Source organism: Schistocerca piceifrons, chromosome 1 (assembly GCF_021461385.2).
Source record: "Schistocerca piceifrons isolate TAMUIC-IGC-003096 chromosome 1, iqSchPice1.1, whole genome shotgun sequence".
Taxonomy (NCBI): Eukaryota; Metazoa; Arthropoda; class Insecta; order Orthoptera; family Acrididae; genus Schistocerca; species Schistocerca piceifrons.
Genome location: NC_060138.1, coordinates 1,074,594,774 through 1,074,738,952, shown reverse-complemented (window position 1 = coordinate 1,074,738,952; position 144,179 = coordinate 1,074,594,774). Strand labels below are relative to the sequence as shown.

The 144,179-nt window shown below is 39.2% G+C and overlaps 2 protein-coding genes across 2 annotated transcripts; both read left to right on the top strand.

Moving 5' to 3' along the window:
- The first annotated feature begins 42,285 nt into the window (after positions 1-42,285).
- On the top strand, positions 42,286-100,538 carry LOC124768435 (elongation factor Tu, mitochondrial). The gene is made up of 11 exons (XM_047249156.1): positions 42,286-42,412; positions 44,649-44,701; positions 49,581-49,743; positions 49,828-49,994; positions 74,528-74,668; positions 76,221-76,365; positions 76,470-76,583; positions 76,675-76,779; positions 78,848-78,999; positions 83,127-83,272; positions 99,590-100,538. The coding sequence occupies exons 1-11, from the start codon at positions 42,376-42,378 to the stop codon at positions 99,774-99,776; spliced, it is 1,410 nt and encodes a 469-aa protein (XP_047105112.1). The 5' UTR covers positions 42,286-42,375; the 3' UTR covers positions 99,777-100,538.
- Positions 100,539-126,217: 25,679 nt separating this feature from the next.
- LOC124777761 (zinc finger BED domain-containing protein 5-like) lies at positions 126,218-134,468 on the top strand. The gene is made up of 2 exons (XM_047253267.1): positions 126,218-126,278; positions 133,822-134,468. Exons 1-2 carry the CDS (start codon positions 126,218-126,220, stop codon positions 134,466-134,468), a joined length of 708 nt encoding a protein of 235 aa, XP_047109223.1.
- Positions 134,469-144,179: the final 9,711 nt, after the last annotated feature.

Here is a 144,179-nt window from a genome sequence, read left to right as displayed (position 1 = left end):
TCTGTCATTTGGTACGGATTCCTCGATTCTTTCAATTATTTCTTCCTTATCGTGTGCACATTGTAAATTTAATTCTGAAAATTTTTGTACTATCACGCGATCTTTTTCTTCCCGTTCTCTGTCCTGTTCCTCTTGTCTGATTTCTGTTGAAATTAAACCATTATTGTGAGCATTCAAAATCGGTTGTACTTCTTCTCTACTTTCTTTCTTTGATTCATCTTTCATGTTTTTGAAACACGTCCCTATTCGTGAGTCTAACCGTGTTGTCGTTGTCTCCATCTCTGTTTTAATTGATCCTATTTGTGAGCATAACCGTGTTGTCATTGCTTTCATTTCTGTTTTAATTTCAGATCTCAAAGTTCCTATCTGTGATCCCAAATTTAATATTGCACTCATTAACTGCTCCATTTCTTCTGTTGTTAACCACGTAATCTGTGAATTTTTTGATTGTGAAAAATTTTGAACTGTTTCCGGACTATTTTCCCGACTTATTAAATTGTTTTCCACTTCATTATTCATAACACTGTTCTTCTGTGTTGGCGAGTTCGCCATGTCAACAATTTCGTTATTCTGACTATTCATCATTTTTGCCTGTTTCATTGATCACGTAATTATTTACAAAACATACAAAACTCGCTACTGTACGAAAATTACACACAATGCCTCCTTATCTCCAACAATACCATTCACACGAAATGTTTCCCTCAAACACGATTAACGAACAATTGATATAATTGCACTAGATTACCAAACGCGTATACAAGACAACAAAATTAAATTCTGGAAAAAAAATACCATTAGAAGAATGACAATTACCAAATCTACACATGCAAAATAGACTACAATTACTAAACTACAAATTACTACAACAATACTACTGTCTACTATTTTTACAATCAGAAGAATTCCAAGGGACGATTCTGGCAGGGTCGCCACGTGCATGGGAGCTTAATTAAAATAAAATGAAAATAATTTTTAAGTTTTTAGTTTAGCTGTATGTCCGATTACGCTGTTTCGTAATCGGTTGGCCCTGACTAGTATTATCGCGCAATCTGACTACATAGAATAACAACAAAGAATGAAAGAAAATTTGCGTTAACACAATTAATTAATTAAGTCCCCAGCAACTATAAAACCAACGCAACAACAAGCACAAGAGTCACTGTTCTGTGTGTGGAAGTGTGATTCAACGTACACATCTGGCATGGTATTTCTTCAATAAGATAAGAAATTTTAAATATCATTTATACTGAAGTAATTAAAAAATAGAAATACTATAATTGCATAAGGAAAGCAGAATTACACTGTAATACAAGACCACAAGCCAGATGCTTTGTTGACTGAACCTGTAATGACGCATTATTTAAGACATTGAGATAATAAAAAGAAAAGGAAATTTTTTTTCTTTTACCTTCATATATTGACGAAAAGCACACTAATCATTACAATAACTCCACACCGACTCGCTACTACCACATGTCAACAAGAACTCTCCACCACGACCTCTCGACAAGCACTCTTCACTACGACATCTCAGCAAGCACTCTTCACTAGCTCATCTCAACAAGCACTGACTACTACGAGTTCTCCCCAAGCACTGCCAGTGGAGGCGGCTGAATAATACTCTTTGGCGCAATCTCTGGCGCAGTGGTTCAGTATAGCCACCTTTCAATGTACTGCGTTTTTTTCAAAGTTCAGAGCAAGTCCATTCGCAGAAAACCAGTCAATAACGTTTCCAAAGACATAATTTGTATCATTTTCTATTCGGGTTTCTTTTACTGGATTAATAATAATGCTTGCATCGTGACCAAACAGTGTCAGTTTTTCTTGTTTCAGATAAGAAGGGAGCTCATTCACATATATCAAGAACAGAAGGAGACCCATGACTGAACACTATGGAACACCTAACGTAATTTCACTCTAGTTTCATAAGGTGGGAAACTTCCTTAAATCATTTAAACCATATAAAGAAACTTTTTCCTTCCTCTTCTGTAGATATGACTTAAATCACTCACATGCTGTTCCATTTATACCATAGAAATGAAACCAATGTCACAATGAACAGTCACCATTATCATTGCGAAAGTGGAAGCTGTATCTCAACTGCGCATTAACTGCATGTACCTGTGCCCTGTAACGTGTAAAATTTACCTTGGGAACTGTAGCTCAAGAACATTCATTATAAATGTTCCTTTCCTTCTTTGTAAGTCTATATGCTGCTATTGATAACACACTTATTTTGTAATTTCCGTAAAAGTACTGATCAGGAATAGCCTGATACTGTGTACTGCATGAACTACTGAGCTTTGACATATAGTTTAGCGATGACTTGGCTTCTAATGTGAGCCGACCGGAAATTTGAGTGGATGTTATCTTTGTTGATATATTTGCTCATGAATTACACACTGAAGGTGGACGAATATGATACCGTCTTACTTGATCTATTGCGCATAAATAAATATTAATATTCAGATACCTTCCAACGCCTTTACATTGTGGGTTGGATACTATTTAATATGTATTTGAAAATTATATCTTATGTAATCACATTATCAGAACTGCTACTTTTCTTGCGGTTCAGTATACAATAACTGTTCACCTAATGCAGTGACATCTCGCCCTATCCTGTCAGAATAAAGCTGTGCAATAAAAAAACAGTTTTACAACTTATAGTTCTTAACACTTAAACGTGAATAAGTGAGAAGATACAAAGTAAAATCTGCTTAGAAAGAACAGGATAACCTGTGTAGCTGAGTTACAAATAAATTTCATACACTAACGTCATGTACCATTGTTACATCTATCAAAGCTTTCATTATAGTGTTATGTCGGAATATCATTTGCAACTTCTGAAATTTGTCATCAAAATTGACAGCGAAATCGCACGCTATAAGCCTGTATTAAATGGTTGCAATATTGTGATGTAAACTGTTCAGTGAAAGAAATGTCCCTCAGTAGAGAAGATGAACAAGTGCTCATGGCTCTTACGGCACGCACTTCAGAGCCCATATTTACCGCACATTTTTTTTTCCTTTTGGTCCATACTAGTACCTTCAGAATAGAGAAGCAAAGGACTTCATTAGAAGACATGTGTCACACATGTGAAGATGAACAATTTTGTCGTCTCTCGCAAGGTATGCATTTTATAGTCCATGTTTACTAAATATTTTTTTCCAGCTTTTAGTCCACATTACCACCTATGAAAAGTATGTCGATGGAGTGCTGCTTCACCTTTCTATATGATTGTTTTTAAAGCACTATTATCCTCCATTCGGACGGAGAGCCACTATGTTGGCTAGAATGAAAATGGTCCTCCAGAGGATATGTGAGTTGTTGATACCTGCAAGAGCTGAAGACGACATACTCTATTTCCTACTTTTACACACAGTTACATGTACATCCTATTTCCATCGTACTAGCGCTGCCTTTTGTCTGTCACGCCTGTTACGTCAGCAGTCACTTAAATTCAAATGCCTAAAGCCCCCGCAAAGCGACTTGAAGGCGAGTCTAGGAACACCCCATTGTTTGGATCTTTCAATCCCTGTTCTGACTCCTTTTTGTCTTTCACATATGACGTAAGTAATGAATGGCATAAAATTAGCGAATCTGGTAAACACTTCTCTTAAATACACGGAAGAGTCAAAGAAACTGGTATATTTGCCTAATATCGTGTAAGGCCTACGCAACCATGCAGAAGTGCTGCAGCCCAATGTGACATGGACTCGACTAATGTCTGAAGTAGGGCTGGAGGGAATTGACAGCATCAATCCCGCAAGGTTGTCCATAAATCCGTAAGAGTACGAGAGGGGGGGGTGGGATGGAGATCTTTTCTGAACAACACGTTGTAAGGCATCCCCTCACATATGCTCAATAATGTTCGTGTCTGGGTAGTTTGGTGGCCAGCGGAAATGTTTAAACTCAGAAGAGTGTTCTTGGAACCACTCTGTAGCAATTCTGGACGTGTGGGGTGTTGCATTGTCCTGCTGGAATTGAACAAGTCCATCAGAATGCACAATGGACTTGAATGGATGCAGGTGATCAGAAAGGATGCTTACGAACGTGTCACCTATCAGAATCGTATCTAGGCGTATCAGGGGTCCCGTGTCACTCCAACTACACATGCCCCACACTATTACAAAGCCTCTGCAGCTTCAACAGTCCCCTGCTGACATGCAGAGTCATGGATTTATGAGGTTGTCTCCATAACCGTACACTCTATCTCCTCAATACGAAAATTTGAAATGAGACTCGTCCGACAAGGCAACACGATTCCAGTCATCAACAGTCCAATACCGGTGTTAACAGGCCCAGGCGAGACTTGAAGATTCGTGTCGTCCAGTCATAAAGGGTACACGAGTGTGTCTTGAGCTCCGAAAGCCCAGATCGATGATGATTCGCACGCAGACACTTGTTGATGACCCAGCATTGAAACCTGCCACAAACTGCGGAAGGGTTGCACTTCTGTCACACTGAACGATTCTCTTCAGTCGTCGTTGGTCCCGTTCTTGCAGGTTCTTTTTCCGGTTGCAGCGGTATCGGAGATTTGCTGTTTTAGCGGATTTCTTATATTCACGATACAATTGTGAAATGGTCGTACGTGAAAACCCCACTTCATCGCTACCTCGGAGAAGCTGTGTCTCATCGCTCATGCGCCGACTGTAACACAACTTTCAAAAACTCACTTAAATCGTCCTGGTTCTGGAGAGTAAGGGCATGAGGCGTCAAACCTCGACCACCAGTTCGGACCAGCAGCTATTCGTGACCGCACGGCGACCGCATCACAGATTAAGATTAGTGTTGCGTCCTGAATGTCAGCCTGGACTGTCAATCTATTGCATGCTGGACCACAAGCAAAGGTGTCTCTCGTATCCAGTTTAATAGTGCAATAAAAGATGCGACTTAATAGACAGGTGGCATAAAGTAGTGGTCAGTGGTGAGAGCACATTCTGCCTTGACGTCGGTGATAGCCAGCTGTGAGTCTGGTGTTGGCCAGAGGAGCAGAACTGCTAGAGTGTACAGAGCCGAAACCAAACTTCTTTGTGTGGATAACCACAACCTGCACTGACGTAGGATTTGAGTGGGACATTGAAAACAGCAGGATATGCCCACCTACGACTTAAGAGGGTATACGTTGACAGGCCACATCCTGAGCCCTCAATGAATGGTTAATTTTATAATGGAGGAATGTGTGGGGAACAACAATTACAGAGCGAGGCCAAGGCTTGAAAACAGTTAACAGATTCAGATGGACTCAGGCTGTAGTTCTAAGGAAAAACTTGTACAGTAAACAAGCCTTCGGACAGAGGTCTATAACACACCCAGAACACCAAGCAGCCTATTTTGGCTTTCAAAGTAAAAATTATCCAATTTTAAAAAACCCCAAAGTAATTTTTACTTCATGTAAAGCTAGTCCTCGTTCAGATTTCTTGTTTTAGTTGACTGTCGAAGATACCGACACCGAAATGGAAAATGATGTACCGATAGAGTGTATCCTAGAATGTTCTCCAAAATCCTCGAGATGTTGTAGAGGATATATGATGGAAAAATTTGGAGGAGGAATCTATTAAGCGACGATGCAAAGTTTCGAAAATTCAAAAATATGCTGGACGCCGTATCAACAGTGCTTATGTGCATCTTCGCCACTCAACACTGAAGCAATATATTGAGGGTGGGAGTGAGACACGTACGTTGTTCTTAAGAAATTCCTACATCAGTTATGCGGTTTTTCATATAGTGCTGTTTGTTTATTGAGTTTAATGTTCGTTTATTAAATAACTGAGGCCATTATTACGGAATTTAGATGGACACACGTGAGTGGGTTTCTATAAGTCACAACACAGTAACAGTCACTGACTACGGCGACAATTTTAGGAAAGACCAATCTCATTTCAGTGTTCAGTCGATATCGAAATCTCGGCAGATGGGATATCAGCTCAGTGGAAAAGCTTGGGGAAATAAACTCGGTGTTGCCTCGTTGAAGGAACAGTCGAGGCGCTCACCTGGAACAAATTTAGGTAAATCATGGAAAATCTAAATAATAATTACCATGCAGTGTTTTAACCTTGCTCGTACCCAATGCATCACCTAGTACGAATGGAGGCAATTCGTTCCAGGAAAGACTCACTTCTCTATCTTACAAACTGGTACTATATTCGTTGTACTTATGAGCAGGTTTTTCGTGACAAAAACAGCATTTATTTTTGCTTATTTAGACTGAATAGATTAAGCGTTAAGGCCCTCTCTTACTCCTATCCAGAAGCAACATACAAAAGACACTACAAAACTTCCCATTAATAATAACAATAAAATGAAACTACACGCGTCCAGAGACCTTTCAAGTCTCAAAACATTTGTGATATATATATATATATATATATATATATATATATATATATATATATATATATATGCAGACTGAAGCGATGAATGAAAATGAATGGGCATTTGGACTGAATAGGGAGGCGTGCTACGGTAGTCCGTGCAGTTGGGCAAAGCCACTGTGCCAGGCTGTTGTAATGGTTAGCGCATCTGTCTAGTGAGCAGGAGACCGGTTTCGAATCCCGGCCTTGGGACAAATTCTCATTCATTGCTCCAGTCTCAATGTGTAAATAATAATAATAAGAAGAAGAACTGAGATTAAAAGTAACAATACAAATAATTATTATTTTAACAGTAAAGAGCATTCAGAATAATACAGATTAGCTTAGCACATTTGAAACCATGTTTGGTATTATCAGAAGCGGAATGGATAAAGGAAGAGGAGAAGACTGAAATAACTGTGACAATGGCTGTTAGGAAGGTTCAGAATGTAAACCGGAAACTCTACCGGCAAGGGGTAGAGACAAGTTCTGGAGGAGGGAGACCGACGACAGCCAACTGCTCGGAATGTAGGAGGGATAGCTGTTGTGACAGAAGGTGGACCATTACCTGTCTTTTGAACTGCAGAAGGAATTTAATATCTTTGATATTTTGAGCAAGATTGTTCCAAATTCGGGTTCCTGATACAGAAAATGGTTTAGAGAACATGGCAGTGTTATGTGATGATACTGAGATAATTTTGCTGTGTTGAGAAAGAGTATTTCTGCTGTTTTTGCAGAGTGTGATTTGAAGATAAATACAGAGGTAGTGCAATGACTGAGAAGACGATAGAGCAAAGATAGTGTATGATAGACTCTACACTTATCGGCACGTGGTGTTGATAACTGTTCCTAGACTGATGTTATATAGCCGAAAAAACGTACGTCACTAATGTATCGTACACAAGCAATCATCACCCGTTCCAGTCTGCATCAGCTTTGTACGGATGTCCTTCCAGAAGTGCATCACCATAGTTTAGTATGGGGAGTATTAGTGCCTCTACGGGCTTCATTTTAAGCTCGAAAGAGAATAATTTTTTGTATTTCTGTTGTGACTTAAGTGATACTGACAATTTGGTAAAGACTACAGTCGTGTGTTCGGTCCACGCTAAATGATGGTCCAGAAAAATCCCCAAGTTATTCGCAGAAGAAAAGAAGGTTATATCTGTGCCATTTAGGATTAATCATGGAAGATATTCCCTGAACACCGTACCAGGAAAAAGAACTCTACTAAATGCCACTCAGAAGAGATACAGTGCAAAAAGAACTACCTATACAACCGTAGTATCTGTTAAGACTACTTAGAGAACGAACGTTTTTACGTGCCAATCATTTAAAAAATTAATTGGCATTATTCCTACTTGATACCTAGGCCTAATTCTTTTTTAATGATATATTTGCTATAAATAATACTACAATATGTGTCTAACTTATAAGAGAATGTACATAAAGCCTCAGTCAACAGAATCATGCATTGTGTTTGCATACCAACTGATGCGATCTATACCTCAATTAATTATTGCATAGATAATTGAAGACTAGACTAGATGTACTTTTGGTTCCGTAGATCCATAGTGAGGAGATCTTAAATGGTGTAGAGGATGATATAAAAGAAAACACATAATTTACAAAAAATTATGCAAATTTAATGAAAGACATACTTACGTGGTTACACCATCAGCTGCTGTCAAAAATTCTGTTACTAGCTTCGGTCTCTACACAGACCATCTTCTGGCATTGATCGAAAAATTTGTTTTACTGTCTTGCTTCCTACCATGATGAATAAGACAGCTTCAACTGTATAATGAATCTTTATTTAAGATCCAACAAGTTTCACGGCGTTAGAGCTACGTCTGCAGTGATATGTAATTATTTCATAATTTACAGCAAACGATAACGTGTGGATGACACAACATAGTTTGCGCTTTTGGGATACAAATGTTTAACCGTCAAGAGGTCGGTAGTCCAAGTTAAAATACAGTTGATTGCAGGGACCATAATCCCAATATAGTAAATCTAATGGGTAACGTCGTCATAACCACAAGATGTCTGCAGTGATCGCTTAGACAAACTCTTACTTTCTGATGCAATACAAATTGTTGCCTCATTATTAAGTTATATAGGCTAGCATCAGTGTTGTTACAACATGTCACTAACATACTTTTGATATCTCCTATACGTAATAATAACACTGATGCTTGCTGGTTTAACAATTTGTAATGCAACACAGAGTAAAATACTATAACGAATTATTTGACCAGTGTCAGATGATGATCCATATGTAGACCAACTAGTGAAAATTTAACAAAGTTTTTTTTTTTAAACAGCTGATGTTGTGGCTATATATATCTGTCTTTCATGAAACTTATGGCAGCTGTGGATCATCAGTTTGTTAAAAGGTATGCTAATGTTCCTTCTACAGATCCCTAGAGGGGATGTGGAATAAGTCAGTCAATCTTATTTCATCTTACCTAATCTTAGAGTACCTATACAGACAGAGATTGACCTGCGATGGTTTCGTCTCTGATTGGTTGAGAGGCCAGGATGCCATGTTTTAGCTGTCTTGCGTGTCTTGCACCTCGTGTCATGCTCACGTCGTTATTGTAGATTGTTAGTCGTATGAAAATACCAATCATGTGACATACCATTTGAATACGAATATACTTATCATCTCATTTTTGAATGCCTTTGCTCATTCCGTTTTACGTAATTTAACACCATAAACACCCGTTCTATAAATCGTGTTTGTGGCGATAGTCTGCGAATCAGAATTTCATGGTAGTTTTTGCAGGCTAAATTCTGACAGAAGCTGATGTACTGATTATAAATGGTTTGACTTCATAGTTATGAGCGTCGATCTAGGACCATTCCAGGCTCTTTCTCTGTGACTGTAGAAGTAAAATCAGTATTTACAGCAGATAAAAGCTGAAACAGTTAACATGCGAGACTGAAATCGTTGAAATCATAAAGCCAGCTTGCGAGAACTACAAATAGTTGCTTTCTGTAGCCGGCCGGAGTGGCCGTGCGGTTCTGGGCGCTACAGACTGGAGCCGAGCGACAGCTATGGTTGCAGGTTCGAATCCTGCCTCGGGCATGGATGTGTGTGATGTCCTTAGGTTAGTTAGGTTTAATTAGTTCTAAGTTCTAGGCGACTGATGACCTCAGAAGTTAAGTCGCATAGTGCTCAGAGCCATTTGAACCATTTGCTTTCTGTATGAGGTAAATAGTGTGCCATCTGATATCGTATTATGATCTCTCACCCTGTAACATTTCGTAGTATCTATTATTGTTGGTCTTGCTGCTTATGATTTTCTGTGTTGTAAACACTGAAACTAAGTCTTTAATTATTTTTTTCTTATTAAGCACTGACCAACAGAATTTTCCCTGAGAGAGACAACTCAGCGATATTAACAGTCTACAGCGCTGCCACATACAAACAGACCACTTACAACACAAAAGAACGATGCCGTATTGTTAATGGTAAATTGTGGACATACGTTATCCTAGCGGAATAGAGATCGTTAAAAATGTTTCTTATTTATTGCATAGCGCCCGTTAACTCATACATAATCAATGCTTTACTACAGAATAATGTGTCTAAAATTACATTTCGCCCTTTCTTAGCGTTTCTATGCACATCATGACAAAATTTTCATCAACTATTAGTCTTATACTTTTGTTGTTTTATGTCACATTTGGAGATGTATCCATGTAACATAAAAGAGCGTCAATTTGTGTTTTAGTGAATTGAAATGTACGTGCTGCAAAACGTTTCCTGGAGTCCCCCAATACAACAAAAAATTATTAAGTATTATAAAGATAGTCCGAACACGCATTGAACGTAGATGCGAGAAATTTTCAAAGCTTAGTGGCGGCGAAATTCGTCGATGTATGTCCAAACAGGAAAGATCGAAATCGTTCTAGTGTCACAGAAATCAAACAAAACAAATATATTTGTTTTTTCTGGGCAGTTCTCGCTACCACCACAACGTTGATTTATATGAGTAATCATTCACTAATTCTGGCATTCGATCTACATATACACTGCTTCGCGGTAAAGTGTTTCGTTTACTCCCACAATTTATTACGTGGCCACACAGCAATGGCGTTTGCTTTAATTTGCTATCAAGTAACATATTAAAAGTGTTGCTTTGATGTCACTTATGAAATCTCTCTTGTTAGAACCGGTAGGTCCTGCATTTCACTTACGGGCATTACCTAACTGCACAGACTTACAGTGTGGCAGAATTATAGAGGTCACCGGATTATTTCATTCTCTGTCTTCACAGGCTCTCTAATCCAACTAACTGATTATCCGACGGGATGTTAAACTGAAAGAGAAGAGCCGTAAGCCGGTAGGACGGACTTGACTTATTAAGAATACAACGTTTCCTCTATAAAGACTCTAAGGTCAGACGGTAGCATTTGTTTACTGCGCAAACAGTTCTTGTAGCCTCTGGCGAATTTCCCGCGACTTACCTCTCGAGATGGTTGTCAGAGAAAACACTGCGTTTTTTTCGACGGCTGTTTCTAAGGGCTTTTAAGGGGATACGGAATCGGATTTTGGGTTAAAAAATCGAATTTTTTTTTTATTGGCGTATTATATTCTGCCATGTTTCCTCTTTAAAATGACGTATCATACATAGCTCTACTACAATTATAACTATTTTATTTTTATATATTTGTGAGATCGGGTATTGCGCTTTAGTTATACACGTCTCTCGTGGCTGACCATGAACTTTTTGGCAGTACCTTTAAAGTGACATGAATTCAAATATCCCGGTTTCCAGCGACTATTTATACACTAGTTGCCCGAAAATGTTTCTCTCTGGTTTCCTCAAGTTACTCTTTGACTTTGTGGTGGGACTGTTTTGTAAACAGTGTGATATAAGAAAGTAGTTGTTGTTGAGTTATTTCGTATTTAGTGCTTCATTTTTCGCAGTGAAAATGCCTAGAGCTAAAGCAAAAGTATTTAAAAAGCGTGTGAACTGGCAAAAGAAAAGAAATAATGATTCATTAGCAAAGCAAAGCAGTTCATCATCATCACTGTTGGAAAATGTGAATCCACTTATTACTGATTTGCCGAACGAACTTACACCAAATGAAAACAGTGCTTCTCATAAAAAACTAAGAGATTTGGAAGAGAAATATAATTTACTTGATAGAGGGAATGAAGTTTTTGAACTCATTGATACGAATATATTGTGTGAAGCTCTTGAAAACAGTTTGTGCTGCAAAAAATGTCATGGAAACGTTTCTCTGAAAGTAGAATCCCATGTTGGCCTGGCTGCCCAGTTTAATTTAATATGCAGTGTTTGTAAATACAGCTGTAAGTTTCCAAGTTCGGTTTCAGTAACTGTAAATAATGGATACAAGAAAACTGAACTTTATAGTGTAAATATTAGGTTAGTTTATGGATTGCGAGCAATTGGTAAGGGCAAAGCAGCTGGTGACATGCTATGTGGTGTTCTAAATCTTCCAAGTGCACCTTCAAAGTTTGAAGCTTACAATTATGTACTAGGATCTGCAGTTGAAGATGTAGCACAGAAGTCAATGCAGGTTGCTGTGGAAGAAGCAGTGGAAGAAAATGACGGCAGTCGTGACCTCACAGTGGCGTTTGATGGCACGTGGCAGAAAAGGGGCCACACCTCCAACAATGGTGTTGTAACAGCAACTAGTGTTGATACTGGCAAGGTTATTGATGTTGCAATAATGTCTAAATACTGTAGGTGCACAGGCAGGCTGAAAAATGAACACAGTGATGACTGTATTGCTAATTATTATGGTAGTAGTGGTGGCATGGAGGTTGCTGGGGTGAAGACAATTTTTCATCGCCCTTCACAGTGGTATAATGTTCTCTATGTCAAATATCTGGGAGATGGTGACTCTAAAGCATTCAAAGAAGTTTTGGAAAGCAAACCATATGGGAACAGTGTAAATATAAGCAAACTTGAATGTATAGGACATGTGCAGAAGAGAATGGGTGCCAGGCTGAGAAGGTTAAAATCAGTTATGAAAGGGAAAAAACTAGATGATGGGAAAACCTTGGATGGCAGAGGAAGATTGACTGATTCCATAATAGACCACATTCAGAACTGCTATGGCCTTGCAATCAGGCAAAATACAGGCAATCTTGAAGAAATGAGGAGAGCTATATGGGCTTTATATTTCCACACCGCATCCACGGATGAGCATCCACAACATGGTTTGTGCCCCAAAGGTGAAAACAGCTGGTGTAAATACAATAGGGGACTAACAACAGGAGAGAAATACATTCACCACCACAGTCTACCATCAGCCATCATGGCAGAAATAAAGCCCATTTTCAGAGATCTGGCTGACAGAAGTCTTCTGATGAAATGTCTTCACGGAAAAACGCAGAACCCCAACGAGTGCTTGAATAGTGTGATATGGCATCGTCTCCCAAAAACAGTGTTTGTCGGAATTAATACACTACATCTTGGTGTGTATGATGCTGTGGCAACCTTCAATCTTGGAAATATAACTAAATGCCAGGTCCTTCAAAAGTTGGGTATGTGTGTTGGTTCCCGTACGGTACGTGCTATGTTCTTTTTAGATCAGCGCAGACTAAGGCATGCTGATAATATAATCAAGACATTAGTGAAAAAAGCAAGACAGGTGCAGAGGGGTGCCAAAAGAAGACTTGAAGATGATTATGAAGACTGTGAAGGGGGTATTAGCTACGGATCAGGAATGTTTTAATCTTCTTTCTCCGTTTCCCGTAATTTTACTTTTTACTTCATCTAGGAACATTATCTCAGGTACTGGTCAACCTAGAAATCTGAAATTTTTATGATGTAGTGACATAGGTCCCTATTACATACTGAAACAACGATTTTTTAATTACTTGATTTACAAAAGACTTAGGGGTGATAGTCTAGTAAAAAGCGATGGAAAAAATTTACTTAAAAATAAATGTACAATATCTCTGTAAGAAAATACTTTGACAATAAACTGTTGTTTCAGTATTGTTGTAACATATGAATGCACATACAGTAAAATTTTTACCTCTCTGTCTCCAGTAGTTTGTGAGAAAATGTTCCCTATAGTAGGCATATATTAACATTGCGGGGATAGGTGATTCCGTATCCCCTTAAGATAATGGTTTACTTACACAGCCAATTCTGTACTAAAAGAAGAAAGAAAAGTCACGCAACTCATAGGTTTTTGAAGAATGAAAGATATAACGACGTATTCTTTAATAGTTTGCTGAGATATGACCCGAATTGCAGCTACCGTCATAAATGTATGCACTCTCAATTATAATTTGATTAGTCATCTGTCTTTCGACTGTCAGACAGACAAAGCTATGGCACAATAATTTCAATAGTTTGAGTACATCAAATTGATGAAAACGCTAACTATACAGAAGGTGAAACAAATCTTTTAATGTAAGTCTCTTACAGGTGAAAAGTATAAATAATTTCTTCCTTTCTGAAAGCACCTTGTATGTATACAAAACATTCATTTAATTGCTGACTTTTGCCTTTTGTTTGCCATTTACTGGCTAGGACAGCTCGTATTTGTCTCTGGTTTCATTGTTCATTTACGTTTTTTACGAGCACGATGTTATTCTACATTTAATATTAAAGAAAACTGAACTATTGTAATGACTGTTTATTTCCTGACAACCAGTTTCAGTCAAGTGGCGATCTTCAAGCCGCTGTTCAACACATCAGGTTTAAGAAAAGTTCCACGGAGTCAGTTATGATTCTTTTTAGTTGCAGCATCTGCCAGACATATCGCAGCCTACATCTAATACATTTTTTATGGGTTACAAGTTGTAGAAATCGACGGTATTATGTGTTAAGAATACCGTCTGGCCAAAGTCATATTACAAACTGATGGTACGATTTTGGCACGTCGATTTTTGCACTGAAGGATTGAAAATGTGTAAGATAATGGATGCGCGTGTATATGACAGATCTTACAACTAAGAAACTATGTTGTATTTTACGCTGAAGGACCTTTCATAAACTTGATGTAGTGTTAATTGACTGAAACTAGTTGTCTGGAAATAGTCATTATAAAAGCTTCTGGTTGTTCCATGATACCGTTCTTGTGATGTATTTGTTTCGGTTTTGAGTGTACCTCCGTTTCATAGTTGTGTGGCGGCATTAAGGATCGACTTCGATGGCATCGACCACTACGAGCTTATCCACAGTTTGTGACAAACCGTTGCTAAGCTACCGCAGTTTTTTTGGAACCGTTGCTCCACCGCTTCCAAGCGGCTGGCGTATATAACATACTTGGCAACGATTGTGTATTAGATATAGGAAGTGAGAAAGCATGTTCAAAACCCAAATGAGGTCCTATTTCGAAGTTAATTGTTCTGCTATAAATTGTAGCAGCAATAAAAAGTATTTCCAAAATTGTAAAAAACTTACCTAGGTTTGAATATATTAAAATGAGTATGAAATCCGCAAAGAAACTTGTGAAAAGAAGTATAAGCGGCGCAGAGCACCAGAATTGCACCTGCCAAGCACGCTTATATACTCGTATCAGCTCATTTTGAGCTTAAGCACGTGAGGCCTTAAATGATTTTCGATACGATTACGATGCTACCACTGTGAACCGTATACAGGGTGTTCGGAAATCCCCATTACAGACTTTTAGGACTTGCAGAGGCGAGTGACTTCATAATATTTTCAGTAGGAACCATTGTCCGTTCTATGAGGGTTTCAATTCGGATGAGTAACGTATCTGCATCTGCTGAGGCGAAGAGAAAAGTAGCAGAGCTGCTTGTCCTGCTATGCAGTAGGGTAGACAGGATGACCTGTAGTTCCATTGACTACTTCTTGTGCAGTCGTATGCAAAGTTTAGTTTACCCGACTCCTGTAAAGACAGAGGAAGATCTGTTAGCACTGATTCTGGCCGCTGCACTGGAAACTAAAGGGTCACCAGGTGGGATGGAGAGTGTGTACCATAACATGATTCGTAGGTACAATGTATGTAACAACGTTGGTGATCGCCACATCGAGCCGCTGTTGTAACGCACCAGCACTGTTCCGTATATACAGTACGCTGGGTTCTTCTTGTTCTGGAGCAATGTAAATACGTAATGTTTGAGTGCTTATACAAATGTGCTTAAGTGACCAACGGATGCTTCGTTATGTTTGCTTTCGAATTGTTACCTAATGACTCTACTCCATCATGCCTAATTCAACTCCTGAAGCAGAAGTGGATGAGTTAAACATCTGAACTGAAACGGTCATAGAACGGAAACGGTAAGTTTTCAGACATGGGTTACTATTCAAAATGTTATGTACTCATTCCCCTCGACAAGTGCTAGAAGCTTGTAACGAGAGTTTCCGAACACCCTGTATATTACATTGGACTGAGATTTCATTATTATTTGTTGAAATAACGGGAGATCGGATACTACTTTAATTACAGTTTCTTCTTGTATTGGAAAAGTCACTGCCTCGATTAATGACTGAGAAATATGGAAGTAACAATAGAAAAAAAAAGCAAGTTCTCCGTTTATATCATTCCACTTTTCTGTTGCTACATACCAGCCGCTTGGAGCGTCAGCATCGCTTCAGCTGTCAAAACTTTCGATGCAGTGCTAGCGATGCTAGCGCTCTAAGTGGTTGGCTTGCTGTTAACTTCACTCGAAACGTTGCAGTTTCTTGCCCTACGAAGTTTCGCGACCATTTGTCGTAGCTGTGGCTTATCGTGGACAACAGAGAGCAATGAGGAAGAAAAAAAAATGTTACCTTATTACGTGTGTCAGTACATTTATTTCTGATGGCTAAAATGTTTGTACACTAGAAGCCAATAAAAATATAAAAAAAAACAGAGAGCAGTCTGCATGGGTTAGGTTAGTTTGTTTACCTTTCTCTGCAAATGTACCTATGTAAGTGTGAATAAATCTTTTCTGTCGTTAACGGTGCAGTTATTTATGGGGAAATTACCTATTCCATGAATTTCCATAGCTGAAATTTTTCACAGAATGTTGAAGGTATGCTATAGTCATGATATACACATTTTCTATGTAATTTAGAGAAATTTTGGCAGGCGTCCTGACTCATACAAGGTGAGTCAAAAATGAGTTTGCCACTTTGGAATGATATATAAATTTATTGAGATAACTTACAGAATCGGTACACTTGTCATTGTGTAGCAAGCAATCTCAGCTTTGATTCACATACTGCATCAGTACCCCATACTGCTTCCAGGAGCATCAGCGTAGTGCACAGTTAAAATGGCTACTTTCTTCGTCATGGAGAAAACCGCCACCAGTATTGTGTATGGAGATGCTCGAAAACTTTTCAATTCCACAGATCGATGAAAATGACCGAGATAGGTTGGTTTACCACCATAAGGGCCGTGCACCACCTCATTTCCACAAAGAAGTTCGAGGTTTCCTCGATCATTGTTTCCCAGGTCGTTGGATTGGCCTTGAAGGGACGATCGCATGGCCACCTCGCTTCCCAGACTTGACACTACTGGATTTCTTCCTCTGGGGTTTCATTGAAGACCGTGTGTATGTTCCTCCACTACCGAAAAATTTATCCGACCTGAAAAATCTAATCTACACTGCTGTTGCAGGTGTAACGGGTGTGGGAAGAAATTGAATGCCGAATGGATGTTTGCCACATGACAAATGGTAGTCACATCGAACCAAAATGAAACTTGACACTTTACTGTGAAACTTGAAGTAGTTTGCTACAAAATGACGTAGCTATCGATTCTGAAAGTTATCTCAATAAATTCCTATATCATGCCCAATTTGTAAGGTCGTTTTTGATTCATCCTGTATACTACTCAAAAACTTTGCGAGATAATTGTGATCCGTACAATGTCTTTGTGACCTCCAATCTTTAAATACTGGTAAATGTTTCATTCTTTTTCTCATCCTGGAACTGAGCTCGCCTTTTAGACAAGATGCTGTTGTCGAGGAAAGCGTTTTGTGTACCAGTTACGTTACAACTGTAATACTGAGAATCGAACAGGGTGTTGCTCATTATTAAGTCTTTTTCAAGATGGATCACCGGTAGTTGCACTTCATATCTTTGCTTCAGTTGCTTCTCTTTCGATAACTTCACATGCCATGTTGTAGTTTATTCCTGTTATTTCTTTGAGAGTTTATTTTACATTTCAGTTACCGTTCTGGTTTTGTTAATGAAACAAGAGACAAGATGGCTCAAATGGTCTTATTCATCGCATATTTTCGTTCTGTATTTGTTGATTCGTACTTTCGTAAGGGAAGAAATATTCCTTGTTCCAGTCGCCACACCTGTGCTTTCCGAAAAATGATGTCAGGGAAAAAATATTTGAAGGCTTCATATTGCACTAGTTAAACAGGAAACGTTATTGTGTCTTATATTAACAAATAAGTTAGCATGAAGGAAATGTGTTTGCATTGCTTTATGGAATAAATAATTATTCAACTGCAGCAAACTACCCACCATTTCTAGAATACACGAATGCTACAGGATATGTCTGCAGCATGCTGTGCTTTCTTTTTGTAGTAATGTCCTTGTGGTTCAAAGTATGCAGAACATCCCTTTATTGAGATGTAATGAAGTCCTTGTGCTTCAAAAGTATACAGAACATCCCTTTGTTGAGATTCGTTCCTTAGTGTAGGTGTAGACTATAATTTTTCATTACAAAAAAATCCAAAAGAAGAACGATAGTACTATGTTATGAACATGGCGGTTTATTGTACTAAATATTTTCGTGGCGTTTTAAAAATATGTAATCGCGACGTGTGTCATTACAGCAAATAGACTAATCCATAACGTCTGTAGTTTAAATGAGCCATTAGTTAAATAAACAGAATTGATATAAAAGTCTAAGGGCTGCAATTGCTTTGACAACTTGGCTGGCATTTAACATTGGATAGAAATGTTTGCACACTCGCGAAGCCTAGTTATTTATGTTGTAACCATTCAGTACAAGTAATCTCTGTGGTAAAATTAAGCAAAGTGCTTTGCATTTGACAAGATTGATACTCAAGAGGGGCCTAATGATATGACAATAACGTCTTATTGAAACAAAAGGCAACTGTTATCGTCTAAACATGAGAGTTTCATAAGATTTTTATCTGTTCACTGTTAAATGGCACTGAAAACAGGTAAGCATGTATTTTTAGAAACTAAAAATATATATCAGCTCGTGTTTCCCATAAAATTTCCTATACTTTTGGTTAAATGGGGCCTTACTCTGTTGAGTGCCTTACAAAATTAACAAATTATCTTTATTTTTATTATTGGATATATTATTTTCTATTAAATATGCATTAATCTGCCACTAAAATTTCCTGGTAACAGTACAGGACGTAGAAAATAGAAGTCCATATTAACTCAATATTCGTTAGTAAAAAAGCAAAAACCTGTGTGCTGTACAAAGATAATGAACGTCGTTAAATTAGAATACACTGTTATCACCTTCATGTTAAAATTTTCAAGTGTCTCCACAGCTATAGCTGTAATGAGAAGTAATGTGTTCAGCAAATCCACGCATCCACCAGCGGTCGCTCGCAATTTATACATAAGCTGGCGCTGATTTCAAGGATTCTTCTTGTCTCCAGAATGAGATTTTCACTCTGCAGCGGAGTGTGCGCTGATATGAAACTTCCTGGCAGATTAAAACTGTGTGCCAGACTGAGCCTTTCCTGGACAAGTGCGCTACCAACTGAGCTACCCAAGCACGACTCACGCTCCGTCCTCACAGCTTTACTTCTGCCAGTACCTCCTCTCCTACCTTCCAAACTTTACAGCAGATCTCCTGTGAACCTTGCAGAACTAGCACTCCTGAAAGAAAGGATATTACAGAGACATGGCTTAGCCACAGCCTGGGGGCTGCCAGGAAGTTTCACTCTTCTTGTGGCAGCAATGTTAACCCATGGTTTTTCAACGTTTTAGAGACCCATTTATTCCCTTGTAGTATTAATGATTATTTTGTGGCCAGGAAATAAATTGTGGATACAAAAATAAATGACAATCATAAACATTTTAATTAACAACTTGAGAATTTGCATTGGACGACTTATGTCCTTAGTGGTGGCTACAGCAGTAATATAATGTATGACAATGTGTAAACTGAATAAAGAAAGTAATTTTAAATCGAAAAAACCAAACCAAATTAAAAATTTTGTCAAGGGTTTTACAAACGTACATCTAAACTCACAAACTGCAAACCAACGAGAGCTGTGCAACAGAAGGTACATCCATTGTACCACATATTAGGGTTTCTTCCAGTTCGATTCGCATACGGAGCGCGGGAAGAATGTCTGCGTAAATGCCTCTGCACGCTATGCAACTAGACAATAATCTTGTTCTCAGTGTCCCTACAGGTGCAGTACATAAGAAATTGTAGTTTATTCCTAGATTCTTTCATTAGGACTGCCTTTGAAACCTTGTAAGTATGTTTCCACTGTGTAATTGGAGTCTTTCTTCAAACGTCTGTGAATTCAGGTTTTTTGAAATTATCATGACACTCTCCTGAGCATCAAACAAACCTATGCTACTCTTCCTATGCGACTCTTCCTCACGCACATTCAGTACAGGACACTTGAGCAACACTGACACGCATGAGAGTTTCATACAATCTCCATTGTAGACATAAAGCCATTTTTCCAGTGTCCTGCCACTGAAGCGAAGTCTTCCACTTGGTTACAATTAAGCCAATGTGATCATTTCATTTTATTCACTTTTTTGCTACGTTATGGAAGTTTGCTAATTTCTTAATCAAAGTCTAGTACTGCTTCTCTGTTCTAAGTAGAAACATCATGCAAAAGGCTTCCGTGTCTGAATTTGAATGTTTTCAGGGTGATGTTCCATTTTCCGTTTCTGTTTGAAATCCAACTAAAATAGGGAATGTTGCACAAAAAGTAAGGATATATATTTCCAGGTGCAGGTCATTTCCTATTCCAGTGTTTGCAGATTCATCCGAACAAGTGTGTGTTAATGGCAACAAAATCCATACAGAACTGTATATCCTAGGACATCAACATCAAGGTTCCTTTATTCTCAGATAGGGCCAACACAGTATTTGTGAGCCAATAATATGTGCCACCTTGACGTTGTCTGGGGTAAAATTTCTAATACGGATGGTTTTCTCCAAAATATGATACGATGGGACATCACGAACTGAATGCAAGTTAAGCAAGCAAACATTCCTGCATCTATTCCACGAACAGAGGTAACACATCACTGACATTTCACCCTGAATTCCAGTCACTGAACCACTGTTCAGTGGTAGGTGGCCAATAACTAATGTTTACGTGAGCTCTTCTCTGTATTGTTGCAGCTTCAATACAGAACAATCTTAGGCAGAATGCCACTCAAACAGAATGTCAGCAAAGCATTTTTCGAACAGTGAGGCTGGGTCGACTAGAGAGTCATGATACAGCCTTTCAAAGATCTTCAGTAGATCTCAGAAATCAAACTATCTGTTAAGGGAATAAAGGGTGTAGCTCAGCAATGAGTAGCTGAGCTGCATAACTGAGTTTTAAGCACAACTCAGTAGCACACTATCTCGAAACCTTCCAGACTGCGAAATTAAGACCGCTGGAATAATAAGGAGAGATCGTGGCTTCAGTGTATGAGCCATATTAATTGCCCTACGCCAGATACAAGGCCGTCGTAGCTAACTAGAAGATCTACAGTGAAAAAGAGGTGATAAAGAATCTGTACTGAACAGTTAATCGAGAAAAACTAAAACACTCTACCTAGAAGAACAGTGAAGATGGTTGTTATGCTCACGATATCTTAAAATTATTGGTAAGTTCGTTGAAGTGTATGACTACATACATAATAACCTTAAAGCATAGAGAAGAACTGTGCTTGTTAATTGCAGTACATTTAGCAATCAGAATCCAATATTTCAAGACTTCAAAGACTAACATAATGGTGCCCTATACCAATAATGTTCATGAAATAAATTACTGGCATAGCAATAAATATTAATAACGATCTAATATTAACTTAAATAAATTCTCACAAATTAAAACGAGGATGAAATCAATGAATCTAATAATGTAAAATATAACGTATTGGTAATAACAAATGAAAATGTATGCCAAATAAGGATTCGAAGTCATATCTTCTGTTATCACTATATTTAAACACATCGAACGATTCTAGGACAACTCAAATTTTGTAGCAATATATTGATTACCTTGCAGGTTCAGCACTTCTGAATGAATTTCACGGATATTGTTTCATATAATTGTATTTTAATTGATTTAATCGGCTCTGATTTCATACATTTAGTTATCTGAATTATAAACTAACTGTTATGCATTCCAGTGACAAGATAAGCCACAGTACTCCATCATATCCGTTTGCCACATATCACTGAGCACATTAACCAGTTGTTGGAATGTCTATGTAAATCCCAAAGTTGGAAAAAACTAAGGACATTTTTGTCTACTGTTAGGCATGTTGCAGTTGTTTACGTTCTGTATTCTTTATATTGTTTCTACTTTACTGTCACCTGATTATACTGTTTTGTGGCAAAATAAATGTAACCTTGAAAAATTTCGCTTTGTTACTTCAGTTTTGTGGATAAGAATCCAATCCAATTTTGAGTGCACTTCGAAATGAGAATGAAATGAAATTTTAGTTGAAAATAATGGGTATTCTGAGTACACTAGAATTAATTTCAAAAAATTAGAAAAGTTTTTTCATTCCTAATATTCAAAATAATTAAAATCGTTAAAAATAATATTAACGTAACGAATCGAAAACTTTTAGTTGAAAATTTACTACTCAAAACATTGTTTTTCTCAGCCCCATATTAAACGATTGTAAAAATTCAAAATGCTAACATAACCTATGTGAAAAGCCCTCTTCAGAAAAATTATAATGAATGAAATTAGATATGATTATAGTTCACCTCATATGGAAAACCGGCTCCATCTTCAACCATTCTGCACATCCCCCACCATTAGCTGTTAGCAGCCAATAGAATTCATTGTCTTTCCAAGTGGCTAGCTGCGAGTTAAGAATCCCTCTCCCACCTGCTGTGCTGTTGCCGTATTTCACGACAATGCAGTTTCATTCACAGGATGACAGAATTAGTCATTAAGATGTCTACATTACTTTCTTGTAGCAGTATAGCTGTAAAGTTGCATCTGTAAACATTTTACTGTGATTTCCAAACGAGTATGTCAGGTGATGGCAATACAAGCGGTTTCTAATAAGCAACGTTAATTAAACTGCATGCGTATGGAGTATCGTCTTAGTTGTGCGACTGGATTCGTGATTTCCCATCAGGATGGTCACAGTATGTAGTAATCAACGGAAAATCACCAAGTAAAACAGAAGTGATATTTGGCGTGTGGAAGGAAGTATTATAGGTGCTCTTCTGTTCTCCATCTGATATACGATTTAGGAGACAATATGAGCAGAGCTCTTAGATGATTCTGTGTTTTACCGTTTTATAAAGTCATCATACGATTAAAACAAATTACAAAACGACTTAGACAAGATATATGTATGGTGAGAAAAGTGGCAATTAACTCTAAATAATGAAAAGTCTGAAGTCGTTCACAAGAGTGATAAAAAGAATTTGCCAGATTTCGGTTTACATGAGAAAACACACAAATTTAAAGGGTATAAATTCAACTAAGCACTTAGGGATTACAATTACGATTAACATAAATTGAAACGATTGCATGGTTAATGTTATGCAGAAAGCAAACCAAAGACTGCGATTTATTGGTAGAACACTAAGAAAATGCATCAGGTCTACTAAAGACACTACTTACACCACGGTTTTCCATCCCCTTCTTTTGTACTGCTGTCAATTGTGGGATCGACATTAGATAGCATTGACCGAAAGAGTTCAAAGAAGGGCACCTCGTTTTGTATTATGTCAAAACAGGAGAGAGACTACCACGGATATGATATGTGAATTGGGGAGGGGAGGGCGTAATTATCAAAACAAAGGTATTTTTCGTTGTGGTAGGATCTTCTCATGAAATTTGTCGACAAGTTTCTCCTCTGAGTGTGAAAATACTTTCTTGGTGCCCACCTAGACAGAGAGGATTGATCATCACAATTAATGAAGATAAAGATTAAAGTGTTTGTGATACCCGAGCACTGTTCGAGAGTGGAACGGTAGAGAAATAGCTGAAGGTGGTTCGATGAATGCTCTGCCAGGCGCTTAACTGTGAAGTGCAGGGTAATCACATAGATGCTTCACAAGCAGTCAAGGAGGTTTACATCCCACATTTATAACTTTTTGAAATGTGAATCTGAAAGGTATATTTCTATTTTTGACATTTTGAAAAGGCAGCAAAGATCTGCAGAAGCACATATTGCCAAGAGAACTATGCAGAGAATAGTAAGCAGTAGTGTCGGAGCTGTAGAAACCTTAGCAAACTTTGTTTTCATGTCGCCTGGAAAGCATCGAAATCGCAAGAAATCTGTAACACAGATAGATGGTTTTGACAACGACATTTTAAAGCACTCCATGTTTGAAATGTATGTAAGAGGGGAATACTCAACATTACAAAAACTTGTTACAATTATACCTGAGCAGATTGGCTTGAGAGGTAGCGCTTCGTCAGTGCTAAGAATCTCAAAAGACATTGGTTTCAGATATGTTAAGGAGAGAGTTATTAATTGAAAGAAGTGTCATAGAAGCAGCACAAACCACATCCGCAACAAAGATGCACGATACAAGAGGACAAGGTAGTTCTACAGTGTATTACTGTGTAAACATGGCGGATTTAAAGTTCCCACAGGAAAAGGTTCTGAATACTTATTCTGCATGCTCTTCTTGTGATTTGGTTCCTGAGAGTAAACTTGTATTTAGATGTAAGAAAAACAGTAGTGACTACAATTCGGAAATGAACGCTGCCGCTTACAAGAAGTGGTTCACTGAGCAATTCTTGCCATACCTTGCTTCGAAGTCGGTCATTGCAATTACTATGCCAGTTATCATTCAGCTGTTGCAGAGAAATGACAAAGCACGAGCACCAGGAAAGGGGAGACGGTGGGCTCTGGCTGAAAAATAAAAATATTCCAGACAATATTAGCCAGACTCATGCTGACTCCTGCATTTCGTTAATTTATAAAAGTCACATGACAGAATGTACAAATTTGATTTTCTTGCATGTGAATGTGGTCACACAGTTTTGCGTTTACCCACATATCACTGTCAGTGTTCTCTGATATAATTAATTTGCACTCAGTTCACAAGCTATGTGGGGAAAGAAACAAAACATTCAAGATAACAGACACTGAAACGCTTGTGCACGAAGCATAGACAGCAACCCCGTTCAGCGTGTGCACACTGTGTGCGGCATGCTGAAAAGTTTCAAAAATATCCCTTTGACAGGGAAGTGAAGATGGATGGTTGGTTCAAATGGCTCTGAGCACTATGGGACTTAACTTCTGAGGTCATCAGTCCCATAGAACTTAGAACTACTTAAACATAACTAACCTAAGGGCATCACAAACATCCATACCCAAGGCAGGATTCGAACCTGGGACCGTAGCGGGCGCGCGGTTCCAGACTGTAGCGCCTAGAACTGCTCGGCCAGTCTGGCTGGCTGTGAAGATGGATAAAAGCCTAGAACTTATCATCCAAAATTTACAGTCAGATGGTTTCTACATGGATTATGATAGCAGATGAGATTAAATGAGATTAAGATGTACACTGTAAAAGAAAGTGAGAATCTGTCTTGGTTTTGAAGACTCGTGGTTTAAAAATGTTTTCGTCATACATAGTACATGAGAACTTCCAAGTTTTTATTGATTAGGAATATGTAGCGATAAAATATTCAGACCATAGTGTTCAACATATTGCTGAAGGAGAAGTTAACCTTTTCACAGCGTGTTGTATGTGTATATTTCGACACGTGAATACCTGTCATTTTGAAGGCACATATTGGAAAATGCCTTAAAATGAAAGGGAAGGTTACCTGTCGAGATATTGGTGGCTTTCGACCTGATCGGTTAGCATCCCGTCGAGTTATTCACAAAAAATGGTTAATTATTAGCTTGTTCAATGGATCATAAATGTGTTCTCCACCTGTAATGTCAAAAGAATTGGTTTAAGTTCATAATTCCTGTTCATACAGGAAAATATGATAACATACTGACAGTTTTGACGGTAGTCTTTTGCTCTAGTCTTTGCTACCAGTAATTCTTTTTATACACAGTGATTTACAATGAACTGCAGTAAAACAAACGCACATATGCGAATTATACACACTTAAAAAATTATATGGAGTAGCTGCAGATGTCAAAGAAATATAATGATTTCGGTTTGGATTTGTAGTTTATTTTGTTGAGTATTACATTTTTACACATAATACAGTCCAAATCACAATGAACGACAATTATTACAACCATTTCTGATGATCTTGTCGTTAGACAACGGTCGTTTTGAGAAAAATTTTACTTGAAATTTTCACAAAGCTGTGTCAGCTGTTCTGGCATTATGACATCTCACAGACAACTGCTGTGAAACAGTGGACACAAGCTCAAGACGTGAAGTAAGATTTCTCTCATATAAACGACCGCTCTAAATCAGTTTTAAAATGTATTATTCCCTCATAGATTTGAACGTATTATACAATGTATTGAAAGCAGGTGAACCTGATTGTTGTCTGCAGCAACACGGTTCAGCAACATGGACTTCTCCCGCCCTCCACTGCCATGCCTGTGAAAAACTCATCTTTTCCACGCTCACCTATCGCTCCACATCTATGGGCAGAAGTTCCGTCCTACATGACATGGGCTATGGATACACAATTTTTCAGTTTGAAAATTCTCACTTAATATTCTGTATTGAGAATTCCATGTTAAATTTTTCTTGCTGTACATGGCTATGTAGAGAATTGTGTCTTTTGGTACCTTATTGGTAGATGTACCCACCAATTTCATTGTTGTCTTTTGACTTGTAACTATAATTTTTCTGCATGTCATGTTAATCACAGTATACGATAATTTGTCACGAAATTATAGGGCTTTGTATCAACACCTTCTTTCAGTTGAGTAACTCGTTTAAAATCGAGAAAAGCATTATTAGCTTTCAGATAATTATCAACTGGTTCTAAACTCCATGCTTCTTGAGGAAATGTTTTGTTTCATCTGTTTTTCAAATATGGATTACATAGCTTTACGCGATGATATAGTGATGAATCAGCCAGTTGGTTATTTTTTCGATTACTTTGAAACACAATAAAAACAAAATAAAGAATATCAAATGAGACTGAGTCATACCAGTTCATGAGATCTAGCTTGAGACTTTTCATCCCACTTAATCCTGCTATCTCAACTGTTGACAGTTCATAGAAAGATGTTGGTATTTTAGTAATTTTCAGTATGTTTTGTAAATGTGCAAACTCATAATTGGGTTCATATTTAACAATAAATCATGAATTTCCATAGATTTTTCTACAATTTTACATACTTTTGGAAGTGTACCTTTTAGTTCAACTCCAGTTTCACTGTAGTCAGCCCATCTGAGAAGAGTATCTCCAGCACTCGAACTCCAAACAAAAATTACAGCAAGATCCAGTTGCCATAAAATTTGTTTAGAGTCCCTAAAGAAACAACCAAGCATATTCAGTGGATAAAGCACTCCATTTTACTCACTCTTTACTTTACCATTATTAACTAAATGTCCTATGATACTTATTTTGTCATTAAGAGATGAAGTCAAATACAACAAACCTGATGCTGAAATAAAGGGATACACTGTTCTGGACATAAAATTATTCCCTTTCTTAAGGGTTATAAAATCAAATGGCTTTGCCACGTAATTATCAATTAATTTTTTGTTAGATTTTCCATCATAAATTGGATAATCTGTACTATCACGACCAGTAATACTGAAGCTCATGTAAAACAGAGAGTGATTAGGATGAAGCAATCTGTCTCCTATACTTATATTAATTTCTGTAACCTTGTTAGGAATATTTAGATTTTAAAAAAATCTCAATCACAGGGACTGTGCAGAATTAATAGCTCTCCATTTTTTCATTATTTAATAAAGATAAGCATTTATTAAGACATTCCAAAAAAACTGTTACAGTAGCACCATTGAATTCAATAAAATTATCATTTTCATCAGTTAGAAAATATTCTAATTCCTGCACAGTATCAAAAATTGAAATATTAAGAGGATAATGTGGTTCATGAGTTACTGGTCCACCAAGTTTAGCATTAGGCTTGATGAAGCAATAACATTAGTTTCTGGATGACAGTGATCAATATATTCATGAACATTCCAGCAGGTAGATTAAAATTTCATAGATTAATTCAAAGAGAATAAATTTTAGGAGCATCATTAGCTACTGTTTGTTATCAGCTCTAATAATTTGTTTCCTAAATCGAAGCCCACTTCCAATAATATACTTTACAACCATACATAATGTAACATCATTCTATTATAAATTTCATATGCTTTAATGTGAATATTAAGAATAAACATTTCCAAGCTTTTAAAACTATATTGGCCAACAGGAATTTCTATCATTTCTATAATTTTTTGTGTAATACTTGGAATTAGAAATTCTGTATAAAACCAACTAGTGCAACATTATTGAAACTTTCTTGTATAGTTAAAGTCAATCTATTTTTGAGAGCAGATGACTTACCACTCAATTGAAATAGGTGAATCATCATATTTATAAAATTTTATTTAATTAAATGCCAACAGATTGGTAATAAAAAATAAGAATTCCAGAAAAGCAATCAAAAAATAAACATATTAAGCCTTTACATAAATCTATTTGATGTGATATAATAGGTCCAACTGGTTATGGAAAGACAACATTAATGATTGGTAATTATATTCTAGCTACATCATGTTTAAATTGGAAAAGATAATTCACTTTTATGTTTATTCAAAACACTTAGATCAATTGAAATATTAATAATTTATAAAAATGTGTAAAAAAGCTGAAAATAAAGAGAAGAATATATTATATTTACCGAAAGAAATGATGAAATTAAACCACCAGACCAACGCCAAGAGAGTTCCTAGGAGTATTTGATGATCCCATTCTTCAAAATCAATATGTAGAGTTTTCTAGAGGAAGACATAAAGGAACAGATTTGTTAAATTCAGCTCAGACTTTTACAGAAATACCAAATAAAGTAGTAAGGGTGATCTAAATTTTTAAATATTTTTAGGCAAGATGATACCAATGCAAACCACATTTATCGTGAGTTAGATGGTGGTGATAAAATTTGATGAATAGAAAGAAATGTGTGGTAAATGTTTGAATGACCAGTTTGAATTTTTTACGATAGACATGGCTACAAAACCTAATGAAGGGAAATACAGACGTCATACGAAGGATTTGCTTCTTAAATAAGGTCTTTAAAAGATGATATTGCTTGTCTATTAGACCATGATGGTGGTATTTGACTTGAACACATAAAGAAGCTCTTCACTAATAAAATATGAAAAATTGGAAAAAATTGATCAACATCATATAAATTGTTCATGAACTAGTAAAGAAGCTAAATTTGGGCCAGATAGATATGGTTGCTATTTTTTTTTGATAAGTGTAAAAGCAGAATACATTATCATATTAATTTTTATAAATCAGTACATGAAAATAGATATCATGTTTTTCTATACTTAGTAAATGTTTAAGTAACATTACCTAGAGATTGTTAAAAAACCAAAGCAAAAATTGAAGAATTGAAACAAGGATTCAAGTTTTAGAAAAACAAGATAAAAAATATAAAAATAAGACAAACATGGTATTGATGCAATAGAAAAAGTTAAAGTAGGAATCAAAAGCTTAGATGATAATATACTGAAAGCTATTGAAGACAATAGAGCGGTTGAAAAACAAATGGTTCCATATTGAGATAGACGTTCAGAAGAATTTGGGGAGGTACCAAGTAATTCAAATCTGAAGTAGTAATAGTCTGATGATCATCCTACTAAGTATGACCATTTTTTAAGTGAATCAGAAATCCAGAATGTGTTGAGTCAATATGATGAAGACATTAAAAACAGAAAGAAGGTAGCTCAAGCTGAAGGTGAAAGCAGAAAAATAAATGTAAGTGAAATAATGTTAAACTATATTAATCACAGTGAAGATAGAGTTTTTGATTTGCAACATGTTAGTATGCTAAAATATGTTTGTAATTTACCAGTAAAATTTCACAGAGATATATTGACTATTAGTGGAAAAGAATATGAAGACACAAATGGCTTAATGAATTTGTTAACTAAAACACAGATTACTATGGATTGATGCTGTTGATTTATCAAATTATACAGATATATTATTCAACTCAGGAGCATTATATTCTGATAATATGTCAAATAAAATATAACCAAAGAAGGTTAATAAATCTAAATATTTGGTTAAAGAAATAGTCGATGTTTCTTTTTCAAAAAAATTGCCAGTGAATTGTAATTCGAGTGAAGATGGAAAAAATGATGAAGGCTCAATTAAAAGATATACTGAAAAATCAACTGAATATATTAGAATGAATGAGATTTAATCCATAGAATAGCAGAAACTAGTGAAGAGGAATTAGGTGGAAATGAAAATAATCATTATGAAAAAGTAGGAATATACAAATATTAACAAATAAATTTAGTGATTTCACTATCAACAGTCCGTAAGGAATCCCATATCTGAATAAAATTTTGGATAACTTGCCACACACGTTTTGAAAAAATGAAAAGTATGGAAAAGGATTAGTTATCCCGTTAATTTATAAATTGCCTTTTGTAATGCTATCCATCAGGGTACTGGTTTAGTAGTCCAGGAACCAAATTAGCTGAAGATTAGCTATAGGAGATCAAGAAATAAATGCACTAGATGAAGCTTGCAAAAAAGAATGGTACTGCATATAGAGATAATAAAGAATTATGAAAAAGACCCATAGCACATAAAGAACTTCAACTAGATGCAAAAGAAAGAATGTTTGATTCTGATGCTCCAATTGAAGCTAAATTAGCAGCAACTGCAGTTAGAGAAATAAAGTACAGAAAGAGAAAATTAGGTATGGGCCTGCATCTTGATGATAATGGATGGGGACTATAAGAATATTAATCCATATGAAAGTTTCTATCTAAATAAATGAATAACTTCGGCATTGATTATAATTTACTACCTAGTGGCAGAACCAAAGCAAAATTAATTAAAATTAAACTCCATAAAGATAAGTTAAAACAGTACTGTTAACTTTTAACTGATGCACAAAAAAGAAAGAGAGATAAAAAACTGGTTGTAATTTGCTCATAACGTTAGGTATACCTGTTGTCAAAAAAATATTAACGAATACCTAACAAAAAAGAAAGAAGGTTCATGCCTAACAAAACATTGAGGGGGATTTCTTCCTTTATAATTGGTAGCAATTCTGTATCACTAGTGGTTCACTAGCAGGTGGAGCAGCTGGTACTGAAAAAGCAGTAATGAATGAAAAAGTAATACAGAATTAGGAGAACAAAAGAGACATAGTTTAGCAATGGAGAAGAAACGTGGTCCAGAATAAAAAAACTGCATAAAGTAATTCATATGTATCCTAATGCATTTAGTTATTTTCATACACAAGAACATCCTAAACAATTAGAAATCAAATACTTTCATGGTGTTTTTATGACTGATGAATAACCTATTCATCCAAGAGAATATGAATCTGGAATAGTTAATTTAGTTACATCTAATCATGCTCACTCACATCGCACCTGTTCTTATAAGAAAAAGATAAAAAATTGATTTGATAAATAATTTGATTCATTTGAGGGAAATAGTGGTTAAATATCTTGGCTCAAATGAGATGTAATATAACAGACAACAAATACAAATTTTAATGAAGTAACTTGTGGCCATTTGTGTATATATTTTTTTAAAATTGTTGTTAGATAATTATAAGTTTATGATATTTTGAATCTAATAAAAAGACATTTTTGGAGCTCAAGTGCTGTCTAAAGGCTAAAATCAATGAGCAAACAAACTTAGAAAAAATAAAAAGTAGTTGTTCAATATGTCCATTATGTGAAAAAATTATTGTTAAACATTTTATAAAAAATTATTACATCTTGTAAATGCTGTTGCTCGATATACCCAAAGTCTCGTGTAAAGTAATTTCTGTAAAAATTAAGATTCTGATTCAGTTCTTCTTTCATTTTATCATACAAGTTGATTTAATGAGGATTATATACAATTATTATTATTTCTTCACAATCTGGATGTCTACCTCAAGTACACATAATCAAGTTTATAGCTTTCTTCTTTGATATCTAATCACATAGTAAGCATTCTCAGATTCATTATCAAATAATGGTATAATAACAAGCATCTTTCTCAAATGAGTATTTTTGGTTGGTACAATGACATGTGGCAGCATTTTGATCATTTGTTCTGCAATAAATGCTTTTTGTCTTTTCAAGTTCTGAATTTCTTCTCTTCTTCTCTTCACCAAACAAACAGCCATTTCTATATCAATTTCTAAATCGTCAATTTGTTCTTGTGAGTGTTCAATTGCTGATTGATGCTAAAACTTCGTATGCAACCCAATTTTTGAAAAATTTCACTTCTTTTTTTCATTCAAAAATTAATAAATTCAAACTTGGTTCATTAATAAATATAGTTCTTGTTTCGTTTATGCTAGACCTGCCTCAGAGGCAGGTCCAAAAATTTTTCCCTAGTTTGTTTTATTTTCTTCATCAACATTATTTCTTATTGTTTTATCTATATCTGTATAGTCTATTATTTCAGTGACATCCTTTCCTTTAGACCAAGGATTATTCTCTTGATCAATTTCAAAAGGATTTCTTTACTGTTATAAACAATTCTGTTGCCTTTCTGGAATATATTCATTAATGGTGTGACAGGTGAAACAGATGTGCTTGGATTTGGTTCCTTTTAAACGAAATAACTTTTACTAAAATTTTTACTCTTAGTAATAAAAATGTTTATGTATAAATGTGTACACTGAGAATGAGAAAATTAACACTTTCGTATTTTCGAACTATATGGTATCCTGATGATAAATGTAATGTCTCCACAGTCATAAATAAATGAGCTAAAGAGAACATGAATTATTTCTACACAATAAATGGATAAGAAGTTTGTATTGCTTTTCAATAGCTTAAAAAGAGGTAAGGTTCATCAATCGTTCACTTGTAGTTTTTCTTGACTGTTAGATTTTGCAGAGGGAGGCCTTCCCACTCTGAATTAACAACATAAAATATCATTTAGGAATCCAATATCTTTTAATTTTTCAGTGGGGAAATTATTCCCCTCTGGAAGTCCATAAAATATCATTCTGTTTTATAGGCCATTTTGTATTTTTCTAATAAAGAATATTTCTTATAAATGAATATCCTAAAAGTAAGCAAATTAAAAAGCTAGAGCAAAACAATTAGTAATGAGAGATTATTGTGAACTTAGAAAACAACAACTTATTGATCTTAATAACATCAGCATCAACAACAACAATAAACATAATAATAATAATGAGGTAAATGAACTAAAAGCTAAAGAACAACAACTTATTCAAATGACTCATCTTATGTGTATGACTGACTCAATTAAAAAAATTATTAGAAATATATATTTTTAATTTTATATTTTAAGCCTGTATAAGTGAAAGAATTTCTACAATTGTTGTTTGTGAAATTAGTAGTTTCGGATGAAAAGAGTAAAGCAATGAAATAGTTCAGTGATTATGGTTACTTAGATATTCAGGATGATACAAAACATACACAGTGAGTAATCTTGTACTTACAGAAGCGTTAATGATATTTCAAGACACACACAGTCTTGAAATAACGATGAACTGAATGAAGAAACTTTAAGTATTATGAATAAAGCTAGATGTGGTGAAAAAAATATAAATACTGACTATAGAACTACCATGTATAGATGTATAGATTATAGATTCAATAGTTACATTTATACGCATTCAGCTTCAACAACGATCAGTCTTCAATTCGCTGCAAATAGCTATAGCTTACTGGTGTCACAACCCTATTATCGATAGGTGCTGACATCTAAATATGTATTCTGCAAATCACTGGGTGTGGACTATGTCAAAGCAGTATTATCGATTTCTTCATTCCCTTTCCAGTCACATGCGCAATGATCGAGAAACATGAATGTCTGTATGCCTCTGTATACACATAGTCTCCTCTATGATCGCTTCACAAGATATGGGTTTTCAGTGGCCAAGGACACCTTACTGCTGGAGCTTACTATATGAGGACTACACAGAGAAAATCTGATACATTTGCAGTTCATCAATGTCACATATAAATATGTCCCTGTAAATGTAAGCTTTTTCAACGTAGTCCAGTGATCGCTATGCTAGATATGCAGTGGGATAATGCTATTTTCGTTGGCGGCATAACGTTTCGTGAGAAATACATCACCAGTTTTCCAATTGGAATGTTCCTCCACAATGCAATTCTAACAAAATCACAGAACTTCTGATATGCAAACTACCCACTGAATCATTTACATTGGTGCAACAGCCTCACAGCTTTATGCAAACTTTACAGCCTCTGCAAGAGTAGGAAAAGTTTCTGGGTGTAACAATAGCACAGTTCATTTTTCCCCATGCGCTCTTTGCGAGTGGACCTATGATGATACCATATTCCATCTACAACAGAGTATACCCACACTGTAGAATTCACATGCATTTAGTTATTTACTCAGAAGCAAACCCAGTACCTATATACTTATCTGACTGTTGTACATTGAGTATCAATCAGTGAACAAGTATAAAATGGTTCAAATGGCTCTGAGCACTATGGGACTTACATCTGAGGTTATCAGTCCCCTAGAACTTAGAACTACTTAAACCTAACAACCTAAGGACATTACACACAGCCATGCCCAGGGCAGAATTCGAACCTGCAACCATAGCAGCAGCGCGGTTCCGGACTGAAGCACCTAGAACTGTTCACCCACTACGGCCGGCCGAACACGTATAAGCTGTGCCAGATTAACGTCGATGTTTCCTCCAGCAATAGCAGTCATCTTATAGTCTCTTACACCTTGATCTGAATTGTAATGCCACACGAATTGCGGCCACTTGCCTCCTGTACTGCTACTTCTTGGTGGGTGGATTACACCATCTTAAAAATCTAGTAAATAATTGTTTATATACTTCTATACATACCTCAATCCACCCTTATGTTTCCGAGAAAAATAGATCATCTTCCCCCAATATCTTTTTTTCCTTACATATTAGAATAGCTTATGCTAACTTGTACGATCCCAGCAACATCCAAATGATGTTTTTGCTTCACAGATAATCCACATAACACAAACTGATGTGGGCTCACATGGTTGGTAGATAGTGACCATGTAGTGTTGAGCTGTCAAATCGAGTTACTATTCACAGTACGTATTATTTGACCACAAATGGGTCTATGGATTTTAAAGTTGCGATAGCAGTTGACAGTGATATCAGAGTAATAATGTAAGTTGTGAATGTATGGTGAGGTATGAAGGTGAAGTTCGTTCAAATACGAAAGTGGGAAAAGCTGTGCAGTAAAGTGACCTTGTACATCACAGAATAGTTGACTGTTAAGTACAACACATTCTGTCTTGGCATTTCCGAGTTTGACAGCAACAGTGTTAGTGCATCATCACTCATTGTGCTTTGTGTTGCTATGTTCAAATTAAAAGTACGAGAGGTGTCGCAGAATGAATTCCTTAAGTATCAAAGTGTCATACACATACGTGGTCTGCGGGAAGAAGCATGTGCCACAGTGGAGCGAGAGAAGATCTGTGGTATTGTCTTGCTTAAAACAATGGGAGCATTGAAATGGAGCAGGGCTATTTGTGATTTAGGTCACTCAGTCATTCTAAGATAAACCACAGGTTTATGGTATGCCCACACCAACAGGTTTTGCATGCAATACATCTAGGGTACAAAAATATTTATTTGGGAAATACTGTAGCATAGTCTCCAAACATAAGTCAGTACTATTTAAGTACAGCGACGCTGTGTGTGGACTCCCACCATCAACAAATGTTCCATTAATACTATAGTCTTATGAACTATATATGTGCGGAATGCTCCTGATTCGAAATGTAGCTCGCTTAGGAAGAAAAGATTTCCCAGTAATCCAGTGGCGCAATGGGATGAGATGCATGTAACATAGGCCCCAAACCACTGTCATGCTATTTAAGGAGAGTGATGTTGTGTGTGGTACTCCCTTCCATAATCAACAAATGTTCCATTAAAACTACTGTCTTCTATGCCATATACATAGCATACTGATTTTTAAAATATACTTCCATATTGCTAGCATTTGGACAGCATAAAATTCGAACAGTCTATTTCCATAGTTATTAACCAGAACTTAAAAACCAAGAGTGTAGAAAGATGTAAAAGTATCTGCCAAACATTATGTAGTCGAACATATCCTCTCTGTTTATCCGAAACCATAAGCAAGTAGTTATCTATAGAAGTCCATTGCAATATTACAGTTTGATGTTCCATTTCAACATCGACCATTTTTGCTTTAGATGGATACTTTTATATTCCCGCTGCATCCATACCAATTGCTCCTAATATACACCATGCTCCTCACTATCGAAGTGGAAAAACATCGCTAGAGTGCATAGGGTTCCTCCTATCACAGTACAGTGCAACCTTTCTTAACGAGCACCCTCCTAACGCAAATTTGCATAACGAGCAAAACAAATTGTAAAAAAAAAGTGATTCGCTTAACGAGCGATGTTTCGCACAACGAGTGACAGCGATTTAGTGTCACCAGTCTCTCGTGAGCGTTGGGGGAAACGTTCAACAATCTGAACACATTTCATTGACGGCAGTGGCATACAAAAAATGGCTTGAGTACGTATTGCAGTCAGGGTTTAGCAGTCTTCCTACTACCATCTTAGTGCAACTTGTGAGCATATATTTATCTAAAATTGTGTTCACAGAGTGTGTTTTTATGTGCAAATTGAAATTACCTCCGTAGAAATATCCCCAAAGATAAAGCATCAAGAAGAGGAAGCAAATGACCTTAGAAATGAATAGTAAAATCACTGAAAATCGCGAATGTGGTGTGAGGGTTGCTGGTACATACAATCGGTCTACATCTGCACCATCCTCAAGAACAAGGACAAGATTAACGGGTTGGATGCTTCAAAGGGAGTGACAAGAGTATCTCAACAAGGATTTCGTATTCTGGACGATGTCGGAAAGTTGCTCCTTAAATGGATAAATGAGAAGCAGTTACAAGGCGACACTATTAACGAGAACATCATTTGTGAGAAGGCGAGAACGATTTTAGCCGACCTAGTTAGGAAGACGCCAGGATCATCAGCAGCCGAAGAAGCCGTGGGCGGTTCGGGAAGTTGAATGAGAAGAATGGGCATCCACAGCACAGCACAGCACAGTACAACGAAGCAGCCAGTTCAGACACAAAGACAACTTCATCAGCAACTTCAAGATGCTCTTAGATTCTGAGGGTTATCTGCTGCAACAGTTTTTTAATTGTGATGAGATGGATCTATTCTGGAAAAAGATGACGAAGCATATCTTTGTCATTCTGTGCCAGTGCAAGCGGCGATTTGAAAATCAAACCGCTGCTGTTCACCATTCAGAAACTCCACGAGCCTTCGAGTAGGATAACGTCCAGAAGAGCATGTGCAGTGTGATGTGGAGGTCAAACAACCAGACTTGGGTGACACATGATGTTTTTTGTGATTGTATCAATGAAATGTTTGGTCTTTCGGTGAAAAAATATTTGTTTGAGATGAATCTGCTGCTCCATGTCTTGCTAAAGTATACATTTTAAAAGATCATACATAATAAAAGAGTACATTTTATACATAAAGATATCCCACATAACTAAAATGTGAATTTCAAAGAATGTGCACAATAAAAGAATACATTTCATACATAAGGATTTCTCCACATGTTTAACAGTTAAATGTGGAACTACAGAGACAAAAAAAGCTTAGGAAGAGGTACAAACAGAGTTGCAAGTTGTTTCGTATGTCTGGTCTATTTTTGAAGAGTTTTCAAATTCTTAAACACTGTAAAAAGCTTTCTCTTTCAGCCATTTTTAGTCTTGCTTTTAAATATATTAAGAGAGACACAATGTGCCTGCACAGGTAATGGGTTGAAAAGCCTTTTCCCATGTATTCATAACTGTCTTGTGTTTTTTTGAGTCGAGTTGTTGGTATGTCTATCTTAAATGTTTGACGAGTGTTATGATTATGAACGGACTGCCTAAGGTTGTAACTGTTAAAGTTTTCTTTTATGTACAAAAGGTAGCTGTATGTAAAAAGTGAAGGGACTGTCATTATATGTAATTCTTTGAAGTATGACCTACATGATATATTATTTTTGGTAATCCCAGAAATGCTCCTGATGGCTTTCTTTTATTTAGCAGAAGAAAGCCATCAGGAGCATCTCTGGAATTGTGTCTCTCTTAATATATTTAAAAGTAAGACTAAAAAATGGCTGAAAAAGAAAGCTTTTTACAGCATTAAAGAATTTGAAAACTCTTCAAAAATAGACCTGATGTACGAAACAACATGCAACTCTGTTTGTACCTCTTCCTAAGCTTTTTTGTCTCTGTAGTTCCACATTTAACTGTTAAACATGTGGAGAAATCCTTATGTATGAAGTGTATTCTTTTATTGTGCACATTCTTTAAAATGCACACTCTAGTTATGTGGGATATCTTTATGTATAAAATGTATTCCTTTATTATGTATGTTCTTTTAAAATGTATACTTTGGCTTTGTGTGATACCTCACAATAGTTATATTTCTTAATATGTAAATTGTACATTACTCATGATGACATCGATTGCATGTAAATGCTTGAAGATGGATAAGTAAATAAATAAATAAAATAAATAAAAAGATTTCTTACTCCATATTTCGTGTGTTCGTGTGCGATAACGTCGACCAAAGAAAACAAACTCATTTGAATTCCCCCGATTGTCATCTGAAGTCTTTACGTTCGGGAGATAGGATCGGCTATAGTGTGACCGCTGTACTGATTTGAAAAGATCGGCCGTCTCCGGTCGATGTCGGTCGTTGGCGAAATCCACCGACATGAGAGTCACTGTGACCGCAGCCTAACCGGCGATTTTTGGCAAGTTAGCGAGCTTAACCAGGGAATAAATTTTCAAGATGGCAGGAATAGTGACAGACGCAGTTGCAGATGGCAATTACGAGATTTTGTGCGAACTGTTTATGAGAATGAGGAAGGAAAACAAAGTTAGACCACGCCGATTGGGAATTTATATCCTGATTTCACTTATTAAATGAAGCTGTGCTTCATCTTTTCGGTCTCGTATGTGAGAAACTGTTGCATATGACGGTCAGGTGAGACTATTCTCTGTTTTCTAAAACAATACTGTTTATTTGTAGTAGTATGCATTTGATTTCAGTACTGTTTAGATCCCATTGTGCTATTTATGTAAATCAGGCTCATTAAAATGATGATTCACACCAAAATATTCTTATTTATCTGGTGCGTCTTATAACTGTTGCAGTAGTGGAAAGGACTGTTTTGTTTTATGTAGCAGCTCTTTAATAGACTAAACCAAAGTGAAGAATCACACCAGTTATGGGCACTATTTGTATTAACAGCTGTTTCAGTTTTACGCAAGAACATTGATTTTCCATGTAGCAAAACGTTTTGATAAAACAGTAACCTTCCTGTTTCAGTCACCCACATTACTCCAAAAGCAAAAAAAAAAGAAAAGAGGTTCCACTCATTTTTCTATTAGGAATGACCCTTTTAGTAAACATCACAGCAGTAGCTGCACGACTACCACCTTTTAGTCAAAATATTAGGATTACAGGCCCATTAATGCTTCAGAGCAACAACATTGTCTCCTACCTATCATTATTCACTGAAGCCTGTGAACTATATGTGCTTACTCAAGCTAAGTTTAACACGGTAAGATTAACAGGAAAGTTAGTATTTGAAAAAAAAATGGTGGTGCCTGCTCAGCTACAGAAGATAGCTTTGTGTTTCTCAATATCAGTATTATCCACATAAGCCCATCAATATTTATCACAAAATAATAGTTATATATGTATGTTATAGGAACAGAACAGGGATCAAGTTAAGGATTCTATATAGTTCTAGCACGTGGAAGGAGTGCCTGGGTGCTATGTTTTTATATTTTCTTGAATATCATGTTATTTTCAGTGTTCCCCTTTATTCCAGATTGTAGCTAGCTGAAGGTAACTTAAACTGAAATATCTTATATTACACTTCTTTGAAGTACCATTTTACTGAAATTGATGGCTTATTATGCCTATTTAATGTAACAAAAATTTTGATAGTATACTAATGTCCAGAGTTCACTCAGCCACATATACAGCAGAAAATATTGTTCGCTCTTATCTCCCACTGGGCCAACAATTTTCCACATTTTAGTGTATTCTTCAGAACAAAAAGAAAATTATACTCCACATAAACATATAAATTATTTATGCCTACTCAGGCTACGTTTAACACAGCAGTTAACAGGAATGTCAGTCTTTTTAAGAAACTTATAGGATATGGCTGTTATGTTTCTCAGTCATTAGTATTATCAAAATAACTGCATACATATTTATCATAAAGTAATTTTTATCTGTGTGTCATAGAATATAGGTACTTGTCATTCAGCTAACAGGCGATCTTTAGTTATTAATCTCCATAATGATAACAGTGGAAGGAGTGACTAGCAAGTTATGTTTTTAAATTTATCTTGAATTGGTAAACAAATTGTCTCATGCAATTCTTTCTCTTTCTTTCAGAGATGACTCTGCTCCACCAATGAATTGGCACTCTCATATTTTTCCTCTGGTGATTTTTTTCTGTCCATTAGAGACTTCATTGGTATTGACAAAGGGAAAGGCAGTAGGATTATTAAAGGAATGTGTATAACACTGGACAACATATACAAAAGACACATCTGTTAATTATTTCAGTTCTTTGATGTAATTAATAATGTAATAATAAAATAAACACATGTATATGGAATAATATACTTTTATTCTGAACCCCTTTGTGTAATTTGTATTTTCTGATCCTAATTTTGAACTTTACACTCTTTATTTTCTTTCTAACCAATACAGTTCTTCCTCTCTGCTCTGGTTCTTATCATGCTACTTTTGAAGCAGAGCCATCTCCAACTCTGCTAGTTCTTCCACATTTGAGAACAGGTATTTTTAATCTGAAAACAAAACTGATGGTCTTAAGCTGACATTAAAAAAAGAACACAGTGAAAGTGTCATGCCTCCAGTTATTTCCCCTTCCCCCTAGGTTACATATAGCTGCTGAAGATGATTGCAAAAGCAAAAATTATGTATGTTCCTCAAACATGACAGTGAAATATATCAGCTTCCAGTTTGGATATGTGCCATAGGTACATTTCTACCCCAGGATTATAAAAAAGGTTATGGTTGTTTATTGAAATGTTGACATTTTATTCTTCATTTATACACTCGATATAATTATTAATAATCAGATCTTAGAAACAGCATTTATATAAGACCAGTCACTGCAAAAGTGGGTGAACAGTGGTCTGTAATTCAGCAAAGGTATTTTCTGTAGACAACCCTTGCTGCTGTAATGAATTAATTATTCTAAGACATAAATACAACAGTAATTTAGCCAGTAAGACCCCTCAGAATTGTCAGTCATACCAGTCTCAATGATGTCTGTGTTGTCACAGTAGGAGACTTGGAAAAGACAAACTGTTTCACAAAGCAGACCCCATTTCACAACTTCTTTAATGTTACATCCCTACTTGGACTGTGGCATGCTTCCCTTGTTGGTTGGTTTGGGGAAGGAGACCAGACAGCGTTATCATCGGTCTCATCGGATTAGGGAAGGATGGGGAAGGAAGTCGGCCGTGCCCTTTCAGACGAACCATCCCGGCATTTGCCTGGAGTGATTTAGGGAAATCACGGAAAACCTAAATCAGGATGGCCGGACGCGGGATTGAACCGTCGTCCTCCCGAATGCGAGTCCAGTGTCTAACCACTGCGCCACCTCGCTCGGTCGGCATGCTTCCCTTGACAACTTTATCAAATCGTAATTTAATTGTACACAACTTCGAACTGGCATTCCACGTATGGGGTGCTGCTACCACATTTTCTAGACACATTTGCGCGTTTCTTTCTTGGAGAAAAAAATCTTTGCATGTTGAATGTGCTCTGTCGATCTGTGTGAAGATGTTTGTGAATGGAAACTGTTGTATGTTTTCTCTCGTACTTTATTTGGAAATCTAGAAAGATGCCTTACTGCTCAAACAACAAATACCTGACCCTTAACTAATTTTACTATAGATCGTCGTACTGTTATACATCCAACTATTCTACAACTTAGTCAAATATTTCGAACTAATGCTTTCACTGAATGAAACCACAGAAGTTTTCGTGTTTTCTACTACTCTCTTGACATCGTCTACATATCTATCAGCCTCAAAATAACCTCAAACGCACAATTTTACCTTTTTGCGTGCTTATTGCTTACTTTAGAAGCGCTATTTCTGCAGACGACACCTACAGTAATATGAATAAAAATATAAATAAAAATAATAAATATGAAATAACGTACATGAAAATACTCAGTGTGCTCTCCAGTTGTTGCCAGCTTACTTCGACGGGAACGCTATTCCGGGAATAACTAACCGGGGAATAAAGTGGTGTGAACAACGCACGCTCCAAGTTAGCTAGTGGTCAGCCTTTTCCACGGTTAGCTATTCCTGGATTTAACCAGAGATTGTGCAACTGACCCTTTTCTTGTAAAAACGCGTTGTAGACTGACAATTTTTGTCAATGTTATTGAGAGTGAGATGCGCTTCAATATATCGAAGGTTTAACAAACTAGTATTGGCAATAAATATCTGAACGTGTGCAGGCCCCTTTTGAAAGGGTGTATTGGATGCCAAAGAGATTAGAATTGTAAACTTCTTGTTGGATGCAGTGAGCTCAATACTGAAGTACCAAACATCTTCCTATAGGATTGTCATTGGTCCAAGGAGCTTAGGTGTGTAACTTCCTTGCGTTAACAAACAAAACAGAAGAACTAAGAGATCTGTGGCAAAGTACCTGGAAATGGCGTGGGTTACGACGAGAATTATTTTTAGTCCAAGTGAGTTGGTAAATGGTGTAGTATGAAAAGTCTTTTTCATGACTGAAATCGAGAAAGACAGACAAATCGTGCTGTGTGTGTAACAACACACAAAATCCAAGAATCTCAACACAATTTTAGGTTATGTTCGTGGATACATACCGTTTAAATTAAGTAATTACAAAATATTTATGTTGTAAAGAGAGGTGTGAGACATGCACTTAATTGAGTATACTAGGGCAGTCCCATTCTTCATTTGTTTCTCCGAAATCATGTTTGGCTACAGTGGCTCTGCCGGTGTCTATACAATGCAAAATACCTTAAACGGTTCTGGTCATTGACTTGTTATATATAGATTCAATAAACACGGGAACAGTATTACTTCATATGTCGTCGTTAGATATTTGATCAGTATGACTGACAGTATCAAATTTCAAATTCGTTTTTGTGTTCCACTAATCTATTTTTCTTATCAAGTGGAATGAAGATATTGGGTACCGGTAACAGTTACATCATGGACCCTCTTTGCAGAAAAGAAGATTATGTACGAAATTTGTACATAAAATCCATCGAAATACTCGTCGGAGACCTGCGCATTATGTAACATAGTTTTCCTTAATTTATCTTAATGTATCGCTTGCACGAAGTTTGGTGCGACCATAGACGTCAGTTTACGCCGCAGGTCAGTTAGTTTCAACAGCAAAGATGAATGTGTCCACCATTACACACAATATACAGATGTCGATTTCCTTTAGTTGAATGAAGCGTATACTGTGTGTCATTTAGTATTGTGCTGCAGTGTCAGTATTCAAAATTTATAATAGTAAAAATTTGCAGAAATTCCTGCTTGATTACAGCATTAGTAATACATCCTGCTAATGGTGCAAGGGTAGAATGTGTTCTTTCATGATTGTTGTTTAATTTTATGGAATAAACACCACATCATTTCTCAATTTGGGTGCATTAGGAATAGAAAAACACCAGTTCATTTAGTTATGCTCAGAGGTATAATACATCAACAAACCACAATCCTGGTCACTACTTTGTGCACTGGTATTGACAAGTAATACACCAGAACAACACACTAAATTGCTGACTGCAGGTTATTGGACATAGTAATGTATACTGTCCCACACGTATTGCACACACTTGATATGATACAAATAATGGTCATATCAGCAGATGTAGTAAACATTGTGGTGACTGTGATTAAGACATTGGACTGCTCGATACCAACAAGGAAATGAATCTCAGAGCAACATACTGATGTTTCTGTGTGGTTTCTTACGTTAGACAGATGTTTGGATAATTTTGACGGGTCGACAGAAACGTCCGATCCCACCCGTCTGCTTTGACCCGTGACGTAAGGGCGGTGTCGTGTGTGACGTCATGACGGCGCGGAGTTTGGTTTGAGTGTGGCTGTCTCCAGTTCTGTTTTATCTTATTTTATTTACTTTTCTGATCTGTTCATTCTATCTCGTGAGATTTTTTTAAATTTAAAAACACTTATTACTTATTTTAATTATCTGTTTCCTCGAATTTCTGTTTTGGTTTATTATATTTATCTTTCTGATCTGTTCGTTCTATCCCGTGAAATTTTTGTTTTAAAAAGACAAAAAACACTAATCAGCTACTGAAGCATCTTTATCTTCTATGGGTTGCGGGGGTTACGACCCCTGGGGAGGTGGGTGGGTATTCATGGCTGTCTTCACTTACACGTTGTAGCTACGCAAGGCGTCTAAATTTGTTTATATTTAGTTTGCCCCCCACCCAAAACACCCCATTTCCCGCGCTTGTCCCGTTAGTGTCATTAGGCTTCTTGTGGAAAGTGTGTGTGTTTGTTTTTGTTTCCGCCATATTTGTGACGTCATGGGTCAAAGCAGACGGGTGGGATCGGACGCTTCTGTATTTCCATTTTGACATGGCTATGACTGATTTCATAACATGTGAAATAGTTCACTTTCTCAGATGACTTTGTCTGTGAGTCAGACTGGTCTTCCCCCCGCCCCCCTCCTTATGCAAAAAAGTAAAATCTGCCTTTGATACATAGTGTAAGTTGCCACACTTTCATGTGTAGCCTAAAGATTGACTAGTTAAAGTTTTTCAACTTTTGGTTAGAGAATTCATTTACAACACGATCAGATTTACTTTTTAACTTTTTTGTTGCCTTTGAAAGTGCAAATTTTATCTCTTAATTTTTTTATAAATAGCTATGTGATTGTACTATATTTAATATTTTACTATTTTATGATTTCAGTTCTGCGACAGACAGTCAAGAAAGTTCTGTTTGCAGCAGAAGCACGTCAGTTGGTATGTGAATTTTATAAACCACGATTAATATGACTCAACTGTATCTGTAATGTATTGTTATATATACCTTATTTTCATTGTGAAAGATTCAGTAGCCTATTGAGTACCACGAGTTTGTATCCATTTATGTGGCAATTTTAAGCTGAAAGTTATCTGAGTTACGTGAGGGCATTACAGGCAAATAATTATTCAGCCAGAGTGTCAGGAAGGAATGTAAATATAATTGTGACTCACACTGTATAAAGTGGTTATTTTTGGTCTTCAGCGCAAATACTGGTTTAATCAGTTTGGCCATGCTAGTCCATGATATGCTGTGTTGTTAATATCTGCATAACTACTGAAACATATCCATTTGGATCTGCTTACTGTTGTTCGGTTGCTGTCTCTCTCGACAATTTTTTGCACCCCTCCCTCTGCACTTCCTTTTATTACCAAGTTAACTAATCCCTGATATGCCATATCAACCCCTCTTCCTTTAGTCAGGTTGTAACATAGAACTCTTTTCTCCTCAATCTGATTCTATACCTGTTCATTAGATACTTGATTTATAACCTATATCTAATATGCATTTTCCTGTAGCACCATGTGAAAAATCTTCCCTTTTCCTGTTTTGTCTGCTGTTTATAATCAATAATTCACTTCCATATCAGACTGCACTCTGTCAAATACTTTCAGGAAAGACACCTTAAGCCTTAACTGTAGTCTGTTTGATATTAACACATGTCTGCCTGTTGCTATAATTATTCTTTTTACTGCCAGTCTTTGTTTAATATACTTTGTTTCTGCCACTAACAGCTATTTTTCTCCCTAAATAACAACTCATTCAATTTGATTTGTGTGTGTGTGTGTGTGTGTGTGTGTGTGTGTGTGTGTGTGTGTGTGTGTTCGTTTGTTCTAAGAAATATTAAAAATAAAAATAAAAACTACTTTTAATACTTATACAGTTGCAAATTGTTGAAGCTTTTGTGGTCATTACTTGACATTTGTCTTGGGATCTTCAGTTGATGTTTGATGATTCTTCTGGTATTTTGTCAGGATGAGCAGTAGGTTCAATATCCACAGCTGGCGGTGAACTGTAGTTAAGCCTGCGGCCAGAGATGATGTGTACTTCTGCCAATTTTTTTAGGACCTTGCCTGGTCATTACTGCTGTGGCTCCCCCCCCCCTCCCCCCCCCCCCCCTCCCCCCCCCCCCCCCAATCTCCCTGTCCCCTATTACTTTCAGTGGTTGCTTACTGCAGCACAGCAATTTAGTACCCTTTAACCTTGAGACTTTCTTCTTTATTATTTTATATTTATTATTTAGTCTTTTATAAATTTGTTAATTTCTATGGCTTCTTTAATAAGTTGGCTCGGTAGCTCTTCACCACAGCGAAAACTGTCATGTTGGTAAGTTGTATAATATGGTCAGTCTCCCACAGCACGTACTCTGTCAATGGCAATTTCTCAACCTGGAAGGCCGTTTATGTTTGACGATCTTGGTCTTGATGGACTGTCCAGTCATTCCAACATAGATCTTTCTACATGTATTAAGGTATGCAGTATATTCCGGACATTGCGATTGGCTCCTTTCTGCACTGTCAAAGTCTGTGACACAGTTTGATTCCGCCCGCCCCCACCCCCCTCCCATATACAGCCAATCCTGTCTGTCACCCTGGAGATGTACAGCAGGAAGGCTGTATCCAACATTTCTTCATCCCACATGTCACTTCACCACGTGTTGTTTGTGTGTGTGTGTGTGTGTGTGTGTGTGTGTGTGTGTGTGTGTGTGTGTGTGTGTGTGTCACAATACAGGTGTTCCATCTTGCATCCAAGATACTACTGTTGACATATTTGTCTTTCATGCATTACAAGCATATTAATTCTCCAACCGCAGGTAATTTTCATTCAATAATTAAAATAGGTATAAAGATTGTATGGAAGGAATGTAACAAGAAAATTAAAATCTGAATTTAGAAGTGATTTTTAATTGACATTTAACAACATATATAATGTTGGAAATGTGCAAATTTTGTTAATCATCATAAGCACAAGAGAAACTTGCTGATAGTTTCTCTGAGTGTGGTATATCTTGAAGCAAAATACACAAGTTTATGTTTCATCCTTGCACCAGGTTTTCGTTTCTTTCTGCATTTTTTTCACATCAGCATTTTTTCTGCAACAGCACACATTATATGAGGTTCCTTTTTTATTGGATTCAGAGGTATGAGGGATATCAACGTGTTTTTCTATCAATCTTGTTGCACTTGTATCTTCTTGTACATGTTAAGATAATGCATGTACGTATTTCTCGAAAATCACTTCAGTTACTTCCTTTATAAATTCCGAAAATGTTTTCTTTATGTTTGAATTTTTTTTATTATAATGAATGTGTTGAACAGAAATTGATCAATAAGATGTTGAAATAATATACTTTCTTGTGATATTTCTTCTGCTGTTTCCACATGGTCTCATAGTAAGAAAGTTCTCAATCCGCTTTGTCAGTGCTACCCACTGTATTGTTATAGTCACATATCATCTTAATTTCATTATTTGTCACTTCTTTTTGCTTTGTCTTTGTCTGATTGTCCATCACTATCACGGAAGATTTTCTCAGAATGTTACTCTCTCTTTCCAAACTTATAGAATCTTCAGTGGCTTCTCTATATTCAGTATCGTCAGTCGTATCACCAGAATCTATTGCACGTTTTGACATATTCTCAATATAGGCTCACTGTCAACACCGATGCTGCACTGTTGAATATAAATTATTCTTTTCCATTGTTGAGATTATGCAGCTGTTGAGTGATAATTGAAGGAACATGTGAACACAGCTGCATTAATTTGTCATTTGCAGTTTGTCGACTACATTCATTTTCAAGTGACATCCAGTAGATGAAAATAACATCATTAGTTATACAGCAAGTGAAGTGATTTGATGCAATGTGCATGCAAATACGCTCTTACTAAAGAGATGACTGACCGTGGTTTAGTGAGAAATCGTGTTCAGACTTTTCTTGCTGCTTTGCTGTAAATTTCATATTGTTAGCAACAGTTTGTTGCTTAAAACTGCGTGGTGCCTGGTATATATACTACAATGTGATCAAACATATCATAAATTGTCCATTTCCATCGGCCGTGAATCCTGAGAATGTAAATGCAACTCCTGATGCTCCAGAACAACAGAAAAATATTCGATGGATTATAGTTACTTCTGACATTCAGATATCCCAGAAATTGTACCCGACATAACAGCATGCCACACAGATTCATGCAGAAAGAGTTGAATGCACATTGCATGCTGCTCATAGGTGAAGGTTTAATCATGCCCATTTCCTGGCTTGGGTAATGATTCAGGAGTTTGTAAAGATATGGCTCCATTTGTGTCGGATTTTGATAAATGCTGTGGCCCAGATTCTCACAATTCCTGGTAATGAGCACATGTAGAAAAGGGTATTTGTTAATTCTTTTCTACCCCCATAATAATCTTGATTGTTGGCTTGGAGGCTGTTCAGCTGTCTTAGGAAGTCTCCAACCATCAAAGCTGACAAGGATTTCATCAGTCCAAGTTTTAAATTCTCCAGCTTCTCGAGTCTAGAGTCTTTTGTGGATATGACGATCTTTCTCTTGTGTGGCTGAAACCAACTGACCAAGTTTGTCATCATCAACACTTCTCGCTCTCTTATGTATAAATTGGCAAGACACTTCACCACTCCATTTCAGCCATACGTTAATTTAATGTACGGTACTGGTACAGTGAAATCACTTTGGTCATGGGAAAAACTCAGTGACTCCCTAAGGCATTTGAACAGTCTCTACGCCAACAGCAGACTTTCTATGGCACTAAGAATGGATCAACAGCTACCCCTTCTAAATGAACACATCGTGTATCGAAAACTAACACATATCGACCAATGTCTGTGCAAATTCTCAAATCGCTCCTGGCGCCAGAAAAGAGGAATGATTAATATTCCCAAAACCCGTGGAAGACAAATGTATTAGCTGCAGCATCTCAAAAGTGAGATGCAGCATCTGGGCCGTGTTCTGAGGACCAGCGGGTACTACATCAGTGCTACAAAGCCTACAGAGGGACACATATGAAGACTACATGTTGGTTACAGGCGCTCTGCCTTACATCCCTAGGGTGACATACAAAATCAGTGGTATGTTCAGCAAACACGGCATAAAGACTATTTACGAATGGACCAAAACAATCAAAATGTGTCTCAGGCTGGCAAAGGACAAAAGGGCCCACTGGCAGTGTTTGAAATATACTGCATACCTGAGTACATGTAGAAAGCTGTGTTGAAATGACTGGACAGTCTATCGACACCAGGACCATTGAACATAAGCCGCATTGCAGGTTGGGACTGGTGGAAAAATCTGCCATGCTAGAGCACCCTCTGTGTGAGACTAACCACATAACACAATTTCTCAGCCATTTGTTCAGGGAAGCCATAGAAATTGACAAACATGACAACAGTTTCAACAAGAAAGAAGAAATCTCAACCTAAATAATCATGGATTTCTCGTGCTACAATAAATGAGCATTTTATGTAACAAGTAACAGTATCAAATGTATGGAAAAGCTCTTGGAGATAGGTAAGACAGGTTCATTTCATCTTTGGCTGCACAGTGGACTAGTCTGTCACATGCAATGGAGGTAGAATCTTCAGTTAACCATTGATGTTGGCACAACACAGGAAAAATTATTAAACAATTTGGCCAAAGCTCCCGAGACAAAAGTCAACAGGTGTGTGTGTGTGTGTGTGTGTATGTGTGTGAGAGAGAGAGATGCTGAACAAAGAGCATCAGGAAAGTTGTCAATAAGACTACTGCACAAATCTTACTTCTAAAGTGTTACATTATTTCAAAATCTGAATCAGTGTTTTTATTTTTCAGCATTGCCAAGTCAGTGTCAAGAAACTTTTCTTACCATCAGCACAGTTTACTAGGTCATATGCTGAGAAGAAAGTGTTTACACGTGACAAACCACATTGTAATGTGGGAACTATTGGACATGTTGATCATGGAAAAACTACACTAACAGCAGCTATTACAAAAGGTTAATGTGGATCTTGAAATTTTCGATTTACTTCAGTACAAATATTGTTATATACTCATGTGATATTATTGCTCTCTCTTCTAGTCCTCGCTGACAAGAAATTGGCTCAAGCGAAAGGTTATGCAGAAATTGATAATGCCCCAGAAGAACGTGCGCGTGGTATCACCATCAATGTTGCTCATATTGAATACCAGACCGACAGTCGCCATTACAGTCATACAGATTGTCCTGGTCATGCTGACTATATCAAGGTATAGTGATAATAGTTGGATTACTCACCTCACAGATATTATTAACAAGCAGAAGACACTGGACATGCCCAACTGATTTGGTACGTGGGTAAACGTTACATAGTTTACACCCATCGCATTTTTCATATATTATGCATGATATTTATACATAATATGCATCAAAATATTTGTCTAAGACTTCTCTATTACCTAATATAGATGTCCTGACTTTACCTGCAGTTTCAGCTTTCATTTTGAAAAGAATGTTAAATATGATATTAGTGTAGACTATACGCTATGTTACATATTAATCTTTATCACTACCTTTATTTTGCACACATTTTCAATTCCAAATGAAGCTAGACCATGGTTGGTAAGTTCCTTTTGTACTACCTACACTGAAATTCTGTCATGATGTTCAATCAACTCAAAATTAACAGGACAGATAGATAAATGAAAACATTTACACCATCATGTATATGCGGTGTGCAAACCCATATTTCTAAGAAATTGAGAAAAGAGTCTTACAACTGTCCCTTAATATTCATAAGATTAGTGCTCCAGTCATAGATGCATTCTGCAGTTTTTCCTTCATATTGACATAGATGAGAATAAGAGGGATAATAAGTTAAACAAATCAACAAGTAATACTAACGAGGTAGGCAAATAAATTCTGTAAACAAACAAGAAAAATCCAGGATGGAATAATGACAGTGTTAGGAAAGGGATAGACAGCTACTCGCCATATAAAAGAGATGTTGAGTCGCAGACGAGCATAACAAGAGACTGCTAAACATGCTAGCTTTTGGCCAAAACACCTTCTTGTAAAATAGACAAAACACACACGCACACTCACGCAAGCACAACTCTCATGCACATGACCACTGTGTCTGGCTGCTGAAGCCAGACTGCAAGCAGCTGCACATGATGGGAGAAGTAACCTGGGTGCTGGGAGTAAGGTGGAGGCTGAAGCAGGAAAGGTTAGCAGGTTAGGAGTGGGGTCAGTAAATTGCTGCATGTAGGTGTATGCACGGAAATATTGCAGGGAGAATTCCCATCTGCACAATTCAGAAAAGCTGGTGTTCATATTATGAAGGATCGACAGGGTGCAGGCTGTGAAGCAGTCATTGAAGTGAAGAACATTGTGATGGGCAGTATGTTGAGCAACTGGGTGGTCCAGCTGTCTCTTGGACACAATTTGTCAGTGGCCATCCATGCATACAGGCAGCTTGTTGGTTGTCATGCCCACATAGAATGCAGCACAGCGGCTGCAGCTCAGTTTGTTGATCACATGACTGTTTTCACAGGTATCCCTACCTTTGGTGCGATAAGTGATGCTTGTGACCAAACTAGAGTAAGTGGTGGTGGGAGGCTGTATGGGACATGGGTATGAGTCTTGAGGCAAGGGGTTTGGGAGTAGGGATGGACGAGGATATTGCTTGGATTTTGGTGGGCGGCAGGATATAGAGTGATAGTGAGTAGTATATTCCTCATTTCAAGGCACAACGAGATGTAGTTCAAATCCTGGTGGAGAATGTGATTCAGTTGCTCCAGTCCTGGGTGGAACTGAATCACTAGGGGAATGCTCCTTTGTGACCATACAGAGGGACTCTGGGAAGTGGTGGGTGACTTGAAGGGTACAGTACAGGACACTTGCTTTTTACAAGGTTGGGAGGGTTATTTCAGTGAGGTTCTGGAGGAATGTGGATAGGGTGACCTCATCTTCAATCCAGATCACAAAGATGTCATCAATGAACCTAAACCAGGTGAGGAGTTCTTGATTCTGGGTGGTTGGGAAAGATCCCTCGAGATGGCCCATGAATAGGTTGGTGTAGGATGGTGCCATACCGATGCTCATTGGCAAACCATGGATTTGGTGCCTTGAAGACATCACTTACAAACAAGGGCTACTTTTGAAAGCAGTCAAGTGAATTACAAACGAAGCTGCAACCACTGTGCTGCATTCTATGTTGGAATGACAACCAACAAGCTGTCTGTCCACATGAGTGGCCACCAACAAACTGTAGCTAAGAAACAGCTGGATCAACCAGTTTCTGAGCATGCTGCACAACACAATGCTCTTCATAGCCTGTGCCATGTGGATCCTTACTGCTAACACCAGCCTTTCTGAATTGCACTGGGAACTCCCCCTGCAATATGTCCTACATTCCCGTACCACTCTCCCCCTGTGTCAATGTTCCTTAATTCCTGTCCTTCCCCTTCCCTGCCCCCATTCCAGCACTACACATTTTGCCAACTCACCCACAACCTTTTTTCCCTCCTAGTTCTCTTCTGGTCCCTTTTTCCCCTCTCCTCGAACCTCGTGACTGCACCTAGCTGTCTTATCCCAGCCCCACCGCATCCCTACATCCTCCCGTAAGCAGCACTTTACTGTCCCTCCAACCCTACCCTTCTTGTCCCTCCCCTTCTCCAGTCCAGCCTTTCCCCTCACATGCAGTTGCTCATAGTCTGGCCTCAGTGGCCAGAGACAGTGGTCATGTATGTGTGAGCTGTGCTTGCATGAATGTGTGTCTGTGTTACCTACTTTAGAACAAGACAATTTGGTTGAAAGCTTACATGTTTAGCTCTCTTTTTTGTTGTGCCTGTTGTGGCCGAGTGGTTCTAGGCGCTTCAGTCCGGAACCGCGCTGCTGCTACGATCACAGGTTTGAGTCCTGCGCAGAGGCATGGATGTGTGTGTGTGAAGTCCTTAGGTTAGTTAGGTTTAAGTAGTTCAAAGTCTAGGGGACTGATGACCTCTGATGTTAAGTCCCATAGTGCTTAGAGCCCTTTGAACCTTTGTTGAGACTCAACTTTTCTATATGATGAATAGGAATCTATCCTTTTCATAATATGAATTCATGAATCAACTTGGATTAGTGGAGAAAATTATAATTTTAGTCTTGCTTGTTTACACTTGCTCTTTTACTCTGTTACACATCCTTACACTTCTTTGTGTGACTAGCTGGATGACACTTACCGTATAAACACTTGAAGCAAATGCAGGGTGCCCATAGTTAAATTTACAGTATCAAATCACTTTAGAAAGAGAACCACTGTTCAAAATGACATCAAGTTTGAACAGATGGACACAAAGCAGAATGTTTCTTAGGATTTTATGCCGATGCAGAGGGAAACGTCTTTGGGGGGGGGGGGGGGGGGGTGCAACAAAAATTTGATGAATAGATGGGGCTGTATGTGTCAAAATATGAACACCAACAGTGTGTCTGAGATGCCCAACATGGCTTGTCTCCATGAAGAATCGTGCACTACTAGTAAAGCTTCTTTACGAGAAGGATAACTGTGTGCCAGTAGCCCTGCAAAAGTTTTGGACACAGGAGGGTATGAAAAAAGGCATTGGTCCAGAATCTGCAAAGGATCTGGAGAAAATTATTACAACATTCGAAAAGACAGGTTCTTTTGAAGTGCAGTGTGCCTAGGAAGGAAAGCAATTGATCCGTCTGTAGATGATGTGGCCGCAGTATAGCAGGAGGGGTCAAGTTATTGTGTACAAAAATGCACTGCGAGCATGGTGCATAAAATCCTAAGAAACATTCTGCTTTGTGTCCATACAAGATCACATATGTTCAGGAATTGCTTCCTTTTATCTGTCAGCAACACAAACATTCCCACTTCAATTCCTTGTTCACATGGAAGTGGGCAACGAATGGCCATGGAACATTCTGTGGGCAGGCAAAGCCCATTTCCATCTCTAAGAACATGTTAATATACAGAAGTGCAGAATGTGGACAACAGAAAATCCACATGCACGTCTGCTGGTACCACTTCATTCTCTGAATGTGAATGTGTGGTTCAGGTTGATGGCATAGTTTATTGTAGGGCTGTAGTTTTTTGAGGAGATGAGTCGTGCAGTTCCTGTTACCTGTACCATCACTGGTAAATATGATGAGTGTCTTCTGTGCACCACCATCATCCCAACCCTTCAGCAGTGTGGATGTGTGGGATCATTTGTATGCAAAATGGCACTCTTCCACACATTGCACAGCCAGTGAAGCAGCTGCCATAGAGCCATTTTGGAAATGCTAGAATTGTCAGCCGTCATTTCCCTACAGCCTCGTTGTCCCGATCACATGATCTTAATCCGTGTGACTTCTGTCGGTGGGTGTATCTGAAAGATGTGTTCAGTGCTCCAGTTAAGAATATAGCTGAACTGAAGGCATGCATTGCATGATATCTTCTGAATCTGACCACCCAGACACTTTGATCTGTAGTGGGACAAGCTGTTTCCCAGTTTCAACATGTGGCAGAAAACTGTGGGCAGCGTATTTAATGTGCCTTGCACCAATCTCATGACAACTAGAAGCCAATGTCATTTTGCTTTTTATGCAAGTTTTGACCCCAGGACAATTAAAAACAAATTTTTCCCATCCCAATATGTTATGACCTTGCCATAAATGTTGGTTGCTGAACTTGTGCAGTCATGCACATTTAACAGTACAGATGGTGTAACGTGCAACTCAAACCATAACTGCTGTCTTGTGATTCATCTGTTTATTTGTAATGCCACACTATTTAGGTTAAGACACTTACAGTGCCATCTTTTGGTAAAATTTTTGTTAAATATTTTTGTTATGTGACATTTCCTCCTGTGTCAACAATATGCTTTTCATATTTGACGTCATTCTGAGCAGTGGTTCATTTCCTACAGCAGTTTTGAAACGGGAACTTTAATTACGGACACCCTGTATATTTGTGACACCCAGAACATGCAGTGATATTGTTTCTACCTAGGTTTCAGCCAAAAGCAAACTTGCTTTACATTTTGAAACAAAATCTCCTTCAGTAACAAATTTTGATGCATAACATATGTACAGAAGCATCCCTGAAAACACTGATGCTGAAAGTTAATCATGAATGATGCTGTGGACCATTATTGTGTCCATGTTGTTGTGCAATACCGGCTGCATTCCAAAAGCAAATTGCAGTTATGAAACCCTCCTTTTCCCAGCAGTTTCAGTATGGAGAAAAATACAGGGTGTGTCACGAAAGACACCCAGAAGGGGTCCACGAGTTGCGCAGCATGTTTGTCAGCTGTTGCCACTGCGTCTGCCAATGGCCACTATGCATGGTTTTGGGACACCAGTACTTTGCGTGTGTCCCCTACACTGTGCCACATAGTGTACCAGTGTTTTCTTTTGAGTTTTTTGTCAAGTTTAATCGCTTCAAATATTGTTGCTAGACATTATTATTGCAACTGCGCCAATTCCGGGGCTTCCCTGCAAGTATGTCACTGGGTCCAGTCCTCAGACACAAATATCATGCGTGTTTTGTCTGTACTTTGTGACTGAGTGTTTAGGTGTTAAAACAAGAGTTTCCTGTAAAGTTTGCATTCAGTATGTTGTACAAAAATGGAGTGTTTCTTGTATTGAACTATGCAAAAACAGAATCGTATGTGGAATATCAGCTTGAGTTCATATAAAAATTTCCCAGTGTGCATGTTCCCAATTACTTAATGATACACAGATTAGTGAAGAAATTTCAAGAGACTGGATCTGTTAAACAAAGGCCCAGAGAACCTACTGTTATAACCGACAATAAATTAGACAAAATAGGGAGGCATTGGAGAGAAGTCTGAGAAAATCTCTGCGCCATTTGGCACTTCAGACTGGTGTTGAGCATCTGCTCATAGAGCTGTGCACAATTTGAAATTGAAACCATAAAAAGTAATGGTGGTGCATCAACTGAGGAATTCAGGTACTGTTGCTCAACATCATTATTGCAACTGGCTGTTACAGTCTGCTCAATGGGGAAGTTCATAGAACAATAGGTGTTCTGAAAATCGTCATGAATTACATTGACAAGCTCTGCATGATGTGAAAACAGGTGTATGGTGTGCAATGAGTGCAAGATGAATTATTGGACCAATGTTTATCCACAAAACAATGTTTCTTTATCCCCAAAGCAATACATTACAACAGGTATGTAAACAATATACTGAATCCCCCCCCCTTTTCCTTTTCTTTCTTTGCGATGCGAGACCAAACATCAACAGTGCTTTTGTGATAGCAATATGAAATGTTTTTGGTGATGGGATAGATGTATGGGCTCCTCCTCCTCCTGGTCTAAAACCGTGTGATTTTTATATTTGGAGAATGTTAAAAAAGCAAGGTGCACACAACCAATCCCCCCGCATGCTTGAAGAGTTGGAAGACAGGTTTGGCTTGTCATTTCCCAGATTTTGGCAGCCGAAATTCGTCAAGTGTTCGCTAATGTGTTCAGGAGATGTCAGGCTGCTCATGCTGTAGAGGGACATCATTTTGAGCACCTACTGTAAATATAAGTGAGCTTAAGTTAATCATATGGCAACATTGTTAATGCTTGACTCTGGGGGGAGGGTGGGTAAGCGCGCTTGCAGCCGACTACCGCCAGGTTAGTGTCGGAGAATAGAGTGCAGCAGCGACCGGTGGATGCAGTGGAAGGTAGAATCATAATCATCATCATCATCATTTAAGACTGATTATGCCTTTCAGCATTCAGTCTGGAGTATAGCCCCCTTATAAAATTCCTCCATGATCCCCTATTCAGTGCTAACATTGGTGCCTCTTCTGATGTTAAACCTATTACTTCAAAATCATTCTTAACCGAATCCAGGTACCTTCTCCTTGGTCTGCCCCGACTCCTCCTACCCTCTAGTGCTGAATCCATGAGTCTCTTGGGTAACCTTGCTTCACCCCTGCGTGTAACATTACCCCACCATCTAAGCCTGTTCGCCCTGACTGCTACATCGATAGAGTTCATTCCCAGTTTTTCTTTGATTTCCTCATTGTGGACACCATCCTGCCATTGTTCCCATCTACTAGTACCTGCAATCACCCTAGTTACTTTCATATCCGTAACCTCAACCTTGTTGATAAGGTAACCTGAATCCACCCAGCTTTCGCTCCCATACAACAAAGTTGGTCGAAAGATTGAACGGTGCACAGATAACTTAGTCTTGGTTCTGACTTCCTTCTTGCAGAAGAGATTAGATCGTAGCTGAGCGCTCACTGCATGAGCTTTGCTACACCTCGCTTCCAGTTCTTTCACTATGTTGCCATCCTGTGAGAATATGCATCCTAAGTACTTGAAACCATCCACCTGTTCTAACTTTGTTCCTCCTATTTGGCACTCAATCCGTTTATGTTTCTTTCCCACTGACATTACTTTCATTTTGGAGATGCTAATCTTCATACCATAGTCCTTACATTTCTGATCTAGCTCTGAAATATTACTTTGCAAACTTTCCATCGAATCTGCCATCACAACTAAGTCATCCGCATATGCAAGACTGCTTATTTTGTGTTCACATATCTTAATCTCACCCCGCCAGTCTATTGTTTTCAACATATGATCCATAAATAATATGAACAACAGTGGAGACAGGTTGCAGCCTTGTCTTACCCCTGAAACTACTCTGAACCATGAACTCAATTTACCGTCAACTCTAACTGCTGCCTGACTATCCATGTAAAGACCTTTAATTGCTTGCAAAAGTTTGCCTCCTATTCCATAATCTCATAGAACAGACCTTAACTTCCTCCCAGGAACCCGGTCATACGCCTTTTCTAAATCTATAAAGCATAGATACAATTCCCTGTTCCACTCATAACACTTCTCCATTATTTGCCGTAAGCTAAAGATCTGGTCCTGACAACCTCTAAGAGGCCTAAACCCACACTGATTTTCATCCAATTGGTCCTCAACTAATACTCGCACTTTCCTTTCAACAATACCTGAGAAGATTTTACCCACAACACTGATTAAAGAGATGCCTCTGTAGTTGTTACAATCTTTTCTGTTTCCATGTTTAAAGATTGGTTTGATTACTGCTTTTGTCCAGTCTGATGGAACGTGTCCCGACTCCCAGGCCATTTCAATTATCCTGTGTAGCCATTTAAGACCTGACATTCCACTGTAGTTGATGAGTTCCGACTTAATTTCATCCACCCCAGCTGCTTTATTGCACTGCAATCTATTGACCATTTTCTCCACTTCTTCAAATGTGATCCTATTTCCATCATCATTCCTATCCCATTCTACCTCGAAATCTGAAACATTACTGATCGTATTTTCACCTACATTGAGCAACTCTTCAAAATATTCGCTCCATCTGCCCAAGGCATCCACAGGATTCACCAGCAGTTTTCCTGACCTGTCCAAAATACTTGTCATTTCCTTCTTACCTCCCTTTTGAAGACTGCTAATTACACTCCAGAATGGTTTTCCAGCAGCTTGACACATAGTCTCCAACCTGTTTCCAAAGTCTTCCCAAGATTTCTTCTTGGATGCTGCAATTATCTGTTTGGCTTTGTTTCTTTCTTCAACATAACTTTCTCTGTCTACCTGAGTTCTAGTATGTAGCCATTTTTGATAAGCCTTCTTTTTCCTTTTACAGGCTGCCTTGACTGTCATTCCACCAAGCTGTTTGCTTCATCCTACTTTTACACACTACTGTTCCAAGACGTTCTTTAGCCACTTCTAGTACTGTGTCCCTGTGCCTTGTCCATTCCTTTTTCAATGACTATAATTGACTACATTCAACTAACTGGTAACCTTCTGAGATCGCTGTTATGTACTTGTGCCTGATTTTCTTATCCTGAAGTTTCTCCACTCTTATCCTCCTACATATGGACCTGACCTCCTGCACTTTCGGCCTCACAATCCCAATTTCACTGCAGATTAAATAATGATCAGTGTCATCAAAGAATCCCCTGAATACACGTGTGTCCCTCACAGCATTCCTGAATTCCTGATCTGTTATTATATAGTCAACGACAGATCTGGTTCCCCTGCCTTCCCAAGTATACCGGTGAATGTTCTTATGTTTAAAAAAGGAGTTTGTGATTACTAAGCCCATACTGGCACAGAAATCCAAGAGTTGTTTCCCATTCCTGTTAGCCTCCATATCCTCTCCAAATTTACCCATAACCTTTTCATACCTTTCTGTTCGATTTCCAATCCTGGCGTTAAAATCACCCGTGAGGAGAACACTGTCCTTGTCCTTTACTCTAACAACTACATCACTGAGTGCCTCATAAAAACTATCCATCTTATCTTGATCTGTCCCTTCACAATGCAAATATACTGACACAATCCTAATTTTCTTGCTAGACACTGTCAAATCTATCCACATCAGTCATTCATTTACATACCTTATTGCAACTACGTTGGGTTCCATTTCTTTCCTGATGTAAAGCCCTACACCCCATTGTGCTATTCCTGCTTTGACTCCTGACAGGTAGACCCTGTATTCTCCCACTTCCTCTTCTTTCTCACCCCTTACCCGAATGTCACTAACAGCTAAAATGTCCAGCCCCATCTTACTTGCAGCCTCTGCCAGCTCTACCTTCTTCCCAGAGTAGCCCCCATTGATATTAATAGCGCCCCATTTCATTACCATTTGTTTGCCAAGTCGTATCTTAGGAGTCCCTGGTTTGTCAGTTAGAGGTGGGACTCCGTCACCTCCAAAGGTCCGAGCCATTTTGCCCTGATTGTTGCCAGCATCATATTTAAAGTACCAGGGAAGCACGTTGCCAGCCTTACTTGCCCCGAGTCCCATTGGGTTTTACCCATAACGGTTGAGGTACTAACCGGTGGATTTGGTAGTCTTTGCCGTATGAGCATAAAGGTGACCACGACTCAGAATATGTCCGAGATGCCCAGCCTTATTCCAAAGTAACTGGTATCCCAACTGTCGGGACCACTTACTTGGCCACTCATACGTTGCCCGTGGCTCATGAACTAGGACATGACTACAGGAACCCACACCATGAAGGTAGAATACATGTAAAAAGGTCTTTCGCTCTCCAACCAGGTGATTCCGTCAAAGAGCCAGCACTGCTTTCAGTGTAAAGGAGTAATCTTATGCGTATGTAAGTGGCAGTTGTATAATTTTTTTTCTATAATTCTCAAATAGTATGTTGGAGGACTTTCTGTATGGCCATTAAAAATGCTTAATTTTCAATTATCTATCATCCCACTAACTTTTGAGCTGATTGCGTGTCATGAACATTAGAGGTGGTTTCCTTGAAATAAGGGGTGGTGGGCCAAAATATCCCAGAGAACTTCACTTAGTCACCTGCCAAACACGAATTGAATCAGCTGGCTGCTTCTAAGGCCTTCCTCTTGTAATAATTATGCTAATGTATTTACTATGCCAACATATTTATGAATGAATGACCTCTTTTGATAACTGTTGTTACACACGTCTAAACATGTTACAAAATGCATGTGTTATGTTGAAGTACTAAATGGAACAGAATGAAAATTTAAAATGTATGTACAGTGATTGGCACAAAAAATGCAGCACCCAATAAGGATGTGTAATTATCTATTTAGTCAATGTGAAGCACTTATCAACTTTTTGAGGTGGGGTTATTGGCGTTGCTTTGCGATCAAACAACGAAGTGTTGATTGTTTATTGCACTAGCTTCACTTAGTTTCCCATGCAACCTGGAAAACACATCACTGAATGTGAGCAAATAACCTTTTTTTTCCCACTCTTGTAGAGCTTATTCTTATGCTGTGAATTGTTCCTCTTTCAATCAAACATGTTTGTAAGATCTTTCTGTAATTGTTGTAATCAGCTCTTTGGAGGAAACATGCCATTAAGCTGAACAAGCTGTGAAAGCTGTTGCTTTGGTGGAAGATGGTTGCAGCATGCATTACATTGCAGAAGTGTTGAGGACCATACCTTCCAAGATTTCCAGAATCATATGAAGGTACACAGAAACTGGAGGATTTGCAAGTAGACCAGGAACAGGTCAGAGAAGAGCAACATTGGAGAGAGATGACTGCTTCTTACGACTTAAAGTTCTTTGCAACTGTCACCCCACCTAACTGTCACCCCACCGCTGCTGAAGCACGAAACAAACTCCACCAGGTTAGGGGGGTGAATGTTAGCGAGAAAACCATTCAACAAAGACTGGAAGAAGATAATATTTAGTCCAGGAAACATTCTACAGGTTTGGAACTCATCAGAGAGCATTGCACAACTCGACTACATTTCATGAGGGAACATCTTGGCTGGACAGTAAAACAGTGGGATCAAGTGGTGTTCACCGATGAGTCACAATTTGGCCTCCTGTCACCAGACGGAAGAGAGAGGAGCTGGAGAAGGCCAGGCAAAAGGTATTCCACCTTACACATTCTCATCAGGGCCCTTTTCAGGGTGGTTCTTTGATGGTGTGGGCAGGAATCAGTGCAGCTGCATGGATGGATTTGGTCTTCGTGGATTGTAGGAACCTTAACACACATCGGTATGTGGAGGAAATCCTTCTGTAGCATGTTGTACCTTTTTGTTTCATTTATTGGTGGTGATTTTATACTATTGCATGACAATTGATCCCAACATGTTGTGAGAATTGTGCAAGGATTCTAGGATGAAACAGGGATTCATACTAGGGGTTGGCCTGCTCGAAGCCCTGATTTGAATCCTATTAAGCATGTTTGGGGCTGGCTGGGTAGAAGATCCCATCAGCACTATTCATAGACCATACAGGACCTACAGAATGTCTGCCTGGAAGATGGGATATGATTCATCAACAGGACATGACCGCATTAATCAGGATCATGCCTGAAGGTTGAATGCTGTCATTGGTGCAAGAGGTGGAAATACCAGCTTTTGAAGATGCGAACAGAGGTCTCAGAGATTGTCTCAAAGGTTTTTGAAGTAAAGTGTGAAGTGTATAGTACCAAAATAGACAGACATTACCTTCATGAGCATAGTCATAATTTCCTAGAAGTGTGTGTCATGGGCTTAATTTGCTACATTTGTATATAATCGCCTTTCTTTTTTCATTTTTTGGACACTTCAGTGGGACCATACCACAATATTCTGTCATAAGATAGTGGATTAGTGCCTTAAGAATGTTATAGATTTAAAATAAATTTCAGTTTCTGTAAGAAATTGAAGTGTTGCATCTTTTGTGTGGAAAGCTTTGCAAATACTGTTCTTTGAGCTTCAAGGACTAATTGTTTCTTTCTCCCTGCATTGATTCCAGAGTTGGGCACCCATTTTAGATCAAACAGAAAATACTGCACACTAAATATGAGAGAATGCAAACATAATGTTCCAGCTCATTTTCTGATCTCGTCCTTACTTTCTTTAGACCGTATCATGCCAGCCTTATACCTTGCGTATTACTTTACATATTTTACTTCTAGGCCAGTATTCTTTTCTCATCTTTACCTCCCCATATGTAGTTTCATTCTGACTCTTGGTTTATCTTAGCTAGTATTTGTATATCCTCAAACCATGTGAACAGAAAGGAGAAAGTGTGCATTGTCACGTCATTCAGTTTACAAGGTAAGTTTAGTTAATCTGGCAGCTGAAAAAAATCTATTGAGCCCCTTCAACATTTTCTTTCCACTATGTAGAATTCCGTATGCCATGTAAATCTTTTGTCAATAATGGCCTTTCTCAATCAGGATTTCATTTAGAAGTAACTTCTGTTGACCACAATATTGATTGATTGCAGCCAGTTCAGATTAATCAGAATTGTGTGGAAGAGGCCTAAAGTTGTACATTATTTAGCTTCAGATGCTTACTGCATCTTTGCATCACAGAAGTCATTAGGTCCTGATACATGTATTATGCTCAAGACCAAATATTTTTCAGGGTAAATTAAATATTTTTCAGGGTAAATTATTATGGAATAATTTTATTATCAGTCATTTTGCTCTTTTTTTTTTAAACCCCATTTGTTCAGACCTGATGTTGAATGTGTAGTCAGGTAAGTAGTGTGTGTACCTTATTTTTGATTAAATTCAGTTGTCTTCTAAGATAGGCCACAACATTTTTAATGGTTGGATCATTCTATGAAAGAAATTATGCTGGTTTTAAGATGAGCTTTTGAAGATTTGCACCATTTTATACAGGACATGACTATCTGCTGGAACCAGTGTGTGACCAATACATAACTGGTGGGCCTTGAATCAGGAGTGTGATATCTTGTGAGAGGCAAGTTTTGCACACGCAAACATGGGAAATTGTTGGCACTGAAGTAATACTTACACGTAGCCCCTCCCAGTCCCTCCAAGACTAGAATTACATAAAGGAAGGACTGAGTCCTTACCTCAGCACCCAACACTCTCCCCTGATATAAAGTTCTTAATATTTGTTTCTGTTTGAATATTCCATATGTGGATCAGTCCATGTCAGCTCACCTAGGCCTCCCTGCTGGACCATTACGGATTTGGATGAAATTTTATGTGAACATTCATCCATGTCCCCAGTGAACACTGGTAAAGTTTAAAATTTGTTGAAGCAATACTGGCAGAGATATAGCCAATTACATGACTGCGTGACTTCGCACAGAGTGATGTGGATTTCTGGAAACTTTGAGCTGTTATATCTCGGGCAATACTTCGTTGAAAGGAATTAAATGTGCTCATCTTGTACAACTTTATGCATTCTCTAAAGAATAACGAGAAGAGTTTTACAGGCTATCACCAAGAAAATGCAAAGTCATCCTAAAAAATTGACATCTAAAAAATGTTCAGTGTTTGGCTTCTCATATTTGGGGGACTGAAAATATGAGTAACGGTGGAACTTGATATGTAGTAGATTAACAACACAAGGTTCTCAAATATAAATTTTCATTTATGTACTGCTTTCAGATACTGTGTAAATGAAGTGCAAAGTTGAAGTTTTTGTAAAAAGATAAAAAAAGTGGTATTTTTGACCTGATATTACAAAAAAACTGTTGTATAAAATCAAATTCTATTCAATTGGCATGTTAGATCGCCAGAGTCCCAATGTGGTTGGAAGGCCCTGCACATAATGCTCCAAACATATTTAATTGGTACATTTTCCAGAATTTCTGAATGCTTGAAAACATGCTCTTTCCAACTGTAATAGATTTGATATAAATTGTGGAAACCAGATTTTCTAAAAGTAAGTTTAATGTGATGTAGTTTTGCCATTTTTACAGAAAAATCAAGTTTGAACTGATTTTGTAAAAATTTAGAAAGCAATAAGGGAATGATACTTTATATTGTAAAACCTTATGTTGCTAAGTTGTTGTTGTCCAAAGATTTTAAGTTTATCGTGCCTTTAATCAATGAGATGTAAGAAACAACAGTCAAAACTTTATTCACAGTGAGATTTGTCCTAATGATTTGCTTAAATTTATGTAGTATTGTTTGCCCATGTTGGAAATTACACGTACTGTTTGGGGGGGGGGGGTGGATTGGGGTGGGGGGAGGACCTTAAAACAAGTTTTAAATTAGTCTGTTTTTGAAGATTTTGCTTATAAAAGAAGTGTCGAATAATTTGTATTTTCATCTTTTCACAAAAATCTTCATCTTTTGATGAATTGGTAGATTACTGGAAAATAGTTGGTGAATGAAATTTTGTATTCTACAACCTAGTGCTATTGACCTGTTGCATAGTTAGTTTCATGTTCAGTATGCATTTACTCTGTGATATATAAGAATCCAAAATTTACATTTTTTCAGGCTGCTGCTTTCGTGCTTAACATTTTCAAATTATCTAATCTTGTTATAGCCTGTGTTTGATAGTCAAATACCTTTTTTTAGTGGTTAAAACCATGGTATTCCTAATGAGTGCAGTTTGGAAAGTTTTCTAGAACATAGTTTTTTACAAAATCAGGGCAAAAGTACCGCATTTATCTTCTTAGAATATCTTCAATTTTGCACTTCATTTTTTTGCATGGGAAAGTGCTATATAAATGGTTAATTTGTTTGTCATACCTTTGCTCCCCAAGATATAGGAAGCCAAATTTTGAAATTTTTTTGGGCGCCAATTTGTTTGTGCAATTCCGTCTAAAAGTTTCTGGGTGAATTTAGCTTGTAAAATTCTTTTCGTTATTATTCTTAAGGAAACACACAAAGTTGTACAAGATGGCCAAATTTTATTTCTTTCAGCAACCTGTTGCCTGAGGTACAATAGCTCAAACTCACCAGAAATTTATGCTCTTTGTGCAAAGTCGCATGTTGAGTAAAACAAGTCGCTACATAGAGCCATTATTGCTTGGTGAACTTTAAACTTTACCAATGTTCATCAGGGACATGGACAAATGTTCACATAAAATTTCATCGAAATCCATGATGGTAGAGCAAGGATATGTTCCGAAATTAGGCGATTTGACAGGGAATGACCCATGTGTTACCTACCTCTGGCTTTTCTAAGATTACAGTTACTTTCTTTGAAGTGTGCTGTAGCACATGTTAATTTCTACTGCTTCTTTTACTTACATTATCCCTGTACACTGGATTGTGGAATAGGACCTTCTTATCTTCAAAACTCAACTTAAAAACCTTACTGGTGCAAAATTTTTTGCATATCTCATCTTGTATTCTGTCAAATCATGTGCACATGCCACTGAATGCACCATTTTCATTTTCTGAAGAGTTGGAGCACTGATCTAATGTATTGTTTGCCTAGTTTATGTGCTGTTTTGCTTGAGGTAGTCACGGGGTGGAAGGAGAGCTGTAGATCTCGTTTCTTTAGCTGAATGGGTCTACACTTTGATTTACCAGTAAACAGATGTCTAATACAATTATCAATTATATTTGTATCTGTTCTTCCTGAACACAAGCTCAAGTATTTTCACTGAGATTGTTGTGATCTGGAATAGTCTGAGCTTTGTCTACTAAAATCCTTAGCAAGGAATTATTCTGACTTAAAGGTGGCAACCTGCTAATACCAACTTTCTGCTTTGACTCGTGATGTTATCAAAAGGTACATTCACCACAGCTAAGTTTTCACATTAATATTTGCTGGCTTTGCCAACTTGTAATAAAACTACTGTTACTTGTTAACATAACCTAGATCTTGGGCTACTCTGCAGACCATTCTATCAGTACAGCTGACATTCCAAAATTAATATAAATAAAGTGTTCTGTCCTATTTCTGAGCAAGAGCGACCTCATAGACCCCAACATCATTATGTAACAGGTGAAAACTGACATCTGGTATTGGGAGATTCAACCCACCCACTGCATTCATTTGTCTAAAGATTGGTGCATGTTGACCTCTTGTGTGCTTAATGGCTTAACCCACTGCCTAGTTTGCATTCAGTCAAAAAGGGAAACTTAGTTACTTTATCTATTTCCTTTTAAAACTTCATGAATGGATGTGTAGCATACACGTAGTCCAAAAATTAGTGCAGCATATCTATTCCATTATGCCACATTGACATCTGTATGTAGGCAGACACTGCCTGGACAGAGGGGAGCAGACTTTTAAAGCTTGCTTCTTAAAGTCAGGTGTGAAGTAGCCATCAGTGGCTGTAGATAATGCAGAATTCGTGGCTGTTATAGTAAGTCATTGTGTAATAAGCAATTTCTGCTGCACAAAAAATAGTCACCAGAACATGTTAAATGGGTTTGGTGAATCCAGATGTTAAGTGGTTCACTGATAGGTTCCCACTTGCTAATGACATCTTAGTAAATAAAGACACAATATCTAGGCTTATGGTATGTAGTTCAGAGCTTAATGTACATCTTAAAGCTATGGATATGATGGTTACAAAGGCCAGTCTTAAGCACCATTACCTTAATAAAATACATCGCCACTCAGAAAGTAAGCAACCCATAGCACTGATGGAGGGTCTTGGTAGTATGACATAAATATGTAATTTTGGCAAGCAAGAGTCTTGTTGGCATGGGCAGTGGGAGCATGAGGCTGTGTATCGGGCAGGGCCAAAGATCTTAAGCTGTTCTGTAATTCTGAACATTTGCTGGACAATACGCACCATGCCTGAGTGCTGTGTTGAACAGACACAGCACGTAAAGTTCAGATACTTCAGAAAGTCCACAGTAGTGAAACATGAGGCTATGAAATCTGGTCAGGGATGGTGTGGCATGTTGTGCTACCTTCATTCTGATTTTCCATTATTGTGCTTGTCAATCACACGACTCTAGGTGATGGCATTCCATCTGCAGTAAGCTGGACTTGCTTGTGTACAGAGTGAGGTATTCGTGAGTCCAATCTTTTGACAATAAAATTGGGTACATCCTTGAAAGCTTGTACTCAGATGTATGTTATCTTGTACATACATGGGGTTTTGCACATAAAAAATACATCTTCAGTCAAAAGCTGCTATTGTACAATATTCTTTGTTGACCACTAGTTTTGATCTTTGGGATCATTTTCTTCTCAACATAATATAAATTTAATCATTGCCTGTATGGAAAGTTCTTCCATGTGAGATACATAAATAGGTGGTGGGTTGCCATCATACTGAAACTGTGGATTTGATACACAAAGGCATACAGTAAATAACAGCGGAAAAGTTTTATAATAATGAAATGTCAACCGGTCATGTATTCATATTAATTGGAGATGTCAATCAAATGAGCCCACATTGGATACAACAGATATAAATGAAGTGAGGAAATGTTTCACATTGTATCCAAATTACGCTAAAATCGAACCAAGCAGTCATGAGATCAATATGGTTTATGTACTGATACTGTGCTTGAGTTGCGTAGCTGTTGCTGGTACCCAATTACAGTAGTGTCAGTTTGCGAAAGTGTGGCCTGATAATGTGAGTCTCAAAAGAATGTTGTGACATTGAATGAGGTGCTTAACTGAAAATGCGGTAGCTTCCCTCTCCATTAGTTGTGGCAAGTCTAAAAATGATCACAGAAGCCATGTTATTGATATCACAGGTCACCAAAATAATAGTGTGCAATTTGGCAGTTAACTTTTATAGAAATTATCATGCCAGAGAGGTATAAAATACAGACATTTTTGTCAATTTGATGAGTGTTCCTTCCAGTACCCATTTTGCTCTGTACATCTACATCTGTAGTTGTAGGTCCCTGTACAGTGTTTAATATATGTTATGTAGTGCACTAGAATAATTTTTTTCCTTGACATATTCACTTCATGTAATTTAACCAGCTCTTTTTTGAACACACACACACACACTCTCTCTCTCTCTCTCTCTCTCTCTCTCTCTCTCTCTCTCTCGGGGAGGAAGGCTAACTTCCAAGAGGGAGAGGCAGCAAGAGAATGCTAAAGAAATGTGTCACTGGTGATTCCATTCTGGTGCAGACATGGGAAGTACTTTGTGTTACTCAGTGAAATGAAGTTACGTGAATTGTGAGAGAGTTGGGTTTAACAGAGGAAGAGGGAGATTGCAGAGAGAACACTGTGAGTGTAGATAAATGGAATGAAGTGAGAGGCATGGGGACGAGCTAGTGCACCTTGAGATCAAGGAGAATGCAGGATCGAACAATATGCTTTAAGACAATTCCCACTTATGTATTCAGAGAAGCAAATACTGGACTGGGGAAATACAGATATCATATGATGAACATGTGCTGAGTCACTTGTTCTGCCATTGGGTTGTTAAGACACTCTTGACCACGGTTTGGTAATGGCCATTTAATCAGCTTAGCAGCTGTTTGGGTATCACACCCACAAAAAAAGCTCTGCAGAGGTTGGGTTGCAGCAGGGTTGGTATATGACATGCCTCTGATATGATCAGATTGGGAGAGGTGGGAAGGATGTTCTTCACCTTCGGGGCTTAATAAAAAGTTATCATAGTGCTGGTGCTGGTGGACAAAGTTTTGCCCGAGGCGGTGTGTGTGTGTGTGTGGGGGGGGGGGGGGGAGTGGGTGATACCGAATAATGAGTCCCAATCTCATACTATTACTCAGCAATTTGACAAATAAAGGTTTTGTAACCAACTTCCCTTATGGGTAAAATACATGCTTTGGAGGATTGTTCTGAGAAATTTGTCTAGTAACAAGTTTCCCCAAGGTTGATTTTTTTTGTGTTAGCAGAAGAGCCAACACCGTGTTAAGAGTGGAGGCCGAAATGCACGCATTTTGGCTCATGCAGGCTGGCGTGAGGAGGGAAGAACTATACTGACGTGAGGTCAGGAACGTGACAAGGAATGAGAATTCAGAAAGCGGACGTACTTAGTTTGATACTTAACTATAATCCATTAATGATGAATGTTGCTGTTGATGGTACATGATCCACAATATTATCTGTTCAGAATACATTCTTGAAGATAGTAATAATAGTAACTGAATATGGCGCCTTGCTAGGTCATAGCAAATGACGTAGCTGAAGGCTATGCTAAACTGTCGTCTCTGCAAATGAGAGCGTATGTAGACAGTGAACCATCGCTAGCAAAGTCTGCTGTACAACTGGGCGAGGGCTAGGGAGTGTCAAGACTAGACCTGCTGTGTGGCGGCGCTCGGTCTGTAATCACTGATAGTGGCGACACGCGGGTCCGATGTATACTAATGGGCCGCGGCCGATTTAAAGGCTACCACCTAGCAAGTGTGGTGTCTGGCGGTGACACCACAGATTTATGTATTGCTTTCACTTCTAATTACTGTGAACAGATATTAGTAGATATTTATAACTGATCACACATTGTGTAGACAAATGAAAAGGCACATTCATATTTTAATCTACCTGGTATTTGTTTATCTTGAAGGTGAGCAGTCAATCTGTTTGCCAAACACTGAACATCTGCAAGTCTTCCTGCATTTCTTAACATTCCCATAACAGTGTGACCTCACTCTACACAACTGCTCAAAGGAAAATAATGTGCTTAATAGAGCTAGGTCTTTGCTGAACAAACAAGTCCAAGGAAACAGTTCACAAAAGTGAACAGGAGGACTGCGAAACGAATTCCAAAGAATGCTGATGCACCATATTTAGGAGGTCAGGGCAGCAGAAAAAGGGGGCAGGAACCATAAGTGATACTTTGGTTTTCATAAAGTCACATGTGGGCTATCACTGTTCGCAACCTGATATAGACATATGGAGTTTCGAAAGGATTCTGAAATCCAGATACAGAGTTTTGGCTTCTGAAGTTACACAGGATCATGCTTCAACATAAGGAAAATACAAACATAACAAATTACAGTCTGTTCTTTTGGTTGCAATTCAGCTTCATCGAGAAACATTTAAGTTTTTGAATACATAAATGGTTTTCGCTATCCACGTTGCATGAGGAAACATGGTAATGTACTGCATGAGGTGATTCTTCAAGAAGAGAATTCAGTTAATTTAAAAAATGTCAAAATAATGATCTCTCATATCTTTTGCCTGCAAGCTAAATACAAGAGATCTTTTTCTAAAATGTCTTCAACCAGCACGTGCACATGCACACGCCTCTAAAAGTGGTAATATTTTATGCCCTTGTGACAGAGACTAATGATTTAACAGAAAACCATTCAGTGCAAGTTCCATGGACAACTTTTCCTGCCCTTTTCTGTAGTAAGTTAAATGATCGAAATGTTCATAAAATTGGCGGCATTGGACCAGTAGTGGATGAGGGTGTAGACGCTCTGGGACAACCAGGAAACACCCGGAAATTTTTCATTGTTATAGTTTTCAGGTAAATTTTTTGTGATTTTGACTGGTAAGAACTGATGCTCTAACAAAGAACATTACTGCAGCAAGGAAACATAAACGAGGAAAACAAATAAAACTTTAGTTGTGAATGAAAGGCACCATTTACAACAACAGAGCACACTGCACACACAAGCGTCTGCCAACAGCAAATTGTGTCAAAGGCTGTAAGGTGAAGACTACGTAGTACTTTATAACAACAAACTGCTTCTGATGAGCGTGACATCATAACTGTTTACATTAGGTTCGTTTGAGCAGTTACCAGTGGGCTCATGCACATGCATAGTTGACTTGCAAATGAGCAGCACCTTCTCCCGCTTCTGGCTTCTTGAGCGTGGCTGTTAGCTTTATCAGCAGTAGCAACAAGAAGCCAGATGCTACCCAAAAAATTTTTCTGACAAGCACGAGCTGCCAGATTCGCTCATGCACAGAGCAATCTGGTTTGTAATGGGAGGGTGGCACACACTGAGAGACCCATGTTAATGTTTAGTGATTTTCCTGTTTCCCATTTGACACCACAGAAGCAGAATGCAGAAGATAACATGACCGAGCTAGCATGAATGTTGAACGACGACTATGGAATCGGACAGGAATACTGCTGGTCGCCTGTGGATATCCACAGGAACACAGGTAGCAGAACCGGCTGACTGTAAAAACTGTCATTAGGACTCGGGCACCGGCCAGGCTGTGATGGTGAATGCCATCTGCAGTGCCCATGCAAAATGCCACTGTAGAGGCTGACGACGTCCATAGCCCCTGTGGAAAGCTGAAGCACGGTGGGATTTCATGTCTGCAGTGCTCAAGGGGTTAATATGAGGTTGGGGCCTACTTCTTTGTGAATCTGGACATACTAATGTGCACTTTAAGCAAAATTATGCATTTTTAATATGGTTTACGAAGTTCCGATGCTCGTGAAGTATCCTATGATGTCCCGTTTCTTTCATGATGTACTGCAAGATCTCTTAATGCTTCTCTTAAAACTTTGCACATACCAACGTATGGGCTTCCCACTTCATCGTAGCTGCACACGTACAGTGACTGATGCTTGTTTTCTGGCACACTCTAGCAACTGCTTAAATGAACCTTTTCTAACTGGTTGCGGGAAAATATTGTGGATTGAAAAGTGTTACTTTCAAAGGAAATTTCTTTTTAAGTAAAATGAATTAAGTTACATGTGAGAACATGCGATGACACTCTTAAATCACAGTGTGTTTTGACTCTCATTTAAAACTTGAACACTTTGAGGACCAGCCACTTACAAGAATTTCAAGCCCAGAAGGCTAGAAATTTATTATTTAAAATTTTATTGGCACATTTGTGTGATGTATCTTAAAATGTTACCCATTTAAGAAATACCAATTTAAATGTGAAAGCTTAGCTTTACTTTAGCTTATTAATCTTAGTGACCAGTATTACCGTATACGTGAAAGTCAAGCTTTCCTTGCAGCTACACTGTACATATTAATTTAAACCATTAACATTTCCTGTTTGTGTGTTAGTGCTACTTAACAGTGATATTGCTATTGGATGACTACATCACGTGTCCTATGGTCTGAACATGTGTTGTCATTGGCTTGCGAGATCATGTGACATGACCCATGATTGGCTTACAAAGGCACATCACAATTTGATGTCAGTGCTTCAAAAATTAACGTGCTGCTGTGTTTGGTGGAATTCGAATGTAGACATTTGTAGTATGAAAATATGCAGCATACTTGTTGCTGCACATGGAAGATATTTCTAAAAACGCTCCCCCCCCCCTCCCCCCCTCCTCCCCCCCCCCCCAAAAGTGCTGGGGAGCTCTATGCCAGTCATTGAAACAATACTGAATCTTTTTGTGAGGACACTGTGGCACTAAAATCAACCAAAACTGATCTTCTCTCATTAATTTTCCATTGTATATAATAGAGGAAACATTCCACGTGGGAAAAATATATCTAAAAACAATGATGATGAGACTTACCAAACAAAAGCGGTGGCAGGTTGATAGACACACAAACAAACACAAACGTACACACAAAATTCTAGCTTTTGCAACAAACGGTTGCTTTGTCAGGAAAGAGTGAAGGAGAGGGAAAGACGAAAGGATGTGGGTTTTAGGGGAGAGGGTAAGGAATGATTCCAATCCCGGGAGCGGAAAGACTTACCTTAGGGGGAAAAAAGGACGGGTATACACACGCACGCGCGCGCGCGCACACACACACACACACACACACACACACACACACACACACACACACACACACACACATCCATCCGCACATACACAGACACAAGCAGACATTTTGCCCACATCCTTTCGTCTTTCCCTCTCCTTCCCTCTTTCCTGATGAAGCAACCGTTGGTTGCGAAAGCTAGAATTTTGTGTGTACGTTTGTGTTTGTTTGTGTGTCTATCGACCTGCCAGCACTTTTGTTTGGTAAGTCTCATCATCTTTGTTTTTAGATATAATTTTCCATTGTGATTTATTGGTTTGACTGCATATAAGATGGTATAATGGTTTATCATTTTCTCTTCCCAGTTAAAACTTCCTCTCTCTGCCATGGTCACTTCTTAAGATCAGTACTGCAACGTATGTTAAGTCTAATCTCTGTGTGTTGTGCGTAATGTTTTATGTTGCTTGTGTACTGTGTGCTGTGGACACAGGTGGGAAACAATGTTGGGCATGTGCCTGGTCTATGTTGTTAATGGCCCACAGTGATGCAGCTCAGACTTTCTTAGGGGGCAAGTATTACTTCATTATACTTTATGGGCGCATACTAGGAATTAATTTGTCATCTCAGGTTTTGTCAGTGTTATTGATAAATAGTGTGCTTCCAGGTATACACTGTTCCCATTTTATGCACAATTTCAACGACCAACCCAGCTGTCTACTTCTGGTGCTGTGACTTTGTTGTTACATGTACTTGCTGCCTGAACTCCAACAAGATCATGAAGTTCTGTTGCCATTGCACCACTATTTATAGCTGAGTTTGATTCCCAATGTCTACTAATCCCTTTCATGCTCCTTTGTTTTCCAGAACCTGCACTGACAATCTGTGAAGCACAAATCATCTCAATGTTTTCCAGCTTTGGTGAATGTGATGGCTAGCAAGATTGTAATAAACTGAGTGCTGAACCCCAAGTCTTGTTTAAATGGAAACCTCTGCTCCTGTTTATTGGGTTTTCTGATGTACTGACCTCTATAGGCTCCTTAATTCTCTGTCTCAAAAACTTGGCATTTGCACCTTAATACTGGTGTTGTCATATTTCAGTTTATGATTATATTCATGGTATTGCTTGGAAATAGCTGATTTGCTTAGTCAAGTTTTTCACTGATGTTCCTTGCATCTCATAGCGTGCCCCATGTAAGACAAGTCAAATTGTCATGGAGTGGAAGTCACACACACAGCTGTTGGAGACCTCGGTAATCTTTAACATTACAAAGAAAACTTTACTTCTCAGTTGAAGTGAGTGAAAGGCACTGGAGTCTTCTGATCTTTCTAAATTCTGGGCTAGCAACCAGGAGATTTTTTGTGATTTTCGACTTATCTTCCTTGCTCTTAGTTTCAACCTCTTTCTCAAGCAGTTCTTGATTTTTGACTGCAATGCATGTTCAATTTGACAATTTAAGTACTCACTCCTTCAGAATACTATTCATAGGTCTTGTAATTCTTCAGTGGCTCTTCTTGAGTGAAAGTATTGGGGCTCTGTAGACTGGGGTCTTTTGCACCAAATTTTTTTTTGTGGGGTGTGGTGATGCCTTGAGGCATCACTGTGCATGGGTCTTCTGTATACATTGTGATTCAATAACACATCAAGGAAAGGTAGTTAGCCCTCTTTTTCAAGTTCCGTTTTGAATTTTATATCATGATGAATGAAGTTTATATGGAAACAGTAACTCAGCTGTATGCTTGGAAGTTCACCATTAATTAATTAATCATACATTACACAAACAGTGAATAAGTTCAGAGGACACTGGAAAAACAAACCCTCTGTTACAGATAACTTGCTGATTGCGGAAGTTTAAATAGGACTGTTTATAGTTGAAAAGGGATTCCAATTAAAAAAGTTGCAAAATATTTTGTTGCCTTTGAGAGAAATATCTCTGGTACACATTTCATATTTTGCATTTCAGGCCAATGCACAGAGAAACCATCAAATTTTGTTTAATTAGTGTTTTACACTCTTTCATACTGAAATTTCTTCTTACAATATTACAGAACATGATCACAGGTACAGCACAGATGGATGGAGCAATACTGGTAGTTGCTGCAACTGATGGAGCCATGCCACAGACAAGGGAGCACCTTCTTTTAGCAAAGCAGATTGGTGTAAATCACATAGTGGTCTTTATAAATAAGGTCAGTTCTACGCAAATATGCCAGAAACATCATTGAGAGAAGAAAACTTTCCTTTCAGGTGCTTGTATAATTTCTGTCTTAAATAAATAAAATCGTAAAAGTGTGGATTTTTTACAACATTAATTTGTGTAGTCAGTTAGTTTTTGTCTTGTAAAGCCACAGTCAGGTTATAACTGTAGTAACAAGTAACTTTTTGAGAACATTTCTCGTGGCAAACAGCATTTTTCTTAGTACTTTAAAATGAACATAAACAGTTTCGACCACAAGAAATCTTTATTTTTGTTTTACTGGTTTTGGTCAGCTACTGACCATCTTCAGACCTTATACCATGATGAGAGGTGATGACAGAGAACGGCACAGGCGTTAGGAACTCCATGAACGTCAGCAGTAGACACTCGTGGAGTTCATAGTGCCTGCTCCATTCTCTGCCACTGCCTACCATCAGGATATGAGGTCTGAAGATGGTCAGTAACTGATCGAAACAGTAACCACAAAAATAAAGGTTTCTTGCAATCAAGACTGTTTTATGTTACTTTTAAACTGCAGTAATAGTTTTAGTGAGCTTGCAAGCCCATAATCGCATTATTATTATTATTATTATTATTATTATTATTATTATTATTATTATTATGGTGATAGTTTGAAAAAAGTATTTTGTTTTGGAATTCTTGTTTATGTATTATTATATGGGATGTTCAAAAAGTCTCTCCGCAGTGCCGTATGATTAGATTAATTGAATTGTGTATTGAACAACAGGGGGGATACTTTCAACATTTAATGTGAAAATTTGTAAGTAAAAATGAATATTCAATAAATTAATAACTTTTATTTCACTGAGTTTCATTTCAGTGTATTCACTGCGGCTTACGGCAGGCATGGCTAACAATCATACGGCACGGCAGAGAGACTTTTTGAACACCCCGTAGTAACATAGAAAAACAGTTTTTGCAATTGGATATACACTGTACATCTTGTGGAATGTTTCAATTTCAGGAAGTAGTAGCCTGGAGAAATTCAAATTAAAAATTTCATGTAAAGATTTGTTCAATTTTCAGTAAATTTTTCCCAGCTTGCAACTGAGACTGTTAAGATAACTATTTAAAAATGCCTTTATGTATTGAATATAATAGAGGGAAACTCTTTGCCTTTACAAATGTCTGCTTGTGTCTGTGTATGTGCAGATGGATATATATGTGTGTGTGTGTGTGTGTGTGTGTGTGTGTGTGTGTGTGTGTGTGTGTGTGTGTGTGTATACCTGTCCTTTTTTCCCCCCTAAGGTAAGTCTTTCCGCTCCCGGGATTGGAATCACTCCTTACCCTCTCCCTTAAAACCCACATCCTTTCGTCTTTCCCTCTCCTTCCCTCTTCCCGATGAAGCAACTGTTAGTTGCGAAAGCTTGAATTTTGTGTGTATGTTTGTGTTTGTTTGTGTGTCTATCGACCTGCCAGCGCTTTTGTTTGGTAAGTCTCATCATCATTGTTTTTAGATATGCCTTTATGTATTGATACACATGTGTGGCGTTTTGGAAAAATAAGCTTTTAAAATATTTTAGGTTGATGCTGCAGACAAGGAGATGGTAGAATTAGTTGAAATGGAAATGAGAGAGCTCTTGACTGAAATGGGATATGATGGTGATAACATACCAGTGATAAAGGGTTCTGCCCTCTGTGCACTTGAGGGCAGAAATCCTGAAATGGGTAGGTAAATGCTAATTGTTATAGGAAGCTTTTTGTATGAAACTCTCCATGCTTCAGTTTGTTGTTAAATCATAAGAACTGAATATTGAATTGTAATTCAATAGGTGCCGAGCCAATTTTGCAGCTTCTGGATGAAATTGATAAGCACATACCTACACCCATAAGAGAACTGGATAAACCATTCATGCTTCCAGTGGAGAATGTTTACTCTATACCTGGTACAGAATTTGTTTAGTTTCATACAGTTTGCTTTAATGATTCAAATTGCACTTTTTATTTTAGTCAGTAATTCTCATTTTCTTTTCTAAGGCCGTGGCACTGTAGTCACAGGACGGTTAGAAAGAGGAACTCTCAAGAAAGGCGCTGATGTAGAATTCATAGGCCACAACAAAAGTGTCAAAACTACTGTTACTGGTATGTAACTGAACAAAAACGTATTACACCATTAGATTTCTAATGTCAGTAGTGCTGCATTTGTGCTGGACTGAAGCCTATGCAAGGTGACAGTGAAAATTCATAATTATCTTTTGGGCTGTTGCAATTGGAAATATTTGCAGTATGTAATCACAAGTCCTTGTGTGTGTGTGTGTGTGTGTGTGTGTGTGTGTGTGTGTGTGTGTGTAAGCTCTTTACCATTTCAGCATTTCAGTTGCACTCATATTTCATTGTTTTGTTGGGCACCAAAGACCGAGAGAATTTATGTTGTCATAATCGATATTAAATAATAGTCATGTTGTTTCATTGTCGTACACCTGTGATTGGGTGACTCAAGATTAAGCTTTTGCGTGTACGCGAATCACTTTAAGGTAGCTTGCCTCTGAAAGCCTGTAAAAGTACTAACAATTTTTACAAAGTTTACACTGCTCTAACAGAAGAATATAAATCCTTAGGAGGATGCAAATTAGTACAACATGAGTGTTTCTTGCTGAACATTTTGGTACACAGTTAATCACATTAGTTCACATATCAAATTCACTTTCTGTAAAGAACAGTGAATTCATTTTTCATTTGGTGGTCCCTACTTGAAATCCATGCACTGAATATATATATATCTCATTTAAATGAATAAACTTTCAAGTACACATTAACTACTTGATTGTCTAAAAAGTAGACTACAATCACACCATTTCGGTCACAAGTTTCTATTCTAGAAGTATTTACATCAGATAATCAAAATTAATGTTAGTTTTTTTAATTAATCAGTATGTATTTTTCTTCCTGTTGATAGTACATTAATGTCTGAAGTCTGCTTTCATCCAAAAAGTATCCTAAAACATCCCAAAAAGTTTCAGAACTCTAACTCAAATAAATTTTTTATGCATAAAATAAACAAGAATTACATTTTTTATTTAATTCTTGGGATATTCAATTCAGAGTTATACTCTTGCAACTATGTACGTTTCACATTCATTGCACACCACAGTGTTTTCATAGACAGTTATCACTTGACTAAAGCTGTCAAAAAGTGACTGTGTATACTTCATAAGTCTTGGAGGTGATGGCAAATATGTGATAGCACAAAATGTTTGAGCTGCTCTTTCATCCTTCCCAGTGTACTTCATTCCATATACTAGTCTAATGTTTGTATTATTAACTCTTCCTTTGCACAACCCAGAATAATACCCAGTTTTAGTTACTCCACAGAAATTGCAAAACATATGAAGTTTACTGGCCACATCTTTCGTGGCTCATGATCTTGTAAATTTTAATGGCACCTTTTCCACAGAGTGCACACACAGTAACATCTTTTGGTAGCCTATACAAAGCATTGAGTTAAGCAATCATGGTACCACATTCTGTTGCATTATCTTGATCATTTCTCTTGGCTTATCTCTAAATATTTCAGCTTCTGTCTTGAGGCACTCGATGGTGTCGCTTCACGTCCATTCGGTTTGTAGATGTACCTACACAATCTCTACTTCCCGGTAAAATAAACTAATTCCCATAAAGTGTAAGTTTTCCATTACCGAAAATACTTTTTTGAAGCCCTAATAACTTTCAAGGATGACAGTGTGTAGCAAGAAATTTGAGGATGATAAAATATAGCAACAAGTTAAACTACAGGAAAGCTTATAACCAGAAAATGCTGAAGAACCAAAGATATATAAGGGAAGAAATAAGGTCATCACAAGTTGGATCTTCTAACAGGACTGCCAACTCTAAATACAGTAACAACTATACCTAATGTAATAACAAAAATGACGACATGTGACATGTGAAAGCAATGGAAACATGGATGTGGCAGCACATCAAGAGATCTTTAAGTTGTTTTTCAAACTACTTTACAATGCCCAAAACAATTGTTTTAACTACCATTTTGTTAAAAACAAACTCTAAACATCAATTTAAGGTGAAAGACAAATGAAATTGGTTTTTGAAGTGGATTGCCATTTTCTTACTACCAATCAATTCCTCATTCTCATATATTTATAAAATTTGATCATTCATATTTTACTTTTAGTCAGTACTTGTTTGTTTGCAGGCATTGAAATGTTTCATCAAATACTGGAAGAAGCTCAAGCTGGAGACAACCTTGGTGCATTGGTAAGAGGTGTGAAGAGGGATGAACTTCGCCGTGGGATGATAATGTGTAAACCTGGTACTATGAAAGCTGAGGATCATGTGGAAGCTCAGGTACAGTAACTGATGTCAGAAAAATGCAATGATAATTTCAAGATAATAGTCACCATCAGTGTCATGCTTATCAGTACAGCTAGACCCCATACACACAGATCCATTATCTGCATTTTTTAATTTTTATTTTTATTTTTTTTTCATCTATGCGAATTTAGTTTTAAGTCCAGTGCTGCCATTTGTCAACAGTATACAAAAGCTGTAAGTAAGCCCTAATGTGTTAGTGCAATTTGTGTTTGTCAATATGTAAATACTCAGCTCAGGTTAATAGTGTTGTGAAGTTTCACGTGACAGGGTTTGTATTTAAAGTATCAGGTGAAAGGAAGGAAGGTGTCCCTGTCAAGGGAAAGAAGCATATACAAAGTCTTACTCATTAGAAATAAAGTTAAAAGTTCTGGATTGCTGTGAGAAAGGAGAGCATATTATTGACATTAAGCTTGCTTTTGGACTAAGTGAATCCACAGTGAGAAATATTCATTACTATGCAGAATGTGTTTAAATAGTGATCAATCTTCAGCTAACATAAGTGCATCTCAAGTGCCCAAATCTCACCCAGAAGTGATAGAAAGACTAGGAAAAATGCTAAGCCATTTATTTGAGCATCACGTCCAACAGCACATGCCTCTGCTTGGAACTGCTACTCAAATTACAGCCAAGGGCCTGTGTGTGGATTTAACGCAAGAAGAGGAAGATCCAGCACCTGTCGTGGCCAGCTCATGTTGATTTGATTGTTTCCAGCAGTGTTTGGCTTTCACAGCATTAAAATAATAGGACAGGCCACTATAGTGATGAAGTTGGTGCTAAGGATTTTAAAGAGGCTAAACTGTGAGGCATGGTTTAAACCTTGATGAAATGTGTGTATTTGGGAAGTAATGCCTAGCTGCACATTCGTTTCTATTGAAGAAAAACATCACCTGGATTTAAGGCTGCCAAGGACTGATGCAACCTTGTTTTTGGAGGAACTGTTGAAGGGATTACAAAGTCAAGCCCTTCATGGTCTTCTACTGTCAGAATCCTAAGATTGTGGTGGGCAAGCTGGGATGGAGTAAAATAGTTTGAATGATTTCTGCTATTTTCGGTGGCTGTTTTGTTAATAAACTGAAGAGAGAATTGAGAAAGAAAAAATCTTCTTCAAAATTCTTCTCATTTTTGATAATGTTCTCAGTCACTCACTTTCCATTATTGGTAGAAATCAAAACACTGAAGTCCATTTCTGCCACAAACACTACATATGTACTGCAACCCATGGATCAGGGATTTATTTCTGCATTAAAGACATACTATCTGAATAAAACTTTCTCCAGTCTTGTAGAAGGATGTGATCTTAATGTTAAACTTACTGTTGAGATTTTCTGGTGATAGTTTAATATTAAGATGGCAACTGATGCCATTATAAACATATGAACTAATACCACTCCAAAACTTGTGAATGTGAAGGAAACTATGGCCTGATGCTGTATCAGACCTAGAAGATGAAGTGATCCCACTATTTCAATGAGAGAAATTGCAGACACAGCGCAGCAGATTGGATCACTGATGACGATGAAGAGAATGTCTGTGACCTCGGCCTAAATGCTCATTCCGAGGATCAGGGCAACTAAGATAGCCATGTAAGGAAATCCATTATGGAGAATGAATTGTCCACAGCACTATCAGATTCTTTGAATGTAGATGATCCAGAGGCTATTTAGGTTGCAGATGGACTTAACGGAAATGAATTACTGTGTGTTTGTGTCATATTTTTAAGTGTGTTAACTTTTAATTAAAATGGGTTGCAGAAAGTTGTAATGGTTATTGTGAGTAAATGCGAATCAAACCCCTTAATATACGTGTGTAATTACTCTAGATTCACGTGAACTCTCCTGCGTCCGGCCATCCTGATTTAGGTTTTCCGTGATTTCCCTAAATCACTCCAGGCAAATGCCGGGATGGTTTCTCTGAAAGGGCACGGCCGACTTCCTTCCCAATCCTTCCCTAATCTGATGAGACCGATGACCACGCTGTCTGGTCTCCTTCCCCAAACCAACCAACCTTCACGTGAACTCGGTATGTGTGGTGATTCTGCGAAACATAGCTGGTGCATATAACAAGATTTACCTGTACCACCAAATAAAGTGGTGCATTGTTAAAGCTCCATACTTGTAATTTGAGGCTCAAAATCTCAATCTGGATCCCATATTTTATTCTTTTTGTTTGTTTTTTGATTTCTGTAAGTCTGTTGAGCAGCTGTTCAGATGATTTATTTTGTATAGGGCAAAGCTAGTTGCTTTCCACATCATGGCCTGTTGAAGCTTTCTAAGTATTGGGATTATATGTATGGATTCCTCATAACTTCACATACAATTTTCCTACTTGAAAGTTTCTGTAAACAGTTAAAAGTATTGTATTTCTACTGTTTGCCCCTCCCCTCCCCTCCCCTCCCCTCCCGTCTCTCTCTCTCTCTCTCTCTCTCTCTCTCTCTCTCTCTGTGTGTGTGTGTGTGTGTGTGTGTGTGTGTGTGTGTGTGTGTGGGAGGGAGGGAGGGACGGAAATGCTTCTTACAATTAGTACAACTTACTAATTTGTTCTTGGTATCCACATGAAAGCTGGAGGAGACATAAAAGAAGTTATTGAATTAAAAGAAGTTTCAAAAGACTTCGTATGGCACAGTTTGCAAGGGAAAGAAGAAAATAACAGCTAACATTGTTTTGTAAATTCCAAAGATAGTGTTTGCTTATTGCTATAGCAATTAAATACTGCATAGATAAAACATAATAAGCTGTTCTCAAGATGTGTGGTCAAGTTTCCAAAGACTTTGCATTACTGAAAAGGTCCCCCAATAATTACCAGAGACCAACACTCTGTAGCACGGCCTTTGCTGAAGTCACAAAAATTCTGGAAGGAAATAAGTTACGTTACTTGTAGAACTTCTAACTTGTGACCATTTTCTGAAAGCAAAATCTGTAACCTTCAACTGTTCTAATGTATACAAGGTGTGATTCAGAAGTTTCAAGACTGATTCATTTCTGTGTAGGGGAGTGCGTGTGGACCGGTTCCGCCAGGTGGGGGAAGTAGTAGGGGGTCTCAGGGAATGAACTGATGCTGCGGCAGTTGCTTCGGGAACCCTGGAGATTGCGCATCACTTGCAGCATGAGTGCGTGTCATTGACCTCGGTCGAAAAGTGGGAGAGACAGAAATGGAGCAGCATTATGCGATTAAGTTTTGTGTGCGACTGAACAAAACCGCCACAGAGACTCTCAGTATGATTAAAGAGATCTATAAAGAAGAAGCCATGTCCCGTGCAATGGTTTTCATGTGGCACAAACGTTTCAGAGGTGGCTGTGGGAATGTTGAAAACGATGACCACTCTGGGAGACCATCGTCAAGCCGAACAGATCAAAATGTGGAGAGAGTGCAAGAACTTTCAAACAATGAGCGTTGTCTTAGTGTGAGTGCTCTGCCCGCTTGAGGGATCAAGTTCGCTGCATCCGCCCGGTGATCAAGGGCGATTGGATTCTCCATCACGACAACGCGCCCGCTCACACGTTGTGCGCCGCTGCTGAAGTTTTGGTCAAGTTCAACGTTACGACACTGCTGCCGCCACCCTACAACCTCGACTTGGCTCCATGTGACTTTTTCCTTATCCCCGAATCAAGACAGTCCTAAAAGAGAAGTGATTAAACTTCATCGATGCCATCCAGCAGGCTTTGGCCAGAGCCCTAGACAGCATGACATCCGAGGCCTTCCAGAAGGGCTAGGAACAGTGGAAGACGTGCTGGCAGCACTATGTTGATGCTGAAGGATCATATTTTGAAGAATTTTAGTCTGCTGTACTTAAATGTCCAATAAATTTTTTGTTCTGAGTTAAGTCTTGAAACTTTTGAATCACACCCTGTATAACTTTCCAAAAGTAAAAAAATCTCATGACAGAAGTTCTTCAAAGGAGCTAGCTTTTATTTGCATCAGCTTTTTATGACAGCTTATTTCTGCAGGAGATTGTGAAATGTATGATTGGATTGTAACCACTTTTTATGTTTGATGCTTGGCCAGTTGTTCATCAGTTATCTATCAAATACCTACATTTAGTATGGATATTTGTTTCTTTCTAATATAGTCCAGTTGGTAATCGAATGAACTTTGATGTCCAGGTTTACATTCTGAGTAAAGAGGAAGGAGGAAGACATAAGCCATTTATGTCATATATTCAACTGCAGATGTTCTCAAAAACATGGGACATTGCATCACAAATTGTAATACCCGAAAAGGAAATGGTAATGCCAGGAGAGGACGCAAAGTAAGTAATAAGTGAGAATGTTTGTTCAGTGTTTTCTACTTTAGTCTTGTGATGGTAATGGTCCACATATTCTGACAGTGATGAGAAAAATGTCTTTCTACAGCATTATATAAAGTCATCGTTTTTATCCGTAGAGGTCTGATAGCCTGTGAGAATTTAAGGAATGATGAAAAGTAAGCAATTAATCACGAACGATTTTGTTTATTCTCATGTTATGACAGCACGTACCAAATTTGTAGTCTAATTTCTCAGGCTGTTACCAGACTGATTCGGTCACATTCACTCATGAAGGAACTGCACGGGTTCCATAGATGAGTAATGTTTAGACCATATGTCAGAATTCTGCAGCTACAAGATTTACCAAGACTTTGTCAGTTCTTGATGGTTCTGGAGCATAGATGATCGAAGATAAAGGAAATGAAAGCATTAGAAGACAGCAAAACTTGGTTTTGATGATGAGCTGGATTGGTTGGATAAGGAATGAAGACAATGAGAAAAAAGCATAAGAAAGAATATACACTCCTGGAAATTGAAATAAGAACACCGTGAATTCATTGTCCCAGGAAAGGGAAACTTTATTGACACATTCCTGGGGTCAGATACATAACATGATCACACTGACAGAACCACAGGCACATAGACACAGGCAACAGAGCATGCACAATGTCGGCACTAGTAGAGTGTATATCCACCTTTCGCAGCAATGCAGGCTGCTATTCTCCCATGGAGACGATCGTAGAGATGCTGGATGTAGTCCTGTGGAACGGCTTGCCATGCCATTTCCACCTGGCGCCTCAGTTGGACCAGCGTTCGTGCTGGACGTGCAGACCGCGTGAGACGACGCTTCATCCAGTCCCAAACATGCTCAATGGGGGACAGTTCCGGAGATCTTGCTGGCCAGGGTAGTTGACTTACACCTTCTAGAGCACATTGGGTGGCACGGGATACATGCGGACGTGCATTGTCCTGTTGGAACAGCATGTTCCCTTGCCGGTCTAGGAATGGTAGAACGATGGGTTCGATGACGGTTTGGATGTACCGTGCACTATTCAGTGTCCCCTCGACGATCACCAGTGGTGTACGGCCAGTGTAGGAGATCGCTCCCCACACCATGATGCCGGGTGTTGGCCCTGTGTGCCTCGGTCGTATGCAGTCCTGATTGTGGCGCTCACCTGCACGGCGCCAAACACGCATACGACCATCATTGGCACCAAGGCAGAAGCGACTCTCATCGCTGAAGACAACACGTCTCCATTCGTCCCTCCATTCACGCCTGTTGCGACACCACTGGAGGCGGGCTGCACGATGTTGGTGCGTGAGCGGAAGACGGCCTAACGGTGTGCGGGACCGTAGCCCAGCTTCATGGAGACGGTTGCGAATGGTCCTCGCCGATACCCCAGGAGCAACAGTGTCCCTAATTTGCTGGGAAGTGGTGGTGCGGTCCCCTACGGCACTGCGTAGGATCCTACAGTCTTGGCGTGCATCCGTGCGTCGCTGCGGTCCGGTCCCAGGTCGACGGGCACGTGCACCTTCCGCCGACCACTGGCGACAACATTGATGTACTGTGGAGACCTCACGCCCCACGTGTTGAGCAATTCGGCGGTACGTCCACCCGGCCTCCCGCATGCCCACTATACGCCCTCGCTCAAAGTCCGTCAACTGCACATACGGTTCACGTCCACGTTGTCGCGGCATGCTACCAGTGTTAAAGACTGCGATGGAGCTCCGTATGCCACGGCAAACTGGCTGACACTGACGGCGGCGGTGCACAAATGCTGCGCAGCTAGCGCCATTCGACGGCCAACACCGTGGTTCCTGGTGTGTCCGCTGTGCCGTGCGTGTGATCATTGCTTGTACAGCCCTCTCGCAGTGTCCGGAGCAAGTATGGTGGGTCTGACACACCGGTGTCAATGTGTTCTTTTTTCCATTTCCAGGAGTGTAATTAAAGAAATGAAATGTTTGTGCACATATTTGTGTGTTGCTGTTGAAAACTGTAAATGAGGGAATGATGGAAGGGAAGAATTGTGGGAATAAATTTAGAAATGAGTACATAAGGCTTGTAATTCATCATGAAGGATGCAGCAGTTATGCTGAAATGTAGAGAATATCTAGCAGGTGGGAGGTCTTGAATGCATTGTTGCATATAGACGTCTTATAAAGAGAACACTGTTTTGCTGTCTAATTAAAGTTAAATTTACTGTTACTTTGTAATGTAAATATCGTTTACATACAAATTTGCATATTAGCAGAATTTTGTTTCAGTTATATGGGGAAAGGTGGAACAGTTTTTTATTTCAGATGTGATGTAGTAATGAAAGTAGTATGGAGGTAGACTTAGAGGAATTGAAGGGATGGTAATTGACTCTTTTAAAGTTCTTTACTATTGAATAGTTTTTGCAAGATGTTCAGTGACATGGAAACTGTGCAGTCATTGAACGGAGGCAGTAGGTTCACACAATCTCAAATAATTGTTGACCCAACACCATTGTATTACGTCTCAGTAATAGTAACTCAGCTGTTTAAGCTGGTTCTTCTAAGCTGTGTGGGTTGAGCACCTAATTACATCTTAGTGAGGACTGAGGGAAACAACTAGATAGAACCCAATATACAGTCTGGACATTCAGACCATGTATCCTTTAGAACTGCAGTGGGTTGAGAGGCTGCAGTGACTGCTATGGAGGGATGGAAGAGACTTTTCTTCTAGTGGTCGGGATACTGATGGTATCCCATCTGGGCATTGAGGATTTGAAGGCTATCAAGGGCTACAGGAGGCCAATATGAGAAGAAGGTGATGGCAGCAAGGCAGATGGTGTGCATGTAAATGCTTTATTAATCCAGTAAGTTAGAGCAGTTAAAAGTGCTTGCCCTCGTCCCATGGCTGCAGGGCAGCGTAGATCCTGACATCCATGTTCCATAGTTTTGATTTGTGATCAGGCATCGATCACACAGCACAAGGGAAGCGATGCTGCATGGCAGTTTGTTGTCTGGGGGCAGTATGATGACCCGGTGATGTTGATGCATCAGGAGCTGAGTTGGCTGCTGCTAACTAAGGGCATCCTCCCTGAGGAGGACTGGCGGTGGCTAGCGAAGCCCATAGTGCCATGCGGTGTAGAGACAGAGTGGTACAGCGCCTGAACTCAGGACCTCAGCACACATATGGTTGGCAGATAACAGCTGTACAGAGGATGCTGGAGCAGTCCAGCAGTACAGTGGCTGTTGGTTAGTCACCAGCTTTAACTTCAGCCTGGTCGCTCCAGTGGTGACTATCATTAACTCTCCGGTGACTGTTTGGCTGTCTGGGGGGGGGGGGGGGGGGTTGAAGGAATGCAACACCAGTTGGTACATAGCCGTGTCAATGTCTTGTTATGAGAGACTCGACACACATTGACATAATGTATGGCGCATTCTTCGTGTTGATTGTGTCATCAGCTGTGCACCTTTGGGACTGTAATTGGAACACCAAGTCCCAAATTTCGTTGATGTTGCAGTGTGCCACAACACATCTTTCCTCTTCAGAGAAATCGATCCTCAAATTTAGTTCGGCTTCACTGGCTCATTCTGAAAACCATGCACAATTCCTGTAAGGTGACACTAGGATTGTTAATGTATGCTACTACACATTACGTCCAATGCTTACTTTTGACCACACCATTTATGCTTTGGTTTACTTTTCAAAGTCTGCTCACTGCTTTATGCAATGTTTCCTTTGCTGTCCCACTGCATCTCTAGGCGAAGCTAGTACATAAAGCAGTTACAATCCTTGACAATCACATGTCCATTTGGCAAAGTGGTAAACAATATCATAAGGGCAGCAGTGGTGAGCTCTGGTAGGCATCATACAACATTATGAAGCTACGTACCCACTCTTTGCCGTGTGCTACAGTTTTTGACCCTTATACTTCCTGCAAAAATGTATCACTTAAGCTAACCTAGTTATCACACAGCAAAATGATTGACTTGTTGCAAAATGTAACATCAGTACTTCCCTACCAGACAAAATTAAGCATGCCAAGTTTACACTACACATATTGCAGTACTATGCATTCCCCATAACTGGACGTCACACCAAGCATTTAGTTTAACGTACTTTAACTATAGGAAAAGTCCCCTTTAAGCTAATAGGCAGGCTTCTTGCGTTAATGCAACACAATCTACAGTTTGAATCTCATCATTCTTAAATGCATCCATAGACCTACCCATAACGTATACACACACGTTCAGAAGAGCAGCTTAATCTAAACTAGTTACAAGATTTAAGCGAGCTGTAACAAAGTCACTACAGTCACGTTACATTGCCCATAAGAACAGAGAACTATCAATTAAACCTTAAAATGTACCTCACATCTCGAATGACTAATCCAATGCATCGCGTTGCAGAAGCTCTTTGATATCATAGACTTACAGATCTACAGCCATTCACCCAGCTACCGCCTGTCTCTCTTAGAACACCTGTCATACTCCATAAAATTCCCTAGTACATGGTCTGTTCTCCTTATACTGTTTCTGACAGTTATCCTAGGCAGATTTTCTGTTATCATGGGCACTGTTTCTCGACAGACCTGGAGCGGTTCAAATGGTGAAGTCCGGGCCAGTGACTCATTTCGGATCCGCATGGTGCCTTCAGTGTCTTTGCTGCTTTCGAGTCAGTGTCACATGACACAAAGACAAGAAACCCAAACCATAAGGTAATGTTGTAATACTGATGTACATTGCACTTTCAGTGCTGTCCTACAGTTTGCAACTGCCTTACAAGAAAGTAGTATAAGTTGCAGGAGTACAGAGCAGAAACAAAAAGGAAAAAGGAAACTTTAGACACAACTCGGGCACTCTGTGGACATCAAACCATATGCCTGCTAAAGACCATAGGAGAGCTCTTAAACTAAGAACTTACATGACAGCATTAAGTTAGGTCTACAGCTGCTGGAATGGTTCTGCAGCTCACTGGGCACTGATCAGTTGCCAGCTTGACATAAGCAGTGCCCCATTGACTATATGTTTGACTGTCTGAGGCTGAAGGAATGCAGCACTGGTTGGTGGGTTGCTACATCGATGGTTTGTTATGGGAGACTTGCCACACATTGACATATTGTTTGGCTTAATCCAAGTGTTGACTGGGTCATAGCTGCCTGCCTTCAAGATGTTAATTGGAACACTTTGTACCAAATTTCCTTGTCATCATAGTGTGCTGCAACAGAATGATGGGCAGCTATATGGAGAACAAATACGGATGTGCTTCTCACCTGTTCATGTTACTTACAAACCATGTATCAGTCTGATAGCTATATCGCAGGTGACAGAAATACTGAGTTACTGTTGAATGACATTATTTATTGGAGGCTTGGCTCATGATCAGCATGTGAACTGGTTGCGTTGCTTCAAATCTTTGAGATTTAGGACCCCCTCAGACCAGCACAAAGACAGCTGTGAGTGTAGCTCTGTCAATGTTTTAACAGTCTCTTTCCATACTCTGTCTGGCTCTAGCAGGGTAGTGTACCATAGATAGGGTTGCCAGAGGCTCTACAAATTTCTGGGAAATTAGTATTCCAAGCTGGCAAAAAAATACTGGAGTAATGGACTGAGAGAATTGGAAAAATGACTTACGGCCATGGGGCCTGCCAAACTATTATTTGGCTAAATATAAATTGAGACCTATGGAAATCTGGTAGCTTCTGTTTTAAGGGAAATAAATTGTAGTACTGTAAATACCAAAAATAGGTTAGTGTAGTTGAAAGAGAAGTTAAAATAAGATTGAATAGAGTGGAGTTATCAGAAGTCCAGTAAACATTCGTTCCAGATGTAATTAAAATTGTGACGTGTTCTACAGCAGAGGAATAAGGTAATTGATGTTAATCACACTAAAACATAATGATCAATTTTTATGCAAGAGCTGGACAAAAGGTAATGGAAGCTATTTCAGTGGAAAACTTGAGATATAATACCAGAAATGTCACATGACATGTCAGAAGAATCTTATGAGAGGGGGGGGGAAAAAAAAAAAAAAAAAAAAAAAAAAAAAAAAAAAAAGATTGGCCTTAACACATTTCTCCTTACAAAAACAAATAGGTGGATGAGGCAAGGAACAAATGGAAATGAAAATTAAGTTGACTGCATTTTATCGGTCAGTAGAAAACAATTAGGTTACCTAATTCATTTTTTAATTTAAAATGATCATCATAAACTTATAAGATACAAAGCTAGCAAGAAATAAACTTACTAGACAGGAACAGATGATGAGACTCTCTGTAAGAATAGGAGGGAATAAAAGATTAAATTCAGAAGTTCAGCATCTTAGGGAACACAGTTTATACACATGTAGATAAAAGGAGCAGTTATAAATAAAAAAGGTGCTTATGCAAACAGAAAAATCTGGAAGGAACAACAGACTAGAAAATCTCAAATTGAACAATGTAGGTATTAAAGAGGAAAGCTTCAAGCAAATAAAAATGGAAATTTGATAAAATATACTGAATTTACAAATATCTTAAAAAATATGTGAGAAGATCCATTAAAATTTGGGAGGAACAATAATTGAAAGCAATAAGATTATGAACACAGTTATGCTGGCTGGACATCACTGTTAACCATGTAAGAAGGCAAATGTCACAGCAACTAAGAATACTGTCAACATTGTACAAACATGCAACACTTTATTTAAAGTTGTGTGGTTGAAGATATGAATCAGAAACCACAGATAGTGAATAATCAGGATAACACAATTCCAAAAATTTCATAAAAATCTATTTGCAGTTTAAAGATAGTGAATACACCTGAAGGTGATAGTGTTTTAACAGAAAAGATTAAAGCTGAAGACAAAGTAATATAAAAGGAACAAAATTTCCAATAACTCAAATGATGCTGTAATTATTCTAGTTCACAATACAAAGGAGACAAACAATTTTAATGTAAGAGATACTGTATAATTCTATCACCATCTGCATACAAAAATGGGATTATCAGGTTGTAACAGGCAAAGGGGGCAAGCCAGCTTTAGAACAGTTACAGCGTCATGGAGTATTTGCAAATAACTACCATAGTTATGAGTATACATCACCATTTTGTCTGAGATTCATATATTTTGAAAAAGGCTTGCAACTCAATTCAGACTGTGCTAACAGGCCTTGAGAAACAAGACACTGACTGAGCACAGACCAGTATATTAAAGACTTGTTTAAGAAAGTGAGAGAATAAAAACTGAAAATGGATTCAGACAAACACATTCCATACCACCAAATCCTTCTGAGCAGTCCTTGTGGATTTCAAATCCCTAAACTGGGAAAATTAAGAAGGAAAATGTGTTAATGGAACATATCTGAATCGTCTTCACCATGCAGATGATGCTGTACTGTTTAATTTTATTTTAGGTAAATTTCACGAATGAATAGAAAAATTCAGTAAAAGAAAAGTATGAAAGTAGGCCTGAAAATAAGTTAGTTAGATTAAAATGTACAGTAAGCACATTGAAAAGAAAATACAGTAGTACAGATTAACACTGTGAGATCACTAGGGGACACAGGAAAACCAATATACACTCAGGGACATTGAAAATAACACACCCAGAGGGAAGAAAGGTACAAACACGAAACTTTGCAAATAAGTACTGTGAGATACAATTTGCAATTTATCCAAGTTTGGTGCCAGTGTGCATGCCCACAGATCCTGCAGTGATACTGCAATTGAGCAGGGGCGCTATTTAAATGGCACGTAGTGGACAAGTCATACATGTGACAATCGCACCCAACTTGAGGAGGATGTTAGTGGTGCACAATGCCAGGTAAACATGGTAGATTATATTTCTCACAGATAAGCCAATTTGAGAAGGGTCTAATCATTGGCCTGAAACAGCATCTACATCTACATCTACATTTATACTCCGCAAGCCACCCAACGGTGTGTGGCGGAGGACACTTTACGTGCCACTGTCATTACCTCCCTTTCCTGTTCCAGTCGCGTATGGTTCGCGGGAAGAACGACTGTCTGAAAGCCTCCGTGCGCGTTCTAATCTCTCTAATTTCACATTCGTGATCTCCTCGGGAGGTATAAGTAGGGGGAAGCAATATATTCGATACCTCATCCAGAAACGCACCCTCTCGAAACCTGGCGAGCAAGCTACACCGCGATGCAGAGCGCCTCTATTGCAGAGTCTGCCACTTAAGTTTGTTAAACATCTCCGTAACGCTATCACGGTTACCAAATAACCCTGTGACGAAACGCGCCGCTCTTCTTTGGATCTTCTCTATCTCCTCCGTCAATCCGATCTGGTACGGATCCCACACTGATGAGCAATACTCAAGTATAGGCCGAACGAGTGCTTTGTAAGCCACCTCCTTTGTTGATGGACTACATTTTCTAAGGACTCTCCCAATGAATCTCAATCTGGTACCCGACTTACCAACAATTAATTTTATATGATCATTCCACTTCAAATCGTTCCGCACGCATACTCCCAGATATTTTACAGAAGTAACTGCTACCAGTGTTTGTTCCGCTATCATATAATCATACAATAAAGGATCCTTCTTTCTATGTATTCGCAATACATTACATTTGTCTATGTTAAGACCAAGTGCCTATCCGCTGCAGATCTTCCTCCATTCCGCTACAATTTTCTAATGCTGCAGCTTCTCTGTATACTACAGCATCATCCGCGAAAAGCCGCATGGAACTTCCAATACTATCTACTAGGTCATTTACATATATTGTGAAAAGCAATGGTCCCATAACACTCCCCTGTGGCACGCCAGAGGTTACTTTAACGTCTGTAGACGTCTCTCCATTGATAACAACATGCTGTGTTCTGTTTGCTAAAAACTCTTCAATCCAGCCACACAGCTGGTCTGATATTCCGTAGGCTCTTACTTTATCAGGCGACAGTGCAGGACTGTATCGAACGCCTTCCGGAAGTCAAGAAAAATAGCATCTACCTGGGAGCCTGTATCTAATATTTTCTGGGTCTCATGAACAAATAAAGCAAGTTGGGTCTCACACGAACGCTGTTTCCGGAATCCATGTCGATTCCTACATAGTAGATTCTGGGTTTCCAAAAACGACATGATACTCGAGCAAAAAACATGTTCTAAAATTCTACAACAGATTGACGTCAGAGATATAGGTCTATAGTTATGCGCATCTGCTCGACGACCCTTTTTGAAGACTGGGACTACCTGTGCTCTTTTCCAATCATTTGGAACCTTTCGTTCCTCTAGAGACTTGCGGTACACGGCTGTTAGAAGGGGGGCAAGTTCTTTCGCGTACTCCGTGTAGAATCGAATTGGTATCCCATCAGGTCCAGTGGACGTTCCTCTGTTGAGTGATTCCATTTGCTTTTCTATTCCTTGGACACTTATTTCGATGTCAGCCATTTTTTCGTTTGTGCGAGGATTTAGAGAAGCAACTGCAGTGCGGTCTTCCTCTGTGAAACAGCTTTGGAGAAAGGTGTTTAGTATTTCAGCTTTACGCGTGTCATCCTCTGTTTCAATGCCATCATCATCCCGGAGTGTCTGGATATGCTGTTTCGAGCCACTTACTGATTTAACGTAAGACCAGAACTTCCTAGGATTTTCTGTCAAGTCGGTACATAGAATTTTACTTTCGAATTCACTGAACGCTTCACGCATAGTCCTCCTTACGCTAATTTTGACATCGTTTAGCTTCTGTTTGTCTGAGAGGTTTTGGCTGCGTTTACACTTGGAGTGAAGCTCTCTTTGCTTTCGCAGTAGTTTCCTAACTTTGTTGTTGAACCACGGTGGGTTTTTCCCGTCCCTCACAGTTTTCACTCGGCACGTACCTGTCTAAAATGCATTTTACGATTGCCTTGAACTTTTTCCATAAACACTCAACATTGTCAGTGTCGGAACAGAAATTTTCGTTTTGATCTGTTAGGTAGTCTGAAATCTGCCTTCTATTACTCTTGCTAAACAGATAAACCTTCCTCCCTTTTTTTATATTCCTATTAACTTCCATATTCAGGGATGCTGCAACGGCTTTATGATCACTGATTCCCTGTTCTACACTTACAGAGTCGAAAAGTTCGGGTCTGTTTGTTATCAGTAGGTCCAAGATGTTATCTTCACGAGTTGGTTCTCTGTTTAATTGCTCGAGGTAATTTTCGGATAGTGCACTAAGTATAATGTCACTCGATGCTCTGTCCCTACCACCCGTCCTAAACATCTGAGTGTCCCAGTCTATATCTGGTAAATTGAAATCTCCACCTAAGACTATAACATGCTGAGAAAATTTATGTGAAATATATTCCAAATTTTCTCTCAGTTGTTCTGCCACTAATGCTGCTGAGTCGGGAGGTCGGTAAAAGGAGCCAATTAGTAACCTAGCTCTGTTGTTGAGTGTAACCTCCACACATAATAATTCACAGGAACTATCCACTTCTACTTCATTACAGGATAAACTACTACTAACAGCGATGAACACTTCACCACCGGTTGCATGCAATCTATCCTTTCTAAACACTGTCTGTACCTTTGTAAAAATTTCGGCAGAATTTATCTCTGGCTTCAGCCAACTTTCTGTACCTATAACGATTTCAGCTTCGGTGCTTTCTATCAGCGCTTGAAGTTCCGGTACTTTACCAACGCAGCTTCGACAGTTTACAATTACAATACCGATTGCTGCTTGGTCCCCGCATGTCCTGACTTTGTCCTGCACCCGTCGAGGCTGTTGCCCTTTCTGTACTTGCCCAAGGCCATCTAACCTAAAAAACCGCCCAGCCCACGCCACACAACCCCTGCTACCCGTGTAGCTGCTTTTTGCGTGTAGTGGACTCCTGACCTATCCAGCGGAACCCGAAACCCCACCACCCTATGGCGCAAGTCGAGGAATCTGCAGCCCACACGGTCGCAGAACCGCCTCAGCCTCTGATTCAGACCCTAAGCATGCTGCTTGACAAGTTATGTGGCTCACCAGGTCGATCATTCAGAGAGTTTCTTCAGATAAGTTGGTGATGGAAGGATTGTGCAGCAAGTGATCAGGAATCCTACGGACATGCTCCACAATACAGGCAGCTATACGGGTGCCAGTTGTTCCACATACCATTTCCAGACACTTGTAGATGCAAATTGGCAATCCAGGTGCCCTTGTCGTATACTGCTGTTAACATTGAGACATCAACAACTGCCGTCTAGTAGTACCACAGCAGAAAGACTTGGGCAGCCACATATTGGTAATACGTGGTGTTAAGTGATTAATCCCGATTTGTTTTGGGATGGATAATGACTGCATATGGATGTGAATGCAACCTAGTGAACAGTACAGTTCCACTCATGCTGTCGCACATCGCATGATCTACACAGCTTGAGTAATGGTCTGGAGGGCCACAGCCTACAGTAGCCGGTCCCATCTAATTGGGGTATGTGGAGCCTTAACAGGCCAGCATTATGGTGACGATATTCTTCAACCCGATGTGGGACCTTCCCACACAGTCTTTCAGCGGCACTTTTCCTGCAAGACAATGCTCGTCCTCATATAGTTAGAATTGCTGAAGACTTACTTTCAAACTCGTTTTCTGTAGATTCTTGGTTTGAAATTGCCATATTCCAACTCTTCCATGCTCCCTGGACATGTCCCCTGTAGAGCATGTGCGGGACCAGCTGAAATGCCAGATGAAGCATGTTGCGACATGTATTGCAACAAAAGATGGTGCAGCCAGTTATTCATGTTGTGCTGTATCTGTCTACTTGTATGTACTGTATGTTTTCATGTCTTGATTTTGGGACCAAGTCAGTGTTTCATCTGTATCATTATATGTAATAAATTTAATTTTAATTTGATGCTCCCCTCTCTGTGTGCTGTTTTTGATGTTAAGTTTATAAAGAAACAAAGTACATTGGAAGACCTAATTATGATTGTAATGAAAATTAAATGGAAGCAAGCATGACGTAGCCGTATAAATGTATGGTGTATGGTAGGCGTTGCAAACAAGTAATCTGCTGTGTTACCAGAGATAAGAAAAAACTATTGTCATTGTAATGGGTGGTGGGCAGAAGACAATAAATATTCAGTGTGCAGGAGCAACATGGATACGTATTGTTAAAGACCATAATGCATGGTGAAGGCTAAAAGAGGTCTTCATCCAGCAGTGGATATCAAGTGAATTACAGTTAACTTTGTCTGTCAGAATTGTAGACAACCTTAAATTTTCCAGTAAATGGTAATTATAGTGCAACGTACCGAGCCTCACAGAATATACAGACCGTCAGTACTACCCCACGTGATAACCCTCTCTTCGACCTGTCCCGCTCTTGCAACTAGTTCCTGTTTTGAAACTGGTAGTGATTTGTTAGACATGTTTGCCTTGGTTCTCCAACATCAAAGGAAGGTGCTTAAGGTAACTGGTAAAGTACCTGCCTGTTACTTATTTTGAAAGTACAGTTGATTCCGTTTATAGCAACATCGCTTTTAACCATGAGTTAACGTAACAGTGAAATCCAAAAGTCCCGTCTAAATCCTTTGTAAATACTATATTTAGAAGAATCATTTAGTACACCAACAACTTATTGCAACTTCTTGTATAAAATCTTTTTTACTACATAGTCAAAAACGTATATCGGCTATAACATCCACTGTTCATTTTTGTTCGTTACGTATTTGGGGATTACTAACAATAATATAAAACTTACTTTCAAACTCGTTTTCTGTAGATTCTTGGTTTGAAATTGATGTGTGTTAAATAGTCACTCCAAGTACCACCTTCAAGATGTCGCAAAAAAGAGCAAAGTATATAATATTGAAGAAAAGTCACATACTGTAATATGACGATTAGAAAATGGGGAAATATATGTCAGTATCGTAAAGGAAATGGGTGGCTCACTCTCAACAATTTCTACAATTTGGAAGGACAGAGAGGAAATCCAATCTTTTTTGAACACAGTTCTTTAAAAATAAAGTAAGCGATATCACCTGAGCACAAAGATACTGATGAAACTTTACTTAATGGTTTAAGAAGCAAAGATCAAATAACACACCATCAGTGGACCTATTCTTCAAGCAAAATCCAGTGAATTTGAGTGTCTGTGGGGAATTCGAAATTCAGTTGTTCTTTATCTTGCAATACATTTCCGAGCTCGCCGTGATAATATCGCTGGGAAAATTTATAGCAAAGCTGTCAGTGTACGAGATGGCATAACAGATTAGTGGCTATCTAAGAAGTGGGCTGCTTTGTGAGAAGGTTACTAGACAAATGATACATTCATTGCTGATGAAGCTGGCTTGTTTTGCAACATGGCACCAGATAAGGTATTGAAATTTAAAGGTGGACAAGTCTAAATGTCTAAAGGCAGAGAATCACAGTTATGGTTGCCCCATAACATGACAATCGTGTAAAGAAAAGCTTTTGGTGATTCGAAAAGCAAGAAAACCTCAGTGTTTAAAAACATTTACACCCTAGTTGTAGTTGATGGAAACAATGTAAAACCTGGAATGACATGTTAAATTTTTGAAAAATGCTTGTGTAAGTGGGACTCTCAGCTGAAATCAAAGAAACTAAAAATTATCTTGTGGTTGATGACTGCACGGGAGCCTACCTTGAACCTTTGTCTGCATGCGTGAATTTTTTGCCGTATGTCATTAGGGTCAATTGCTGGCAAGCAGCAGTTGAGTTAGGTAATGTGTAGTGCTCATGTTGGTCTTCCATTGCAAGGGAAATGATGAAATGACTAGAGCAGCGCTACTGCATCCCTTTTTTCCAGAAACTGGGCAACAGACAGTTGGAAACCATTCGGAAGATGGAAGATTGAAACATCTTTCAGTGGTGATGTTATGGGCAAGGTATGGTACAACCGGTTTTAAAGATAGCTGTATATAGGTGGAGTGGAGAACAAGCCACATTCTAGTCGGCCATCAACATGTGGAAATGACCATGTCATTGCCAAAGTGAATCCTGTGGATGCAGGACCATCGTGATTATCAGAGAGGTGAGCAGCAACACTTTTTCGACACATTCCATTGTGACTGGAGATTTGGCCGTGAAAAGTGTGTTGGCGAAATTCCTGCCAAAGCTGCTTACGGCGGAGCAAAAGTAGCTTCATGTTGAAATCTCACAGGACATGCTGAACTCCACAAACAATGACCTCAACTTTGTGAACACCATAATGGGTATGACCTAGAAACCAAATCCCAGTCGTCACAGTGGAAGCATTCCTCGTCACCAGGAACAAAGAAGGTCTGCTAAGTGCGTAGCAACATCAGTGTGATACTGACTGCTTTCTTTGACTCCTGCAGTGTGGTACACCACAGGGTAAAAAAAATCACCAGAGATTACTACAGGGATATCCTTTGTCACCTATGTGAAGCTGTTGGCGCAAGTGACTGGACTTGCAGTCAACAGGAAATTGGTGCCTCCATTACGACCATGTTCCAGCACATTCCTCCCACTTGATTCAGATTTTTTTTTGGTAATAAAACAGATCCCTGTGCTTCAACAGGCTCCTTACTCATGATACGTGCAACTTCTGGCTGTTCCTCAGACTCAAGAGGCCATTGAAAGAAATGCGATATTGGACAATAGAGGACAATGTGGCAGCAGGGAGAGCCAAGGTAATGTTCATTCCAAAAGAATCTTTTTCGGCACTGCTGGGTAAAATGTGTGGAGTCCCAAGGGAACAACTTTGAGGGTAGTTAGGTGCCCAATGCCCCAGGTAAGCCAACTTTTTTTCCACAGCCAAAGGTCAGATACTTTCCTAACAGACCCCATAAAACCTATGGACCAAAGAGTTACAAAATCTCCAACAAATCAGTAAAGGAAACTTCAAGTGATGATGACCATGTTACAAAAAGTCAGAGAAGGTAAAGAAGCAGTTTTCAACACCTTCGTGCAATTTTAATGACATTGGAAGCACGGGAAAATACCACTCAAAAGACAAGTGCCAATTGTTTTAAATAAAAAGGATTCTGAGATCTTTTTTTCTCTATAACACAGTGAGGGTGACACATTCAGCAACAGCTGATTGTGCAGATGGGGACGAAATTGCCACAGCAGAATTAGTGCAAGAACTTTGTCCATATTTGTCAGCTTGTGAAATAGAGGACTTCACCTAGATAGACAACAATTTTATCATGTATGCCTCATCGAGTGAAGAAGAAATTTTAGCCGTCATCAAAGCGTGTGTGTGCGCGCGCACGCATGCGTGTCTGCGTGTGTGCGTGTGTGTGTGTGTGCACGCGCGTGTGCGTGCGCGCGTGCGTCTACTGCTGACAAAGGCTTTAATTGCTGAAAGCTATGATTGTGTGAATCTTTTTATTGTGCCTGTCGCGACTCAGCACCTCCGCTATATGATGAGTAGCAACTTTCCTTCTCTTGTATTATTCGTAATATCTTTGCTGTGATTGTAGAAAACTAGAAAATTAAAGTTAAATACATATGACATGTTTTTTCCAAAGTACAGAAGTGGAGTAATAGTGTACTTGTTATTGTTGTATTGTGGTTGTATTAGATATTTTCATTGTGTTAGGTACAGTATATCACATTTGTACAACATTATAAAGTGAAACGTAGGAGAAAGCATAGACCTTCATGTCGTTTTATACATAAATATTGGCTTCTCATTTTTATTAGTGTTAATTGATTTTTGTAATACAGTAATTGGAACAAAGTTGTCATGAATGAGTACTGTACTATACAGTACTTACAGTAAGCTTTGAAAGATGCACAACATTGTATCTCATCAATTATCCAAGGCTGTATTTGACGATGTTGAACAATTTACATGGTGGCTGCTGCTTTCTTCACTTATTGAAGGTTTTTACATTTTTTCTTCCGTCTCTCTCCACATATACTGTAAGTGTACTGTATTTCTGCTACTATTTGAAGTCAATGACAGTTTAAATTTGGAAATGATGAAATTCCTATTTTTTAAAAAATGGGGAAAAAAGAAACGGTTTGTGAGACTGTTGACTGTAACGACTGTAAACAGTTCATCTCTTTGATGTTGTTATCATCGGTTTCAACCGTATAACTATTCTTATCGTTAGTTATAATATTAATGTTTTGAGTCTCCTACCCTGCTGAAGGTCTTTGACACCATTTTGGTAGCTTGTGTTATTTACACTGCATGTTTCACGAGGCAACTTCTCACGTATCCGCAGGAGCGTGAAAAGGTAGGAGTGTGTGTGTGTGTGTGTGTGTGTGTGTGTGCGTGTGTGTGTGTGTGTGTGTGTGTGTGTGTGTGTGTGTGTGTGTGTATGTGTGTGAGAGAGAGAGAGAGAGAGAGAGAGAGAGAGAGAGAGAGAGAGAGAGAGAGAGAGAAGAGGTGTGGTGGACAGATTCAACTGACTATATTGCATTACATATATTATTGATTTCTTCTTCAGGTTGGAGCTGAAAATGTTCAGGCCAATGGCATTAGAACAAGGGCAGAGGTTCACACTCAGAGATGGAACTGCGACACTGGGAACAGGTGTTATCACAAAAGTACTGAATCGGCTTTCAGAAAAAGAGAGGATGGCATTAACAGGAGGAAAGAAGGCACGTGATAAGCTTGCAGAAGAAAGCAAATAAATAACACAGACATTAATAAAATTAATGTAGATTCAAAATAGACTGATTCTGCTGAAACATACAGTCTCCAGTGGCCATTGTACATATGAATTACTACGTAATTCTCCAGTCACTGTAAAATGTTCCAGAAAGAATTGCAAGAGACAGTGAATGTTCTGAACAGTGCATATATTGTGAATTGTTTTGTGTTTTACCTGTTGCTTCTTTTGTGAATTGTTCACGAATCATAATTGTGTACTGACAGTTTTTTACATGTAATGTTTGTTTAAAAGTGCATTAGCATCTCTGATTCTGAGCTACACATTAAGATGATATGAGCCTGGAAATTCGAAGTCTTGTGAGGAATGGTTTAGCTACCATTTCTTTCATGTATTGTGTTAACCTATCACATCAGGAAAAACTTCAGTATTTTGTGTTTTCAATTAAAACAGTTGATGTATTAGCTACACATTGATGACGACAAACTTTCATCTCTGAATAACATGCATCATTGTGAAAATCTGTTTTTTTGATCAAGTAATGTGAACTCATAATAATATTCTTATAATGAAATTTATTACTTTCTGTGGTAGTTATTGCACTTAAATTTAAGTTGTGTCACAGTAAATGGACCTTGTTTCACCTTTTCCAAGTCTATAAATGTTACAACTGGCATGTGTACTGTTTGACAGAGTATATAAAAATTTCCACTTTATTATTAATAAGCTGTTTTCTGAGCTATCTATCTCTGCCCTTTCCTATTTTGCCTGGGACTTCGATTATATTTAGTAATAGAATTATATTTGTCCTTGTGTGCTACTATGTGGCTTTTGAGACCTGAATGTTAAATTCTGCCTGTTAAAAAAATAATTCTTCTGCAGACTGAAAGTTGTTGAGATTTTTTATGCCATTCTCTCTCTCTCTCTCTCTCTCTCTCTCTCTCTCTCTCTCTCTCTCACACACACACACACACACACACACACACACACACACACACACACACAGTGCCCCTAATTGGTGTGCTGGTTAAACAATCTCAAGATTGTTATTTAGACTAGAATATGTAGTGGTTCAAACAATAGAAACTCCTGGTTGGAATATCAATGATATTAGGAAAAGGACAGATTACTAATCATCATATAGATGTTCTGTTGAAATGCAGACAGGCACAACAACAAAATGTTGCGCTTTATAGCTTTTGCCAAAGCCTTTTTCAGCAAAGAAAACACACAAACAAGCACAACACTTCCACATATACCACTACCTCCAGCAGCTCCAACGGCTTATGTTAAACAACACTATTTGTTTATGAAATTAAAATAGAAATGATCAAACTCATCAGAAAAATGTGTTTGTGCTATGGTACATCTGTATTTTTGGACATAGACATTTCCATGGCCAAAGTGCACGAGCTTTGAACAAATTCCCATCCAAACAGTTCCCCAGATTTAGCCTCGTTGACATTTACATTCTAAGAAATCAACTAGTGGCTTGGAGGGAAGGATTTATCATGTTTAAGAGGTCTTCATTACTGTAATTAAGTGTGTGCATAGATTGAGCTTGATTGCTTTTCTAAATGATTGAAGAAATTGAAATAGTGGACCAGATGCATTGAACTAAATGGATATTATTTTGAGAAATAGCTGTGGTGACTTTTCTATTAGAATTACTAATCTGCAATTGTACTGTTAAAAGGAAATGACTATTTGCATTGTAATGTGTTTGGTTAGGTCACAAAATAAAGAAGTCATCATAAAGAAATCATCATAAGAATAAACCTGGTGTAAACATTTCACTATGTATTCGTCTGCATTTGCTGGAACCTCATTGGATTTCCATTTCACTTGGGACTGCAGCCAAGCTGTCTCGAGTAGTCAAGTATGATAATAAGGGTACGTTTTGTGCTGTGCATTATGTGCACATTGACTTAGCGATAATACAGGACAACAGATTTACTGGTGAATTTAACTTGGACAGCACTGGCCAGTCAGCTGGTACAGCTAGCATGCAGTGACGTGGCCCGTTGCAGTTCACACGCAAAGAGAGACAAGCAGAGAAGCAATACAGCTTGAATGAAATCTCCCACAATACATTCCTTTGACAACTAGACGGAAACCACAACACATCATTTTTAGCTAACGTACTATTGCAATTAAAAACAAGAATGATGAAAATTCCTGACTTAACCACAGGGTAATCTTTCTGCATAAGCTGTGTGTAATGTAAGAAAGTATTGAAGGGTTTCACGGTACAGTTAAATATTGAAGCCACCGAAGGTATTACTTAGTCAGTCGTCTGGTAATCTCTTAGCTGCTTCCTTATTCGAATCCAAGAAATACATTTCAGTTCTGGAAGTGTCACCTGCTACTCTGATAATGAGCCTACCAACAACAGAATCCACAAAGCCAACCACGCGCAGCATTTTCTCTTCTTTTATGACGAGCCGTTCTGTATCTCACCAGCGTTCAGAAGTGGTGTGTGAAAAAGCTGCATGCTTTAGTTCCAGTATGTCTGGCAGCTTAACAGTCTTGGTACTTCTCGGGCCAAATCCCGCAGTTTGGCTCCAGATCAGTTCTGTTGGGTTCATACTGTAATAGTACAGTAGCAAATGTAAAAATGCAGCATTTGTATGGTGTACTCGATGCTGTGAAAATGATTGTTCTTCATGTTTCTACGGTACTTATCTACCACTATGGTATGAAACTGTGGACACAGTACAAATAAAGAGGATTAGGTTTTTCATTTTTGCCTTAAAAAATTAAATTGTTTTCTTAATTTAAACAACTTTTATGAGCAGTCTTTCATAAAACATTGATAATTAAGAATTTGTCATGAAATGGAAACTGGAATTTTTGCATCCAGTATGTAATTAGAAATCAGATGATGTGCATTATTCATAAAAAAAGATGAGTTTTATAATAACGAGATGTAGGTATTTCAAATTGAACGAGAAGATATAATTATGTAAGAGATTTGAACCAACGCATGAATTACCGCATTTGGCCGACATTCCATTACGCTACCGAATGCGCTCCATGTTCACTGTACGTTTGTTAATCACCTGCATTACTTACAATCGTAGGATAGCATCAAAGCCGATTATCTCTGTAAATTTATGAAAAACATTAAGAACGGCCTATTTCTCAGCACTTTTTAACCGTGTTCCACCTGTGTGTTTCACTACAGAACAGAAAGCAGCCTCAACCATTTTCATACTGTGCATTAACAGTGCGACAATCTGAACACAATGCTGCAGAGGTTGTGACTGTTCACAATTTTTGAAATAAAAACTACACAGCTAAAGTGCGACTAAGAAAAATGTTGATGGCTGTTAATACATTTGAATATCTTAGTTTCATTTAACGTAATGTAGTAATAAGATATCTTATACATAAGTAGGACCTACTTTCAAGAGCGAAACGACACCAGTGTACGTGCGCTACGGCTTCAGACCAATCGTCATGGTTGTGTTTGTTTTCATCAGGTTTATGCTTATGGTGAACGGATTATAGTGTGGTTAGACCAGGTTATGAAGCTGAAAATGTTTACACAAGATTACCTACTGCTAACTGCTGCATCAGAGTCCTCCTGAAACTGCAACAAAGACATATGCCAGTTTTCAATGCCCCTGGAACTGGTGATGTGCAATGCACCCGCAACAGCAGCCAACCCACTGTGTGTGCTGAACGTCCAGTAACATGCAAGCTTTCCATAATCAAAAGGTTTTACTGTCAGTTCTTTGACAGTTTATCTTCCAGGGCTTATTCAGATAAAAACTATCCAGCTGAATCTACTCGTGGCCCACTTTCTCATCTCAGTTTTAAAGTTATTGATGCAGACATGGGGATACCTTTCCACTTTGGTTCTTACCTCTTTATTGTACATATTTTTTAGTTAATTTGTGAGCTGTGTCCCAACAAATGGTATTGTCATATGTACAAGACAGTGGTGATGAGAGAATTTACAGATATAAGTGAACTGTGAAGTCTCACCAAGTTCATGACAATGAAAGACAACTACAGGTATCTCCAGTTTCAAACCTCATTCCAACTTCTTTGAGAGGCAACAGAAGAATGATATTACCTGTCATCTGCAGCAGCATCTCTCTGCTTGCTGGAAAAGATACCTTGGTTTTCACGAGATATTATAGATCTACATAAAAACTTATTCCTCTTTGGGATTTCAGTGTATAATATGTCCGAGGTATTTGCGTGCTTCCATTTTTGCATTATGAGCAAAAACGTCAGATTGAATCCAGTCACCTATAATATAATCATTGTAAGAAATTAACTGCTGAAGTCTGTCATGAATGAACAACAGATTTAGGCAGATTAAATAGAAAGTGTAATTTAAGCTTTGTAAAACACAATTGCAATCAGACCAATGCAGATGTTCGTATTTGCTTTGTTCAAACAGAGAATTGCACTCGTAACGCAGTTCTGGAATTTCTCATGGTTTTTAAAATTGTCCGAGTGACAAAATGATACTGTCACACACTGGAAGACAACTCAGTGTTTTGGTCATACTCACCACATCTTCAACAATACTTAACATCTGCCAGCTCATCTTGCACATTCAACCCGGCCATTGCAGTGTAGGTTGTGCAGTGTGTCGGAAACACCTTGTGTAGTAACCAACACCCGCCAAACTTTTTTTTTTCCACAAATCAAAATTTTTATGTAAGAAGCAATTACCACTCAATGCACTAACCATTTCAAGAAGCAACTAAGATTGATGTGTATCTGCAGCCATCTTTGTAAATCACTTTCAAATGCCTGGACAAGTGTGCTTCCTATTATATCACAACTTAGGGTTTCTAGCAGTGGTGCATGAATTTAACTGGTGCAGTACTCCTGAATCTTCCTTTGTCAAGGAACGTATGAAATAAAATATTTCTGCTTTTGCTTTGATTCCAGTAGCACCAATGAGTGTTTTTCATGTCGTTAACATTTGTAACATATTATCAGTTTCTGGGTTTTGTGTGTTTGTCTTTATGTAGTATTATACATGGAAGTGCCAAAGAAACTGGTACAGCCACACGTATTCAAATACAGATATATGTAAACAGGCAGAATACAGTGCTGTGATTGGCAATGCCTATGTAAGAAAACAAGTGTCTGGCGCAGTTGTTAGATCGGTTACTGCTGTTACAATGGCAGGTTATCAAGATTTAAGTGAGTTTGAACATGGTGTTATAATCGGTGCACAAGTGATGAGACATCTCCGAGGTAGCGATGAAGTGGGGATTTTCCCGCATGACCATTTCACCATTGTATCATGAATCCAGTAAAACATCAAATCTCTGACATTGCTGCAGGCGGAAAAGATCGTGCAAAAACGAGACCCACGATGACTGAAGAGTCGTTTAACATGACAGAAGTGCATCCCTTCTGCAAATTGCTGCAGATTTCAGTGTAGAGCCATCAAGAAGAGTCAGTGTGTGAATCATTCAATGAAACACCATCAATATGCGTTTTCGAACCCGAAGACCCACTCGTGTACCCTTGATGACTGCATAACACAAAGCTTACGCCTTGCCTGGGCCTGTCAACACTGGCAATGGACTGTTGATGACTGGGAACGTGTTGCCTGGTTGGAAAAGTCTCATTTCAAATTGTATTGGGCATACGGATGTCAGCAGGGGACTGTTGAGGCTGGTGGAGGCTCTGTAATGGTGTGGGGCATGTGCAGCTGGAGTGATATGTTACCCCTCATAGTCCAGATCCGACTCTGACAGGTGACATGTGCTTAAGCATGATGTCTGATCACCTGCACCCATTCATGTCCATTGTGCAACACCCCACATGTCCAGAATTGTTACAGAGTGGCTTCAGGAACACTCTTCTGAGTTTAAACACTTTGGCTGACCACCAAATATCCCGGACATGAACTTTATTAAACATATTTGGGATGCCTTGCAACATTCTGTTCAGGAGGGATTTTCAGCCACTCGTACTCTTATGAATTTATGGACAGCCCTGCAGCACTCGTGGTGTCAGTTCCCTCCAGTAATACTACATACATTAGTTCAGTCCATGTCATGTAGCGTTGAGATACTTTTCCATCCTTGCGGGAGCTCTACACGATATTAGGAAGGCGTACCAGTATTTTGACTCTTCAGTGTATTACACTAGTCACTGAATACTTCACCCATTGCCCTTTCAAAAGACAAATGCAGAAACTTCATTTACCACTTTATACTTGTAAATATATGCTTTGTTTTACATTTATTGTGTTGTAGTCACTGTTTCTTTATAGAAATCAGTACTATGCAAGTCTTCATCTACGTCCATACTCTGTCAATCACTGTGATGAGCATAACAGTGTGTACTTCCCATTGTATCATTAATTAGGGTTTCTCCCCATTCCCCATGTGTATGGAAAGTGGGAAGAATGTCTTTGCCTTCATGCATACAATAATTATATTAATTTTGTCTTCAAGATTCCTGCAAATATATATGCAGGAGGTTGTTCTATGTTCCTGGATTCCTTACTTAATGCTGGTTATTGAAACTATGTGACTAGGCTTTCCTAGGGTAATTGGTACCTGTGATTCTCTCCCATGTGTTAAAGAAACTAGTGATCATTCACACTGCCATCCTGGTGTACATTCAGTTAACGCTATTTGGTACGAGTCCCACATGCTTGAGAAATATTCTAGGACGGGTCACACAAATTTTTAGTAAACAACATTTTTTGTAGGCTGATTGCATTTCCCTAGTATCCTACTAGTGAACTCAACGTTGCTACCTGCTTTGAGTCTGTTGGATCATTCCAGATAATATCCCCACAAACTGTTACATCCAGGTACAAGGGGAACCAAAAAAAAAAACGGAATAACATTGCCGTGGGCGGAGCTTGTGTAGTACACATTTCTGCCACTAGGCATATCTAGCGCAACCCATTGTCAGTTCAGTGCCACCTGTGTTGACCTGGCTTGTTCTGTTCATCCGCAGTGATTGTTTTCACTTGTTTCGCTTTTTATGATGGCATGTGTAAGTGAAAGACAGGCTGCCATGACATTTTGTTTTCTACTCGGTAAAAATGCTGCTGAACTGTTTTAATGTTATGGATACGACCCACAAGCAAAGCAACAGACAAGCCAGTGGAAGATGCTATCATCACGCCATCCAGAAACATGTCGTCAAGTCAATTCGAACATCAAAGGAATGCTTATTTGCTTTTTTGATGCCAAAGGTGTAGTTCATTCAGAGTTGTTCCCCCAGTCAGACCGTCAATCTGACCTTTGATTTGGAAGTTTTAAGAAGATTTCGCAGTGGTGTTTGTCAAAAGAGACCCAATTTGTGGCAGCAGGAGTCTACTCCCACACACCTTACCTGGCTCCGTGTGAATTTATCTTATTTCCATGCATGAAATGGGGAATGAAAGGACACCTACTTGACAACATTGAAGAAGTCGAGAAAAAGAGGGCGGAGCTGTCAGCCACTTCTAAAGATGACTACAAAAAATGTTTCAAACAGTAGAAGCACCGGTGGGTCAAATGTATTAGTTGTAATGGAAAGTATTTTGAAGGGGATAAGATTGTTTTGTAAACAATTTGAAAATATATAGCTTTAAAAAATTCAGTTTTTTGGGGTACCCCTTGTATTTGTATTAGTTGGCTGATTCTAATTACGACTTGGTGTATTCTTGGATACTGTTTTTGTGTTTTGAGAACTGTACAGTTTTACATTTCTACGTATTTAAAATGAGTTGTCAGTCTTTGCACCACTTTGAAGTCTTAGCAAGACCTGACAAAATTTGAGCAGTTTTTTCAGATTGTACTTAATATTGGTAAGTGCATTACCTCCTAAGAGTTTGAGACTGCTATTACTACTGTTTGCCAGATCATTATTATACAACATGAAGAGCAAAGACTCCAACACAGTCTTCTTGGTAACGCCTGAAGTTAATTTTGCATCTGCAATTGGTTCTTATTAGATAATGAAATGCACATCAATATATGCTATTGCAGTTGCTCATGAAATTATATGCGACTGAGATCCTCGCTGTTTGGTCATCTGCCCCAAATCAACCAACTAACCAACCATGAAATTACAGAGTATACATAAATATTCATTGCCTGTGACATTAGGATCTTTATTATGTTTCATCTTGGGAATAAATAAAGTTAAATTTTCTGTCCCCTTTAACATTTAAAAAAAAAAAAAAAAAATTATTTGCAGTTGGAAATGACCGTGCGTACAATTGCCTTTATGGTAGCAAATTGTGGTTGGTGGTTACTGATGATTAGTGAAAAGCATCAGATGTGATGTCTTTCGAGTTGGCAATGACAACATAACTTCAGCTGCATGAAGCTTTATGCTTTTTCTTTTCCTGTATTTAACACTAAAGACTGTAAGTTTAAAGCAAAATCAATTCCATATTGAGAAGCTTACCAAAGGTTTAAATTAAATGAGTTGTAAGTTCTCAGTGCAATTGTGTTTAGAACAAGAATTCTGGGACTGAGTGAGTAGAAACACTATTCGAAAGATAGAAACCTAGGCTAGATCAAAGCTGATTTTGCTACCATGTCCAGTCTTTTAGGTGTATGTAGAAGTTACACCCACAAACCAAGATTATCCTGGAGAAATTAGAGCAAGCTTTCAAAGCAGTGCTTTATAAACACACATGGGATTACTCAGTGGTTTTATTGCCACTTATTCAGAATTGTCTAATAGTGTTGTTGACTATTTGAACAAAATCATTTCAGCTGCTCTCAATTTTAAAAAAATAAAATAAAATGTGAAGTCAGTGAAGAGTAGCTTGGTACACTGTGTTCACCGGTTTGCCTGAAATGTACAAATTGATGAAATTAGTAATTGAAAGCAAGAATAATTGCAGATATAAAAACAAAGCTTTTACAAGACCCATAGAATAGCATTCTGCACAGGAAGAACTTCTATTCAAGGAAAACACTAAATTGATATAAGGGGCACTGGTGCAGATGACTGCAGGTGTTTTAATTTTCATTTTATATTGAACAACCTTTCACAAGTGGAAAGAACAGATATTTCATGTGATGATAACAAATCAACATTGCAGTGACCTACAAAATCAACACAACTTGTTGTGGAATGAGTTTTAAAGCATTTTAAGTGAACCGAAGTTATAAAACTGTGTTTTACTGAAGAAGACTCCACAAAAATAACTGTTTATTGTGATGCAGACTCGACCCGTGATCCAGCAGATAACAGGACCTGTACTGGCTACATTTTTCTGTTCCGGATGGCTGGTATTGCATGGAGTTTTTGCAAACAGTGAGCTGTAGCGCTTTCTACGGCAGAAGCAGAATACAGCCAATGACATTGGCAGTACAGGAAGCTTTGTGGCTTCAACAGCTGCAAAACGAACTTTGACAATATGGGAATGATGCACTAGTCATACATTATGATAAGCAAGATGTAGTGAAGCTGGCATCTACAGACTGCTATCAACCAAGAGCAAAGTATGTACATGAATCTGGGCTTTATAACGGAAAACATTTCAAAGTCAAGAATGAAGTTTGTGGTCATTAAAGGGTGTAACATGGCTGACATGTGAAACACATTTGTGTTGTATCACTAAAATGCATTTGCATTCTGGTGGGAAGTTAGATATTAGAAAGCAAATCATTTCATCCTCTCTCCCTCGCTCTTGATACTTAAATATTCTGTCACTATGATGTTATGTAAAATTTTGGAGTAGATAAAATTACATTTTCTGCCATTGTCTTTAACAGTTGATGGACATTTTCTTTTCAACTGCGAATAATCATATAGACTTCCTTCAAGCCCTTATTCAAAATAAGATCCTACATCTTCCCTACAAAGAAATATTCAATCAAGTCATAAATTTCAATTACAGTACTCTTTTTCTAAAAATAAGTCTGGGGGTATTCTCACAGTAGATAAAATGGTGTCCGGAGATTTGTTGACACACAGACGTGCGGATATTGGAGATCTGTGGTCACATAAGGTTACGTAAAAATATGCAGCGAGGTAGCAGTTACAAGCAGTAGGACTACTGTTTAAGCTAGCTACATACAGCAGCTGGGTTGCCAGGTTTTCGCTTTTTCTGAACTGTTCGGTATATCAGCCCTGTGTTCAGTACTGAGGTATGAGTGGTCCTATATTTTTACAATTCCATTCATATTACCAATTTATTTAGTGATTTTCAAAATTATGAAAACAATAATGGTGACTCCATGCAATAATGCCTGTGTGGAAAGAGTCACATGTATTATTTATGGCCTGACACTAGAAACAAACTGAGTGTTGAAATGGTAAAAGAAAATTATATATTCATTGCAATTTGAAATTTGTGACTTATAAGACAGTAAGGGCAACAAAAATATGTTGAAAGCTGCAAATAGCATATATAATTTTTGGTGTTTACTGTTTTATTGAATTCACCCTTAGACAAGCAGATCCTTTCATCAGGCAATGTTTGGTAATTTTATAATTTAACCTGGCAGTCCTGTTCAGCTGTGACTTCCAAGCTCACTCCCACATGATTAATACGAATACCTAACAGTGCATCATGAAAAAGGCAAATTGTTCAAATAGCAGTCCGTTTTTTTCTAGTTTATAAACAAGCTGGAAGCGATGTTTAGCCTCATAATATGCCTGAAATAGCAGTATATGCATCCATGCTTGTCTAGGTACAGCACTTCTCAAAAAATTCAAACTGAGGACACAGGTTTTTGCTTTGTTTTAATAGTATCTTAATACAAAATTCATAGGTGTGGTAGCATAAGTCTACACAACAATAATTACATTTTATGTTTCGGAATTTGGTTATTAAATAATTCTATGGGACATTGCTTTTGTTTTCAGTATCAACACCATTTCAGCTTGTCAAATTAAATCACAACAATGTTCCACATCCATCTGCCAAAAATTGCTTGGGATATTCCATGTAAAGTAGGACACACTTACGATTTTTAAAAACTTAAAATGTGGTAAGTTTAATATATTGTTTAAAAGGGCTGGACTTTTATTGTATGGCAAAAATGATTTGTTGCTCATTATTGCTTTCCTTCCATAATTTGTAGGCATTTTTATAAGACCACATGTTTCTCATGTGACAAGAATGTGAATTTTGGATCTTCATTTCACAATATTGGCAGGTATAATTAGTATATCATTATTTATATTACAGTTACATACCCTAATGTATTGCATAAACAGTATAAAACTGAAGTATGTAAATTATAGATTAGGATAAACAATATAATTCAACAGCTAGAACTTTTATGTAACATGAGGCACTTTCATGTACTTAAGTTTTTCCTAGGCACGTGCTAACTGGAATTTACTGTTGTGGCCTCGTTAGTCGCCAGTCACCAGGTGGCAAGGACACAATAGTGATTAGAGAAAATAATGAGAAGACAACAGTTCATATTCATCACTTAGTCATGTCCATCATGGAAACATGAGAGGCATTCAAACAGGAACACGCTGAAATTCTAATTGGGTAATCTAAGTTCGCAGAAATACACCCACCACATGTTCAGTTAAGGAGGAAACTACCTCATAACATATGTTTGAGTAAATATCATGAAAATTTCATAAATCCTATCAGTAGTCTTCATAAGAAATATGATAATATTCCAGCTTACAGCAGCACATTTGTATCAAATATCATATGCCAGCCACCCAGTGAGTTTTGTTGGCAGAATTAATGTAACACAAGTTAGAAAGATAGAGGTTTCAACAAAGCCTATAAAACTGATGAGCTGGAAATTGTGAATTTGTCACGGTATGTTTGGAAGATGGAAGAATATGGCTCTAAAATTATTAAAGTCACAGAAGAAGGCCCTACAGCTGACACGGTAAAATACACAATTTCCATAATTCCTTAGTTTCTTCTTCATTGTTATACAAAAAGAGAGGGTCTGTGTCTTATGAACGGCAAAAGGAAATGGTTCCAAGCCAAGATTCGAAGAATTTGCACTGCTGCATATTGATTTTGCTGAAAATTATACTTGTGTTTATCAAGATGAGGTACATAGTGCACATTGGGCACAAGCACAAGTTAGTATTTTCACTGTGTCACTGTGGCATTCAGGTTCTCATCACCCAATTGTTGTTGTTTCAGAGAACTTAACCCATTGCAATGATACTGTGATTGTATACATTAGCAAGGCAACTCAACTTTGTGTTCTGACTTAAGGCAAGTCTTGTCATGAGGGAAGCCTCGGCAGAGAGGTCCACCGCATGAGCATCTAGGGAAGTGATTCCAGTGGTGGTTTCCCATTGCCTTCCACTCATGATGATGAAATGATAATGAGGGCAACACAACACCCAGTCCCTGAGTGGAGAAAATCTCCAACCTAGCCAGGAATCAAACCTGAGCCCCTTGGCATGACAGACCGCCACGCTGACCACTCTGCTATTGGGGTGGACCTTAGCAAGGTACTGTCAACTATATCTGAAAATGTGAAGGTAGTTTCAGTCTGGTCAGATGGGTCTGCTTCATAGTTTAAAAACAAATACATTACTGCTACAGTACTTCAACTTCAATCGTTCCACAATGTGGAAATCTATTGGAACTTTTTTGCTACGGCCCTCGGTAAAGGAGCTGTAGCTGGAATTGATGTAGTTGCGAAATGATAAGTTTGGAAAGCAGTAAAAAGGCGAAAATTTATAGTAGATGATGTGTCAACTTTTGCTCAGGCAGCTGCAAGAACCACAACTATGCAGGTTTTTCATATGTCTACTGATGAAACTGAAGGAATCAATGTAAAACTTAATCTGGCTCAAATATTTTCTTTAGCACCATCAATACCAAACATAAAAAGTATTCATTGCTTTCACCACAAGGAAGGAGTACTACAAACATATCTGTTATCTCCAAAGAATATTCCTGCTGTAGATCATACTGAAGAGACTATAGAAAGTGCTAAAATTTAGACTGGTACAAAGTGTAATATGATGGTAAATTCTATGCTGGAGAGGTACATGCAATTTTTGGAAACTCTTATCTAATCAATGCAATGGAGAGTGCTGGTCACTACTGGAAGTGGCCTGCAAAATGTGATGAAATACTGTACACACAGGACAAAATTATAAAGAAAATTAATCCACCTGATGTTGTCAATGCAAGAGGATATTTTCAATTCTCTGAATTTTAATTGAATTCACAGTTTATTTTCCTTGATTTCATTCTCTTATAATTTTTAATAGTGTTTAAAAAATGAAATGTTAATGTTAATTTTATCTTATTTGGTAAGTAACGTCATTTGTGTTTCTCTGCTCACAGGAAAAACTTTTTCCGGTAATAAATTGCAAGTAACATGAGTCACGTAACATTGAGTCATGGTATAAATATTTTTAGAAATCTGTAACTGTGTCATTTGAATGCCAACATAATTTACATTTTCTTTGATAAAAATCAGATCCATACTCCTAACAGTTTGGGGATATATTTGACCTAAATTCTACGTTAGCAATAGGATGTCCAAAATTTGTAACATGGTGGTGAGGTCCTATACTCGGAGGAGCGTAGGGGACGATGCGGAAGACCCACACCACTGCATTTGTAACATGAGTCACAATATAAATTAATTACTTTTTGTTCTTTAATTTTAATGCTCTTCACTGCTTAAACTTAATTCAAGACTTTGCCTGAATACTACAATATATGATGATGATTTGCAAAAGAAAATATAGGTTTATAGATTGACAAAAAGTCAACATAATTAACCACTGATTTCAAAATATAACATGAGTCACCATGGAATCTCCCGCTTCCACTTTTTACAGCACATCGTATTTATATAACAACTGGTACTATGTAAAATGCACACCAGTCTCACACAATTATTGGAAATAATTAAGGAATCTGGACATCCAGCTGTAAGATACTTAGTTACCTGCTGGCGAAACTCTAAATCTGTATATAATTAAGAGTTTTACCCCAATTTGTTTATACAGCATACGGCAGAAACAATTATTTTAAATTGTGCTCCATTGCTGAACACCTAAAAGGAGGAGTCCGCTAATCTCCAGCAAACCCTGCTGTCCTCATTTCTCTGGCATTCAGACATAATGCAGCGACAATTACTGAGGTTTTACTTCACTATTCACTCATGGCATCACTTGCCTTTCTTAAACCAAGAGCATATATAACTCACTGACTATACTGGCATCATTCATATTGTCACGTAGAAGAAGGTGAATGACGAACTCTAACTTCAATTAATGAAGGTTTATTCAGCACTTGCACATACAGGAGTGCAGAGCGAACTGCCTCTGGTCAGAACACATACAGTATATATACAGCTACAGAACATTCCAGTACAATGATTCTTGACATCTGTGGATGCTTCTAGAATGTACTCAAACCGACTAGAGAAGTTAAAATTGTACAGTCCAGGTTAGCTTTGAACTCACGACCCTCCATGCAACAGTTTAGTATCATAAGCACTACACCATGGTGCTGCTCAGCTTCTTCTGCGACATTGCTCCGTCCTTAAGAGAACAGCATCTCGGTGTTATGTCGTCCTAGTCCAGGAACGAGTCATCGGTCCTGCATACTCCGACTCACGATGTCTGATGTTCGCCCTGGTGGTGATGTTCTTAGAAGTTCTTTTGCCGTTACGCTCTTTGTCACCTTTCCGCTTGTTGCCTATCGCTGGCGCTTCGAATTTACCCTGGGTTGCAGGATGCCAGTAGGGCTTCATTCGAAGGACATGGACCATATCTCTGATCTTTCGTCGTCTTGTGACGGGGTCGAAATCTTCAACTTCATAAGTAACATCAGACAACTGTCTTACAACCTTATAAGGTCCAAAGTAGAGCCTGAGGAGCTTCTCAGAGAGACCAAACTTCCGAACAGGAGTGAAGATCCAGACAAGGTCACCAGGCTGGTAGACAGCAGCTCATGTCATACCTTCAGTGATCGTTTTCTTGAGCCTGCAGCGTGTGGAGTTGAGCTAATTTCCGAGCTTTCTCAGCTCTGGTTAACTCCTGGCCGATGTAGTCAACGTCCACATCATAAGGATGTAACGGAAACACAGTGTCCATCGTCGTAGTCGCCTCAAGCCCATTCACCAGGAAAAATGGCGTAAATACTGTGGTGTCTTCCGTTGGTGGTGTTGTAGGCAAACGTCACGAAAGGTAGCACTTCATCCCAGTTTCTCTGCTCAACATTGACGAACATTGATAGCATGTCGGCAAGGTCTTTTTAAGGCGTTCAGTAAGCCCGTTAGTTTGCGAATGGTAGGCAGTCGTTGTGCGATGAGTAATGTTGCACCGACGGTTTATCTCTGTCACAAGATTCGATTGAAAAACTTTCCCTCGATCTGTAATTAACGACCCTGGGGCACCGTGTTTTAATACACTGTCTTCCACGATGAATTTGACTACCTCGGATAATTCAGCTGTTTTCACGGCTTTTGTAATGGCATAGCGTGTCAGATAATCAGTGCAAACAATAATCCATCTATTGCCACTAACAGACATTGGGAATCGTCCTAGGAGGTCAATCCCAACACGCTGGAAAGGCGTTTCAGCAGGTGGAATTCGTATAAGTCGGCCAGGTAGTTTCTGAGGAACTGCCTTTCTCCCCTGGCACTCTCGACAGTGCGACACATAGTGACGGACACTCCTAAATAAACCTGCTCAGAAAAATCTCTTGCGGATTCTATTGTATGTCTTAATAAATCCTATATGTCCGGCATCAGGTCTGTCATGGAATTTCTGTAGAACATCTAAGCGCATGTGTTTAGGAATCACTGGTAGCCACCTCTTTCCAAACGGATCGAAGTTTTTCTTGCAAAGTAATCCATTAACTACCTTGAATTGCCCTTTCACATCCTCTGACCGATTTAAGGCAAGCATAATTTGAGATATCTTCATCAAAGTCTTGATAGTCTTCCACAGGGTTTCTTGAGAGACAGTCGGCATCTTGGTGTTTTCTTCCACATTTGTACACTATGGTAATGTCATACTCTTGAAGACGTATTGCCCAGCTGGCGAGTGGTCCTGTGGGATCCTTAAGACCCGTCAGCCAACAAAGTGAATAATGGTCTGTAACAACTGTGAATGGCCTTCCATAGAGATACTGTCGAAATCTGCATATGACCCAGATCACAACAAGACATTCTCTTTCTGTAGTTGAGTAGTTTCTTTCGGCTTTTGTGAGTGTTCTAGAAGCATATGCTATAACCTTCTCTTTTCCATTCAAAATTTGCACCAGAACAGCACCGATCCCATAACACTGGTATCTGTTTATTTATTTATTTATTCTTTGCCCATGGACTCCAGCTGAAAATCCAGCTGAGAGTATTGGGTGTGTCATACAATAGCCTATTAACATCAAACTTGGTTTCAATATATATATATAAATGAAACAAATGATTAAACAGAAATAGTCCATAATCATACAAAGGTTTTACATGTTTCACATTATACGTACACACAAATCAAAAAAACATACAGAAATGATAATTTTTACAGGTACATTTCAGTAATGATATATTTAAACACCATCTTAGTATTCGCTCAAACTGTATATACATTTCTCTGTGAGATATAGTTTCCAATGATTTTTAAAACATTTTAGATCTGTTTCTTTTTTAATGATTTTGGGGAGTTTATTAAAAAACCTTTTGCCTGCTTCTTCTGGGGCAGTCATAGACAGTTTTAGATTTCTGTTTATCATGTAGTAATTTTCATTTCCTCTTGTACTGTGTTTGTGTACATCTTTATTTAGGAGGTGTTTATCACTTGACCTTACCACCATTATGCTTTGGTATATATACAGTGAATATACTGTCATAATATTATAGTGTACAAAAGCTTGCCTACAGGTCTGTCTTGGTGGTATTTTTGCAATGCATCTCACTGCCCTTTTCTGAATTGTGAATATTCTTTTTAGGTAGCCAGCTTGTGCATTTCCCCATATATGAACTGAATAAGACAAATGTGGGAAGACAAGTCCATAATACATTGATCTGAGGACTTTATCATCCACAGTCTTAGCTGTTTTATGCATGATGAAGATCTGTTTGTTTATCTTTTTACACAGTGCATCTATGTGCTCCCCCCATGCCAAATGTTTGTCTATTATAGTTCCTAGAAAATTTGTGCTGGTTGCTTCTTTAATAGTCTTTCCATTTATATTAACATTTATATTATAATTTTCACTATGCTTGGTCTTAAATACTACATTCATTGTTTTAGACTGATTCATAAACAGGTTGTTTTGTGTTAAATATTTATTTGCATTTTCAATAGTCAGGAGTGCTTCCTTCTCAAGCTCCTCCTTTGTGTCAGCTGTGCAAATGATTGTTGTGTCATCAGCATACATTATAAGTTTCTGATTTATATGTGTGTATTTCTGTAGGCGCTCTCTCGTCATACAGACCAAATACAGGGTCAGTCGTCAGATCTACTCGCAGCACATCGAAAGAATCTTGTTGAGCACCACCTCAGATAAATTTAGTATCGGCTTTTAACAACTCTTGGAGTGGCCTGGTTCTGATACAAAAGTCTTTGATAAAACGATGGTAATAAGAACATAATCCGAGGAAGCTTCTCACATCTCTAATACTTTTAGCAATAGGAAATTCCGTTATAGATCTCACCTTTTCTGGGTCTGGCGGCACACCTTTGTTTGACACAAGGTGTTCAAGTATTTTGATGTCTTCTGCTCGAAAGAGACACTTTCTTGGATTAAGTTTCAATCCTCCTTGTTGGAGACACTAAAGAACGGCCTTCAGTCTTTTTATATGTTCATCAAGTGTCCCTGAGAACACTATAATGTCACATGACTTTTTGTCAATCTATCGCCCACTTCAGGTGACGTAGAAGATTATTCATCATCCGTTCAAAAGTTGCTGGTGCATTACACAAACCAAACGGCATTACCTTAAACTCATACAGGCCCAAAGGGGTGATGAATGCAGTTTTCTCACGATCAGCCTCATCTACTTCGATTTGCTAGTATCCCGAGTACATGTCCATGAAACTTCCTGGCAGATTAAAACTGTGTGCCCGACTGAGACTCGAACTCGGGACCTTTGCCTTTCGCGGGCAAGTGCTCTACCATCTGAGCTACCGAAGCACGACTCACGCCCGGTGCTCACAGCTTTACTTCTGCCAGTATCTCGTCTCCTACCTTCCAAACTTTACAGAAGCTCTTCTGCTCCGCTGCAGAGTGAAAATCTCATTCTGGAAACATCCCCCAGGCTGTGGCTAAGCCATGTCTCCGCAGTATCCTTTCTTTCAGGGGTGCTAGTTCTGCAAGGTTCGCAGAAGAGCTTCTGTAAAGTTTGGAAGGTAGGAGACGAGATACTGGCAGAAGTAAAGCTGTGAGTACCGGGCGTGAGTCGTGCTTCGGTAGCTCAGATGGTAGAGCACTTGCCCGTGAAAGGCAAAGGTCCCGAGTTCGAGTCTCGGTCGGGCACACAGTTTTCATCTGCCAGGAAGTTTCATATCAGCGCACACTCCGCTGCAGAGTGAAAATCTCATTCTGGATACATGTCCATGGTTGAGAAAAACTTAGCCCCCTTCAAACAATCTGGTGTATCGTCAATTCGTGGAAGAGGTTAAATGTCCTTTTTAGTTATCTTATTAAGCTTCCTGTAATCAACACAAAAGGGCCAATTGCCATCCTTCTTTCTGATGAGGACCACTTGTGACGACCATGGTCTCTGTGAAGGCTGAATGATGTCATTCTTCATCATTTTCTCTACCTCGTCGTGAATTATTCGACGTTTCGGTATGGTCTCTGGCTTATTGGTTGATGGTTTCCAGTGCTAATCCGGTGCTTCACCGTCGATTTGTCTCATTTTCTCATCACCTGTGGATTGAAGCAATCAGAGAACTCTTGAAGAATGGCAAGTAGCTTTGTCTGTTGTTCCTTAGTGAGGTCTGGTGATAGTCGAGCTAGAAGATCTTGTAGCGATAGCGCTAATTTCACCAACAGACTCGGCATGGGAGGTTGCTATGACGCTCAGCTGTTCTTGAATTAACGGCTCAGCGTTTGCTACGCACATACGTCTTGGAAGGATCTGCGGTTATCGGCGACAGTTAACTATCCACAATTCACCGAATCCGTTCTTAAACGAGACGACAGAGGCTGGGATGACGCAGTTATTCTTCAGTGGTATGCTTCTATTACATTCCACTACATGCATGGCATGACACATGACAATTACCTTTCTAGCGCTGACTGCATGAATGATCACATCATCCAGCACACATAGTCTTCACACACTCGGGTGCGCATCTTCCTGTCCACAGTATCTCATCTCGTCTAGCATAATCTTCGAGCGACCACAATCTGTAATTGCCTGAGAAGCTTTCAAAAAGTCCCATCCGAGAATGGCGTCATGACTACACTCTTGTAAGACGATGATTTCCAAGGGCTGTGTATAGCCACTTATACCCACACGAATGGTACATCTTCCTGTAGGTTTTACATATGTCCCATTAGCCACCTTCAGCAGAGATGTTTTTTTGTCGACGAATACGGTCATCTGCAACTGGCGACGGTACTTCTCCGAAATGATGCTCCAAAGTCCACAAGAGCTTGGGGTGGTCGGCCATCCATGAGGATATCGACGTAGTTTCCTATCATTTTTGTAGTGATCGACGGCGGAGGATTTTTCTGTTCGGCGGCCTCAAATCCAAGTAATGTCGCACACTTTAGATTTCCAGGTTGCAGCGGCTAGGTGATGGGCTGGAGCTTCTAAACGGCGATGGAAACCTTGATCGGCGTGTTGGGGAGCGTCCTCTCCAGCGGCTAGCTTGCGGCGATGGTGACCTACGTCGTCCTGCACCCATATCTTCTTGTTCATCTTCGGCGTCCCGGAGTTGGCGTCGGCTAAGATCGGTCTACTGTCTTCTGGCGCGGACACCATCAAATATCCGCCGCCTTTCTCGACAATAGCGCACTACATGTCCCGATCGTCTGCAATGGAAAAATATTGGTTGGTTATCCTGGGTCCTCCAGACGTCAGTCTTCTTTGGTGCTCAAACAGGTTCCTCATGCGGCATTGTAGGAACGTAACTGCGCCAGGGTCTCGACTTTTTCACCGTTTTAAAGAGCAATGAAGGACGAGAGATTGGGTTCAATGCCTGTTCCACTTCCGCCCTTATGACCTCTTGAAGCGTCTCGGTCTTTTGCTCGCCGTGCAATCCAAGTGCCTTCTGAATTGCCTCTCTCACTATCTGACGAAGAACACTTGTGAAATCAGTTGCTTCCTCCATCAACAGACATCGATACGGCGTTCGGAAGCCGTTCAAACTTCTTGCGTGTAATTATTTTTTGATGCAATGTCTCGATATACTGGCACCATTTTATGAAGTCGTCTGCTGTCGAAACCTCCTTTAGGAGTAGGGCTTGATACATGTCCTCAGCAATACCCTTCATGAGATATGCAACCCTATCTTCCTCCTTCATTCCAGGATCCATTATTTTACACAGCTCCAAGACGTCTTGAATGTAGGAGGCTGTAGTTTCTCCTGGACGCTGTGCCGTGCGCTTTAATTTATCTTCAGCCTTGCACTTCTGTCGTTGTGTGTTGCCGAAATACTTGCGCAGTTCCACTAGAATACTTCCCAGCTTATGAACTTCTCCTCGTTGTTCTCATACCATTGCTTGGCAGTGCCCTCCAAGTAGAAAAATACGTTAGTCAAACACACGGTGCCATCCCATTTGTTAAATTTTGCTGTACGCTCATACAGTATACCTTCAGCCACTTGTCTGGATATTGGCCATCGTCACCAGAGAACCCGGAAGGATGCCTCATGTGGTGGCACACAGTTGCTGTCATCGTAACGTCCTCTTCTTCTTGTATCCGGTAGACTGCGATCTTTTGAATATGTCTCGAACTCGGGTTTCTCGCCACGTAAACGGCGGCTCTGCCGTGGCCTGATGGGAGCCACTGTGTCGTCGATAATGTGCGCTATCACAAGTTCCAATACCCGGTGCCTCCACCAGACTGATTTCACGTAGAAGAAGGTGTAATTAGATGAATGACGAACGCTAACTTCACTTAACTTCAGCACTTGTACATACAAGAGCGCGGAGCGAACTGCCTCCGGCCGGAACACATATAGTATATATACAGCTACAGAATATTCCAGTACAATGATTGTTGACATCTGTGAATACTTCTAGAATGTACTCAAACCGAATACAGAAATCAAAACTGTACAGTCGAGATGAGTTTTGCACTCACGACCCTCTATGCAACACTTTAAGAGTCATAACCACTACACCACGGCGCTAGTCAGCTTCTGCGACAATATCGCAAATACCGTACATGAAAAAATGAAATAAATTAGATTTACGTCCGTGAAAACTTTTAACCCTCAAACAGTATGATTGTTGGAGACGAAATAGATGGTACACTCGGGTCAGATCCGACATGTCTTCGATGAAGTTTGTATGGATATATGTACACTGTAAGTATCATTATTTAATAATAAAAGTTTATTGAAAGAACGTTACACGACAAAAATCTTTTGTTATAAACGATTAGCCTTTAGTGGTCATCAAATCCAAATCAACACACCTACACAAAATGAAACACAATTCATGTCTTTTTTGACAAAACACAAAATAAAATAAAAAATGAAATGTTTCCAGAAATAGAAAGGAATACCGTAGCATAAAGGCCTATCTGTTTTTTCAATAGAATCAGGAGTCACACATCTAGTGCACAACATTGTTTTATGCTCAACGAGCACGCGTGAATGGCATGCAAGTTACGTCTTCTTCCTTGTGTCTGAAAATTCTCATTATGTGTGACGGTGGACTGTTCCTCACTGTTTCCTAAAAGCTAGGCAAATGTCAAATGACGTGCTCCCGAAATATGTGGCTTGGTCACTATGGATTTCGTCTAACCCCGTGGTTCCCAAAGTGGTCCAGGTAGACCCCCAGGGGTCCACGGGAGATCAGACGGGGTCCACGTTAAAAAAAAAAAAAAAAAAAAAAAGGGCTTCATAAGTTGTAAGTGGGGGGCCCACGAAAAATTTTAACCATCTTAATTTTTTTGAGTACCTGGTGTATTTTAAGAAGCCCGCGACTGCTACTTGTATAAACAAGCATATTCGATTAGATTAGATAAGTTTTTCGTTCCATAGATCCGTGTTGAGGAGATCCTCGTGGTTGTGGAACATGTCACTTTTTTTTTAAAGCTGAAATAACAATACTGATAGTATGAATATATACAATACATCATTTGTTTCTATTAAAAAATTCGTCAATGGAGTAGAAGGAGTTGGCCACTAGTAAGTCTTTCAGGCTCCTTTTAAACTGATCTTCATTTGTGACTAAATTTTTTATGTTTGCTGGCAAATTATATTCAGTACAACGCATGTAGAGACTTGCAAAGTGCCGCCCGCGCGCCCGGAATGCTTGCTTAGACGTCCAAAGGGACGAAATACGATTTGCGCCGTAATTGCAAGCTTCACTAATATAAACACGAATGCCAAGGACAAAACGTTACTCATTTGTTTCCGAAATTTTGAGAATGAAAATGTGAGTGAATCGATGTCAGTGGTTGCCAGTGCCGAAAAAAGAAAGTACCTGCCCATTTGTTATTCATATTTTTATTTTACATTGTTATCATTTTATATTTGTTATATTTGCGTGTAGTAGTTAAGTAACAAAAAGTAAATATTGAGAGGAGTATTATTCGATACTCCTATAAAAGAACAAAAAGCCAAGAAAGATCGAACTTCTAGTACTTTTTGTTACAAAAATGTTTATTTACGCGACAGTGGCGATTCATTAAAAGTGAGATGTATGATTGATCTGCATGTTTGTACATATGTCAGTGTCCTCGTAGTTGCTAATGCTAAACGACAAAAAAATATTTGGAAATGTATTAAAACGTAATTAATCAGAAAATATTTTATATTACAATAAAATAGGTTCAGCCTTTTTGTGAAAACCTCTATATGGGTGCTAAAGCACACGTGCAACGTAACGCATGTTCCCGCTATTAGCAAACACAAAGACTAAACTAAAGTGCGCGTCATTTATGGCGGCGGCCGAGTTTAGGTTCGTTCTGCCCATCTGACGTCACAAAACACAGTCAGCCAATGAACAGAGAACAACGTTGCCAGAGTTCGACTGCAATGCAGAGCACGGACGAGTGTCATCAGTTTTAGAAACTTTCAGTCATAAATAAAGTAATTGAACGAAAGCAGCGTCTTGATAGCAGACTTGCTTTTATAGAAAGTTTGGGAAAAGCATTCTTTATACCAATTGCTTCATATTCTATTAATTAATTAAACCAAACAAGCAATAAGCCTCCTAATTCAGGTGATAGCAAGGAAAGGTATTTGTATCATTCTCACTAACCAATTTTTCGCAATAAAGAACAGCGGTAATTGTTTATTTCCTATTGTACTTCGACGAAACGTGAGTAATTCATAGTCATACCAAAAGTGTTTGTCGGTATTTTGCATGATATTTTAAAGTCCTCTGGGAAATGTATTGATCGACGAGCTGCGATAGCGTAATGGTTAAAGTGTCGCCGGCACGGTAGCTCAGCGTGTTCGGTCAGAGAGTTAGCTACTCTCTGTAATAAAAAAAAAAACAAAGTGAACGGATCAACGAACAAACTAAAACCACAGTCTAACATAACAGTCGCGACACTTCGCCTCGATTTTGTTGCCTTCAGCGCCAGCAGCGCTCCAAGTGGCCGGTAGGTTGAACTGTGAGTTCGGCGCGATCGTGAAAGCGAATTTATACGATGGTTTTTACCATCGGAAGCGTTTGTAGCGCAATAAATTGCAGCAGCAATAGGCAGAAGACACCGCAGCTGTCTTTTTTTAGGTTTCCTAAGGATCCTGAGAGGTATATACCATCATGTTACTAAACTGTACCGTCAGCATTCACTTGCAGATGTATGTGTATAAATGATGAATGTTTCGTTTTAGGAGCAAAAAAAGTGGCTAGTTAATAGCAAACGAGAAGACCTTATGAAGAAAGAACCGGTTTACCTGTATAATAATACTAGGTTTTGTTCGCTACATTTCGAACAAAACCAGTTCATGAACGCAGACAATAACAAACTCGCGTAGAATGCAGTACCCACACTGTTTGACATTCCAAATAAGCCACCTCAACTGACGATGAAGCGGAAACTGCCACAAAGATTTGACAGTCAATCTAAAGCTGTAAAACAGTCCTATGACACAGAAGCAGCCAGTTCAACTCTCCATGTATTAGTGCCAGATTCGTGAGAATAGTCAACACAGACCTACTTTGACGATGAACTGGGTAGATTAAGTGCAGCTGTTCGTGTCTTACAAAAGCGTGTGAAGTGTCAGAATGTGCAGATCGCTAGATTTCGAGCGAAACTATTATGGGACAAGGAAAGTGCCTACAGACAGATTGTTTGAAAATTATTCAAATATTTGGTTTTTCGTGAAATGTAATGTAATCAGCTCATTATAATGTTTTCAGCATATTTCTCCCACTGTTTGTCAGTTGCTTGTCACACGTAGAATAATACAAAGATGAAGGTCGTACTTGTGGCAACAGGCGACAATGACAAACACAGTAGGCCTACAGAACGATAAACGAGCTGTCCATCGCTTTTGCATGTAGAGGTACATGTCTGTGCTTCTTACATGTGAATCTGTGTGTTTATATTCTTTTGATATCGACGTGGTAAGCTGCAATTCTGTCCAATGTCACAAGTGTTTCTTCACGAATGTATTGTAGCTTGCCACTCTATTCATGGTTTTTGTCCACACTTGCGCTTATTTTAGAATCATTTTTAGAAACATATATGCCTTCTGATACTACACAAACTCTTGGAGGCAAGAAACTAACTCAAATAATTCGGAAATTACGTAGGAAATGGATGCAAACAAACATTATGCTTACGACGCGTCTAACGTTCACCTTACCTGCCGCTTGCAGCGCTAGTGTCGCTCCATCTGTCAAACGGCAACAAATTTTACAGCAGTGAGTGTCACGACTGTTATGTTAGACTGTGCTAAAACTGTGTCGTCCGACGTCCGCCCTGAACAAATTCAACGAACAATACAGAACAAAATGAAATTAAAAGAAAAAAAACTCTGATAAAATTTAAAAAAAGTGTATGACTGCTAAGCGGAAGGTTCTGAGTTCAAACCTTGTTCGGTGCTTAATATTTTCTTTAATTGAAAACAATATCAAAGTTTATTACTTCATGAATTTTATTCGTTTTAATGTAATTTTTTGAAATTTCTAGTGGCAACTAAAATCGACCATATGGAAAGTATACGCTATGGACTTTAACCTCTGCAAACTCTTCAATATTTCGTGCAATGGTTTACTACATTTAATGCTGCACAATAACTGCATTGAACATCGAAACAAAATTAAGTCGTTTATGGGGGGAAGGTATCAGTCAAGAAGATGCGAAAAAAATAAAATTTTTGGGCCAAATAGTTTTTGTGAAATCGAATGATAAAGTGTGTCAAAGCAGTCGAAACACCATGTGTCTGCACAGGCGAGCAGTGCAATGATGACAAAATCGCGCACATCGCGGAATGCTGGGAGCACGTCTCTGTAGTAGCGAAAGGGTTAATGCGGCCGTGGTGGCTTTATTTCATAAACTGCGCGCTCCCCCTTCACGTAAGTTTGCGAACTATGTACTTATGGCGCTGTTTTTCTTGGCGCGTACAACTGGCAACGCAGCAATCTCCTGTGTCTGGGCGGGCATGCGTGAACCGCCAAAATAAAAGAATTGAACTATTGTTAACGAATGCCCCGCCAGGTTGACGAACCGTAGTCGATCACGCCACGTAATGCTCGACATTTTTGACGATCATATCAGTTTACACATGCCTTGCACAATACCAGTTTATTGTATACTGGGTTGTTCATAAACTTAGCGACATACTCACATGCCTTGCACAATACCAGTTTATTGTATACTGGGTTGTTCATAAACTTAGCGACATACTAAATTTATAATAAATAGCTTTTCAAGCTTCTTAGTCTTATTGTTTGTATTAATAATAAGAATCAGTACTAATCAATAAGGTGTTGCCCTTATTGAGTGTAGTACAACTAAATAATAATACAGTCCACTAATAAAGAGAATCTATGCTTATGAAAAGAGACACTGGTCTCGTGAATTAGGTATATATTTTTTTTAATCATTAATTAAAAACCAGCTATTTAATCTCGTGGCTGCTAAAGTGTCGACGATTAAACAATGGGTCTTAACAGTTTATTGCTTTCAATAATTAAAAACAGTTTTTCCGCTGGCCTTTTGGTTTCCTTGCAATAATTAATTCTATTCTATTCTGTTAAAATAGCCATATCCTTTTAAAATCGCCTCATGATTACAAAAACATTTTCTTCTTTACAGGTTACAACTGATACGAAAAATGGCCGAATGTAAGAAGAAATGTCGACAATACAGGTTGATTACTTGAAATTTGGTTTTCTTCCATCAAAAGCACACAAACGATCGCCCATATGTGTTTTAGGCAACAATGTTTGGAAGAATGACTCTGAAACCATCGAAGCTCGAAGATCATCTAAGAAGGTATCAACCTGATGATGTAGGTAAAGATTTGAAATACTTTCAAACACTGAACGAAAAATATTAAAAGAGACCCACCGTGGACAGTCGGTTCGCTTCGACATCTCAGAGTAACAATGATGGCATGCAGGTATCTTACAACATCTCAGAAAGCCACACACTATCATTGTTGTTGTTGTGGTCTTCAGACCAGAGACTGGTTTGATGCAGCTCTCCATGCTACTTTGTCCTGTGCAAGCTTCTTCATCTCCCAATACCTACCGAAACCTACATCCTTATGAATCTGTTTGTTGTATTCATCTCTTGGTCTCCCTCTACGATTTTTACACTCCACACTGCCCTCCAATACTAAATTACTGATCCTTGACGCCTCAGAATATGTACGATGAACTGATCCCTTCTTCTGGTCAAGTTGTGCCACAAATTTCTCTTCTCCCCAATTTTGTTCAATACCACCTCATTAGTTATGTGGCCTATCCATTTAATATTTAGCATTCTTTGTACAGAAAGCAGATGGCAGTTATAAGAGTCGAGGGACATGAAAGGGAAGCAGTGGTTTGGAAGGGAGTGAGACAGGATTGTAGCCTATCCCAGTTGCTATTCAATCTGTATATTGAGCAAGCAGTAAAGGAAACAACAGAAAAATTCGGAGTAGGAATTAAAATCCATGGAGAAGAAATAAAAATTTTGAGGTTCGCCAATGACATTGTAATTCTGTCAGAGACAGCAAAGGACTCGGAAGAGCAGTAGAACAGAATTGACAGTGTCTTGAAAGGAGGGTATAAGATGAACATCAAAAAAAGCAAATCGAAGATAATAGAATTGGGGAGAAGAGTAGTTTGTGGCACAACTTGACTAGAAGAAGGGATCGGTTGGTAGGACATGTTCTAAGGCATCAAGGGATCACCAATTTAGTACTGGAGGGCAGCGTGGAGGGTAAAAATTGTAGAGGGAGACCAAGAGATGAATACACTAAGCAGATTCAGAAGGATGTAGGCTGCAGTAGGTACTGGGAGATGAAGAAGCTTGCACAGGATAGAGTAGCGTGGAGAGCTACATCAAACCAGTCTCAGGACTGAAGACCACAACAACAACAACATTCTTGTGTAGCACCACATTTTGAAAGCTTCTATTCTCTTCTTGTCTAAACTATTTATCGTCCACGTTTAACTTCCATACGTGTCTACACTCCATACAAATACTTTCACAAACGACTTCCTGACACTTAAATCTATACTCGATGTTAACAAATTTCTCTTCTTCAGGAACGCTTTCCTTGCCATTGACAGAGTATTCCAGTAAACATTGTAAAAAGCTTTCTCTAAGTCTACAAATGCTAGAAACGTAGGTTTGCCCTTCCTTAATCTATTTTCTAAGATACGTCGTAGGGTCAGCATTGCCTCACGTGTTGCAACATTTCTACGGAATCCAAACTGATCTTCCCCGAGGTCGGCTTCTATCAGTTTTTCCATTCGTCTGTGAAGAATTCGCGTTAGTATTTTGCAGCTGTGGCTTATTGAACTGATAGTTCGGTAATTTTCACATCTGTCAACACCTGCTTTCTTTAGGATTGGATTTATTACATTCTTCTTGAAGTCTGAGGGTATTTCGCTTGTCTCATTCATCTTGCTCACCACATGGCAGAGATTTGTCAGGACTGCCTCTCCCAAGGCCGTCAGTAGTTCCAATGGAATGTTGTCTACTCCGGGGGCCTTGTTTCGACTTAGGTTTTTCAGTGCTCTGTCAAACTCTTCACGCAGTATCATATCTCCCATTTCAACTTCATCTACATCCTCTTCCATTTCCACAATATTGTCCTCAAGTACGTCGCCCTTGTATAGACCCTCTATAACTCCTTCCACCTTTCTGCTTTCCCTTCTTTGCTTAGAACTGTGTTGTCATCAAAGCTCTTGATGTTGATGCAAGTGGTTCTCCTTTCTCCAAAGGTCTCTTTAATTTTCCTGCAGGCAGTATCTATCTTACCCCTAGTGAGATAAGCATCTACATCCTTACATTTGTCCTCTAGCCATCCCTGCTTAGCCATTTTGCACTTCCTTTTGATAACATTTTTGAGACGTTTGTATTCCTTTTTGCCTGCTTCATTTACTGCATTTTTATATTTTCTCCTTTCATCAATTAAATTCGATATTTCTTCTGTCACTCAAGGGTTTCTACTAGCCCTCGTCTTTTTACCTATTTGATCCTCTGCTGCCTTCACTATTTCATCCCTCAAAGCTACCCATTCTTCTTCTACTGTATTTCTTTCCCCCATTCCTGTCACTTGTTATGCTCTCCCTGAAACTCTGTACAACCTCTGGTTCTTTCAGTTTATCCAGGTCCCATCTCCTTAAATTCCCACCTTTTTGCAGTTTCTTCAGTTTTAATCTACAGTTCATAACCAATAGATTGTGGCCAGAGTCCACATCTGCCTCTGGAAATGTTTTACAATTTAAAACTTGGTTCCTAAATCTCTGTCTTACCATTATATAATGTATCTGAAACCTTCCAGTATCTCCAGGCTTCTTCCATGTATACAACCTTCTTTCATGATTCTTGAACCAAGTGCTAGCTATGATCAAGTTGAGCTCTGTGCAAAATTCTACGAGGCGGTTTCCTCTTTCATTTCTTAGCCCCAATCCATATTCACCTACTATGTTTCCTTCTCTCCCTTTTCCTACTGATGAATTGCAGTCACCCATGACTATTAAATTTTCGTCTCCCTTCTCCACCTGAATAATTTATTTTATCTCATCATACATTTCATCAATTTCTTCGTCATCTGCAGAGCTAGTTGGCATATAAACTTGTTCTACTGTGGTAGGCTTGGGCTTCGTATATCTTGGCCACAATACTGCGTTCACTATGCTGTTTATAGTAGCTTACCCGCATTCCTACTTTTTATTCATTATTAGACCTACTCCTGCATTACCCTTATTTGATTTTGTATTTATAATCCTGTATTCACCTGAGCAGAAGTCTTGTTCCTCCTGCCACCGAACTTCACTAATTCCCACTATATCTAACTTTAACCTATTCATTTCCCTTTTTAAATTTTCTAACCTACCTGCCAAATTAAAGGATCTGACATTTCACGCTCCGATCCGTAGAACGCCAGTTTTCTTTCTCCTGATGACAATGTCCTCCTGAGTAGTCCCGCCCGCAGATCCGAATGGGTTACTATTTTACCTCCGGAATATTTTACCCAAGAGGACGCCATCATCATTTAATCATACAGTAAAGCTGCATGCCCTCGGGAAAAATTACGGCTGTAGTTTCCCCTTGCTTTCAGCCGTTCGCAATACCGGAACAGCAAGGCCATTTTGGTTAGTGTTACAAGGCCAGATCAGTCAATCATCCAGACTGTTGCCCCTGCAACTATTGAAGAGGCTGCTGTCACTCTTCAGGAATCAGGAATCACATGTTTGTCTGGCCTCTCAACAGATACCCCACCGTTTTGGTTGCACCTGCGGTACGGCTATCTGTATCACTGAGGCACACAAGCCTCCACCAACGGAAAGGTCCATGGTTCATGGAGGGGACACACCATCGGCGAATCGTTAATTTTAGCCGCCATTGAAAAGGTTTTAAAACTGTTTTTCACAAGCCTCCATTTGACGTACTCAAAAGAATTCCTTTAAGTAACAACGCTGTACAAAGACGTATTCATGAAATGAGTTTTGTTTTGAAAACTTCTTGTGTGATTATCTGCAAACCACTTATTTTTTAATTCAGAAGGACGAGTCGACTTTACCTGTTGTTGTTGTGGTCTTCAGTCCTGAGACTGGTTTGATGTAGCTCTCCATGCTACTCTATCCTGTGCAAGCTCCTTCATCTCCCAGTACCTACTGCAGCCTACATCCTTCTGAATCTGCTTAGTGTATTCATCTCTTGGTCTCCCTCTATGATTTTTACCCTCCACGCTGTCCTCCAACACTAAATTGGTGACCCCTCGATGTCTCAGAACATGTCCTACCAACCTATCCCTTCTTCTAGTCAAGTTGACACAAACTCCTCTTCTCCCCAATTCTATTCAATGCCTCCTCATTAGTTATGTGATCTACCCATCTAATCTTCAACATTCTTATGTAGCACCACATTTCGAAAACTTCTATTCTCTTCTTGTCTAAACTTTTTATCGTCCATGTTTCACTTCCATACATGGCTACACTCCATACAAATACTTTCAGAAACGACTTCCTGACATTTAAATCTATACTCGTTGTTAACAAATTTTTCTTCTTCAGAAGCGCTTTCCTTGCCATTGCCAGTCTACATTTTATATCCTCTCTACTTCGACATCATCAGTTATTTTGCTCCCCAAATAGCAAAACTCCTTTACTACTTTAAGTGTCTCATTTCCTAATCTAATTCCCTAGGCATCACCCGACTTAATTCGACTACATTCCATTATCCTCGTTTTGCTTTTGTTGATGTTCATCTTATACCCTCCTTTCAAGACATGTCCATTCCGTTCAACTGCTCTTTCTAGTCCTTTGCTGTCTCTGACAGAATTACAATGTCATCGGCGAACCTCAAAGTTTTTATTTCTTCTCCATCGATTTTAAAACCTACTCCGGATTTTCTTTTTGTTTCCTTTATTGCTTGCTCAATATACAGATTGAATAACATCGGGGATAGGTTACAACCCTGTCTCACTCCCTTCCCAACCACTGCTTCCCTTTCATGTCCCTCGACTCTTATAACTGCCATCTGCTTTCTCTAAAAATTGTAAATAGTCTTTAGTTCCCTGTATTTTACCCCTGCCACCTTCAGAATTTGAAAGAGAGTATTCCAGTAAACATTGTAAAAAGCTTTTTCTAAGTCTACAAATGCTAGAAACGTAGGTTTGCCCTTCCTTAATCTATTTTCTAAGATAAGTCATAGGGTCAGTATTGCCTCACGTGTTGCAACATTTCTACGGAATCCAAACTGATCTTCCCCGAGGTCGGCTTCTATCAGTTTTTCCATTCGTCTGTGAAGAATTCGCGTTAGTATTTTGCAGCTGTGGCTTATTAAACTGATAGTTCGGTAATTTTCACATCTGTCAACACCTGCTTTCTATGGGATTGGAATTATTATATTTTTTTGAAGTCTGAGGGTATTTCGCCTGTCTAATACATCTTGCACATCAGGTGGTAGAGTTTTGTCAGGACTGGCTCTCCCAAGGCTGTCAGTAGTTCTAATGGAATGTTGTCTACTCCGGGAGCCTTGTTTTGACTTAGGTCTTTCAGTGCTCTGTCAAACTCTTTACGCAGTATCATATCTCCCATTTCATCTTCATCTACATCCTCTTCCATTTCCACAACATTGTCCTCAAGTACGTCGCCCTTGTATAGACCCTCGATATACTCCTTCCACCTTTCTGCTTTCCCTTCTTTGCTTAGAACTGTGTTGTCATCAAAGCTCTTGATGTTGATGCAAGTGGTTCTCCTTTCTCCAAAGGTCTCTTTAATTTACCTGCAGGCAGTATCTATCTTACCCCTAGTGGGATTAACCTCTACATCCTTACATTTGTCCTCTAGCCATCCCTGCTTAGCCATTTTGCACTTCCTTTTGATAACATTTTTAAGACGTTTGTATTCCTTTTTGCCTGCTTCATTTACTGCATTTTTATATTTTCTCCTTTCATCAATTAAATTCGATATTTCTTCTGTCACCCAAGGGTTTCTACTAGCCCTCGTCTTTTTACCTATTTGATCCTCTGCTGCCTTCACTATTTCATCCCTCAAAGCTACCCATTCTTCTTCTACTGTATTTCTTTCCCCCATTCCTGTCACTTGTTATGCTCTCCCTGAAACTCTGTACAACCTCTGGTTCTTTCAGTTTATCCAGGTCCCATCTCCTTAAATTCCCACCTTTTTGCAGTTTCTTCAGTTTTAATCTACAGTTCATAACCAATAGATTGTGGCCAGAGTCCACATCTGCCTCTGGAAATGTTTTACAATTTAAAACTTGGTTCCTAAATCTCTGTCTTATCATTATATAATGTATCTGAAACCTTCCAGTATCTCCAGGCTTCTTCCATGTATACAACCTTCTTTCATGATTCTTGAACCAAGTGCTAGCTATGATCAAGTTAAGCTCTGTGCAAAATTCTACAAGGCGGTTTCCTCTTTCATTTCTTAGCCCCAATCCATATTCACCTACTATGTTTCCTTCTCTCCCTTTTCCTACTGGTGAATTCCAGTCACCCATGACTATTAAATTTTCGTCTCCCTTCACTACCTGAATAATTTATTTTTTCTCATCATACATTTCATCAATTTCTTCGTCATCTGCAGAGCTAGTTGGCATATAAACTTGTACTACTGTAGTAGGTGTGGGCTTCGTGTCTATCTTGGCCACAATAATAAGTTCACTATGCTGTTTGTAGTAGCTTACCCGCACTCCTATTTTTTTGTTCATTATTAAACCTACTCTTGCGTTACCCCTATTTGATTTTGTATTTATAACCCTGTATTCGCCTGACCAAAAGTCTTGTTCCTCCTGCCACCGAACTTCACTAATTCCCACTATATCTAACTTTAACCTATTCATTTCCCTTTTTAAATTTTCTAACCTACCTGCCCGATTAAGGGATCTGACATTCCACGCTCCGATCCGTAGAACGCCAGTTTTCTTTCTCCTGATAACGAAGTCCTCTTGAGTAGTTCCCGCCCGGAGATCCGAATGGGGGACTATTTTACCTCCGGAATATTTTACCCAAGAGGACACCATCATCATTTAATCATACAGTAAAGCTGCATGCCCTCGGGAAAAATTACGGCTGTAGTTTCCCCTTGCTTTCAGCCATTCGCAATACCGGAACAGCAAGGCCATTTTGGTTAGTGTTACAAGGCCAGATCAGTCAATCATCCAGACTGTTGCCCCTGCAACTACTGAAGAGGCTGCTGTCCCTCTTCAGGAATCACATGTTTGTCCGGCCTCTCAACAGATACCCCTCCGTTGTGGTTGCACCTACGGTATGGCTATCTGTATCATTAAGGCACGCAAGCCTCCCCACCAACGGCAAGGTCTATGGTTCATGTTTGCCGGGGGGGGGGGGGGGGGAGGGGTTTACCTGATAAAGAGGCATTATTAGTGGCATGTTTTGGATTTGTTATGGACGAAGAAATCCATGAAGAGCTGCTTTTCGCAAAAACTTTGAAAACGGACACTAAAGGCGAATCAATATTTAATGTTCTGAGTGATTTTTTTAAGGAAAAATCGATTCCATTTACAAACATTAATTCGGTGGTAGCAGATGGAGCTCCTGCCACGTTCGAGCGACTTCGTGGGGTAATGCGCCATCTTAAAAGAATGATAACCAGGACTAACTAGACTGTGCCACCCGCTGACAATACCTTGTAGCGAAAAATTTGTATCATAAATTGCACCAATCGCTTCAATTTGTGATTAACGCAGTTAACAAAATAAGAAGCAATGCGTCGAATATTCGTTTATTTGCACTATTGTGTGATGAAAATGATGAAGATTTCCAACGATTGCTCTTACATACTGAAGTACGCTGGTTGTCGAAAGGTGCATGTTTATCTAGATTTTACTCACTTTTTAAATCAATTATAGAATTTCTGGAAACTAAAGATCCAAATTTAAAAGAAAATCTGATCAAATTTAAAGCAGACATTGCGTGTTTGACAGATTTGTTCAACAAATTTAATGAAGTTAACTTGCAGTTACAAGGGGACAGCCTAAATTTAATAAAAATGAGGGGTGTAATTTCGGCTTTTCTTGGTAAATTGAAATTTATCAAGCAAAATATTAGTCGGCACGAATTCTCCCCGGTTCCAAACTTATCACATGCAGAATGTCTTGATGAGGGTATTCAGACATATGCTCAACAAATTACCCTGCATGATGACTTCAAAAATAGATTTGAAAATATTCTGACAATGGAAATACCACCATGGCTCATAAATCCGTTTGATCAAACGGAAGTGGCCATTATGGTATTACTAGAGCTTAACACCAATGAGGAGCTGAAGGTGAAATTTAAGAACGGCTATCAAACATTTTGGCTGCAGGCAGAAATACCCGAAAAATATCCTGGGCTGTGGGAAACAGCGAGAAAATTTTCGGTAGCGTTCCTTTCGTCATATCTTGTCGAAAAAAGTTTTAGTTACCAACCTATTAACAAAAAAAAGGAGCAGACTGAACATCACAGAACGGGGAGATTTGAGGTTATTCCTTACAAAACTGAAGCCAAATATTGATAATTTGCTGTCAATTCAAGTAGATTCGCCTCATTAAAATTATGACTATTTTTAAATTGTTTGTTGATGTTTTGTCTATTGTTGTTTAGTACGTTGTCAACGTTTATTTTTTATGATATTAAGTATATAATCGTAAGTATTATTTTATTAAATAGGACACAAGAAAATGTGCTATTTTTCTTTTTATTTTTACCACTCCGAATTTAGTGTTGGGACTCGTCTGTGACATTTTTAGGAGTTTTGGGACTATAGTAGGTGGAAATGTAGCAGCAGGGGGTCTACTGAAAAAAGTAAAACTTTGAAAGTGGTCTACGAGGGAAAAAGTTTGGGAACCTCTACCTCTGGCCTAACCCAACGCGAGATTTTCTAGGGACGTTGCTCTTGCACGTACTGGGAATGAATCTTGGTTCGCATTGCTTTTGAATAAAACTAAACTGTTCACAGCTGCAATGTGAACATTCCGAAGAAGTATCTCAATGGCCACCTTCGGGATTGGTAGTCTTGTCTTTGCAGAGTTTGTCCAGCACATCCACCTCACATTTTGTTAGGTTTTAGAATTCAACAATCTCTGGGATGCTTGACTTATCGCTTATTGTTCCATTGTAGTGCATTGTTAACATTAGGGTAACATTTTTGTTCTCTTTAGGGGTGAAAGAAACCAAAATTTTGTTGTCATGATAGACGGACTGTTCAGTTCCATCCGCGACCGATGACAACATGGATAGTGGTATTTCACGCTTATTTTTACGTAGTGTACCGACTAACGTAAGTTTTCTCTCAAGACAGTTTCTCTGCCAACTCATGTGAAGTGAACCATTTATCAATTGTCACATTTCGATTGCTCCCTGTCTCTGAGTCAGTAAGTCTGAGAATATACTGAGCCGGTATGGATAAATCATCCTTTCTGTTTGTTCGCTATTTTCTAATGCATGGGACGCCTGAAATGAAATAGGACGCTCTGGTGTCGGACGATGAAACTATTTTTGGACTGTACTTAACAGGTTTTGATGGTATAAACATTCTGAAGGTACACTGACCATGGAAACAGTAATGTTCTATCCACTTCAAATACTCTGAGGGGCTATAATACTGCAAACAATGACTTACAAGAGTATCTTATATTTTCCAAAAAGCAGCAAATTTATCTGTAGCCTTCCTCAAATCCCCATTACTTTTATCATCGAATTTAAAATTCTGTAGAAGGAATGTAACTCTTGTCTGCGACAAAGCACAACTAAAGATCTGTGGTCCATACATCTCGGAAAACATATCTTGGCATAAGCCAGAATCTTTCAAGACACTGGTCATGAACTGGAAACTAAAGAAAGATTTTATCTCAGTTACGTCTGTCGGATGTATGCTGGGGTCACTGTATGAGTGTCCTGTTTCGTTATTAGTATGGCGGACGACGTTTTCTATAATTTCAACTCTCTTAAAAAGTAATAATAATGTTTTGTCGACTGTAATACCTCGTGCCTTCCCTTTAGGTCCAGGCAGGTGAGTAATCACATTTGAAGAAGGATTCGTGAATATTTTGAACGTAAAGGTTCGTCGGTTGAGATTGTATGCTCGTCCATACCTAACTTTTATTTTCTGTTCCTTCTTCTTTACTCCTACATCTTTCACCCACTTCATCAGAGTCGAAAATATTTTCTTGTATATCTTCTTCTTCCATACCACTGTTCATAAGATTTCCATCGTCAGATTCTGAGACAGACCCTTCTAGGTCAGGGTCACTGTCCTCTTGGGCCTGAAGGATCCTCCCGGCGATGTAACTCAGCTAGAACTGCCTCAGTTGTATGTAACTGTTGTATCCAAGCCATTTTCGTGTCAAAACTGTGAAAAAGATTCATAGCAAAGTTCGTAACATTACTGCTACAGTCGTGTCGGATACAACCCTGATAACACGTAGCAAGCCAAGGCCACTTACACGATAACTAAAATCGCTCCAACAGCCATCGCACGACTGGCTAGTAGGATTCCTGGGTAGCTCGACTTCTGCACTGATCGGGTAGAGTAGAGTAGAGTAGGGTAGAGTAGAGCGAAACTGACCCGTTGGGTCAGATTTGACCCACACGGTACCGGGTGAGGGTTAAGTTCTTCAAAATCGTAAAGAAGTTTCTTTGCGGAAAGAAAAGTATATGTTCCCTAACGTTTCCCCAGGAAAAGAGTACTAGATGCTTCCGACGGATGTACTCTCATTACCAAGCATCAGTGTGGTAGTGAGTGAAATACTTTGCGGAAGTTAAGGACTTTTGCATTTGCCAGATTATGTTGATTCACAGCTTTCAGGGTGTCATATGAGAAAAGCAAGAGTTGGATTTACAAGTCCACTGTTTTTTAAATCCGTGTTGGTTGGTTTTGAGGAGGCCATTCTGTCTCTAGCTATCTTGTTTTTTTGGAGAACAAAATAAGTTTCTACGACAGGTGGATGATAGTGATACTGGACAGTAGTTTTTGGTTCACATGTGCCGCCCGTCTTGTAGTGCTGTAGTGCGTTCTTTGAACCACCAACCCTACTTTTTTGTTTGAGAATCTATTGTACATTACAGTTAAATGAAAGGCTAACTCAGCTGCAATTTCTGTATAGAAACTTATAGGGATTCCGTTGGACCCTGGAGTCTTGTTCAATTTCAGCAGTTTCTCATAATCACTGTGCTGGAAGAATCAAAGTGGGGTGATATTCCTGGTTCTTGTACAGAATCATTTAAAAATTAAGTTAAATATTTCTACTTTTATTTCTAAAACAGTCTGTGCCAGTAATGAGGCATCACCAGTGGTGATAATCAAGAAAGGTAGTGGTATTATCTGGAAGATTTTAAGGCTTTCAGTTTTCATGTTACTTTGTATACTTATCCAGTTCCTTGACCAGATGACCTGTTTTCAAAACAGAAAGTCAGTGACTGAACGTGAAAATACAGTAGGTTTATGATGTGTTACCCAAAATTTCCGAGAACATCCCCACAAAAATCAGAAAACTTACCTTACATCCTAATTTCACTGTCACCTTCAAGCTAGTATCGTCATGCTTGAATGCACCACTTCCAGCAATTTTCCTACAGCATTGCTGGAAATATGTTGGCCAAATCATATTCAAACAGTTGTGATCTAGTGGCCAATCAAGAAACAGTCCTGTGTTTCGGAACAGTTGAGAATATCTTTTTTTTAATTTTTTTGGCCACAGCTTGCTATGGTGATAGTTTGTTCAGTAGATATTTCCAAGATAATGCTAAACACATTAAATACAACCAGCTGGGTTGGTATATATGACACAATTTATAAACTTAAAATGAGATTTATTGACTTTCTTCAAGATCTCACAAACATAATTCTTCTGAGTGGGGTATAGCAAAAGGTCCAATAAACACAATTGAACGGTACAGTCGAGTTATTCAATGTGAAATACTAGAGAGAATCTATGACAGCTCTTTTTTCTCTGTATGGGGACGAACTCCATCGCCAGTCCCTAGGTGCTCCAATATTTTTAATTCTTGGACGATGAAGAGAGACTTTTTTGTATTCGGGTGGATGCCTGTGGTCTTACTCCAACTCAAAACAGTTATTAGGTGGCTTACATATTCTTCAAATGTCTTCGAAAAAATGATAATGCCATGCATATAATGAGAGACATGTCATCGATTTAAGGAGTCGCAGCAGGTTGTCCATAATAAGTTCAAAGGTGGCTGAAACATTACATAACCCAATCGGCATGTCTTTGAAATCACAGAGGTGGCAAGATGTTATCTAGGCAGTCTTTTCTCGGTCAGCTTTGCCAACCTCGATTTGCCAGTAGCCTATTTGCATGTCTACAGCTGAGAAATACTTTGCTACACGGCAATGCGTAGACATCTCTTTTGTGGTTTTGTTCAAACATCGATAGTCGACGCAGAATCTCCCTGTGTCGTCCTTGTTGAGAAGGTCCACAGGAGAGAACCAAACGACTCTCCGAAGGTTCAATGATGTCATCTTGCAGCATCTACTCCATTTCCTCTCGGCATTTTGTCTCGTTCAGTCGGAAAAACGCTATACAAGCGCTAGCTATTTGGTGGATGATCCCCAGTGTTGATATAGTGTTTTACCGTATGCCGTCTGGTCTGTCTTTTCTCCTCTTCAGCGCTGAAAGCACCTGGAAATTGCCGCAGAATGACTAACAGTCGCTGACGTTGTTCCTTGGTCGGGAGAGATCCTGCTGGCAGTTCGGCAGTAGCTTCCTCCACTGCATGGAGCACAAATCTTCATTGATATCACTGAGGTATCCATCCTGGACTGGTTCAGCTGTTCCCACGTGCATGCTTTTAGAGACGACTTGTGGCTGCTCATGACAGTGATTCGAAGTTATCCTTGACCACCTCCAATGCTTATGATCGCAGCTGATATGTAGACTTCTCTTTTGAGCCCGAGTAGTTATTGCAATAACAACAGCTTCACAATTTAACTGAGCTTCTAGATCGGCGAATGGAACTCATCTCACTGTTGATGGCAATAACAATATCTTTAATTGCAGACAGATGCCCGGACCATCATTGTCATTAGTGCCTGTTGGAATAGCTTCGTCAGTATGAAGCTCTTATCTTCCTCAGTCTATGATTGCTTACGGTGAGTACAAGAAGTCCCATCTGAGAATAATATTTTAACACCCGCTTCTGTAGCCGTGGTCATTAACGCACGTCTGTGCGGTGGCGCTCAACTCAGAAGCAATCCGATTCAAATCCTGGTGATGAATGAAATTTACACTGACAGTGTTTGTCTGGCAAGGGGAGGAGAGATGGCGGCGCAATGTTGCTGATCACCAATCTTTGCGCCAATGCCCTAGATAAAATAGTAAACCTCTCTGCAGCAGCCGGCCGGTGTGGCCGAGCGGTTCTAGGCGCTTCAGTCTGGAACCGCGCGACCGCTACGGTCGCAGGTTCGAATCCTGCCTCGGGTATGGATGTGTGTGATGTCCTTAGGTTAGTTAGGTTTAAGTAGTTCTAAGTTCTAGGGGACTGATGACCTCAGCAGTTAAGTCCCATAGGGCTCAGAGCCATTTGAACCATTTGAGCCATGACACAACTCTCACATATCCACGAGGAAATGGGCCAATGAGCGTGGAAGAAGTATACCTTTCCGGCCGGTGGGTGAATCCACCCCATGGGATATCCCAGCCAACAAGGCCATATGACATTTACATTTTTACATTATGATTATCATCTGTTAAAACGACAAATTCGAAGTGCTTTGTTGTGTCATTACAGTTATTCTTGCAACAAATGTTTCTGTCGGCTGGAAATATTTCCCATTTGCGTCCTTCAGCGCAATCGCTTTTGCTTTGCAGAACATAGTCATCTTTAGCTGCTGACGATAAGCATTCGACATAACTGAAAAGGAAGCCCCTGAGTCGACTACAGCCTGGACAGGCTGGCCGTTGATAATGATGTCGATGTGATATCGCATATATTGGCCTGTCCGGAAAAGTTCGGCGCACGAATTGTCAATTTTTGAAGTTTTATTCAAACTGCAGCTAGGCAGTAGAGGCCAACCCAATCGATGTTCTAATCAAGTAGGCTGCTGGACGGTTTTGTTAATATTACGATGACAAAACGCTCCGGTTCAAATGGCTATGAGCACTATGGGACTTAACTGCTGTGGTCATCAGTCCCTAGACCTTAGAACTACTTAAACCTAACTAACCTAAGGACATCACACACATCCATGCCCGAAGCAGGATTCGAACCTGCGACTGTAGCGGTCGCGCGGGTCCAGACTATAGCACCTAGAACCGCTCGGCTACCGCGGGCGGCCAAAACCCTCCGGCCTGACGGGGTTTGTGACACCAGTCAACAGTCGAGTGCATGAGACCGCTGACGCAGTGTGATCAAGATTGAAGTAATATTTTGTAACTTCGTTCCTTTTGTTCTACCGAGATTCTCACACGTTGCAAATTTAACTGGACCTAGCAACCTGTGCTCGGGGCAGGGCGAGCTAGGAAAAGCTTTCAGGACAAGTAATAGGAAGCAAACTTACTCATCCCTCTCCAGTAGGACTATATCAGAATAATAGCTATAAGGGTGTAAATAATCGAGTTTAGGGGCTCAGAGCATTCAGTTGTGCCACCATTCTGTCTGCATTTTGACCAGAGAGAATGACGGGCTTTTGACTGTCAGAGAAATCACGACCCACATTTGGTGAATTAGACCGGCTGACAACCTACACGCTGTTTGACTCTTCGAACAGTGGCGAGGTGTGCCTACCTGGGGCGTAGCGGTCGCGACACTTGGAAAACTTTATCGATGCAGGGAGCTGACGCGCGGCCAGCATCAGCCCTCTGAGGCACTTCGGCCAACGGTCAGTAGATTGTCTACGATCCGGGATCCCTCTAGCAGAGGTGCGCCCTCATTGCCTCCTAGTCATCTAGACGCCATCGGCCATCGCGTCTTAGTGGAGCCCTGGGGGGAGTGGCATTGCTGCTAGGCAATGGACATCTGGTATCGGCTACTGCACCCAAGCGCACGACATGAGGACCACGAGTAAGCGTGGGGGTGTGTAGCTGGCAAGACTCGAGAGGACCTGGGCGGCTCCCGCTCGTTCTTCACCGGTGGTGTCTCGCATGGCAGCGCCTGCTGGTGGGCTGCTAGGCGTCGCAACCCACGACAATGGATACCACCAATGGATCGGGGCGTCAGCGCATTCTGCGATCGGCTGCCTTTGCGAGCACACCCAATGGTGCTATGAGGACAGTCGGAGTGCTGTATAAGGCTGCTAGAATAAACGCGTGTCAATACTACCACTGTTTAACTATACACCCCTGTGTAAATCTGCCCTCTCCCTGACCCATCCTGCTGCGTAGCAGCCTGTAATAGGCTGGGTCGTTACACTGATAACTGCCGTCCATGGAGGATTTTCATTTGTGGCAGCTCCACCTCCAAATATGGTCGCTTCCCTTAGTTTTCCTGAATTCAGCAACTAGGCGCGCGGTTGGTACCTCTGTACAGTGACGGAAAACGATTACAGTGTTTTGGGGAGAAACCTCGTCCAGGGTACAGTGATGAGATTCGTTCCACAGGTCGACCATAATCATCTGCAGCTGAATGACGTGAATAGAACTGTTGTGATGGTTGACGTCTTGTAACGTAATACACTACTGGCCATTAAAGTGGCTACACCAAGAAGAAATGCAGATGATAAACGGGTATTCATTGGACACATATATTATACTACAACTGACATGTGATTACATTTTCACGCAATTTGGGTGCATAGATCCTGAGAAATCAGTACCCAGAGCCGAGCCGTCTAGGGCGCTGCAGTCATAGACTGTGCGGCTGATCCCGGCGGAGGTTCGAGTCCTCCCTCGGGCATGAGTGTGTCTGTTTGTCCTTATGATAATTTACGTTAATTAGTGTGTAAGCTTAGGGGCTGATGACCTTAGCAGTTAAGTCCCATAATATTTCACACACCTTTGAACATTTTTGAAATCAGTACCCAGAACAACCACCACTGGCCGTAATAACGGCCTTGATACGCCTGGGCATTGAGTTAAACAGAGCTTGGGTGGCGTGTACAGGTACAGCTGCTCATGCAGCTTCAACGTGATACCACAGTTCGAGTAGTGACTGGCGTATTGTGACGAGCCAGTTGCTCGGCCACCATTGACCAGACGTTATCAATTGATGAGGGATCTGGAAAATGTGCTGGCCAGGGCAGCAGTCGAACATTTTATGTATCCAGAAAGGACCGTAGAGGACCTGCAACATGCGGTCGTGCATTATCCTGCTGAAATGTAGGGTTTCGCTGGGATCGAATGAAGGGTAGAGCCACGGGTCGTAAAACATCTGAAATGTAGCGTCTACTGTTCAAAGTGCCGTCATTGCGAACAAGAGGTGACCGAGACGTGTAACCAATGGCACCCCATACCATCACACCGGGTGACACGCCAATATGGCGATGACGAATACACGCTTCCAATGTGCGTTCACCGCGATGTCGCCAAACACGGATGCGACCATCACGATGCTGTAAACGGAACCTGGATTCATCCGAAAAGATGACGTTTTGCCATTCGTGCACCCAAGTTCGTCATTGAGTACATCATCGCAGGCGCTCCTGTCTGTGATGCAGCGTCAAGGGTAACCGCAGCCATGGTCTCCGAGCTGATAGTCCAGCCTGCTGCAAACGTCGTCAAACTGTTCGTGCAGATGGTTGTTGTCTTGCAAACGTCCTCATCTGTTGACTCAGGAATCGAGACGTGGCTGCACGATCCGTTACAGTCATGCGGATAAGATGCCTGTCATCTCGACTGCTAGTGATACGAGGCCGTTGGGATCCAGCACGGCGTTCCGTATTACCCTCCTGAACCCACAGATTCCATATTCTGCTAACAGTCATTGGATCTCCAACGCGAGCAGCAATGCCGCGATACGATAAACCGCAATCGTGATAGGCTACAATCCGACCTTTATCAAAGTCGAAAACTTTATGGTACGCCTTTCTCCTCCTTACACGAGGCATCACAACAACGTTTCACCAGGCAACGCCGGTCAAATGCTGTTTGTATATGAGAAATCGGTTGGAAACTTTCCTCATGTCAGCACGTTGTAGGTGTCGCTACCGGCGCCAACCTTATGTGAATGCTCTGAAAAGCTAACCATTTGCGTATCACAGCATCTTCTTCCTATCGGTTAAATTTCGCATCTGCAGCACGTCATCTTCGTGGTGTAGCAATTTTAATGGCCAGTAGTGTAATTGCCGAATACTCATCTTCTTTTTCTGCAGTAGTGTTCAACACGTCAGTTGACTGAGCAATGCCGGCGCTCATTTCCTCTCACGTCTAACCGTGCACCACGCGCCCAGTTTTTGACACTGCCTAAAGCAAAAGTACTTTTCTCCCAAGCAAGCAGTTGCGGTGTGGCTTTGCCAAGGGGATCTCTAAACACAATAATTATCGCTGTCATTTTTTGTCCTATCTTTGGGAGTTCGTGCACCCAGATACACGTCATTACTTATTCTTCAAAAACGTAACTGTAAAAGCTCATATCAGCCGTAGCTTGAGAAATGAAAGAATGCAATACCGGAACCAAACCCTGTAACACTGGTAGAATGTTTTTTTTTCAGCTTCAGAGCAGACATACCAGTAAAATAACTACACTCCTGGAAATTGAAATAAGAACACCGTGAATTCATTGTCCCAGGAAGGGGAAACTTTATTGACACATCCCTGGGGTCAGATACATCACATGATCACACTGACAGAACCACAGGCACATAGACACAGGCAACAGAGAATGCACAATGTCGGCACTAGTACAGTGTATATCCACCTTTCGCAGCAATGCAGGCTGCTATTCTCCCATGGAGACGATTGTAGAGATGCTGGATGTAGTCCTGTGGAACGGCTTGCCATGCCATTTCCACCTGGCGCCTCAGTTGGACCAGCGTTCGTGCTGGACGTGCAGACCGCGTGAGACGACGCTTCATCCAGTCCCAAACATGCTCAATGGGGGACAGATCCGGAGATCTTGCTGGCCAGGGTAGTTGACTTACACCTTCTAGGGCACGTTGGGTGGCACGGGATACATGCGGACGTGTATTGTCCTGTTGGAACAGCAAGTTCCCTTGCCGGTCTAGGAATGGTAGAACGATGGGTTCGATGACGGTTTGGATGTACCGTGCACTATTCAGTGTCCCCTCGACGATCACCAGTGGTGTACGGCCAGTGTAGGAGATCGCTCCCCA

Coding starts and splice junctions, on each gene's coding strand:
- LOC124768435 (XM_047249156.1), top strand. CDS start 42,376: ATGGCGTGGGTTACGACGAGAATTATTTTTAGTCCAA. Junction 49,744..49,827: donor AACAGCAGCTATTACAAAAG/GTTAATGTGGAT, acceptor TCTCTCTTCTAG/TCCTCGCTGACAAGAAATTG. Junction 49,995..74,527: donor GTCATGCTGACTATATCAAG/GTATAGTGATAA, acceptor ACAATATTACAG/AACATGATCACAGGTACAGC.
- LOC124777761 (XM_047253267.1), top strand. CDS start 126,218: ATGACTCTGAAACCATCGAAGCTCGAAGATCATCTAAGAAGGTATCAA. Junction 126,279..133,821: donor GTATCAACCTGATGATGTAG/GTAAAGATTTGA, acceptor AATCAATTATAG/AATTTCTGGAAACTAAAGAT.